General features: G+C 41.0%; 5 protein-coding genes and 2 long non-coding RNA genes across 13 annotated transcripts; 5 read left to right on the top strand and 2 right to left on the bottom strand.

Annotated features, from left to right (window-relative positions):
- Nucleotides 1-18,160: 18,160 nt before the first annotated feature.
- Nucleotides 18,161-19,054, top strand: LOC134209734 (uncharacterized). The gene is made up of 3 exons (XR_009978776.1): nucleotides 18,161-18,282; nucleotides 18,743-18,855; nucleotides 18,931-19,054. It is a non-coding gene; the product is annotated as an uncharacterized LOC134209734 (long non-coding RNA).
- Nucleotides 19,055-36,290: 17,236 nt separating this feature from the next.
- LOC134209730 (uncharacterized) lies at nucleotides 36,291-36,818 on the top strand. Its single transcript, XR_009978775.1, has 3 exons — nucleotides 36,291-36,523; nucleotides 36,584-36,683; nucleotides 36,737-36,818. It is a non-coding gene; the product is annotated as an uncharacterized LOC134209730 (long non-coding RNA).
- A 14,007-nt stretch (nucleotides 36,819-50,825) lies between these two features.
- On the top strand, nucleotides 50,826-52,289 carry LOC134218494 (uncharacterized). The gene is made up of 2 exons (XM_062697583.1): nucleotides 50,826-51,339; nucleotides 51,962-52,289. Exons 1-2 carry the CDS (start codon nucleotides 51,263-51,265, stop codon nucleotides 52,287-52,289), a joined length of 405 nt encoding a protein of 134 aa, XP_062553567.1. The 5' UTR covers nucleotides 50,826-51,262.
- Nucleotides 52,290-52,548: 259 nt separating this feature from the next.
- On the top strand, nucleotides 52,549-56,512 carry LOC134218491 (uncharacterized protein K02A2.6-like). Its single transcript, XM_062697569.1, has 5 exons — nucleotides 52,549-53,220; nucleotides 53,581-53,830; nucleotides 54,428-54,692; nucleotides 55,347-55,772; nucleotides 56,509-56,512. The coding sequence occupies exons 1-5, from the start codon at nucleotides 52,549-52,551 to the stop codon at nucleotides 56,510-56,512; spliced, it is 1,617 nt and encodes a 538-aa protein (XP_062553553.1).
- A 5,536-nt stretch (nucleotides 56,513-62,048) lies between these two features.
- Nucleotides 62,049-95,158, bottom strand: LOC134209699 (patj homolog). Of its 7 annotated transcripts, none has more exons than XM_062685720.1 (3): nucleotides 95,019-95,158; nucleotides 94,541-94,775; nucleotides 62,049-64,903 (listed from the first exon to the last, which is right to left on the bottom strand). In XM_062685720.1, exon 3 carries the CDS (start codon nucleotides 64,815-64,817, stop codon nucleotides 62,640-62,642), a length of 2,178 nt encoding a protein of 725 aa, XP_062541704.1. In that variant the 5' UTR covers nucleotides 64,818-64,903; nucleotides 94,541-94,775; nucleotides 95,019-95,158; the 3' UTR covers nucleotides 62,049-62,639. The 7 variants fall into 7 exon arrangements, 6 of the variants coding, with proteins under 6 accessions (XP_062541704.1, XP_062541697.1, XP_062541694.1 ...); XM_062685713.1 differs by adding an exon at nucleotides 94,382-94,435 and having other exon boundaries at nucleotides 94,541-95,153; XM_062685710.1 differs by having other exon boundaries at nucleotides 94,903-95,153.
- Nucleotides 95,159-129,999: 34,841 nt separating this feature from the next.
- On the top strand, nucleotides 130,000-142,258 carry LOC134205663 (pterin-4-alpha-carbinolamine dehydratase-like). Its single transcript, XM_062681154.1, has 4 exons — nucleotides 130,000-130,147; nucleotides 130,228-130,405; nucleotides 130,468-130,611; nucleotides 141,876-142,258. The coding sequence occupies exons 1-4, from the start codon at nucleotides 130,107-130,109 to the stop codon at nucleotides 142,173-142,175; spliced, it is 663 nt and encodes a 220-aa protein (XP_062537138.1). The 5' UTR covers nucleotides 130,000-130,106; the 3' UTR covers nucleotides 142,176-142,258.
- On the bottom strand, nucleotides 142,203-143,341 carry LOC134205664 (N-alpha-acetyltransferase 40). The gene is made up of 2 exons (XM_062681155.1): nucleotides 142,648-143,341; nucleotides 142,203-142,373 (listed from the first exon to the last, which is right to left on the bottom strand). Exons 1-2 carry the CDS (start codon nucleotides 143,199-143,201, stop codon nucleotides 142,298-142,300), a joined length of 630 nt encoding a protein of 209 aa, XP_062537139.1. The 5' UTR covers nucleotides 143,202-143,341; the 3' UTR covers nucleotides 142,203-142,297.
- Nucleotides 143,342-144,179: the final 838 nt, after the last annotated feature.

The following is a 144,179-nucleotide window of genomic DNA, read 5'->3' as shown; positions in this document are numbered from 1 at the left end:
TTGTCCAGCTACATAACCCTACAAAGGTTTCAGCTAGACGAAGTTTGGCTAGAAAATGAATTATCCAATATTTTTTCCGAGAATTATTTTGGTAGTTTCGATGGCAGTTTCTCCGGGGGTTCCTTTGACAATTCTCCCGGGAGTTTCTTCAGAAATTTCTCCGGGAGTTCCTTCGAAAATTCATCCGAGAGTTCCTCTGGTAATTCCTCCGGGAGTAACAACAGTAGCTCTTCTAGGAAATCATTTAAGTTTTTTTTAAAGAAATGATTCAGGCTTTTTCAGAAATTTAGCAAGAAATTCCTTCCGGAGTTCTTCCGATAGTTTCTCTGGGAGTTTCTCCGGGAGGTCGTCTTGGAATTCTTCTAGGACTTCCTCTGCAAATACCTCCGGGAGTTCCTACGGGAGCAATTCCTTGGTAAATTTCTCCGGCAGTCTCTACGAGAATTCCTCCGGGAACTCCCTGAGGAATTTCTGGAGGGATTCCCGGAGAAATTACCAGAGGAATTCTCGGAGGAACTGCCGGTGAAACTTGTGGAGGAATTTCTTGACGAACTACAGGAAGAATTTCCGGAGGAAATACTGGAGGAATTTCTGGAGGAACTCTCGTAAGGACTCCTGGATGAAATCCCAAATGAAGTTCCGTAAGAATTCCAGGAGGAACTCCTGGAAGAATTCTTAAAGGACCTCCCGGAGGAATTTCCGGAGGAACTCCCAGAGAAATTCTCCGAGGAACTTCTGGAGGAATTTGAAAATAAATTCCTAAAGAAAGCCTGAATGAATTCCCGGAAGAACTACTGTTGGAGCTCCCGGAGGAATTTTCAGAGGAACAGCCGGTGGAATACCCGGAGATGAATTTCTAGAGGAATTTCCGAAATCTCATTTCCCGTGAAATTCCTGCCAAACATTCTTCAGAAATTCCCTGTGAAGATCCTGGAGGAATTCCCGGCGGAACTCTTGGAAAAACTCCTGGAAGAGCTCCCGGAGGAAGCACTTGATGATGATGAGCACGTGTCCACGAACCTTTCTGCTTGACTGTGGGTGGAAAGGAGCCGTGGTTACGTGATCTATGCCATTATCACTGCAGAACTTCTTAAACTCGCTGCTCGTGAACTATGTGCCATTATCACTGACGAGAGTTTCAGGCATTCCCAGAAGGGCAAAGATGCTACGCAAGATGTTTGTTCGCGCTTAAGAACCACTGCTATCGTATAACTAAGTTAGAAATTATCATTATTGCCTTCAATCGTATTCTATCCAATACTGCTAGATCACTGACTGAATTATTAGTGTCCGAGAAGACTGGACAAACATTTGCGTGTGTATATAATCATCATTAAATTCCGCATCACACCGATCGGCGATAGGTACGGCCGAGCCGCAGTTAGAAAACATCGCACGCAGTCAGTCAGGTCCAAGCTAGTAAAAATTGTACCCATCTAATAGTCTCGAATAAACCTTTTGCACGTTCACGTCGGTCGATCTTCGCAGTCGGGTGTGCATTTAATCTCAAGTAACCAACTGTGTTGTACTATTGTGAACATTTGAGTTAAGAATAAAATCCACTTCCAATCGTCAAAGTCGCGTTTAAACTAAAGTGCGTTATCCGACAAACAATCAGTGCAATTAAGTTCGTAATTAACAATGTTGATGGTGGCAGTCGATGTTATTCGCTGCGTTGCCACAACTTCAGGCCACTTCGAGTGTGCGTCCACGGCTAACAAATAATAAACTCCATCGATTGGACCAGCAAAATCCACGTGAACACGCTTCCATGGACCCGTCGGTCTTGGCCACGGAACCGGTGCTGCTTTTGGTGAACATTTTGCTACGGAAGCACAATGTTTACAGGCCTTGACGTACTGGGCGATCTCGTCATCAATCAACGGCCAATACACATAACTCCTAGTTAGCGCCTTCATTCGCAGTATTCCAGGGTGTCCACGATGCAACTGGCGTAAACATTGCTGCCTATACTTTTCTGGAATCACTAATCGTTCCCCGAACATAATGCACTCTCCAATGGTACACAAAGAATCTTCCCGACCAAAGAATCGCCGTATCTCTGAATCGTCGATCATGCCCTCTTCCGGCCAGCTTTCTCGAAGATACCGATAGACTCTGCTTAGCTGCTTATCGACTTGTGTCGCCTGTTCCACTATATTGATACTGAGCGGAAGACCGCTAATTGCTTCGTCCGCTACGAACCGCATATCTTCTTCCAAAATCGCTCGCAATCACATAATCCTCCTCTGGTTTGGTGTGATTATTGATCAGCCTTGATAGAACGTTTGCATTTCCAAATTTATCGGTTGGCACATGCTCGATGATAAAGTCGTACAACAGAAGAGTCAGAGCATAGCGCTGTAGACGATTCGCCCGGAATACCTTTCCGAGATCCAAAGATCCGAACCAGAGATGCGAGGTCGGTCTGCAAACCAAACTTCCTGCCGAATATCATTTTATAAAATTTCGTCACGGCGAATACAATTGCCAATCCTTCTCGATCCGGCTGACTGTAACCCATCTCTGTCTTCGTAAGTGCTCGCGCTTCCTATGGCTTATAGTAGCGCCGACACTGATCGATGAAGCATCCGCCGAAACGATGATTTCGCGTCGCGGATCGTAATGCGTCAACAGAAGATCAGAGCCACGAATCTTCTTGAAACAATCGAAAGAATGCTGACATTCAGCTGTCCAAGAGTTTTCTCCCTTGTTATTTAGCAGCTCATCAAGCGGAAAGCGTAGCGTACGCATGTTTGGTACAAACTTGCCGTAATAATTAATGGCTTCCAGGAAAGAACGGACGCCAGTAACGTCTGTCGGTGCAGGTAGCTTCTTAATGGCCTCGATTTTTGCTGGATCAGGCCGTAATCCGTGTTGATCACACAGATGTCCCAAATAGCGAATTTGGGTCTTCCCAAAAGAACACTAGTCTGCTCGAATAGTGGACCCGAACTCCTGTATCCTCTGCAGTACAGCCTGGAGATTTTTATTGTGATCCTCTTCGTCTATGCCACCAATAACTATGTCGTCCAGGTATATACTCACTCCCTTCAACCGACCAACATTGTGTCAATCAGCTGTTAAAATGCTCCAGGCGCTGCCTTTACGCCTGGCGGAAGACGGTTGTAGCGATACAGACCACGATGCGTGTTGATGGTCAAAAGATCATGGGAGTCTTCATCTAACTCCACTTGAAGAAAAGCATCCGTCAGATCAATCTGGCTGAAAACGATGCAATTTACTAGATTGGCGAAAATATCTTGCGGAAGAGGTAATGGGTAGGTTGCAGCGCTTCAATTAGTCCCGTTGAATAATTTCCACAAATTCTAAATTTTCCGTTCGCCTTCCGAACCACCACAATCGGAGCTGCCTACTCCGAAAAGTCTACTGGTGAGATAATTTTCTCCCGTTCCAATCGATCTAGCTCATTGTCAACTACCTCGTACATCGCGTAGGCAACTGGACGCTCCGGAACGCTGGGGTCATCCCAGACTTCAGCTGTAATTGCACCTTTGCCTTCTTACACAACCCGAGATTACCGGAAAACACTCTTGGAAACTCTGCTTACGCTAGCCGGAGTACTGCGGATGCCGTTGCAAATGGAGTCAAACGGAACCGACCACAATCCGAAAGCATCGATCATGTCAGAACCAAGCAGGTGTAGTTGCTCCTTTGCAACTCGAACAATACCACGCAGAACGCGTCCATCGATAGAAAGTTCGCATGCAAACTCACCTTCAATCTGCAACGCTTTACCACTGGCTGACTTAGCGACAATTGTTGACACAGTAGTTGAAGGGCTGCCGATCTTCCTCCAAGATTCCGAAGAAATTATTGTTATGTCAGATCCCGATTCAACGTACCGGCGATCCGTTGATCCCAACCGGAACGAATTTTCGACGCTGTTGCACATTGCGGGAATTGACTGTTACTATCTTAGTAGGGTAAACGATCCGATAGTTGTGGGTGTTCCTATAGTTCCGGTACTATAGTTTTTAGAGAAAATACGAATTTAACGCAGCAACCCGCATTGTCAGTAAATCAGTTGACATGTCACAACACGAAAGAAAAGAAAACGGCTTGCAAATTCCCTCAATATCGGTAAAGTATTACTAAAAACCTTATTTTTGTTTTACCTTTGCACCAATAGTTGCGGTAGTGTTCCAATAGTTGCGAATACCGTATGAAACCAATGAGATTCGCAACTATAGGAACATGAATTACAAAATACCGCAACTATTGGAACAAAGCACCAATTATTGGAGGAACGTTTTTAGGAAGCAAAACTGGATTCTGTTGCAACTTAAACACTCTTCGTGCAAGGAAAAATTAAAGAGCTTCCGGATACACCCCCAAGGTAAGCAAAATGAAGTATAAATTTGGTGCAATCGATCAAATAACATTGGAAGGTGCTTAGCTCCTCCACTATTGGATCTTTTGCCCTAGAAGCTACATTTGGCCTCCGTCGTCGAAACTTCACCTTCATTGCACTTCTACAATATCCCTTTTTGTGGCCTACTTTGCCACAATCACTGCACTTGTTGGACTTGTAGGTACACTCCCTGGCATAGTGCATTTGAGGCATTTGAACTGCTCCTCTGTTAGTTTGGACAGCTCGAACTCCACACAAGATTTGTTGATGCGGCAAGCATCCGTAACATAGTCCTCCTGCGGCTGCTTCGAAATCTGCAAGCAACGGTATCCTCGGCTGATAACTGACTCAGCAGCTCCAAATAAAGCACTCAATTTCTTCACAGTAGGGGGCCATCCAGAAACCACGTGGTCATATTTTTGATTTTCAACCCCCCTCCCCCCCTATGGCCACGTGGTTTTTTCAAGTACAAAAAAAAATTTAAAAAAAAAACCTTATATAACTAAAACATATGGTTAATCAAATCAATTTTGAAGATGGACAATTTCAACTGATTCAAAATCAAGCTAAACCCAGCATGGAAATTATAAATTTTAACGATTTCGGATATTTTGATTATGTTATCATGTTGTAATGTGTATCAGGTATTAGAATATCTAGAACTCGCACACCTTCGATGCATCAGCACACAAAAAATGTGCACTCGAGAATATGTTATAAAAATTTCGAGAAAAATTTGTAATGGTTTAGAAAACTTCCAAAATATCCCTATATTTTTTTAATTTTTTTTAAATTTCCCTTTTAAAGTATTTTTTGTAAATAACTATAAAGTTCATCACTGAATATCCCAATAGATTCCTAAGAGTATTTGGGAACTTCCGTAGCTCTGGAGGTACTGGAAATTCTTAAGATATATTAACCTCAGCGAAGTATCTGAACTGAACTCTTAGAACAAAAAGTCTATCAGAGAATCACAAAGTTAATATGTAATCTTAGAGATGCAAATAAAACCTCCTACCGTTGTTTCTTTTAAGTAGCATTCATGAGAAATTCCAGTATTATTGTCAGAATCATCAAATTAATAGGTTTTTCTAGGGGCATACAAGTTTTATTCAGAATCTCAAAACTTTCTTCATTATGCCAAGATTATATGATTCTAATCCGAACCGTAACACAATGTCCTTTATATTGATTTGCCTGATTTATACACAGGGTGGCCACTCTAGTCGACAAAATAAATTCCCGGGTTTTTTCCCGGTTTTCCCGGTAGGTTTTCCAAAATATTCCCGGAAAAACCTGATAATGTTTTGAGTACTTTAGTCTATATGTATGTAAATGTATTTTATTGTAAATGTAAATGTATTTTATTTGAACGAAGGGAATAGTTTCTTGGTATATACAATGTTCAGCATCATTTATAAGTATCAATTAAGTTATTTTATAATAAGCATTGCGTTCTACCATTCTAACAGACTGCTGCAAAAGGCTTTAAGTTCTAACTGCTGCTTCGTTCAAAAAGCTTTTTGAGATATTGATTGTGGTCGAACCTGTGTGGCTAGCTCTAAGGTAGCCTCTATCCATCTCTGGCTATAAAAATAATGAAAACCGCACACATAGGGAAAAAATATAAAAATATTTCAACATGGTTTATTGATGAGTCATTTGTCATTTCCGAAAACTTCAAGAACCGTGTTCGGTTTATGTTGCTGAGCTGGCAGCAATTAACATCGCTTTGAGAATAAGTTCCGATCAGCCCATAGACCATTATTTCATCTTCTCGGATACCGTCGTCGGGGTGACAATGGTTCAAATTCGGGTGAGAGTGGGTCACTGTTTCAACTACTTAGAATGCTTGTAGATTAGATTGAATGTATCTGATGGCAAGAAGGCTAAAATATAAGAGACCTGTTTGAGCGATTTTGCTAACCGACCTCCAGGGCGCCGGTGAGAGCGATGACCCATTCTCACCCCCCAGACCCATTGTCACCACCGATGGTCTTAGTTCTATAGAGTCTTTCTACTTTCTTACTTTCTTTCAGCAGATGCGCGATTTGGTCGAAAGATCATTCAATACCTCTGTAATCAGTATGGATCCCATTCCATTGCAATCTATGACAATGAGAAGGCGGACTCGCTAGCAAAGATGAGCGCACAGGAAGGTGGAATTTATGATAGACAAATCTCGAACAACGAGTTTTTCCCATTAGTCCGTCAGAGCCACTCAGAGCACTCTTCAAAATTGGCAAATTTTTTGGTCACACAATGAACGGTGGCTATTTTCCATAGTTCATAAAGTTTTTGTGCGAGCGTGGTTCAGAGGTGGCGACTTTAGTCGAGTATCTCTTATATCAATCATGTCCATATCTCATTTTGCTATCGAATCAACAAGTGATGTCATTGAACTATTTTGTCTACTAGGATACCAGTATAGGGCACTTCGATTTGTTTATTTGACTCAGCAGCACCACGTTATGAACGCGCGCATCGAATCCATACGACGCGACGGCTGGATGGGCGTGGGCGGAACGACAATAACCAAAAATTGTGAAAATGCAGAATAAGCTAAAATTTTGTATATACTGGATTCTGGTTTTACACGATTTACATTGACTCAATTTTCCACTCATCCTAAATGTTTAACGCTTATTAATTATCATGTTAATTTTCTTTGATTTATTCTGGTTTTTTTTGGAACATGTTGCGAAGAGTTTGGTGGTAAATTGAAGTCACACGATCAAATATACGAGCGAAAAAAAATCGTGTAAAAACAGAATCCTGTGTATATATACGCTAAAGTATCAGTAAAGTTTGAAGTTTTAGATTTAGTCTGAAGATGGATGTCCGTTGGAGAAGACCGAAAAATTCCCTGGCATCCGGTAAGGAAATAATCGATTTCCACTCTTCTGCAGCATATACATTCTGAGTAAAGCATACTAGCGGGAAGATTAGGAAGGATAGTATTTCCACATGGTAGTTCAGTTTGGATTAGATAGATGTAACTCTTTTCCTGACTCCATCGCATAGGCTTTCAGAGCAAGGCACCCGTTTCGAGTGGAGGAAAGTCTCGTTTATCCTAAACCTTCGCACGGGGAGGCAATTCGCGCGCGTAAACAGCATATCTAGCATGATTTTTGAAAACGTCGTATGTCGTATACTCGTATATACAAAAAGGCTAGTTTTGCGTTTGTTGCAATATGTTTCCCTCAGCACGCTAGACAAAGCTATGTTCTTCAGATCTGTGCTAAAATATTCGATGAAAATGTATGGCTTTGTAATAATCGAAAGAGAAGTAAACAAAGAGAGTCTCTGATTTGGACATACAACGTTTTCAAAAATCAGGCGAGATATAGGTACTTAATTTGATTTACGTAAAAACACCTTTTTTGTACGAACGACAAAATTGCTCTTCATTGTCCCAATCAATGGTTGAAATCATTTGAGCAATATGGAGAAGCATGGTGTTTCCAGCACCTAGGGGAATAGGTGGTAAAATGAACACGTTAAGGACTTGCGTTGAATTCAATCATAAAACGAGGATAATTTGCTAGTTTTACCACTTGGTTCAGCAATTTAACTCATATTCTTATTGCACTGAACAATTTTTTCCCTAATAAACATTGTTTTATATAGTTTTTCATCGAAATAAAAAACATCGAAATTTCGTATGTACAAAAATAGTGCGGGTAAAATGAATACTGCCTGGTGATGATGATGATGATGATGATGGTCCCGCCACATACCCCTACAAAGGTTTGAGCTGGACGAGTTATCTTTAAGATAATTAATTAAGATCAATTTAATCAGATTTGCAAACAAATAAAAAACGATCCGATTATTTCTACAGATATAAATTTGCATGTAACTTTCCATTACTATACAGCAAAAACATAAATTTAAAAATAACTGCTGATATCAACTTTAAACTTTTGCAAGCATCAGTAGTGATACTTCGAGCTCCACAAAAGGCAATACTTGTGAAACCTCTCGCACAGATTTCATAAGTTTCACCAAAACCGTATTCATGTCATTTTATAAGACCGCAATCTACAACTCGTAAGCATCATACTTTTCTACGAAGTTCGAACATTACAAAATCCAAAACTTGTGGTACCTCTCCGTCGATATCAAAAGTTCTGAGTTCAGTCGCGAGTTAAATAATCTACCAGATGACTTACTACTAATCTAAAGAATCCTTCAAACAGCTCGAAACTTGCACAATTGTAAATAAATGTGAAAAAATCATCTATATCTGTAATACGCGCGCGAGGCTCAAACTTTTGTAGACTACACAAAAAGTCAAATTAAAATTACGTCAACTATATATCCATCATCATCATCGAGGCGAACTAATAGATCATTAAAGCCCCAATAATTAGGTAAATAAACTTGTTCATACAAAATATCCGTTTAAAAACAACTTCGTCAAGATACAAAATTAGTCAATAATAAAAAGTTGATCGAGTAGCTGTTCAAAAGGCAGCTTTCACGTGTGAAATACATTGTCGCTTAAACTGTGTTAGTGTCGCTGCACGTTTGATGTGCGTAGGCATCGAATTGAAAACATTTATTCCTTTGAAAAATAACGAATTTTGTGAAGCGCTATTCAAGAAATATGGTGTTCGTACATCATTCGCGGATCTAGTATTATGTCTATGGACGTCACTTCCTCTTTCAATTCGATCACACAAATATCGAGGCAGCAAACCATTAATTACTTTAAAAATAAACACCATTGTTAGATATACAATCCGTTGCTTCACTGACAACCACTGTAAGGCGTCCAACAAAAAATTGAGGAAGTGAATCTGTTGCACCTTAAAACTAAACGCATTATTTTATTCTGCAAACGCTGTAATCTCGATATTTGTGTCGCGTTCGACAAAAATAAAATGGAAGGGCAAAAGTCTAGATGAGGAGAGATGATTGATTTATACAATTGTATCTTACTTGCAATAGTTAAGTCGTTTTTCAGCCGGCAGAGAATTCCATACTTCTTGGCTATTTTCTTGATAACATTGTCAATGTGCTTGTCAAACTTTAGCTTGTCATCAATAATCACGCCAAGATATTTAATCTCGCGGACGCGCTCAATTGTCTCATCATCAATGTTTACTGAGACATCTTCATTTACTCGGTTTCGCGAAATAATCATATATTTAGTTTTATTTATGTTCAATTTCAACTGTTTGTATTTCAACCATCTACTTAGAGAACGCAAATCTTCATTCAAGTGCAAAACGGCATCTTTTAGGTTTTTAGCAGCAATGAATATCACGGTATCATCAGCAAAAGGTTTATATCGCAAAATCGTAAAACTCGTCGCATGTCATTTATGTACATAATGAATAGAATAGGCCCTAATACACTTCCCTGTGGCACTCCTAGCGTGTTCTCCACGGGACTTGATACAGAATCATTAAAAGCAGTCCGTTGAGTTCTGTCACACAAATAGCTTTCAAACCATTTGTATGCAGAACCCGAAATTCCAAAGCGCTTGATTGTGGTCAACAATAAGGGCCGAGAAATTGTTTCAAAAGCGCGTTTGAGATCCAAAACACCGCAACAATCGTATCTTTACGCTCTACACTTTCTTTCCATTTAGCTAATACCAAGTTCAATGCGGTTTCACAAGAATGGCCTTCTCGATATCCCGATTGTTCCGGTATCAGCAAGTTATTACTATTTAAATACTCAAGCAGCTGGCCTTTTACAACAAGTTCTAAAATTTTCTCTAATGTGTGCAACATATTGATGGGGCGAAACTCTTCGGCTTTAATCGTCCCAGCAACTTTTGTATTGGAATCACTAAAGATTCCTTCCAAACTTGTGGCACGTGCCCAGTTTGTAACGATTCATTTATAAGGCCCAGCAAGTTGTGTCCGATGACATCAAAGCAGTCTTGTATAACTTTAGCATTTACATTGTCTACGCCAGCCGATTTTCCTATACCAAAGCAAACGTCCCTAAGCTCTTCGATCGTTATTGGGTGAAAGCATTCAAACCTACAGTTAGCATTAAACGGCTGTTTTATTTCGTCAGGTTCATCAACTACATCAATAGATTGATTAATCAATGAAACGCTATTGACGAAATATTCATTAAATTGTTCTGCAATTATTTGTTCTGAATGTTCTAATGTGCCATTGAAGGTTATGGATCGCGGTTTACTAGTACTAGGTTTCAATAATGATTTCAAAATTTTCCATAACTCTTTGCTGTTGTTTTGGTGCTGATCAATTTTCCTCTGAATATATTCGCAACGCGTTTGTTTCAACGACTGCGAATACCTATTCCGCGCGACCTGATACCTATTCCAATGATTTTCACTATTACTTCTGCAAAACTTTTTGTACAATTTATCTCTTTTACGCTTGAGACGTAGCAGATCTAAATTGTACCAGCTGTTCGAATTCTTTACAGAAACGAATTTATGTTCAATTAATTGATTGGTACAGGTTTTCAAAACGTCAGTAAGAACAGCTGATTTTTGATCTATAGAACCGGTGATTGTTTGAAAATCCACGTTTCTTCCGACAAGACCCGAAACAGCTTGTTTAGAATACTTTCTCCAGCACTTAAATTTTTTAATGTTACTATCAATATTGTTTTCGTCAACTATGTTAATTACTAAAGTTTCATGATCGGTTATTTTTAACTCACTTTTTGGATCAGATTTCACAGAATGAAAATTTGAATAAACATGATCAATCAAAGTTCTACTGTGCTGAGAAATACGCGTATAATCTAAAACCGTTTGTTTTAAATTGAAGAAATCTGCTAATCGTTTCAAATGATTCGAATTATAGTCGTCACACCAATTAATATTAAAATCACCAGCAAGAATATTTAATTTACTAGAATCTATAAATGTCTCCAGCCAATTTTCCAAAATTTCAATAAAACGCTGGTCACTTGAACTGGGAGAGTGATATAAAACACCATAATTACCCATCTTCATGCCACGAACAACTGTAATGCCCAAGAACCAGTTTCCGTCACAAACTTCGTTCAATTGAAGCTTGAACTGAACCGATTCTTTAACATAAATAGCAACACCGCCAGTGTGTCTCGAATGTGATAAACAAGCAGCCACACTGTACCCCGGAATACTAAACTGATCGAAAGCTTCGTTATCAACAATATGTGTTTCAGATAAAAGACTAAAAATGGACGTTTTTGTTCTACAAGCTGACGTAATGCCACGTAGTTTGTAGACAAACCAGCAATATTCAAATACAATATATCGAAATTATTCACATTACTACTGGAACTTGGTTGCTATTCATTGAAATGCAGGCTGCTTTTTTTTCTTTCGACTAATCTTTTATACACATTGCATTCATTACTGAATGCTCCGTGGTTAACGTCCAAATTCATTTTACGTTCACGATTAATTTTAATACAATTAACGCATTTCAATACAGTGGACGTGCAATCAGATGTTTTATGACGATCGCCACACTTGGAGCACGCGATAGCATTTTTGCAATCCGCACTCATGTGTCCAAATTCTCCACATTGGAAACACCTCAAAATACTAATTTCGGGAACAACTAGGCACCGATCAAACCTAATATTTACCTTTTTTGCAGTCAAAAGACAACTATAAGTCGACTTTTCGTCTTCACTAATAACGTTGATCCTGTGGTACTTGGAGCGGCGATTTTCAAACATTCTGATTACTTTTACATCATTAATTGCGATGTCTTCATTCTGATCTTTTAAAATCTGAATGAATTCATCGGAGGAAAATTGATCACACATACCCATTACTTTAAGTCGTGGCACCGATGAGGGGACAACAGCGTTGTAGCTTTCACCCAAATCGCTTTGAATGCCATCTTTCACAACATTGATATTGTAACCTGTTGCACACTCAGCAATAATAGAGCCGTTTTTACCGTTCCTAAAGTTACTGATTTTGTGTGTTTTGGATCCAGTTTTTGTTCAAAAACTTCCGAGTATCATCGTTACTCTGATTGGACTCTTTCGGTTTTATCACAATGACCGGGCGAGCCTTACGAGTTACTTTTACTTCATTTGTACTAATTTTCATTTCTTTGTTGATCTTGTTTTTACTCCCAGAACTGTGTTTCACTACATCCGCGAAGCTAATTCTCTCATCACAACCATTTTCGAGCGCATCGGTAGCGTCTTCTTGAACCTTTCGTTTTTTACCCCTGGGATTTTGGGTTGACTCCGTAGTCGGTAGAGATGTACCTTGATTCACATTCATTGCCGCTAACTTGTTATTCGCACTAAATTGAAAAAATGAACCCTTCATATTTTCCAACTCTTTATTAATTAAATCCCGAAAACCAATAATTGCACCGTCTAGTGCATTTTGTACATTTCTCCCCAATTGTTCCATCCCGGCTTGTAACGCGATGTTCATCTGAGCAGTAATGTGATCTCGAATACCACCGATCGTATCAGAGACAGAAGAGATCTTCTTCATCTCCTCTTCGAACCTTTGGACGTTCGAGATCAATACATTTTGCTCGCCACAACACTGGCTTGATAAACAACTGTCGCACTTGAATACTACATTTACGTTCTCCGTGACTAGCTTTGCCGATGGTTTCGTCATGGAAGTGCACTTGTAGTGGTACACTTTAGCGCATCCACAACCAGAACAACTCATCGGCAAATCACTAGGCAGGACCCCATGCCACACTCACTGCACTCAACCATCTCGCCTATGCCTAACACAGCCAGCAAACGGTACCATGCAGACGACACAAGACACAAAGAAACAATAAAACGTGCAAAAATTTACCGGCCGCCAGCTGCTGCTGGGGCAGAAAAATCCAAAATTAAACGAAAACAACCAGCAGAAACAATCTGTCTTTTGGTTATTTCGTTGAAATCACTATTGGGCGCACAAAGAAATGTAATTTCCCGCGGCACTATCACTATTTCACACGCAAATTAATTATAATTTATCACTGCACGGCAGAAACAAACTACTTCGTTCACCTTTCACCATCGTATGAAAAATGAACCATCGTGGTAAAATGAACAACGCTTCATAAACCCTTTTGAAACATTTACTTTTCTTTTATTAACTCTAGCACTGTATATATAACTAGTTAGAGTAAAATCAGGGCCGGATGTAGGAGGGAGCCGGGGGGGCCGTGGCCGTGGCCGTGGTGTTTGAAGGGAAAAATAAAGGGATTTTTCTAACTTTCTTGGGCATGGAGTATCATTGTGTTAGCCTCGTGATATGGGAATGCAAAAATGGTAACTTGGCTTCTGGAGCTGGTGCACGATGGGGCACGTGTCCCATCAAATTAAAGATTTCCTTTTCTCCTCCTTGTACTTAAATTCCCAGAATTGTTCTGAAAAAAAAAACACTGATTAATCCACCTAGTAGTGTTGGTACCTTTGTCGTGCTAAAAAATCTGAAGGGTTATGTACAAGACACGACCGCCCAACGTAAACTACGTAAAACAGTTTGGTGCATTGAAGAATGTAGGGTAAAATGCCCAATAGTGGACCCCCTAGTAGCGGAATTTTGCTCTTCCTGTCATACGGCTTAGAAATTTTCAAAATATTAACTCTGCTTGATATCTAACAACAAGCTCTGCATCCCCTCTTCACGATACATACATAAAACACCCAAATACGAGACGTTATTCGTTGAAATTAACATTTTAAAGTCTAACTGAATTCGCCCTATAGTAGACCCCCTGGGGGTCCATAATAGGAAATTGCTTCCCTATAGTCGACACTTCATTTGATTTTCATGTTTCGTTTCGGGACGTTCTTCTTCCCTATTATGGACCCCCCAAAATATTCCTATAATGGACACTCTCGTGTTTATTTTTTATAAAATTGTAAAAAATCATCTAATTTAACTTTCCATAGCATTTCCAACGCATGTAATCAAATCATAGGACTGTAAGGTAGGTTCTCCCGGTAGAATTTCATAGCAAAATGTTGACATTGTGCAGTAATAATGCAAAAATGGCTCGAGGGTCCACTATTGGTTGGGGGTCCACTATTGGTCACTTTACCCTAGGCATATTTTAAGATAATTCATTTGATTACTTATGTCACTGGTTTAGAACAAAATTACAATAACTTAAAATATAAAAACCCAGATTAATCCACCTAGCAGTGATGATGCCTTTCTCGTGCATTATAAAATATATTGAAAAAATCACATTAGAAAGGTCAAAAAAGCTCTTTGGGGGAATAGATCACATTTTTTCAATCATTTTTAATATTTTTGCCTTGCCACCATTCAAAAAAAATTGTTCTTTGAATTTTCAAGGGGGACCTTTGGGGAAAAACAATGTTTTTTCAATAATTCCGAAAAGCAATGATCGGGCCCATTTCCAATAGCAAACAATTCCCCGTCGAATGCAACTTGTTGCGAGTAAATCGGATAATTCTAAGTTCTAAAAAGTGTGCCTACAAAATTTGTACACATACACACACATACACAAAAAAAACAGACGTCACCTCAGTTTGTCGAGCTGAGTCGATCGGTATATAACACTATGGGTCTCCGGGCCTTCTATCAAGTTTTTTTTAGCAATCATATAGCCTTTCGGTACAACTTTGTTGTACGAGAAAGGAAAAAATGCATGTGTTACAAATATGCGATCGTGCGGTAGTACAATGATTAGCGATAGTAAATACAATGATTAGCGCAACGGCGCGTTTTGAAAAATACATATGGATTAAAATTCGATATGTTTCCAACTTTCCTGATTCCCACGTAGTGTTTTTTCACCAATGTAATATTAAAGTTCAATAATACTACATTGTTGTATGTCATACATTGATTTTGCATCCCTTTGTGTAATAATTGTACAAGTACATTTGTGAAAATGAAACCAACAATTCACATAAATATAAATGAAAAAAAAGCCGCATAATATGGAAATAAGGAGGTGTATGAAAACGAACGTTATGTTCAAATCACCCATATGCCCAAACTACACCATCATTCCACCCAAACCAACCAAACCACCCAAACCAAAAAGCAGTTAGCCTTAATGACACGCCTCTTCTTTCCTTCCAAAGCATGAAACAAAATGGCAGCAAACGCAACGAGCGCACGAGAAAGCATGTACGTAGGTATGCGATTTTTATTTCCAACGATGAAACTTTTACAGCTGTGTTGATGCGAGCGGATAAAGTCATCAGCTTCGGGTCTCTAGCGCGTGTGTGTTCGTCCATTAGTTTTCGTGTTCCACATTTGAAGGTTAGGAAAACTTTGCTTGAGAGGTTAGCATCATCAATAAAGCACGAAAGAAGCAACACAAACATTCATGCTGTCAGTTATATACACGGTGCGAAATTTATTCACCGTATGCAGAAATGCGACACCCTTAATTGGTTGTACTCAATATTGTGCGGTTACTTGCTAAGTTTTTTTAAACTTTATTAAGTGTTATTTTAATCTCCAGATTATGTTCAACACCGTACTTGCTAAATGGACACGGTCGGTTAAAGTAGCTGTTCCTTAAATAGTTCGTTAAAGTAGTCGCTAGATTATTCGCTGTTGGTTTGAGCGAGACAGAGTATATGTCAAAAAAAAAATTAACCAGCAATCTGCGGTGTATTGTTCGAAATGAACGTTTATCAGCAATGGACTTTCTGCTGTACTATAGATCTCGCATAATTTATCAAAAGGACCTAAGTAACATTTTTTTCATGAAATAATTTGAGTACTGCAATTAACAGAACAACATGAAAGCTATTGCGATTCTTTTCTAAAATTAGCATACTGGCTCACCAGTTACGCGCCGGGTCCCATGCGCCGAGTTGTGCGCCATGCAAAAAGTAAATAAACCAATGTCAAATAGATGTGAGCTTTTGGTAAGCTTTTTCACATTCGCTTGTAAGGTATGTAGCATATTGTCGTCCCTTTACGAAAAGATATTTTAAGTGAAATTGTTCGAGGTTTAGTAGTTTTTGCTTTTCTTTCGCCTGTGTTGCGTTCGGGATATTGTTTAAGTGAATATTAGTACTGCAATTATGTTTAATTTGTGATGTAATATTCTACACTTAAATTGAGTAAAGAACCATAATATGACACAATACCTTAGCGGCGCACAACTAAGCGAGGCAGAGGTGAATGAGCAAAATGCTATAATATCTCGAGAATCACAATATTGATTGCAGTACTCAAATTAATTCATGAAAAAAATGTTACTTAGGTCCTTTTGAAAAGTTAAGCGAGAATTCATGAAAAAATTTTACTTAGGTCCTTTTGAAAAGTTATGCGGGAAATGTAATAAAATGCGTAAAGCCAAAATAGAACTTTTTGGGAACTTGCAAGTGTTCTGATTGTTTAAATTGACTTTTTGTAAATTTATTGGTCAATATTTAAGAAGTGCAGTTAAAAGAAAAGTGCATACTTAGTTTATTCAAATTTGATTCAGACTATCTTTTGAAAAGGGTCAAACTTGTTTTTACTGATTTTTTCAAATGGATATAATCGACCCTTCCTACAAAAAAGTGTTGTATGGGTGACTATCGCAAAATCAGTCAAACTTTCTAATAAAACTTCTTGAAAAACTCAAAATTGAACCCTACACTAAAAAAATCGATTTAAAAAATTAAAAGTCGATTTGCAAAAAAACGCCCTTTTCGATTTGGACGAAATTTTGTCTCAAGATAGGTGATTATGTTCCCTACCAACCGTCCATACACCGCAAGCTGGGCACTTTGAAGGGAAAAATTTTTTTCTAACAAAAACTTTTTCTTGACGGAATTGATTTTTTCAGTGTCTTTAACGGTGGATTTAACATATGTATACATAATATACTCATATTAAGTATTCCTGTACAGTCAGGCAGAGTACAATGTTTTGGTCGTAACTGGTCGCAACTAAAGAAGCTAATAATGGAATATAATATTTTTTTGAAGATATAAACCCCTTCTTAATATTACTCTTAATTTAAAAACAAACTATATTTAGTGACTAAATTAGAATGTATCATAAAAATGTATCATAAAAATAGATTTGCTTGGGGTTCTATAACGATGGCTTTCATTGGTTTAATTTCAGATGAAAATACACTGAAAATAATTCCGACAAGAAAAAGTTTTTGTTAGAAAAACTTTTTTTCCTTAAGAGTGCCCAGCTTGCGATGTATGGACGGTTGGTAGGGAACATAATCACCTATCTTGAGACAAAATTTCATTTAAATAAAAAAGGGCGTTTTTTCGCAAATCGACTTTAAAATTTTTAAACTGATTTTTTTCAGTGTAGGGCTCAATTTGGATTCCCGGATAAAAATTTACAGTAACTTGTATGACATAACCCATTGAAATACAATAGATGTGGCAAACAATACAAACTATTGTATGCTTATTGTAAAATGTTCACGGTTGTAAAAGATCTTTATTGTACGTACATTAAAATCACAATATATTTAAATGTTTCCGATATATTCTATTATATTTTTATTGTTCGCTTATGTTTAGTATTGCTCATCCAAAAACTAAACAGTTTTTAAAAGTATTCGGTTTGGATGATCTGGAAATCCGTCTAATGTTATTGAATTAATATAATTTTGGAATATTTCATGGATTTATTATATTGATGAAATAACAATTGAAAACAATAAAATTACAATAGCTTTGTTTGTTAAATAAATAAAAATGTTATACCGGTTCTCAAGTATATATTTTCATATTGCAGGTCTTGCTGCTGGTCTAGAAATGTTTTGCAATAAAAATTTGATTTCAAAAAATGAAAGGGAACAAAAACTTTTGCTTATAATTTTACTCGGAGAATGGCTGGATTCATTTGACCGTGTACAGTTTTGTTTATAATTAGTGAAGAGATGAAAATAATGAAACTGTATGGTGCAGAAAGTGTTTTTTTCATTGCAGTTTCTGCTGCTGGGAAAGCGGTAGATCACTATGGCTTCTGTACCGTGGTGAGTATCTAAAGTGTTGAAGCGCGTTAGAGCATCATTACTGGGCGCAAGTATTTTGATCACTCTCACTGTACTGTCATTTTAGATTAGTCACTCTTTTTCGCATCGGTCACTATTTTCGGTATTTTCGGTTATCATTTCGGTGGCTGCATTCCGTATCGGTGACGTTCGACGTTTGATAGTTCATCAAATAGTAGCGCTGTTATTTGGTCAATTTGGTCACCTGTCAGCTGCGCTACTGTTTTAGCAGCGCATTTAGTAGCGACCGGTAAAGTGTCAAGTAATGATACTGCGCTGACAAACGGCTTATACTCACCACCGGTAATCGTAATCTTATACTACAAAAGTTCAATGTACATAATGAACGCAGTGGTTCATCCCGAACAAAAAATAAATGAAAATTTTATCATCGTAGTACCTGATAACATGCCTGGTAACATGTATCCTTGTTCCTTTACAGAAATGAAGCTTATGATAAATAAAATACTGCTGCTTACTGGTCCCTGATTGAAGATCGTTCAGTGGCTACCATTGGCCAATCTCACCAACGGGATATAATAAGAACTGACGCAGGTATTTTTTTCTTTTCTTCTCGACGTATTTTTTCTAATAAAACTGACATTCTTTTATAATTTACATTTTTCACAGGTTTATATCTATTCGGAACAAAGTTAGTACACTTTTCAAACCGATGTTGGATTTTTCTCCAGATACAGGCAATCCACTTAACTTTGGAAGTAGTGCGCTGGATTCGTCTAAAGATATGCTAAACAACCGGAGGAAAATAAAATGATATGTAAAACAATTAATTGTATTGTATTTTTATTGTAATATTGGAGTATAATGTATTCTAAATCCTGTTGTATTTCTATTGTAAAACAATAGAAACAGTAATTGAAAACATTTAAAACACAATGTTTTCTATTGTTTTGTCGCTCGAAATCATCCCATTGAAGAACCGTAAAATCAATTGTTTTGCTCCGAATTTTGTATGGAAAATTTTCGATTTTTTATTGTAAAGATACATAACAACCCCCTTTTAATTGTAAAAGTCCCATTTACCATTCATTTTATCGTGGAAAACCATTATTTCTCATGTGATTTTATTGTCAAAATTCCATTATATTCAATGGTAAAAATTATGTTTTAAATGGTGTTGTAACAATAAAATTTATGATATTTTAATGATATTTTTTATCCGGGTTGTTTCCGATATTTTCACTAGAAAGTTTGACTGATTTTGCGATGGTCACCCATACAAAACTTTTTTGTGGGATGCGTCGTTTTTCTATTATATCCATTTGAAAATATTAGCAAAAAAATTTCAGCTCTTTTCAAAGGATAGTCTAGATTAAATTTGGAAAAACATTTTTGTTTTCATTTCGGATCATCTGGTGATTTTTCATTTCTCATTTTTCATTTCTTACTTCTTACTTTTCACTCCTCACTTCGCACTTTTCACGTCTCACTTTTCACTTCTCACTTCTCACATCGGCCCATAGGGGAAAGAAATGGCAGAAATGACGCTTAACTTTTAAAAAGAACATATGTCACCTTTTATTCATGAATTAATTTGTGTACTGCAATCAAAAGCTATCATATTGGTCTGTTGATCGCAATATTAAAATTCATTCATGAAAATATGTTTCTTAGGTCATTTTGAAAAAATAAACGAGAATTTTCAGTGTATACATGATATCTTAAAATAGGTACTTTTTAACTCATTAATGGGTTTCTATGTTTCTTTGTGAAGTTTTTTCTTCCGTGTAAGCTGTGTATTCTATGCTGTCAGTGTGCCGGTTTCGAATAAATTGTGTCTTGGGAGAACATAACCTACACGCTCGTTTGGCTCAACTCAAATTTGGGTCAGTTTAACTCAAAATCGGAAAAACTGGCTCAAGACAAAATTGAGTTCATGGCCTTGAACTCAATTTTGAGTCATGGTGTCAGATATTTAATTTTGAGTTATATCTACTCAGTTTCATAAAATCGAATATTTATGAAATTGAGTTTGTCAAACTTGAGCTTCTTCAATACTTTCGTTTTTTTTTTTTCAAAGCAAAGTATAAATATTTTATTAACGTTTATCTCGGAATGCATACATAGATTGAGCTTATATAATTATAATAATGTTGAATGAAGGTCGGCATGAAGGGAGTCCTCAGAATTTTCGAATTGGCCATATTTAATTTACATCTAGCTCTCGGGGGGATATTTCAGGTTTCAATTCTGCATCGTTTTGCGCCGAGCATCTGGCAAATCTTCACCGGTCTTGTCCGTGGTCTTCCAGTAACATTGGATTAAGTCGTCCAGTCATTAACTTTCTTCAAAATTCGTTAACCGGAAAGTTCCAAAGTAACTCTACAAATTCAAATAAAAAATAGTTATTATTTTAACTTCATTCATGAATATAAAAGCGTTCAGAAACTTACCCTATAAGCAGAAATGGCCCCTTCTTGCCATCTTTGCCATAAGATCACGCCTTGTCTTAACTATTAGCGTTGCGAGCAAAGACAGGATTGCCGATACGGAGATGGTGAGTTTGATTTCAGATATCTGGCCTATGGGCCTGTAGGATGGGATGGGAAACATTCTCGGGTTCAGTGTATCTATTGTCCTTGCCACACAACATGTATCTTATGCAATTGGCGAGCATACACATGATTCCAATAATTAACTGTGGAAATGGTAATAGAACACAAGTTGAAATGCAGGCCAAGTTCCAGATGGAATGTAGAGCCATTGAAGAGAAGAAGCCTATATGAGTAATTGCAGAAAGTGATAACGGAAAATGTAAAAAACATACAAGTTGCTGACAAATGTTGGTTAAACTTACCGAGAAACTCACGTATTTTTAATTACTATATTTTTTCCACTAAAGATTTTAAAATGTTTAGATTGAGGTTTGGACTTCGCCATTTTTCTAACATTTTCTCGGTGAACTCATTTTCATATTTTAGCCTTTTTATATTATTTTGAGTGACATTTACTCAAATTCATAAATCTCAGTTACTCAGCGTTTGACGTCTCAAAAGAAATTATGAATTTGAGTTAAATCGACCCAAAATTGAGATCAGCCGGACGAGCGTGTAGAAAATCGATAGCTTATTTGTTACGAAATAATGATGTCTCATAACTCTTTGAATATTTACTATTTTTTGAGAAGTGCCATCATTATGAAACTCAATAGTGAACAAGAAGAAAACATTCCCCATCGAATGCAACTTGTTGTAGCTAAATCGATTCAGGTTTAGTACTAGAAAAATTGGCTAATGTTTCAATGTGCACACACATACGCACACACACACACACACGGACACACACACGGACAGACAGACATTTGCTCAGTTTGTCGAGCTGAATCGAATGGTATATAATACTATGGGTCTACAAGCGCTCTATAAAAAGTACGTTTTGGGAGTGAAATGAAAGCCTTTCTGGTACAACTTTGTTGTACGAGAAAGGCAAAAATTGTTGGATACCGTAGTCAGGGGTGACGTCCGAGCCCTCACCGACAGTCTGGAGGTCTGATAACAAAAACGTTCAAAAAGGTCACTTATAATTCAGTTTTATTGTTCTCAGATACATTAAATCTATTCTACAAGCATTATATCTAGATTGCTTTGAGAATAGGTCGTATGTGCAAAAGAGAGGCTCTCTTTGTTCACGCTCTCTTTCGCTTGTACATAAGCTAGTTTTGCATATTTTGCCACATTTTCACTTCAGAACGCTAGACAAAACTATAATCTTTAGATATCTGCCAAGAAATCTGAAGTAAACTTTATTATAGATCTGTAATAATCGAAAGAGAATGGAGGCAAAGAGAGACTCTCTTTTTCACACACGACCTATTCTCAAAGCACTCTAGATATGTAGTTGAAACAGTGACCCATTCTCACCCCCATTTGACCCTTTGTCTCCCCGACGACGGTACGATAACTTACAATTTTAACTTTAAAACCCCATGTGGTAATAATGCTTTTCGCAATTCCAACTGTTGCATTCGACTTAGAGTAAAATTAGTAGGGATTCAGTTTCATTCCATATTTTCGACCACTATTCTAGTTTATTTGTAGTAATATATAGGTGTAAATAGCGGAGTATGATTATTAAGTAATACTATTCTGAAATAAATAGCGTTACATGGTTATGATATCCCAAGCAGCACAGATGCGAGACGATACGCATCGGCCCTGGACCTTGCAAAGAATCTCTGCTCTGGCTACGGACAAACACACGCTTAAAATCAATAACACAGAGATGTGTTTGCATCACACAAAACGGACCTAATGCGGAACATCCCCTAGATGAGCGACAGTTACACAGGCACAAAAATGCCTCGTACGGTCGTGATAACGGTCCTTTTCAACATGTTAACGTTTGTACAGATTCCTTGTTTCATGAGGAACCAAATACTGTTGAAAATATTGAAATCCAAACTTCAATAAAACCACACGAGCTATTTTTGTGGCTGTGTAACTATCGCTCATCTAGGGGATGTTCCGCATTAGGTCCGTTTTGTGTGATGCAAACACATCTCTGTGTTATTGATTTTAAGCGTGCAGGTGCTTCTGTCAAATGATAGTCAGAGCATCGAGTCATCACTGGTGGAAGAATACGAGCCTTGGACCTTTGGCAGAATCTCCGCCTTCTGTTATTTGGAGTGACGAGGAATAGTTGGCAGAGAAGGGATAGTCGTATTGTTGAGTCCGACAACCACAGGAGTTAGAATTCGTTTGTTATCTTGATCCTCAGTGCGGAAAACCAATGACAGTTTTAGTTTTAGGGCGCTAAAACGCCAGTGTTCGGAATATGAGTCATATTCGGGATTTGAGTCAGAACGGTACCAAAAACCAAGCCATTTGGTTGAGATGCGCCAGAGTAGTAAACGCTGCGGACGGGAATAGGGTATTTGTGCTATTTTATTACAATCTAACTCCCACTATCTGGCAGTGGCATTATGGGTAACATACTCGTGCAACCATATTATTAATATAATTGCAAGAATCTTAGATCCGGGAGCTAGAAAGTAATAGTTCTATTGTAACCTATAGCCCGTTTCAATAAAGTATGCGTTCCGAAGCTAAAGTTGTTTACAATGATGATTGTACATGATGTACCCACAGAGTATCTGAAGTGCATTCAAACTTCCTGAATTAAAATTTAATTCTTTTGATTTTGGCGCATATTTAATAATAAAAATTTAATTAACAATTTGCAGTTTATCATAAAATGGCTCACCAAGTTATCTTTGAATCGAAAATGTTTGTTCATTTGCATTGCGATTATCGCATTATGACATTGCATTGCCGTTGCTAACAATCGATCATCCTATCCTTGCACAAACATGCGCTTGTATGTAGGGGAGAACGGTCCAAAATGCACCCTTTAAGCTTTTTCGATGTTTTCGACCATTTAAACAAAAATACTCAATTATTTCAACGTATAGGTGCAAAATTTACAAACCCAGCTACATTTCACAATGATCTCCTATTTAGAAAAATAAGGTTTTCATGACTTTCTAACGCATTTAAAAAATGTTTTAAAAATAAGCCTGGGGCAAAACGCCCGAATGGTGGTCTAAAATGACTCAATTGCATGTAAAATGATGGTGAACGCATGGTTGTTTGTTTGTTCTTATTGGATTGAACTACAATCTTACGGATGTGGTCGAAGAAAAGCAAATCGTTAAATTTCAGTGAATATGAAGGGATTTTGCTATTTTTTTCGATGGAGCTCAATGATGGATAACTAATTATGAATTGCAATGGTAATATTCGTTCATAAATGTGCTACAACAGATTATATGAGTAATTTTATGAGTGAGGCCATTTTACCCCAAGGGTGCATTTTGGACCGTTCTCCCCTATATCGCCGACTGCAGTCACTACTGTGGCCCTACTTTTTGTGGCAAACTGGTGCGAAGCACCGCACAAAAAGAAGAGCCCAAAAACCAACTACACTGAACGACGGCCGAATGAGACTCACGTTGCGAACGGGAAAAACAGGTGCTGCCAAAATGGTCCAATACCCTACTTTAACGTTGATAATCAAATGTTTCAATATAACTGGAAAAATCGTGGAGAGTTTCCGAGTCTATTGATATAAAAATCTCAAAAATCCATCGAAAGATGAATGCGCTATTAACGTTCAAAATCTTACATGATTTCGTGACGGTCTCGGATTTGGAAATTTTCATTTGTCACCCTGTATCCGAGTCTTCCCCTTAGACGTAGTTTACGTCAAAAATACTATAAAATATGAATGAGTGCCCTTGTCATAAGACGAGTTTGTACAGTCCCATTGAATTCCACCACTTAATTGTATCTTGACAGATACGTATTTCGACCTCAACAGTAAGGCCGTCTAAAAAGATACAATTAAGTGGTGGAATTCAATGGGACTGTACAAACTCGTCTTATGACAAGTGAAGACATTCCACTAAAAAGCTCAAAATAATTTTCTTAACATGAATGAGTGTTTTTTAGCGTGTTTTGCGCATAAAGATAGTTTTTTGGCCATAACTTCTGATCCTATTGTCCGATCTGGCCAATTTTGGATAGCAAATAATGGGATAGGATTCCCCATCGAATGGAATTTGTTGCGAGTAATTCGTACAATGATCAGTTCCGAAAAGTGTGTCTTCAAAATTTGTACACATACACACACACACAATGTCATGCAAACACACAGACATCAACTCAGTTCGTCAAGCTGAGTCAATCGGTATAATACTATGGGTATTTGGGCCTCCTATTATTAGTTCGTTTCGGTACAACTTGTACGAGAAAGGTTTCGATTTATTTTGATAAAGAATTCTCAAAGAAATTTCTTGGTCTTCTTGAAATAATTTCCGAAGGAAGTTCTGAAGGAATACCTGGAGAAAATTCTTAGAGTCTTGACCTTGAGGAATTTCTGGATTTATCTCCTTAGTAATTTCTGGATGATTTTCTGAATGAATCCCTGGAGAAATTTCATAAGGAATACTTGGAGGAACGTCCAAAGAAATTGTTTAGGAAATTTAAGAATGTTTATAATTCCTTCAAGAGTTCCTTTGGAAATTAATCTAGGAATTCGTACGGAGATATCTGAAAATTCGTCCAACAATTTTGGAAGGAAATGGCGAAGGAAATTCCGTAGGAACTACTAGATGAATTTCCGAGGGCATGGAATGTCTTATGGAATACCAGAAAAAATTCCAGTGTAATTATTAAAATAATTTCTGGAGGAATTCTGTAAAAAATATTAAAAGTATGAATGTATGTAGTTATTGACCATTCTCGCTTGAGTCTTGCTCTGTATACGGCTCCACACAATAGTACAGTCGAATTTAATTACCATTCTGCTTTCAATGCACTGCTGTATGGAGGGCAAAAAACGTAGGTGACGCACCCGTAAGTAGAGGCAGTTACGCAAAGCCCGCGGCATGGAGAGAATCAACAGTGTAATCCAACAGACTAATGAATAGATTTCCTTTTTGAGCTTTCCGAGGAATGGTTTCTTTGAGGAATCAATCAAATCATTACAACTCAAATCCATTACAACTGTGAGGAAGTATACCCATCTACATTAGACCTCTTCATGTTTTCAAAAAGTATCAAAAATTCAACAGGCCAGTCCAGAATCACAATTCTTATGCTAAAATAAGTCTCCTGTCAAATTTTCAGGTAATTCGGATAAAATTTCGAGGTGGCTCAAGTCAATTTAGTGTTTCTGGGCTATTTTCAATTTTGAAAAAAAATCTAACGAGAGATATAAACGCCGAAAACCATCGCAACAACCTCTATTTGGAGGCTTTTGGTGTGCTCTACAAGTCTTGTGAACATTGCGATTCGTTCCGTTATCGTTTTGGTCATGTTAAAGTGATTTTCAAGCTTTAAAGTGCATAAAAACACTCTTCCTCCGTAAAGTCGTTGTTCTACAAAATTCTTGAATTTATGACAAATCATTGCTAATTTATTATGTTTATTTTCCTCTTTTTTCGCTGGACATTTGAGTATTATAATTGCTAATGTTCGATTTACCGTTAAATTCTTAAAAATCAGAAGCTGAACATTTGTCATAAATTTGCACGCTAGGATTTCCTTAAACAAATTATTATACATTACATTTACATTTTTAAAAGTATTCGGATAATAATTTCAGAAGAATTCCCTGATAGAATTGTCAGAATCAATCTTAGAAGAGTTTTTGAGGAATTTCCAGAAGAATTCCTTTAGAAATTTCCTAAGGTCCTAAGTTCCAAAGCTATTCCTAAGGGTAAATTCTAAAGAAAAACTTGGTTTCATTTGTGAAGGTTTTTTAAAGGAATTCCTGGAGATAATACCGAACGAATCCCTGACGGACTTTTTGAGTTTCTTGATGATTTACCGGATTAATTCCTGAATGTATGTCCTAGGGAATTATTTAAGGTATTTACGAAAACAAATTTGTAGAAATTCTCCTGCATTAAATTCTCAAGGAATTCTTGAGAATATTTTTTTTTTTTTTTTTGTGTCTTTATTAAAGAGACTTTCAGCCCGAGGCTGGCTCGTCTCCGTCTTGAGAATATCCAAATATCCGCTATCTCGATATTTTGGGAGTTTTTCTTGGAATGTAGTCTTGATTGTAGAGTTAAAACTGAGTTGAGTTGTCCGGATTGTCGAAGAAATTCCTGGAGAAATAAAGGAATTTCTATGTAAATTCTAATAGCTATTTGTTCGGAAAATTAATAATTCCTTCGTAAATTCCTTTCAGAATTCCTTCAGAAATTCATTTAAAAATTCTGTTCGAAAATCTTTTCAGGTTCTTTTTCGGTTATTCCTTCAAGAATTGAGTCGGAGATTCGTCCAGGAGGAAATTCCTTCAGTAAACCTTACGAAATTCTTGAAAGGAATAACCCCGGGAAGAATTCTAATTTGGAGGAATTTCTAAAGGAATTTTCTAAGAAATTTCCAAAGGTATTTAAGTGTAAAACCTATTTTAAATTAAAAAACACTTGAACAACGTTTTGAAAAAAAAAGTAATTTACAAACGAATTTATGAAGAGATTCCCCAAAATAATTCTTAAAGGAATTTTTAAATAAATTTTCTAAAGTCTACAGGAATTTCTGGAAGAGTGGCTAAAGGATTTTCCGTAGAAATGTCCGAAGGAATTCCTATAGGAAATTCGTTTCCGAAGAAATTCTTTGAGGAATTACTGGAAGAATTTCTATTAGAAATTCTTAAAAGAAATTCCTTAAGAAATTTTTAAAAACAATAATAAATCAAATTCCAAAGGATTTCTCCTAAGTATTCCCATAGAAAATTTCCATGGTTATTTTCTAAGGAATTCTTAAAGGAATTTTCAAGGGAAATTACGGCTTACGGCACTCGGCACTTCTAATCTTTAGCGATACTTTTTTTTATCTATTCATCGTGTTCGTGTTGAGCAGAAATCTTGTTGCATGGTACAGTTGTCAATAACAAACTCAGTTAAAATCGTGAGTTATCAGGCGTAGCTCTAATATTAATTCCTTGAAGTTGATACAGACCACAATTTTCTTGTTTTTAATTCTAAAATTGCCGAACGAACAACATCGTCCTAAATGATCAAAACAACTATAGTCTTATGATTGATGACTCTTAGTTAAAAGAAGCTATAGCAATATCCAAATCCTCGAGGCTCCAAAGTTCTTGTACAATCACTTGATTTCCTTCTATTTGACCCTGCAGGCATAGCATGTGCTAAGTGTTAAATTTCCCCGAAATGACACCATTCAACGGTTTCGAAACGATGGAAAATAATTAACCCCGACCATCCGGCCCACTAAACGAACAATATCTCGTTCCTGCATTTTCTATCCGGCCGCCAGACTAATGTTTCACAGTTTTGGTCCTTTCTTCTTAATCACCTGCCGGTAACAGCAGCCGCCGCAGCTCCACCATTCATCAATGAACTCGTCTTCGGTTGCCCGGACCATTCAGAAAACTTGCCATCCGTTTATTCGTTTCTGTTGCTCCCTTCCGCACAGCGGTCGGGATGTTGCCAATTGTCTACAGGAGGAATGAAAGCAACACAGCTTTGTTGTTTTATCTTTGCGTTTCCGGGCTTATCTCCAACACAGGGCCAGGATTAGAAAATGCGAAATGAGCAGGAGAAGGTCACGGTGGGGGCGTTTACACCTTCTCGCCAGATAAAACCAGTTAACCTCAGCCCAACGCTTGACGAATACTATGGCTGTTGGTGATGACACTTCTAGCGTTCGAGTATGCTTCATGCTTTGTTGAATAGAAAATGCTTCGCTGTGTTTTGATGTCATTTGTTACATAGTGATGAATAAGAGAAAAGTTGATGAGATTGTAGATATTGTTTCAACTCTGAAAGGAAACGAGAAAATGTTGTATGTGGAACAATTGTTTTCAACGTTATAATGAACTGCTATCTATCGGTACGGTATTCATCAAACTCGTCTTCGAAGTTTCTGCATCAAGTTATCATTTAAAAATACGCTAAACTGGAAAGCTACATGCTGTCGTGAATTTATTGTCCCTTTCCTAACTCACGAAGTTCATAGCTTCGATGTCTACGTATCCTTCGTGTTTTGAAAATACACCACGTTCACGGTTTACCATTTATTTCCCATTGTATGCAAATTTCGACCGCTAGTGCTGACGAGCAAATAATATTATTTCAAGGAGACGTCCCCTTTCTCTAACCTTTGAATGATTGGGTCAGAAGGTTGACCTTCCCGGCAACAAAGTCCAATATCGCCATTCATCCACCCAACCCATTTAAGCATACCGGTTCCGGTGGTGTCACGATGAAAATGATAATGTCTCCGCTTGGTTCTGCTATGATGAAACTTTTTTTTTGCGGTTTTCCCTCGGTTTTCAATTTCAGTAAGCTCGGATAGTGAAAAAAAATGAAGCGAAATAAAAATGACCAAACGTGATTGCTCAAGCAAATGATTGCTGTTTCGAATCCTCGTTGCTCATTGGGACGCGGTAATTACCCATTCAAGTGGTTAGGCAGAAGGTCCAGACAAGAGCGAACCACCTTTGAGGGAATCAAAGAACTTCGAGGTCATATTTTTTTTGTTAGATTCTCATCCAAAATTTGGGCAAAATGGAAAAGTTAATAAGGTCAATCTCATTAATTAGATTTCATTCCCAGATTCCATGCTCTGCGATCCACCGCAGTAAGAGACAAAACAGTAGCAAGCTACTTAATTGTTGAGGAAAGTGACTCGTTCATTTCTTTTTCATATTGGCTGGTGATATGAATTTTTGCGAGCAATAAGTACATTTCAAGAAGTGAGTTTGTAGTAAAGTGAATAGCTTTTGTGTAGGTCCTTTAGATTTTTTTTAAACCAATGAAGCCGATGCTGGATTGCTGTGAAATCACGATGGACGAGCTCGGTGGTCTAGTGGCTACCGCTTCTGCCTTATGAGCAGGAGGTCATGGGTTCAATTCCAGGTTCGTCCCTTTCCTACTTTGTTTCTATCTTTGTTCTTTCTGAGTTTCACGTTCTACCAAAACGATTCCTACTGTTATAACCTTCCACACAATCCCAAAACTTCCCGTGGCACCTATGAGAGGTCGTAGAGTTCTCTGCATCTTTCTTAAGTAGGTGTTCAAATAACAATCCTTCCCCGCCCTCAGCATTCGCAAGGACGTGGCCTATTGGAAAGTCGACTATTGGAAAGTGCATGGCTTCCATCTGGTGGGAAGCAGTGAATATGTCCAAAGGCTTGACGATCCCTCCCCAGGCCATCTGCGAGTTATGGAGCTTGCCTAGGATGTGATGGGGTTTGGCAGTGGGCCATGTTAAACCTCTATAAAAAGCTGCATGTATCCGAAAGTAGGCCTCACCAAAGCGACCGTGTACCGCTCAAAGCGCACAAGCCCAAGTCCTGGTGTTAGGTGGGACGCTAAACAGGCCTGACACGACGGCCCTCCGACGAGACAGGAGGTTTGCGCAGGCCCAATAAGCCGCCTGGAAAACCAATCATTACGAACAATATAAGAGATAATGCGACTCAATATAATCGGCAAAGACCTAGGCGACGAATACAGGATCACGATTGGAAGCTTGGAACATGAAATTGCAAGTCGCTAGGTTTCGCAGGTTGCGACAGGATGATCTACGATGAATTTCATCCCCGGAACTTCGACGTCGTGGCGCTGCAGGAGATTTGCTGGACAGGACAGAAAGTGTGAAAAAGCGGGCATCGAGCGGCTACCTTCTACCAAAGCTGTGGCACCACCAACGAGCTGGGAACTGGCTTCATAGTGCTGGGTAAGATGCGCCAACGCGTGATTGGGTGGCAGCCAATCAACGCAAGGATGTGCAAGCTGAGGATTAAAGGCCGTTTCTTCAACTATAGCATCATCAACGTGCACTGCCCACACGAAGGGAGACCCGACGACGAGAAAGAAGCGTTCTACGCACAGCTGGAGCAGACATACGATAGATGCCTACTGCGGGACGTCAAAATCGTCATCGGTGACATGAACGCACAGGTAGGAAGAGAGGAAATGTATAGACCGGTCATCGGACCGGATAGTCTGCACACCGTATCGAATGACAACGGCCAACGATGCATAAACTTCGCAGCCTCCCGCGGAATGGTAGTCCGAAGCACCTTCTTTCCCCGCAAAAATATCCACAAGGCCACATGGAGATCACCTAACCAAGAAACGGAAAACCAAATCGATCACGTTCTAATCAACGGTAAATTCTTCTCCGACATCACGAACGTACGCACTTACCGCAGTGCGAATACTTATTGAATCCTACAACTACCTCGTTGCAGTATGCCTGCGCTCAAAACTCTCGACGGTGTACAACACGCGTCGAAGTCGGACGCCGTGGCTTAACATTGGGCGGCTACAACCCTAGTAGCACAGTTCAGTTCGATTTGGTTGCAGCAACTCCAATGTGACTGGATTTGGTCGCATAGGAGTCACAGTGACTAGTATCTGACAAGTGTGCTACTCGGGAAGACGGTAGACTAGCCCAAGAATACGCGCAGCAGCTGGAAGTGGCACTTCCAACGGAAGAGCAGCTAGGCACAGCGTCTCTTGAAGATGGCTGGAGAGATATTCGATCCGCCATTGGTGGCACCGCAACCGCTGCACTTGGCACGGTGCCCCCGGATCAGAGAAACGACTGGTATCGATATGACGGCGAATGTGAGCAGTTAGTGGAAGAGAAGAATGCAGCATGGGCAAGATTGCTGCAACACCGCACGAGGGCGAACGAGGCACGATATAAACAGGCGCGGAACAGACAAAACCAGGGTTCGGATTTCTCAATCACTCACGCGACAACAGATCACTCCACCTTGCATTTTATCCGGATAAATTACAGTGCGATAAACTCCGGCACAAGCGATAGTGCGAAAAATTGTTATCCTTCTTCCCATGTTTCGCGAAAATCAAATGCTGCTTACTTTGCCTCTCCAAGCTGATTGAATCTGGCGATGCGCCACGATAAGCAGAAGGTTCAATACAGCAGTTTTTCCCTTCGCTTTCAATCAATTCATGTGGTGGCGTGGTTATAGTGGGCACTCTAAACATTTTAAAACTGTTTTGGGTTCGAATCCCGTTGCGGTCCTAAATTTTTGTAAATGTGCTTGTAAAATTTATCTGGTGAGGCGAAGAGAAGCTAAATTTGTGGATTAAAATTAAATTATCCGAAAAGCCGGCGCTCACGAATTTATCACCCGCCATTCTATCCGGATAAAAATGTTGTGTGAGAATACTTCCTCACAGGGGACCATGAAAAATCACACTCTTCTTAATGGATTAATCGCAGATTTTTATTCATATGAGTGAGAATTCCGAAGCCTGGACAAAACTCGATTTTCCGGAGGAAAAAGCGCCAGCAGGAAGCAGGAGATCGAGACCATGAAGAGACGGAGCAACTGCACCGGGCTAATAACACACGAAAGTTCTATGAGAAGTTAAACCGTTCACGTAAGGGCCACGTGCCACAGCCTGATATGTGCAAGGACATAAACGGGAACCTTCTTACGAACGAGCGTGAGGTGATCCAAAGGTGGCGGCAGCACTACGAAGAACACCTGAATGGCGATGTGGCAGACGAAGATGGCGGTATGGTGATGAACCTGGGAGAACGCATGCTGGACATAATTTTACCGGCTCCGGATCTCCAGGAAATCCAGGAGGAGATTGGTCGGCTGAAGAACAACAAAGCCCCTGGGGTTGACCAATTACCAGGAGAGCTATTTAAACACGGTGGTGAGGCACTGGCTAGAGCGCTGCACTGGGTCATTACCAAGATTTGGGAGGAGGAAGTTTTGCCGCAGGAGTGGATGGAAGGTGTCGTGTGTCCCATCTACAAAAAGGGCGATAAGCTAGATTGTAGCAACTACCGCGCAATCACATTGCTGAACGCCGCCTACAAGGTACTCTCCCAAATTTTATGCCGTCGACTAGCACCAACTGCAAGGGAGTTCGTGGGGCAGTACCAGGCGGCCTCCTTAGCCGTGCGGTAAAATGCGCGGCTACAAAGCAAGACCATGCTGAGGGTGGCTGGGTTCGATTCCCGGTGCCGGTCTAGGCAATTTTCGGATTGGAAATTGTCTCGACTTCCCTGGGCATAAAAGTATCATCGTGCTAGCCTCATGATATACGAATGCAAAAATGGTAACCTGGCTTAGAAACCTCGCAGTTAATAACTGTGGAAGTGCTTAATGAATACTAAAGCTGCGAGGCGGCTCTGTCCCAGTGTGGGGACGTAATGCCAATAAGAAGAAGAAGAAGAAGAACCAGGTGGGTTTTATGGGCGAACGCTCCACCACGGACCAGGTGTTCGCCATTCGCCAAGTACTGCAGAAATGCCGCGAATCCAACGGGCACGGGCACACATCATTTATTCATCGACTTCAAAGCCGCATATGATACAATCGATCGGGACCAGCTAAGGCAGCTAATGCACGAACATGGATTTCCGGATAAACTGACACAGTTGATCAAAGCGACGATGGATCGGGTGATGTGCGTAGTTCGAGTTTCAGGGGCATTCTCGAGTCCCTTCGAAACCCGCAGAGGGTTACGGCAAGGTGATGGTCTTTCGTGTCTGCTATTCAACATCGCTTTGGAAGGGGTAATACGAAGAGCAGGGATTAACACGAGTGGTGCAATTTTCAATAAGTCCGTCCAGCTATTTGGCTTCGCCGACGACATAGATATTATGGCAAGTAACTTTGAGAAGATGGAGGAAGCCTACGTCAGACTGAAGAGGGAAGCTAAGCGGATCCTACTAGTCATCAACACGTCGAAGACAAAGTACATGATAGGAAGAGGTTCAAGAGACGACAATGTGAGCCACCCACCGCGAGTTTGTATCGGTGGTGACGAAATCGAGGTGGTAGAAGAATTTGTGTACTTGGGCTCACTGGTGACTGCTGAAAATGACACCAGCAGAGAAATTCGGAGACGCATAGTGGCTGGAAATCGTACGTACTTTGGACTCCGCAAGACGCTCCGATCGAATAGATTTCGCCGCCGTACCAAACTGACAATCTACAAAACGCTCGTTAGACCGGTAGTCCTCTACGGACACGAGACCTGGACGATGCTCGTGGAGGACCAGGAGTTTTCGAAAGGAAAGTGATGCATACCATCTATGGTGGGGTGCAGATTAGAGATGTGCAAAACAGCTCATTGCAGTGAGCGGATCTGATCCGTTCAGCTCATTGAAAAGAGTCAGCTCCTTGGATCAGCTCTTCAGTTCTTTAATGCTACATATATTAAAACATAATTGTTGATATTATTATTTTAATTATTGTTCCAAAAATTGAAAATTTTATGTCATTCATTAATTTATTCATTCATTCATCATTCATCTATTTAGGTAATAATTAGTGAGGTAATAATTTCTATTGAAAACCTGACAATTTTAAACTAATAACATTTATTACGCTTTTTCTGACCGTCTAGTTTTGAAGTCTAGGAGTTCATTTAGAACCATCACATTTATTTCTATACAAAAACTAACTCAACATTATTTTCTATTCATAATTCTAAGTTACAATTTGTTGATAACGTTTCTCAAATTGTTAATTTGAATAATTCAGTCCCTAGTCTATGATATGTCTTCTTCTTCTTCTTATTGGCATTACATCCCCACACTGGGACAGAGCCGCCTCGCAGCTTAGTGTTCATTAAGCACTTCCACAGTTATTAACTGCGAGGTTTCTAAGCCAGGTTACCATTTTTGCATTCGTATACACCCGGTTCTTTTTTTACACGGGTGGGTTTTAGTTGATTACGACCTTTAGCGTTAATTAAACTATGAGTTAACTTCATGGAAAAATTCACAAAAAATCAAAGAAAATTCAGGTGGTATTCAAAAAACTGTGAAAAATCAGGTTTACCGGGGAATTGAAGAATACCAACCGTGTAAAAAAAATATTGGGTGTATCATGAGGCTAGCACGATGATACCTTTATGCCCAGGGAAGTCGAGACAATTTCCAATCCGAAAATTGCCTAGACCGACACCGGGAATCGAACCCAGCCACCCTCAGCATGGTCTTGCTTTGTAGCCGCGCGTCTTACCGCACGGCTAAGGAGGGCCCCGTCTATGATATGTATATGAACCATATCACGTGTCATGCAGTAAATCAATGCCTTGTTTGCGCGCGCTTCTAACCCTTCTAACCATGCGTAGTTGACATTTTCATACAAGCGAGCCCATTTATCTATTTTGGTTCCCGAAATGCGAGAGAAATAAAAACAAGAGAGTAAAAAAATACAGAGCACGGTGCTACAAACAAACCGAGTGCACATGTAGCAGTATGCTGGCGGGAAAACCCGTCGCAAGTAAAAGATCCGCTCCGTGCAAGACACAGCTCCCAGTTTGGTTCGTTTGAACCACACGGTTCGCTCGCTAGAATCGGTCGCGACTGATCCGGATCGAGATCCGTGTCGTACGGATCTGAGCTGCTCTTGCTTCCATGTCACAGCAATTTCGAGCTGGACCACGACATGAGCGGAACTGAGAGTTGTTCGGATCTTCGGATCTTTTGCTTAGTACGATTCGTTCGCTACCGCACTACTAGGTATCTTTTGTGTGTCCGTTCGTAGCGCCGAGTATGTGGGTATGGGTTAAGAAATAGACGGTAAGATAGATTATGTTTGCTTGTGTATTTCTTATTCCTCTCTGCAGCAGAAATGATTTCTGTTGCTTGGCTAGATGGTGCTGTCGCTTGGCTTGATGGTGCTTGAGGGGCAAATAAAAACGATCAGCACGTGCGCGGTACTGGACCGGAATGCTCATACAAGCTCGCTTGTGTTGTGTACCGCCAGCGTGATATTTTCGTTTGTGCTGTACAAAATACAACAGCGCGCGTACTCGAGTGCGTACGCTCGAGGGAGTTTCTCTAGGCGCGTGTTTGACAATGATTTCATCAATTTAAAGTGAGCTGCTGAGCTGGGCTTCTTTAAAAAAGATCCATGGCTCATCAGCTCAATGCAAGGAAGCGAATCTTTGGAACAGCTCCTGAGCGGAGCGCCCATCTCTAGTGCAGATTGCGGACGGTACGTGGAGGAGGCGAATGAACCACGAGTTGCATCAGCTGTTGGGAGAACCATCCATCGTTCACACCGCGAAAATCGGACGACTGCGGTGGGCCGGGCACGTAGCCAGAATGTCGGACAGTAACCCGGTGAAAATGGTTCTCGACAACGATCCGACGGGCACAAGAAGGCGAGGTGCGCAGCGGGCAAGGTGGATCGATCAGGTGGAAGATGACTTGCGGACCCTCCGTAGACTGCGCGGTTGGCGACGTGTAGCCATGGACCGAGCCGAATGGAGAAGACTCTTATATACCGCACAAGCCACTTCGGCCTTAGTCTGAATAAATAATAAATAATAATAATAATGGCTTCCATCTAAGAGATAGTGATTATTCCTAAATCATTATCTGTGGTAACGGATGAAAGTAAAAGCTTCTCTCGTACTGTTGCCTAATCAGCGCACCTTAGTAAATCATCAAAACGCCCTGGTCGCCACAACGTATATCCACCGGTGAGTGCGACGCTGATACTGAGTGTTATCAGCAGGTGAGTACCTAACAATCGTAAACACGACGGAGCTATATATGAAGATTGATAACGACAAAGAGCAAGTGGTAGTTATTATTCCGGATTATTAAAGTGAACTTCATAGTTAAACCCAAATTAGTTAGTATACTATTGATTAGTAAGCTGTAGAACAGCCTTCGCAGAAGAGAGATACCTAAAGTAGGTAAGCAATGTCTTTGATTTAGCATAAACCAAGCTACTAGAGCAATTTTGTTTGATATAGGCTGTCTGTGAATTCGCGCCAACAGTTAGCAAAACGGTTCACCATAACTAGGCAAGTTCAGCTCGATCTAGAACAGTAGATAGGTGAAACTAGTTATCTGGTAAGCAGATCCATTCTACTTTGTTTCCGAATTCTTATGCCAAATATTCTTAGGTACACGCTCTGAATAGGGACCTGAACCCTGATAGAGACAAGGCTTGAAACGAAACTGGTGAAACGAAAGAAGAAACTAAACGTAAGTTATAGCTACTAAGGCATATAGCAGTTCAATAGTTGTCACATTGGAAAAAAAAAGTACATGGTGGCAGGTAGAGATAGAGGAAGACCTAGTGGTGTTGGTGCTGAGGTAGGGCTTGATGGGGATGTGTTTGAAATCGTAGAAGAATTTGTTTACCTTGGAACGCTTGTGACATGTAACAATGAGTGCTGCGTACAATACTCGGAGCGAAATTAGAAAATTGTGTGTGGTGCAGACGCATGAATCATGAGCTGTATCAAGTATACAAAGAAGAAAATATTGTGAATAGTATAAAATACGGCAGACTTCAGTGGGCTTGTCACTTAGTGCGAATGTCGGAAGAAAGAATAGCGAAAACAATATTCAACAGAGAATCAGATAGGGGCCGGAGATTCCGTGGAAGGCCTCGAACGCGCTGGCTGCACGCGGTCCGGTCGCCCAAGACCGACGATTATGGAGCTCTACAATACGCCATGCTTAGGTGTATCAACGCTGAAGCCAACCAGGTATCCAGGTATCCAGGTAGGAATATCAATGTTGTCGGGAGTAGTAATTATAATTATCATAGTAATTGGTTTCTAGGCCAAGCTTCCAAGCAACGTATATCATTAGGCTAGCACGATGATTCTTGTATGCCAAGGGAAGTCGAGAAAATTGCCAACCTGAACATTTCCTAAACCGGGACCGGGATTCGAACCCAGCCACCTCCACATGGTCTTGTTTTGTAGCCGCGTACGTTACCGCCTGGCTAAGAACATCTAGAGATAACAATAAAGAAGTGTGTCATCTACAAACCACACCGTAACAATATCATTGTTTTGTCAAATTTCTTGTTCTATCGACGCCTCTGGTATATATTTGGTGTTTATTTACTCGTTGGGAAACCGATCCAAAACAATCCTAAATAGGTATTTATATTTTCCTTTGTTGGTCAAAGCTCCTTGCAGAAGCGGCAGCAATTTCCAAGCTAAAACAAATGCCTCCTTGCACGGCATACAAAAAAAACCTGTATACCATGGCCTTCTTGGTTTATGCGAAAAAAAACATTGAGCGACGGGAAACGACGGTCACTTTGAATAAACATTGTAGAAAACCCACTGAATAGGCAGCAGAGGGGAAATTTTCCAACTTGTAGGAGACGTGTTTCGCATAAGGCTTTGTTATTCTGATCCAATGAAGGCATAGAAAATTGAAATTTTCCTAAAAAAAAATCACACTGGAAACCACTTTGCCCAATGCTTATGGGATGTTGAACCATGTTCGTTCATTGTTTGTATTTGACGCTCTCACTCAACATGCAATATTAAACAGGTCGAGTTCGTTACACTATTCAAGCGGATAAGGCAGAGTATGCTTATCGAATTTCTGAGCAAAACAGAATAATTATTTCGTCTTCTGCACTTATGTAGACATTCCATTCCACAAGCTTCAACGATGTTCATCTTCGTAATATATCAAAGTTGAGCGTCCATTTGGTGTCGTCCTCGTCTTGTCCGTCTTTTAATAACTTTAACATTAGCAGCAAGTCGATGTCGGGTGGGGAGCTAGAATGGCAACAAGAAGTTCATATCGCATCATGCTCGCAATGTTCATACTTTATTGCTTGTGATGTTTGCTCGAGTCAACCATCGGTCATGAGAGTGATAAGTTTTCCCATTATGTTGGACCTAAGACGACCGGAATATTGACCATATTTTCAGCAGTAAATTTTTCATTAAACTTTAATATTTGTACTTTAATTTAGCATTCCGTAGCTCATCGGTACAATGATAAAATGGTTGGGTTCGAATCTCGAACGACTCTAAGAGTGCGAAAGTTTCACGTGGGTGTGTATTCATGCAGATATACGAAAACTCTGAAATTTCGCGTATTCTTCATCGCATCAGCAGCGAGACGATGGATGTGTATATCAAATATTAACTAACGAGTAGATAATGTCCTAATTGTGTAATGCGATACCAGTAGCGAAGAAGAAAAAAACTACAGACAGCTTGGGAATCCGATTGGAAAACCGCCATTCGTCATCGTGGCGAACGCTTCTTATCGTGGCGAAATGATTTTGTAAAGCAAGTAAAGTTCTTCAAATCCAGTTAAATGATTTAAAAATGCTTGGATCCGGAAGGTCCGAGTACTTTGCACTATGGGACGTGTCATTCAACGGGGTCTGCAAACAAGTTGCACTGAAAGTACAATCGAAGTCGATGTCAACCATTTCAAGAAAACGTACAACATATATAGAGAGGAACTCAGATTTTACAGCTTGAGCTTAGCTTGATTGACTGCCCGTAGTAGCTATTCCATTAAGACCAGATCAGCTGTTCTTGCACAGAGAACCAACAGATGTTTACTTGGGACTAGCACTAGCACTTCATGCTTCAGTATCTTAAAGAATTTTCGAATTTTCGAAAAAATATACTGCTCTTAGATATAAAAAAGTCATTGTCTAAAATAACTTATAATAAGAGACAATAACAAGTTCTCAACAAAGCCTGACAAAATTTAATTTTTCATTAGTTTAGCATCTTTGTTCAATTGTTTTAATAGTTGTTCAAAATCAAGAGTTTGTCGATCGATTGATACAAAAATCTTAAAAAATCGATTGGAAGATGGCTGAGTTATAATCCCATACTTCCTGACCACTTTTCGTGACGGCCTCAAATTTGATTCTGCAGAACGACCCCCCTAAAAATTAAGAATTATTTTGAATAACCGGTTTGTTTTTTAGATAAATTGTGTACGAAAAAAGTATCTGGAAATTGATCAGTTTTTGGCGAGACAAAGTTTGCCGGGTCAGCTAGTAATAATAATAAAAGAGTTGCTAAAGAAATTTCTGAATAAATACTTTAAAAAAAAAATCCTAAAAAAATCTTTAATCTTCAGAACTTATTTCGGAAGTTTCCCCAATTTATCAATTAGCGGATAATCAGTTTTTTTTTCTCAGAACGATGCTGTCGTATATAATCAAATCAAAATAAGTATACAATCCCTGAAACCCACGCTTTTATTTGTAGCATATAATTAATATTGTTTCCTACTTGATTCATCTAGACCTACTTTTGAAAACAAATGAATCAGTGGAATTAATCTGAAAGGCTTGCAAATACATGTCACCCGCTTCACGAATTTCACGAATATCATCTGAATAACGTGCTAAATCGTTCAGAATCAAAATTCAAAACGCTCACTCATCCTACGCATTTAATTCATATATGAATTGATCAAAAAGCGAATGTTCAACCATATTACCAAAGTTAATGCGTTTATTTCGCAAACAGCTTTAAATGCCATTCCCGTGAACACATTTCATTCAAACAACCGGGATGATGATATATGGATTCATTTTTCTCGAACGTAGTCCCCCAGAGTGCCGCCCTCAATCCGATTACCAAGCGAAAACATACACACACACACACACTCGAGCGTTCATATTTACGCACCGAAACTACCAGCACCATCCAGGCACTGATTGCAGGCACACCGTAGGCCTACCCACCTATAGATGGCCGCAAATTCAACAGTGAAACATGATGCATAATTTCTCTTTATAGCCATTAAGCAAAAGAGGAATGAATAACACTTGCTGTATGTTTATCCGAACGAGTGTCCTCCTGACCCATGCATGCCCATCCGGAAGAGCGCCAGCACCGATAGTTTGAAGGGGGGAATGATCTAAAGTCAGAATAACAAATTCAAATGGAAAGGATTGTATGGTTTAGATTCCTTTCAGAAGATTTATCAAATCTTAACCTCTTCACTATTTATAAAATAAGTGTTGATTGATTTTATTTCGAACGTCGCTAAAACTTGCTGTTATAAATCTAGTTCCAGTAATTGAGCAGGCACTTTTCTATTATTCCCATAATACCCTACCACATAATGTAGTAAACCTGCATTTCCACCTAACTGTAGCGCCTTTGAAAGATTGAAAAAAGATTCTTGAATGCCGTAATAGCACAGAACAATCGTTCCGACAATCCGGTATCCGGTGACACGGCAAATTGTGATAATCGCTTAATTGTTGGTATGTTGGGACTACTTCCACAGCTTTGGATAGACCCTAGTGGATTCAAAATCGTGCGACATTATAATAAAACGAGTGTCATAATTTAACTAACTGCTTATTATCGAGTCCAAGTGGAATTAATTCGGTAATTTTGGTCGAGACCACGGTTTCGGTCCACTGCGCAACGAATCTGGATCCGACAGCTGGTACAGTGAGATAAAACATAGCGAGAAGTTGCCACAATGCTGAGACGATAGACAACTTTTATTTTCTCTGCTGTGTGCGACCGGAACTACAGGACGGTTCCACAAAACTTCAGCTAATTATTAAATAATTTATTGAAATCATTCAATAACATCCGGGATAAGCTGAGCTTGGCTTGTACCGTTCACCACTTTGTTGATTTTGCTTTCAAATCTCAATACCCAACAAAAATAACGCAGGGAGAAAATATCATGGTGTCGCTCCTGGTTGAATATGAAATGCTTCTACCTACTGAGTGGCAGCTCAAGCAGGGTAATTATGTGAAACGTTGGCGATTTCCGCCATTATCGTTAAGAAATGGTTTGAGTATTATATAATTGATATAATGCAATGGCCAGTACAACCGCCCAATCCCAATCTGATCGAACACGGAAGTGTTGTGACGGAATGTCTCCGCATGAAAGATTTTTAGTTTGCCAAGTGAATGGAGGCGCATGGTGGTCGATTACCTAAAGGCTTTTTTCAACACATAGCAGTGATTTCGCGCACCTTGGACGGTACTCCTAGGCGCAAGTGATCGATTCCTATTAGAAATTTCGGATAAGCGTTCTCCTACTATTTCATATTCAGCGCTAGCAAATGCGGAGGCTGATCACAGAGATGATCAACTGTATGAGTTCGCATGATATGGACTTGCGATCCAGATTCCATACCTAAAATTTCTAGTTTTACTAGTTGAATTCTCTATTATTCACGACTTATGGATCAAGCACATTGGTACATCTGCTTGCGTTTTGACAGTTTTTCCATGGGAAAACTGTCAAAACATACGCAAACATACCAATTCCACGTCCATAGCTGAGATGCAAGACCACCGGTTGGATTCGAAATAGGGGGAAATCTTCGAAGTTGGAAGCGAAGTGGCTTGTTGAAACGTTGGTGGACCCGAATTTGAATTATACCACAAAGACTCGGAAGATTTTTTGACGTAGAACTACGTCTGCCTTTTCTATATTGGGGTACACTTTACGATTGCAAAAATTCGAAAAACGTCACGAAAATATGATAGACTTTGATCATTAATATCTCAGCCGTTTCTGGATGGATTTTCAATTTACTTGGACCATTTGATCAAGGAAGAGTCAACGCTTTTTACGCGGTTTTTTTTTCACACGAATCACTTTTTATGCAACACCCGAATTTCGGGATTCACGCGGTTTGTTCGGACATATTCAGGGATTTACGCTGTTTTTACGTTGTTTTGATTTACGCGGCTCATATCCTCCGCGTGAAAACCGACTCCAGTGAGTTACAATATTTATGTATGATAATATTTACTATTGAAAACTTGCTAGCAGTTTACCAATCGGTTTCGGTGAATCAGTCAATCTCGTAAATGCATCGCAAGCTTCTTCTTCCAAAGCACTACATTCCAATTGGAATGTAGTTGAAACAGTGACACATTTTCACCCCCATTTGACCCTTTGTGTCCCCGATGACGGTACGATAACTTAAAATTTTAACTTCAAAACCTGAAGTGGTAATGATGCTTTTCACGATTCCAACTGTTGCATTCGACTTAGAGTAAAATTAGTAGGAATTCAATCTCATTCCAAATTTTCGACCACTTTTCTAGTTTGAATCTGGAGCAAAATAGAACAAACTCGCTGGTTTCCCCAACATTGTTCCATTCGTGTTTTAAGATGATGAAATAAATTAAATAACTATGCTGCTGCCAGGAAAGGCGCCGTAATTGAAAAAAGGATTAATCCGTAGTAAAAAAATTTCCCAAGCAGCATAAATTGAGGCAATCTTGTTGCAGTAACCTTATTGTGACAGAATCGGGTCATATAAAAGTTACTGTGATCGATGTGCAATATGTTTGTTGCTGGGGTGTGTGCGTGAGTGCGTGTACCTTTATTTAACGATTTTACGACAGATGGGAGACGATACGCACCGGCCCTGGACCTTGCAAAGAATCTCTGCTCTGGCTATGGACAAGCAGGTGCCTCTGTCCAATGGTAGTCAGATGGCAGTACTAAGCGTACTCACTCATTATCGCTCACACAGGCACTCGTCCCACGCGAGACTGACTTGGGTGCTCGCACCCCATTCACTCCATTTGAGTCTTACTTGGATGCTCTCCCGGACGCTCCGCTGCCATGCCTCGAGGTGTCAATAGCGGTAACTGCCTGGGCCTACAGATATTGCGCTACGACACTCTGCCTCAGCACGAGCAGATCAATCACACCACTGCCGAAGCAGACCATACGCTACCCTGCCGAAGCAGGGACACTCCCCATGCACCACATGTGCACAACTGTAGGTGTGTGGGTACAACCCACTGCTACCCTGCCGCCGAAGCAGCTTCTCCAAAGACCATTCGCTCCATGTGACCCTTTTTCGGGTGCTCACTCTAACACTCCACTGCAATGCCTCGAGGTGTCGATGGGATACCTCGACTCCTGCCTCAGCATGTGCAGTCCATACTCAGACTTCTGCTGCGCTTTGAGGTGACAATAGCGGCGGAGACACGCTATGACACTCCTGCCTCAGCACAACCAGATCACTCACTCCCTGCCGAAGCAGCTCACGCGCTACCCTACCGAAGTAGGTACACTCCACAACTTATTCTAACACTCCACTGCCATGCCTCGAGGTGTCGATAGCGGTATGTGGGGACTAATCAACGATACTACGCTACGACACTCTTACCTTAGCATGTGCAGTCCATACTCAGACTTCTGCTGCGCTTCGAGGTGGCCATAGCGGCGGCGACTCGCTATGACACTCCTGCCTCAGCACAAACAGATCACTCACTCCCTGCCGAAGCAGCTCACGCACTACCCTACCGAAGTAGGGACACTCCACATGCCAGTTGGCACTCCCTCCCTGGGCTTGTGCTTTTGAAGCGGCACACAGTCGCTTTGATAGAGTCCGCTTACGGGCACTTGTGGTTTTTTGAGAGGGATTTTAGCAGAGCCCACTGCTAAATCCCACCACGCCCTAGGCAGTTCTCCCCCGGTCTCGGATTTGGAAATTTTCATTTGTCACCCTGTATCCGAGTTTTCCCCTCAGACGTAGTTTACGTCAAAAATGTTAGACCCCGGAACCGACACGTAAACGAATTGTAACAAAAAACCCCTTTACATTTTTTTCAGTGTGGATGTATTAAAATCCACGTAAAAAAGAGTCACATTGTGTGTAGTGTAACAATGAGTGAATAAATGTGAAGTAGGGTAAAACGTCCTATCGTTGTGGTATGTCCTAATGTTGCGGTAGTGTTAAAATAATCCATTCTGGATATAATAGCATTAAAAACAATTGTGGATACGCTACTAGTGGATACGGACTAGTCATCAACACGTCGAAGACGAAGTACATGATAGGAAGAGGTTCAAGAGAAGACAATGCAATGTGAGCCACCCACCGCGAGTTGGCATCGGTGGTGACGAAATCGAGGTGCCGTCGTGCGGGGCTTCTTTTGACTTCAGGGGCTACTTTGGATTTTGGATTTTCTGAAAAAAATAAGCGAAAAAAATACTAAATTTGAAACAAAAAGTTAGCATCCAACTATTAACAAGACACCCGAGTGGTAATAATGGCAATTTGATAGTAATTTACGTTACAATTCTTGTTTCAAAATGTCCAAAGTAGCCCCCGATTTGACAAAAGAAGCCCCGCACGACGGTGGTAGAAGAAATTGTGTACTTGGGCTCACTGTTGACCAGGCTTGTAAAATGTCATCTGCATGTCATTTGACTAATTTGTTCATAACTTTCTTTAGAAGTCAAATTTTTTCCATAATTTTGAATGTACTCATTACGCTTGAGTAGGGCTATATTTTTGTCCAAGTACGGCGGGTACATTGCTCTAAGTATAACAGCTGAGGCTGGAGAGTGAAAACTCTCCAAAATGTCACGTGTCATTTGACATAATGTCATTTGAATGACATTTTGCCTCCCACGTCCCAGATTACATATTTACAGCAAAGTCTTGTTAGACAAAGTTGTAGGTCCATTTAAGCGCTATAAGTTCGTCATACAACATGAATTGATAGCTACCTTCTGAAAAAAGTTTTGGGAAAATTATACAAACGAATGCAAATGACATTTTACAACACTGCTGTTGACTGCCGAAAATGATACCAGCAGAGAAATTCGGAGACGCATAGTGGCTGGAAATCGTACATACTTTGGACTCCGCAAGACGCTCCGATCGAATAGAGTTCGCCGCCGTACCAAACTGACAATCTACAAAACGCTCATTAGACCGGTAGTCCTCTACGGACACGAGACCTGGACGATGCTCGTGGAGGACCAACGCGCACTCGGAGTTTTCGAAAGGAAAGTGCTGCGTACCATCTATGGTGGGGTGTAGATGGCGGACGGTACGTGGAGGAGGCGAATGAACCACGAGTTGCATCAGCTGTTGGGAGAACCATCCATCGTTCACACCGCGAAAATCGGAAGACTGCGGTGGGCCGGGCACGTAGCCAGAATGTCGGACAGTAACCCGGTGAAAATGGTTCTCGACAACGATCCGACGGGCACAAGAAGGCGAGGTGCGCAGCGGGCGAGGTGGATCGATCAAGTGGAAGATGACTTGCGGACCCTCCGTAGACTGCGTGGTTGGCGACGAGTAGCCGTGGACCGAACCGAATAGAGAAGACTCTTATATACCGCACAGGCCACTTCGGCCTTAGTCTGAATAAATGAAATGAAATGGATACGCTAAAGCTCATCGAATTAACGACTGGAACAGCTTTTGTTTGACAAAATTCCGTTCAAAATTATGAAAAATCGACATTTTTCATTAAAAATTTGAATCCTTTGAGCCTATTATTTCGGTAGTGCTAAAGTCCTATTGTTGTGGTATCGATTTTCATAAGAATTGCATGCAATACCGCAATAATAGGCAACTGCGTCCTATTATTGCGGTAGTTTGTTTTTATTGTGATAAAAACAAAACAACATAAGTATAGCACAATTGACGTAATATTTACAAAAGTATAGTTAACGAGTAACCGAGCAAAAAAAGACCAACAGGTAATTTTTAAAGAATTTTTGAAATCAATTTTGTTTGGACACGGTGCTTAACCCCTCCATAATAGGTCGTTTTACCCTATCATGAGACAATAAAAACCATTCGATTTTGACAACATAAATGTTCCGAACGCCAAAATCGAATGGGGTCTGTATTTTTTAGCTTTTCAACTCTTATAGATCCCAATGATGAAGACATATTCTATTAGGTACCTAATATTCAAGGGCTTTGCTTTGTTTTTCCAACACTGTGCTAGAACAAGTTTTTGGTTTGCTGGGTTCCGAAAAGTTGCTAGGTCAAATGCGGCCGAAATGATCGTTTTTCGGATCACATGAACTTTTCTGAATAGAACAAGCAAATTTATCTCGAAGTAGGGATGAGCCAGCTAAGGGCTGCAAGCTTCTATAATAAAGGCTATAATAATAATCTCGAATCTACACAAAACCCGGACTACTTTTTCCTGATATCAGTTAAGTTTTGTTTATCAGTTTTTAAGTTCATCAGTTTTGCTCTAAAAACGGTTCTTCAGAATATGTTTAACCCGCTTGTCATTGGGTTGTACAGTTGAAGCATATTAACTCTAGAATGCTAGTGGTGCTGTAGTCATGAATTGTATTTTTCGAAAATAGTTCTAATAAGCGAAACTTATTGTTTTAATAGGCGTCAAGGTGTAGGGAATGTTTTGATTTTTAATCACCAACGAAAGTTTGACACTTGTGGTATCAGTACTTCGGCTGCTAGGTCATGTCAATTAATTCAAAAGTATAAGATTGCTAATGTCGTTCCTGTTCGCGTGACTAACATCTAGGTTACTTCGACCTGGCAGCCAAAATACCGGTACTACAAGTGTCAAACCGATGTTGGTGATGAAACCAAACATGCACCACAACATGATGCATGAATTATGGCCAATTGAAGCTTGTTGAAGCATAATTTGGTAAAATAGTTTAAATGACTACAGCGCCACTAGCGTTCTAGTACTTATGCTTCTACTGTCATGTTACGACAAACTAGATATTGGTGACGCGAAATGAAGCGACATTAGCAATCGTATACTTTTTCATCAACTGGTCGTAGCCCCTGAAGAAATGTACTGAGGAAAGCTGAGTCATTTCGAACCAATTGAATTGAGAGTGAATTGTCCTCACTACTGCTTCACTTTACGCTTTCGGTGGTTCCTGATTGACAGTGGCAAAATGGAACTAATCCGATCACGGCCAAAACAACACTTTTAATAGAAGGTCCTGAGGATCATAGTGTTATATACCGATCGACTCTGCTCGACGAACTGAGGTGATGTTTGTATGTGTGTGGGTATGAGCATGTGTACAAATTTTGTAGACCCAATTTTTAAAACGTAGCATTACCCAATTTTATTGCAACAAGTTGCATTTGACGGAGAATACGGTCCCATTGTTTGCTATTGATAATTTGCCCAATCGGACATTGTATTTCGGAATTATTTATTGAAAAATCATTATTTTTCTCTCTTAGATGTTTTTTTTTAAACGAAGCAAAATTCAAGAATGGTTGCAATGCATATTATTTATTGCATAAACATGCAAAATGATAGAAAAAAGGTGATCTTTTCCCCTAAAGTGCTTTTTTGACTTTTCCAATGTGATTTTTTCAATACATTTTATGATGCAGGAGAAAGGCATCATCGCCGCTAGGTGGATTAATCTGTTTTTTTTTCAAACTGGCTCTTTGTAACAGCTTCAGGAAATCCCCGAGAATAGATATTAAAAAATCAAAGTTCTATCCATATGACATGTTGATGTGTAAATAAAGAAATATTTTTGTTTGATGTACACCCAACCAGCGATTGTTAGATTTTTTTTATTTTACATAAGAATTTACCAAAATCTGTATAAGAACTGGGCATATGCGAAATTACTAGATTTTTATACAAATAAAGTATGAGACCTTAATGGCCATAATGTTCATGCTCAAATTGCTATTGAATGAAGAAGAAGGGACACCCGAGAAGGGTTTCCAATGAGTTATCACATTTTTAAACAAAAAAAGGGTGGCTCAAAAAACAATCATTCAATTTTTATGATGGGCCACCCTATTATTCCATTCTATTTGATGTCCTGGATTTTTTTTATTCAATTTGGTCAACGTTCGGATAGTTTATGCGAAAAATGTATGCAGTAATGTCGTAAATTTTTATTCTGGAGCTATCTGCGATTAAAACTATTAAACCCACCCAGCTCCTACAAAATTTAATATACATTTGAATAATAATGCTGAAAGTGTCGAGAAGAGTTTGTCCGGCGAAGTTGTTGGCCAGTCAGCCATTTTAGTCAGACCACACCTCAACAAAGTGGCAATAACTTCGGCGGATCAACTCTTATAGTCTCACCGCTTTCAACATGCGAATGGGTATCAAACTTTGTACATGCTAAGCCTGACCTACTCCGACTTATTTTTTATTTATATTTAAATATGGAACAAATATTGAAATAATATGATGATCTTAATGCTAAGAAGTTAAGAATGAACTTCCACATTTTTTTAAACGACTGATGAGAAACAAGTTTACCTAACTATTTGAGAGCATTTTACAGAAAACAGACTCACAATTTTAATGCAATCTATATTTCATTGAAGCATTTTTTTTCCTCAAATTTTGAGTTGATCCGATATTTCACTATAAATTTTCCATACAAACTGGGCATTTTGACATTAGACGAGTCACCTCAATGTACATTGCATTGTAATGCCTTTCCAGTAACCCAGATCCAGTAAACCAGATCCAGAACCCGAAAGTAATTGAGATGGAAAACCTTGAGAGAATAATTTGCTACCACACAAGAGTTGGCTTATGGAAACTTAGCGGGATAATGTGCTGAGACCATGCTGGGTTCGATTTTCTAGTAAGGGCTTGCACAATCATGATCAAACTCAGTGTAGGTTAAAGAAACCCTTTAGGAATATTATGCTGTCAACAGCAATGTTAAATAAGTTTTCAATAGGACTGTATCTAACTCTGGTGTATCGTAGCCACGTCGCTCTCAGCCGTGGGGATCGTGAAGTGGAACTCTAAAGGAGCAGGGAGTCGAGAAGTTAGTCGGTACCACGAAGAAGCCAAGAAGCATAGATAATGGATAGCAGTGTTAGAATATCTAGACATACTGAAAAGTTTCCGAGTGCATCACGAACAAGAGTTATTAGAGTCGACTCTCTACATCTCGATACACCTTTATGTCTATGGTTTGCTCGGTCCCTTCTGTCTACATACATTTTTGCTTTCTACATCTCAATCCAGCTTTCCACGCTTGGTAATGGCGGCTTGTCGGTGTGTAAAAATCAATCGGTCACTGTACTGTTTGACACTAGCTGGAGGAAAGCCCACTGGCGTTCCTGGATGAGGGGAAGGGAAAAAAGGCCTTTTCGCCAGTGAGTTTTCCTCCAGCTAGTGTCAAAAAGTACAGTAACCGATTGATTTTTACACATCGGCAAGCCGCCATTACCGAGCGTGGAAAGCTGGATAACCTACATATCTTGATATCTCTCTATCTCGAAGTGTTCGGGTCATATTTCGTTCAGGATTCTTTCTCCCTATGTCGATATAGTCAAATTTACAGACTACTAGACCGTCTGGAACAATTTTTTTATCTAGTACCCAGTTCCAATTTCCTTCCTTTCCTCGTTCTCTTCTTTTCTCGATAGTCCTTTCAATATCAAGATGGTGAGAAGCAACTGTATCCAGCTTTCCACGCTCGGTAATGGCGGCTTGTGTAAAAATCAATCGATCACTGTGCTGTTTGACACTAGCTTGAGGAAAGCCCACTGGCGTTCCTGGGAGAGGGGAAGGGAAAAAAGGCCTTTTCGCCAGTGAGTTTTCCTCCAGCTAGTGTCAAAAAGTACAGTGATCGATTGATTTTCACACACCGACAAGCCGCCATTACCAAGCGTGGAAAGCTGGATTACATAGGTTTTTGTTTCATTTAAGACGTTTAAATCCTAAAAGTCGTTCACGTCTTATGAACAAGAACTGAAAATACTGATTTTTAACTATTTATTATCAAAAATTTATAAAAAGTTTGGAAATAGGTAAACCACAGGGTTTGAAAAAAATTATCTTCCTTTTACTTCCACTATTTTGTTTTTACGTGTTTTCACAAATACGTATTTCGTCCACTACTTGTGGACATCTTCAGTGTGTTGTTTATCGACTCGATAAACGATAAAACGATAATAGTCGATAAACAACACACTGAAGATGTCCACAAGTAGTGGACGAAATACGTATTTGTGAAGACACGTAAAACCAAAATAGTGGAAGTAAAAGGAAGACAATTTTTTTCAAACCCTGTAACATTTTCCCCTAAGACGCTCAAAATTATCTATTAATAGGTAAACCAACCAATCACGTACATGCATCACTAGCACAGACATCAAAAATCAATCACTTGCTGGTTTGGATCTAATCCTCAGTTTGAACAAGATTTCACGAAGAGTGGACGCATCAAAGCGATCGCAGAGGAGCGGACACAGCATCACGGAGGCGCTGGTAACATTTTCAACGGAAATCCATCGCATTGGTACTGGTCCTTGGTGTGTTGTTGCAGATCATTCAACCTCATCGAACCAGCATTTTATATGAAGAAAGGGTTGACTATAAAAATAGCACTGTTGCGATCCCGTACCGCCAGTGGCGATGCTTTTATTACATTATTGGGAAAGCTCATTTGGGAAAGAAAATTGTTTCTTCTCAGGACTGTAGTAGGTATTGCGGACGTTATTAATAGTTAGGCTACGTTGACATAACTGGTATGAGCTTTTGCAAAAAGCTTCTATCCGAAAAAAAGCATACTCGAAAACTCGAGCGAAAACTTGGTGCTCGAAATTAACTGATTGAAACCGGAAACCGATTACCGAAGACAGACGACTTTTGACGACAGGGATTTGCAACAGTAACATGGGAAAAAGAGAGACGGGGTTCAATGTAAAAAAAAAAAAGTACCTCCACATTCTCTGCTCTGGGAGAAAGCAAGACAGCGCTCCTATGATTTACATGATTTATCTAAGAGGGAGAAAGATGCAAATCTAGAAAAAAAAGAAAAAAGGAGCGAGCGGCCTTGTAACCGACTCTCAGGACGATTGTCATTCTGTTGGATACTTTCTGCGTGAGCGGACGCGAAAACGGAGTGCTCCTTTCGGCGTTAAAATTTTGAAGATGGCTTCTAAACGGCCGATGGATGGTTCCATGTGCGACAATGGCGTGGTCGGTGGCATCGGAGACGTTCCGCCCCGGTAAGTTCTTTTTTTCCTTTGAAGTCTAAAACTAAGAACTGGAAAGAGGCAATTGATGCAAGCAGTGATGGCACAAAAAAAATTGGGAGAACGAAGAAAGAGAAAAGTCGACACGAAAAATAGCGTAAAAGTGAGAAAAATAAATAAATAAGTGATTTAATGTGAAAAAATGGTTGTACTGAGAATGACTGTAAGATGTACTGACGATGATTGAAAAAAATATGTGCAAATGAAACTGATGATTGACGAAAAAATGTGTAATGAAAAAATGGAGGTTACAGTAAAAGAAAAGGTAAAAACAGGCCGAAAAAAACATATATAAAAAAAGGAGAACGAAAAATTGGAATGGTTTGATTTTATTGAATTCATGGTGAAAAAAAATGCCTAGAATAAAGGATCGAAAAAAAAGTTGTAATACGAAAAAAAATGAGATAATGAGTAAGAAAAAGCGAGAAAATTGATGATAGTAAACGAAAAAAATACGAATAGAAGAAAAAGTGGAAAAAAAAAATGTTGAAAAAAAAAAAATATTGGGATGCATATTGTAGATATTTGATAGTTAATTTGCTGAAAAAAAAATGTTATATTGAAAATTAGTGTGGTTTGGATTCATCTATTCCAGAAAATCGAGAAAGAAAAACACGAAACTGGAGACGGCACTGAAGGAACTTGCAGCTGCTAAGGCAAGCAATGCATTGCTAAGCGCGGAATGGAATAAGGCACAAGAAACGATCAGGAATCTACAAAGTACTTCGAAAGCACCAGGCAGTGAAGCAAGTAGTGATGTGAACACTGATGAATTTATTGACATTATCGGACCATCGAGTACACACCGTGATAGGAATACAAGAGAAACTACGGAGATTTCACGCTTCATGTCTTCCGTCAATCAAATGTCGGTTTCATCGATAACCGTGCCTGAGTGCAAACCATCCTCGGTAGCGAAATGATTGGACGCCAAGACTTTGAAGCATGGAGGGATCTATTGGTGGATTCCATGAAGCTCGCCGGTATAACAGATGAGGGCACTCAATATATATTGCTTAAGGTGAAGGCCGGACAACAGTTGCTAGAAATCTTGAAAACACGAAGTCAACTAGCGATGCTCCTGATCCAGACGAATTCCCTTTTTCGAATGCTTTGTTTCGGTTGAAGGCATACTTTTCATCGGGATCTGATGTCATGCTCCAAAGGAGGAAGTTGGCGTTAATGCAACAGCAACCAGGTGAGAACGACATATCATTTCTTATGCGAGTGGGCGCAACCGCCAGATTGTGCGAGTTTGGTATGGACAAGGAATTTGAAGAGATTGTGGGAACAGTGGCGGAACAAGCGCGCAACAGAGAAGTTCGGACTGCGGCCCTTAAACTGTTAAGCCGGAAAGGTACGTTCACCGACTTAGTGGATGAAGTTCGTGAAATTGAAGCTATTCGTTTAAACGAAGAGTACTTCAATATGAAACATGGCAGCCAAACACCGGTGGCGACTATTGCACGAGTGACGGGTGGAGAGTATCGTCAGCAGTACAGAGGAAGACCAGCTGGAGTAGCCCGTGGAAGATATGCAGCACAACAAATCCACCGAGACGGGGCAATGCAAGCTCGAAACTTGACCAATTGGAGAGGATCTACCAGCTCTATCCCGGAGCGTTGCTTCAGATGTAATAGTTTGTTTCATAAAGCAAATAATTGCTTCGCCGCGGATAAAATTTGCCGGAATTGTGGTGTGAAAGGGCACCTGCAACGCGCTTGCCGGACTTTCGTGCGAGACAGGCCCATACAACAACATAGCGAGCGGGTTACAGACACGAAGCTATCGGAGATTTCAGCAGTAACTGCGAAGGAGGAAACTAAACCTGAGGAACCGATTGAGCAGGAAAATGTAAGTCTTATTCCGTAATCTTCACAAATGCCACTTGGAAGTAACGCAAAGTAACGTTAATCATCGCCTAATAGTATGTTGTTCCTTAACTGTTCAATTTAATTGGGTTCATAATAAAAATAAATAAACTCTAATGAGCAAATAGGGTATCTGTTCTAATAAAATACACTCCCATGTTGATCATATCCATTAAAAGATTCGAAATTAATTCTACCCACAATAATATGAAACTAAACTATTTCTCTTTTATTCGTCATTTTGAGAATCATAAACAGTCATTAGTTTAAATCCGGGAGTAGTGGCTCACCTTATTTCAAAAGTTGGATGATAGCACTAAGTTAGGATTGTTTGTCTTGACAGGTTCCGACAACCCAAGCACAGGACAACGTCGTTTCTGCAATTACTAAGGTGCCAGGCATCCGTGACGATGGTGTGATAAGGGTGGTTATTTCAGGATTTCCTTGTGATTTCCTTATAGATTCGGGAGCGCAAGTGAACACGCTAACTGAGCATTCGTTCAACCAGTTGATCGATGACGAGTCTTGCCGAAAAGGTGTTCATAATTTACAATTCAAAGCGGATCGATCTCTTAAGGCCTATGCGACATCTGGTGAGATACCTGTTATAGGAACTTTTGAAGCTTTCATGTTCGTATCAGGAGATCGGCCAGTATTATTAGAAAAATTTTACGTCGTAAAGGAATCGCAATCATTACTCGGTAGACCAACGGCTACTAGGTATAGCGTGCTTTTGCTAGGCCTCCAGGTTCCATTGTGCCTAGATGCTTCGAAAGCTTTTCAGTTTCATGGTATTGATATCGCTTATATAAGTTCCGACAAAGCATTCCCCAAATTCAAAATTCCGCCTGTTGTAATTCGTTACGATAAGACTAAGCCTCCATGTCGGAATATTTTCTTCAACATTCCGATAGCTATGAAGTCGCGGGTCGAAGAAAGACTACAACAGTTGATGACGGCTAACATAATTGAACGAGTCACGGATGAGATGGACCCTTCCTTTTGTTCCTCCATGCTGATTATACCTAAGGGAAAAGAGGATTTTCGTCTAGTTATCGATCTCCGAGGCCCAAATCAGTACATTCTCCGTACACCCTTTGCAATGCCAACACTAGAAAAGATTCTAGCTGACTTGAGAGGGGCAAAGTGGTTCTCTACCATTGATTTAAGCAATGCTTTCTTTCATGTAGAGCTCCACGACGACAGCCGCCATTTGACCAATTTTATGACGGAGTTCGGGATGTTCCGTTGTGTCAGAATGCCGTTCGGACTGTGCAATGCCCCGGACATCTTTCAGGAGGTGATGCAGCGAAAGATTTTGGGGGGCTGCAAGGGTGTCAGGAATTATCTTGACGATATATTGATATTTGGAGAGACCATTGAGGAACACGACAATAACTTGGCGGCAGTACTGGAGCGACTGGAAGAGCATGGGGTGGAAATTAATAAATCAAAGTGTGTAATCCGGAGTTAAGAGCTTCCGTTTCTAGAATTTATTTTAACATCGGACGGCTGGCAAATCGAAGAGGATAAACTAAGTGCCATCAGGAATTTTCGTAAACCTGAAAATTGTGCAGAGGTGAAAAGCTTCCTTGGGCTAATCACCTTTGTCGATCGTTTTTTGGTTCATCGCGCGACGAAAACCGAACATTTACGGACGTTGGCCAATGCTGAAAGTTTTTATTGGACAGACAAAGAGGAGATCGAGTTTATAACTCTACAGAAGGAAACGTTGAATCACATCAAGACATTAGGGTTTTTCTCCACCACAGATCGTACTGAATTATTCGTAGATGCGTCATCGATAGGTTTGGGAGCTGTTCTCGTTCAGTTTAACAGTGCAAACATCCCAAGAATCATCGCGTGTGCTTCCAAAAGCCTAACATCAACGGAGCAAAGATACCCTCAAACGCAGAGGGAGGCTCTGGCGGTAGTTTGGGGGGTGGAGCGATTCTCGTTCTACCTAACGGGTCGTCAGTTTATTGTTCGAACGGATGCTACTGCCAACGAATTTATATACAACTGCCAGCATAGAATAGGTAAAAGAGCTGTCTCGAGAGCAGAAGCTTGGTCATTAAGACTGCAACCATATGATTTTACCATAAAAAGGGTTACAAGTGAAGACAACGTGGCGGATGCCTTATCCCGTCTAATTCGATGCTCTCAGGCAGCAGAACCGTTCGAAGATGAGAATGAGAATCATCTATTGTACGTGCTAGACGGGGGAATGGACATTACGTTGGACGAAATCGAGAAAAAGTCGGAGACGGATACTGAAATGCAAAAAATTTGCTTAGCTTTGCGGTTTGATAAGTGGCCGAGAGAGTTGCGGCGCTACGAGTGCCAGAAGAAAGATCTGCACAATCTCGGTTTCCTGGTTTTCAAAAACGATACCATCGTACTCCCGAATGCACTCCGAAAAAGCTTTATTTTCAGCCCATGGGGCCACGTTGGAGAGATTGCCATGAAAAGGATCATGCGGCAATTTTTCTGGTGGCCAGGAATGGCCAAGGATACGGAGAACTTTGTTAAGGGGTGTGAAACCTGTGCTGTGCTATCTAGAAGGAACCCTCCAATTCCGCTTTCTTCTCGTGAGCTGCCGGATGGTCCGTGGGAGGTCCTTCAAATAGATTTCCTAACGGCAACCGGTTTTGGTTCAGAAAAATTCTTAGTTTTAACAGATACATATTCTCGATACCTCTATGTTATCGAAATGAACAATTTGACCGCTGAAAGTACAAACGCTGCTTTCTGTGATATTTTTAAACTTTGGGGCTGTCCAGAAATTATGCAAAGCGACAATGGTCCTCCATTCAAGAGCGCAAATTTCTGTGATTTTTGGGAAGAAAAAGGCGTTAAGATACGCAAGGCTATTCCATTGAGCCCGCAATCTAATGGAATGATAGAGCGGCAAAACCAAGGAATAATAAAAGCTCTTGCAGCGGCTCGGATAGATGGCGTTCATTGGAGAATGGCTCTAGACCGTTATGTGCATAAGCACAATACTTTGGTTCCCCATGCCAGGTTAAATGTCACACCATTCGAACTAATGGTAGGATGGCGGTTCCGGGGTACTTTTCCCAGTTTGTGGAAGGAGGGTGATGGACAGACATTAGATCGCACAGACCTGAGAGAGAAGGATTCGGAAGCAAAGCTAGTTAGCAAGAAACACGCTGATATGGCCAGAGGAGCAAAGGAGGCAGATATAAATATCGGAGACGTAGTTCTACTTCATCAACAACGGAAAACGAAAACCGATCGTTCTTTTCAGCTGAACGTTACACGGTTATTGCTAGACAAGGAGCAAAAGTGGTAGTAATGAGCGGAAACGGAGTCCAATACGCTCGGAATGTGCACGACGTCAAGCTGGCTCCACCTATCGAACGAAACACAACCACTATGGAAACAATTCAGCAGGATTCTACACTTTCGTCGGAACATGGTATGGCGGAACTACCAGAAGATGTTGGTTCGAACAGAATTGAACGCAACTTACGTGCGAGACAAGAACTAAAGAAGCCATCGAAATATGACGATAATTTTGTCTACCTAATTTACCACTAAATAAGTTATCAGTTGCAACGCAATCCTGTAATAAAAGAACAGAGATTAATAAAATATATGCATATAAAAAAATGGAACGATACGCTTTCTGATTTCACGGTTGATTATCTGATCTTTGCAGGTTCGAATATTAATTTGCTCGGAGCAAGTTTGCGAAGTATAGTGTTGGATATATGGCTGCTATGTGAATATTATTATCCCACATGTAGTAACCAAAACTTAGAATTTTAACAAATGGCATAATCAAACCATTCGTCGCAAAAGTCGTTTCTAAACTGAATCTGTTTTCCAGCTGTCATGCTCTCATTCGTACTTCGGAGCTTTTTTTACGATCATTGAAATGAATCATCAACATGCGTACACGGTTAAATCAAACCAAACAGAAACGAATTCAGTTTCATACTGAATTTATATTTGACATACATTAATTTCTCGAATCAAGCTCTATTCACCACATTCACCCTCTACCCTACTCTCCATTAACTAGATTTCAGATCTTTTAGAATTCATTTATTTATAATTGTACCATTTTCTCATCGAACAATTATTATTATTTTTATTTAATTATTTTCAAAGTCAGTTGAAAGACGTCTCGATTATAACGAAAATTCAACAGATTAAATTCCGATTCAAATATCCAACCTAAACAATATCTTACTCATTGTATGCACTTGTCATGATAAACACTCGCTTCATGTACTCAGTGACTCCACTTGTTTCACATGCATTGATCGAATACTGCTGTCATTTGGCAAAAAACGGGAAAATTTTCCCTATCTTCATCCAGGCAAACATCTTGACGTATACCTTCGCAGTTGAGTTAGTTAAGCACAATATAATCCAAAGAATTCCAACAATCCAAAACCGATTCAACCGTATAAGTATTTTTTTTTACAAAAGATATGTTTAAATAAAACATAACAGTAATTGCACATTTTCATAAAAACCCTTTTTTTCACAAACTTATTAATTTGTTTTAATAAATTCTTACAGGAAAAAACTCAGAAGAAAAATCTTTTACGTAATGTGTGCACCGCCTCTGAATGCGGAATACGAACCTCGGGTTTTATTTTTTGAACTTCCAATATTTTAAACCTGCATGTACAGTGCCCTACCGGCTGCGCCATGTAGTAACCAAAACTTAGAATTTTAACAAATGGCATAATCAAACCATTCGTCGCAAAAGTCGTTTCTAAACTGAATCTGTTTTCCAGCTGTCATGCTCTCATTCGTACTTCGGAGCTTTTTTTACGATCATTGAAATGAATCATCAACATGCGTACACGGTTAAATCAAACCAAACAGAAACGAATTCAGTTTCATACTGAATTTATATTTGACATACATTAATTTCTCGAATCAAGCTCTATTCACCACACCACAGTCTTGTTGAGTTTATGGCAGGGGAAGATCACGGAGGGCTTAAACTTCTATACGACGCCTCGCTGGTCCTGTGACGCTGTGACCGTGTTGATAACTGCACTGGGCCCGGTGGTTGGATTAAGCATAAATTTAGCTTTCTCTTCATAGCTTCATAATAAAAATCGTCTCGACTCGACGTGCCTCCTTTGGGCTAGAGTGGGTGGTTCCAAGCTGTTCCAAGTATTCGTCTAGGCACTTTGAGATGGATGCGGTCTTTCCTCCTGTAATAACTGATTTCTGTTTTACAGGGAAACTGTTTTTTTACTCACATTTCCGTTCAAAAAGAAAAACGTATGAAATTGATCTCTAGCTCATTGCTCTAAGCCAACTGTGCAGCAACAGTAAACTCAACCAAACTTTTCAATGATAACATATTTAGGTAAGGAAAATGTCCATCTGCAAGCATAGCGTCACAGCATACAACAACAAGGCTGACTCAGCACGAATGTAAACATCCAGTTTGAATGTAAACATGTGACGTAACTACTATTGTCGAACGAGTTAAGCCGAGGCTTTTGCACTTCAACATGGGGCGATAAAATATACGTCATTACTGTATCCTACGAACCTACCTTGCCGTGGCACAGTGATGAAAGCGTTTCTGCTTTGCACGACTATCCGAACACAAAATATGGAATTCCTCACCTTAGTAATCTATAGGTTCATTGAGATGCAGCAAAGGTAACATCAACGTAAGGTACGATCAAAACCGAGACACAAAAACAGGGTATGTTTTGACTGACAGATGGCGCTTATAGATACGATAGAGATTATAGATGTGCAGGTAAGTTTTTAATGCTCACTTCTTTAACCTCATTTGGGCTCACAGAATACCAGTTGACACGATTAAAAGTTTTTAAAGAAACCTCGCTGAATTAATTCTGGCTTGTACAAAACTATGAAATTAGTTACGCTGTGGAATAAATTACGAAAATGGTCAGAAAAAAAAAATGCTTTACATCGCAACTTAAAGGGCAAAACTCCACAAATACATCGCAAACTGAAATCGGGTTAGTTTAAATTTTGAAAATAATAACAGACATAGAGTACACAAGGGAAATATTGTAGTAGGTATTGCGGACGTTATTAATAGTTAGGCTACGTTGACATAACTGGTATGAGCTTTTGCAAAAAGCTTCTATCCGAAAAAAGCATACTCAAAAACTCGAGCGAAAACTTGGTGCTCGAAATTAACTGATTTAAACCGGAAACCGATTACCGAAGGGAGACGACTTTTGACGACAGGGATTTGCAACAGTAACATGGGAAAAAGAGAGACGGGGTTCAATGTAAAAAAAAAGTACCTCCACATTCTCTGCTCTGGGAGAAAGCAAGACAGCGCTCCTATGATTTACATGATTTAGCTGAGAGGGAGAAAGATGCAAATCCAGAAAAAAAGGAGCGAGCGGCCTTGTACCCGACTCTCAGGACGATTGTCATTCTGTTGGATACTTTCTGCGTGAGCGGACGCGAAAACGGAGTGCTCCTTTCGGCGTTAAATTTTTGAAGATGGCTTCTAAACGGCCGATGGATGGTTCCATGTGCGACAAGGACTAGCATTTTCTAAACAGAAAGGTTTAATTGCGAAAATGGACTGTTTCGGTGGCATCGGCGTTTGGCGTGGAAGCTTATTTTCTGTTAGTGATTGCATTCATTCAAATTTTTCGGGCTAATTTATTGAATACAAGAAAGCTGCTTTCCGGCGCGCGACCCATTTTGATCGGGATTCCGCAAAGAGCCATTTTGATCGAGATTTCACAAAGAGCGGTTCGACATTCGATGCAGCAGAGCGGACACAGTAGCACGAACGCGTAGATGGCAGTGGCAATAGGGTAATTCGCCAAATGTTGAACGGCTAATCTCTTCGCCTATTGTTGAACGCACGTGCATTTCTTATGGGAGTTCAACAATAGGCGACAAAATTAGCCGTTCAACATTTGGCGGTTTCCCCTACGGAAAATTTATTCCAAATTTTGGAGGCTTAGCGAAAAATCATCAAGTGGCGATCGGACAGTTTCTACGCAAGGTGCCGACAAGCGTTTGGATGCAGTTAGTTATTGGAAAGCCGCATTGGGAAATGAAAAATGGTTCTTCTCAGAACCAACATTTTATGGAAAGAGAGAGTTAATTGCGAAAATGTACCGTTTCGGTGGCATCGGGTTTGGCGTGGTAGCTTGGTTGCTGTTAGTGATTCCATCCATTCAAATTTACTGCATCATCTCCCTCCGACGCGCTATCAAATTCACTATTTACGATTGAGTTTTGCACATTGAAGAAAGTTTATTTCGGATAGTTGGATCAATCTTCTTATGTATAAAGACCTTTTTGGAGGACACCATCCTCAAAAATGGCCGAAATAAAGGAGAAATAAGCAGAATCAGAAGTAGCGTGAAACCAAATGCAAATATATTTATTTGCAACGTTTGGTTTTCGCCCGCGATGTAAGTGTACTTGGCTAAGTAAGGATTGTGATATCCCCGACTGAAAGCCAGTCGAGTGACTTCAGCGGCCGATGAGTCTTGTTAATTTCACGGTTAGAGACTCAAAGTCCATCCAACTGAGAACAACTATTCAACTTCTTGATTCAGTTGGCCTCCGAGCAGTTTGCTCAATGTTAATAAAACGATACAAATTATTATGGAAAATACCATCAATTTCAAATAGCTACGTAGTCCTACGTCACCTTTGCATACAACGCGATTGGGCTGCACCTTTGAGTTTTTTTTACACAGAATTGATAAAAAAGAATTGGTGTATTGTAGAAGAATGATAAGCAAAAACACGTGTTAAAAGTTACAGAAGGTAACATATCCATCCAGTACGGTACGTTAGAGAAGAAAACTCCTCCTTGAGGTACAATTCAAAATTCGAAAGCCAATTCGCGACTACGAAGGTAAGTTCTTCACGCATAGTCTGACAGTTCCTTATGGGATTTTACTGTGGAGGAACAAGAAGGGGTGATTGGCAGCCATGTTTCACGCACAGTCTGACAGATAGCAATATTTTTTTCCCATAAGAGTGGTAGAGGCTAGGCTAGAGGAACGTTGAGCTGTTCAAGACGACGAAGAATAAAATCTATGTCTTTACTTATAAACTTTGTGATGTGTTGAAAATATCAGGAAATTCATAGAAGATTCGTTTTGGACCACGATCCCCACAATGCGATTACACCAGCAGTTGAGTAGATGGTTTTCATTTTTAACACATCACCGTCATCATCCGGAGATGATCTCGCTACAGTCAGTTGTTACGGTGGCTTACGATGAAATGGGTCGGCATGAGTCCTGTCCGTTGCACAAGGGAGCGCCAAGTTGGTGTTCCAGCTGCCCTTTGGCATGTGACAGCTGGTCATAACCAGAGCCCGTTTGCGTTGTGTGTATGAACTCCCCGTGTATGCTTGTTATTACAATTCTAGAGCACCAGCAGCTTGCATGGGTGGGCATGTACGTATTGCACCAGTTGATTGCATCTGGTCTGGCGAGGGCTAGGAGCCAACGAAAGACACATGCTGCAGCTCTGTTCTACTGGATGGCCGTAATTAATTGAAATAATATATTAAAGATATCCTTGGTATGAGAAGCTCATTTGCAGTCGGTATTTGACTGGTATCATGAGGCTCTGCTTTAAACTTTGTAATAAAGTAAACCTGCCCGATATGACTCCAATTGACAAACATGGCTTCTAAATTTATTCAAAATCATAAGGTATCGCCTTTTGTCTTCGATGGAATTTAATGTTCATAAAATATCGGTGTAATTGGATACATTGTTTCATTTGGTAAATAGAAGAGAAGAGTATTCAGGGAAGCGCATAATTATTTTTTTCGCCTTTGTTTATCTTTTTTTTTGATTGATTTCAAATTTGTTTATTAGGAATAATATTTGCATTGCAGGAAATAAATATCTACAGACAACTATATTATTAACCAGCAAAGTTTTCAATACCATTTCGAACAATCTTGATTAAAAGTATGACTGCGTTGTGTGCCACCAAAACCCATTTAATTTGATCTTGTTTGCTGTTTATTCAATGCGCAAAAATTTAATTATCTACGTTTTCTGCAATCCTTCTCCACATACCCCATACTCCAGCCTTTCGGAATATTCGGTTCCCCTTTTGAGAGAAACGACATCTGCAGCTTGTTTGGTGCAGTTACAATTAGCGTAACATTATTCACTGAGACAATTTTCGTAAACTAATGGCAATGACTAATTAATAACCGAATTTTACTTATCGTTATATACTGCTACAGCTATATGTACTCAACTATCCAATATAATAATATCATTATTTGTCAACTGATTGTTAGGAAAGTAACTGCATAACGAACATAACTGATCTGCTTTTAGTCAATGTACCGAGTCTTGCTCCCATTGGTTAGATATCAAGCTCGAAAAACAGATCAATTATTTGTAGTTAGGTGGTGGGTGTTTCCGGCGTAGACGATAGATTATTATCCGACGTAGACAGCGGCCGACAAAGGCCTATGCGGGCCGTTCCCAAAGGTATTCCTTTCAGTATACTCACCGCCTGGTCCAGTGTGGCCCCTTGAAGACTGTGCTCGTTAACCGAAACAAGCCGATCGCCGGGGAAGATAAAACTGGTGGCCTCAGCTGAACCGCCAGGAATTAGACCGCGCACCACGATGACTGTACCTTCGGTGTCCAGTGGGTCTTGGTAGTCCAGGATAGAGAAACCGAAACCACGTTCCGTTTTTTCGATGTTACAGTAGATAACCTCGTTGGTCCACAGGGCTAAGCCAGAAACTTGTTCAACGGATTTGGACCTCTGTTGATCCGTCAACGTCGCCGTACTCGATGTGTACAGCGAACTCTCCGATTGGGCTTTCGTGAGAATTCCTTGCAAACTTTGAAGACTTTGTAAGCCACCCGCGAGAATACTACGCGCTTCGAAAGCCTCCGCATTTTGGGATGTATTGATCACAGTAGGAGCAGATGATCCACGCGCACAGATCACTCGCACTTTTGAGGGCAGTTCTTTGAGAATCTTAACCACTTCGATATGTTTTAACCCCTGCAAGCGATGTTCGTTTACTTGCAGCAACTCATCGCCAGGTTTCAACGTCCCATTCCGACCGACCGGGCCATCTTCCAGAATCGATCGAATATAATGATGAGGGCGAACCTCCACTCCACCTTCTACCTCCACTGTACCTTCCAGACTTATTCCCAAACCAGATAACTTCTGAATATCCGCAAATATAACTTGACTGTTCCCCATCTGTCGCTTCCACAATTCAATCACCGGATCTATTTCCACTATCGGAGTTACCAACTGCGATGCACTTCGCACTTCTTCCCCTTGTGAATCAAACACCAACTCCATATTTTCCCTCATGGGTGTTGCCCCTGCAGACGATGCCATCGTCGCAACCACTGCACCATTTTCATACAGACCATTTTCACTACAGTCCCCATTCTCCAGCAGAAATACATTCGAATCGAATGTAGTGGCCGACTCCATTTCGGCATCGATACCACACTCTCCGCATTCCGTGACCATGGAATCTGCGTCGGACTTTGCCGCACAGATCGACAGCGTTGTTACCGACGGAGACTGTATCATGGAACACCTTTGATGACACTGCGATAGCTGAGAATTGCTGGCAGCCGTAGCATTCACCACGTTAGTATCGATTAGAGCCACCTGCAAGTGTTCATATTTTCGTCCTCGCAGGAATCTCTCTAGAGACAACTTGACTGCAATATCCGTATTGCGCAACATTTCCACGGCTTGGTGGTTCGTAACCCCGCTAAGCGACTTCCCATCTACGGCAACAATACGGTCGTTGATCTGAATCTGCCCACTCATTTCGGCGGCGCTACCCTCGATGATACTTTTCACGAAAATTCCTGACAAATCTTCTTCTTCGCACACATAACCGGCCACGGTAATACCCAGCCCATAAACGTTTTTTCGTAACTCCACATCGTAGGCTTCCGTTTCGGGCGTCTCCGGAAGATCCATGTAATCATGCGGATCCGGTGGTGGCAGTGGCGGTGGTAGAATTGCTTCCAGCAATGGTTGACTAAGCACTTGTGGAATCGAAATCGACGAAGGGGAGATTAAAGCTAGACTATTATTATCTATATTTATTGTATTGTTCACAGCGACCACTTCAATGTGAGTCGGACAGAGCTCATCGGCTTCCTCGACGGGTGATTGCAGGAATGACCCGGATGTGTATCCGGCCGTCTGCAGCAGGGTCCGGTCGAGTTCCTCCGGATCGGTAAGCATTTTGGTAGGAATGATCGGTGCATGGCTGGCTAAGGCTTGATAATCTGGAGAGGTAGGTTCCACCGGCCGGGCCACTATCAACCGTACCTGATGGCCAGATTGTCGTAACACCGTTGCCACCTGCTCCGAGCTAAAACCCCGTAGGTTAACATCGCCAATTTGGAGCACGTGGTCGCCGCTCTGCAAGCGGCCATCACGTTCGGCCACCGATCCGGGAATCAATGCCTTAATGACCACACCTGTGCTGCGGCCTCCAACGAGCATAAATCCGAGCCCGTTGCCATCGTTGACGAGATCGATTATCTCCACCTGGGACCACTCAGTGCTTAGGACCATGATGCCAGCAGCTAGTCACGCATCAGGCTGTTACAAATTCGCATAACCGCATCCAATGGCGAATGTAGGAGAGTCTAGTGAACCACCTGAAATTAGAAAAAAAAATACAGATCTTTACTGAGCAGTTCAACAACGTCGATTTTATGGTTAGCATCTTTGGAGGGTATATGACAGTTTTGCAGTTTGCTGGAATCCGGCAAAAGAGGTGACTTTGCGAACTTTTTTTTAATAATGCCTGATTTATCTTAATTTCTTTATCTCGAATCTACACAAAATCCATACTACCAGAGTGGGTGTATCAATTGTCGCCATAGTTAAGAACAAGTGTTTTAAAAAGTATAAATAAAAGCCACCGTGTTGATATGTCAAGCGAAAGGTTTCCCTGTTCCTTAGAACAAATGTGAAAACCGCATTAAAATTCGTGATAGTAACCAAAATTGATTAATCCATAATAGGATCGCGTGTACCAGTTGTGGCACTATTCTTACTTTTGGTTCCTATCATGGCAAATCCCATTGTTTTCTAATGGGATTAGCCATAATGGGACGACAAAAATTAAGCAAACTCATTTTTTTACAATTGGGGTTTGTTTGAATTAGAGGGTATTAAAGGTGTTATCGTGTCGTATAAACATGGTTCACTGATCAGAAAATGTTTTCTAGTTATATGATGTGCCATTTGGTGAATAACGCAGTAGTGCGACAACTGGTACTATATCCAAAACTGGTACATCTACCATACTTCCCAAAACCAATCAATACGCAAAAAGGGTTCTTCAAAGTTTGGTCAACCGGTTGATATGGAAAAAGTTATAAACAAACAAATGCTGACTCCCTGGAGACATCCGCCGGTTACACCAAAACATATAAGGCTCATTCGTCAAAGAGCATAAAGGAGCCGAAATGATTTTTCGTAACAATTTCAAACCAATTGATTTGAGGCCAAACTGTGTCCACTGCTTCTAAGCATTACGGTTCTAGATTTCTTTCTTTGAGCATAATAATGACCAAAAATGTCAAACTTAATTATTTTCAAATAACTTTTTGAATATGACACTTTAGATTTTTTTTACTGATTTGGCCCCTTGTAACGGGTTTAAAAGATTCATTGCCTTTGTGTGCATTTGTCTTACATTTTGTACTCATTCATTCATTTATTTAGTTAACATCTAAACAGATAACACTAATCAACAATTTGACGCCACAATACACGGTTCGAGGCCGCATCTCTCCATCCTAGGATACGCCCCACGCTCGCCAAGTCGTTTGGCACCGAGTCTGCCCATCTCGCTCGCTGCGCTTCACGCCGTCTCGTACCTGCGGGATCGGAAGCGAACACCATCTTTGCAGGGTTGCTGTGCGGCATTCTTGCAACATGTGCTGCTCATCGTACCCTTCCGGCTTTAGCTACCTTCTGGATACTGGGTTCGCCGTAGAGTTGGGCGAGCTCATGGTTCATTCTTCGCCGCCACACACCGTCTTCTTGCACACCGCCAAAGATGGTCCTAAGCATCCGTCTCTCGAATACTCCGAGTGCTTGCAAGTCCTCCTCGAACATTGTCCATGTTTCATGTCCGTAAAGGACAACCGGTCTTATAAGCGTCTTGTACATGACACATTTGGTGCGGTGGCGAATCTTTTTCGACCGCAGTTTCTTCTGGAGCCCGTAGTAGGCCCGACTTCCACAGATGATGCGCCTTCGTATTTCACGACTAACGTTATTGTCAGCCGTTAGCAAGGATCCGAGGTAGACGAATTCCTCGACCACCTCGAAGGTATCCCCGTCTATCGTAACACTGCTTCCCAGGCGGGCCCTGTCGCGCTCGGTTCCGCCCACAAGCATGTACTTTGTCTTTGACGCATTCACCACCAGTCCAACTTTTGTTGCTTCACGTTTCAGGCGGGTGTACAGTTCTGCCACCTTTGCAAATGTTCGGCCGACAATGTCCATGTCATCCGCGAAGCAAATAAATTGACTGGATCTGTTGAAAATCGTACCCCGGCTGTTCCACCCGGCTCTCCGCATGACACCTTCTAGCGCAATGTTGAACAACAGGCACGAAAGTCCATCACCTTGTCTTAGTCCCGGCACGATTCGAACGAACTGGAGTGTTCGCCGAAATCTTCACACAGTTTTGCACACCATCCACCGTTGCTTTGATCAGTCTGGTAAGCTTCCCTGGGAAGCTGTTCTCGTCCATAATTTTCCATAGCTCTACGCGGTCTATACTGTCGTATGCCGCCATGAAATCAACGAACAGATGGTGCGTTGGGACCTGGTATTCACGGCATTTTGAAGGATTTGCCGTACAGTAAAGATCTGGTCCGTTAACGAGCGGCCGTCAACGAAGCCGGCTTGATAACTTCCACGAACTCGTTCACTAATGGTGACAGACGACGGAAGATGATCTGGGATATCACTTTGTAGGCGGCATTAAGGATGGTGATCGCTCGAAAGTTCTCACACTCCAGTTTGTCGCCTTTCTTGTAGATGGGGCATATAACCCCTTCCTTCCACTCCTCCGGTAGCTGTTCGGTTTCCCAGATTCTGACTATCAGTTTGTGCAGGCAAGTGGCCAGCTTTTCCGGGCCCATCTTGATGAGCTCAGCTCCGATACCATCCTTACCAGCTGCTTTATTGGTCTTTAGCTGTTGAATGGCATCCTTAACTTCCCTCAGGGTGGGGGCTGGTTGGCTTCCATCATCCGCTGAACTGACGTAGTCATCTCCTCCGCTGCCTTGACTTTCACTGCCTGTACTCTCAGCGCCATTCAGATGTTCCTCGTACTGCTGCTTCCACCTTTCGATCACCACACGTTCGTCCGCCAAGATGCTCCCATCCTTATCCCGGCACATTTCGGCTCGCGGCACGAAGCCTTTGCGGGATGCGTTGAGCTTCTGATAGAACTTGCGTGTTTCTTGAGAACGGCACAGCTGTTCCATCTCCTCGCACTCCGCTTCTTCCAAACGGCGATTCTTCTCCTGAAAAAGGCGGGTCTGCTGTCTCCGCTTCCGTCTATAACGTTCCACGTTCTGCCGGGTACCTTGCTGCAGCGCGACCGCCCGCGCTGCGTCCTTCTCCTCCAGAATCTGTCTGCACTCTTCGTCGAACCAATCGTTCCGTCGACTTCGACCCATATACCCGACGTTGTTCTCCGCTGCGTCGTTAATGGCTGCTTTAACTGTACTCCAGCAGTCCTCAAGAGGGGCCCCATCGAGCTCACCCTCTTCCGGCAACGCTGCCTCGAGATGCTGCGCGTATGCAGTTGCGACATCAGGTTGCTTCAGTCGCTCTAGGTCGTACCGCGGCGGTCGTCGGTACCGAACATTGTTGATGACGGATATTTTGGGCGCAGTTTAACCATCACCAGATAGTGGTCAGAGTCGATGTTAGCGCCACGATATGTCCTGACGTCGATAATGTCGAAGTGCCGTCCATCAATCAGAACGTGGTCGATTTGTGATTCTGTCTGCAGTGGTGATCTCCAGGTGTACCGATACGGAAGGCTGTGTTGGAAGTAGGTGCTACGAATGGCCATATTCTGGTGAAATCAATTAGTCGTAGGCCGTTTTCGTTCGTCAGCCGGTGAGCGCTGAACTTTCCAATAGTCGGTCTAAACTCCTCTGCTTGGCCAAAGTGAGCGTTCAAATCTCCTATGATGATTTTGACGTCGTGGCTTGGGCAGCTGTCATACTCACGTTCCAGCTGCGCGTAGAATGCGTCCTTATCATCATCAGTGCTTCCGGAGTGTGGGCTATGGACGTTGATTATGCTGAAGTTGAAGAACCGGCCTTTGATCCTCAACCTGCACATTCTTTCATTGATCGGCCACCACCCGATCACGCGCCTTTGCATATCGCCCATCACTATGAAAGCTGTTCCCAGCTCGTGTGTGTTGCCGCAGCTCTGGTAGATGGTATGATTACCTCTAAACGTTCGCACCATTGATCCCTTCCAACAAACCTCCTGCAGCGCTACGATGCCGAATCCACGGTCCTTGAGCACATCGGCGAGTATGCGTGTGCTCCCGATGAAGTTGAGAGATTTGCAGTTCCACGAACCGAGTTTCCAATCGCTAGTCCCTTTTCGTCGCAGTGGTCTTCGCCGATGGTTCCGGTCCGTACTCTCTTGTTGATTGTTCGTTGCTTATGATTTTTTAAAGGCTGGCTTGCAGGGCCTGACACCAAACCCCCTAAATTTCCGGTGGACCATGGTGCACAGTTTCACTTAGAGTCCCTCGCTGGCACTCGGACGATGATCAGCCTAACATGGAGAAAAGACGCTGTTGTGAGCCGATCCTGACATGGAGAACAGACGCTCAATAAGATTTGCACCTCCGGAGAGGAGCAAACCCCCCCTTCCCTGTCAGCATACGACCATAGTACCCACTGGGGTTGGTTACCCGATCTTCCCTAAGGTTGCTCGTATCCCGGCCAGCACCGCGGGGAGGTAGGGATAGGAGTTGCTGGGTAAGAGGCTAAGGACCGCGAGATGGGGTCTATTTTATTCCTTCAGGTACGCGAAGTACCAATGGTACGCTTTACCCAGCATTTGCCGTGCCATAGCAGGCAGTAGTAGAAGCTATATCAGTGATAATATCATTCGAGGCATTATCCAGATCTACAGCAGTATCGGCAGCAGTAGCCGCAGCAGAATTAGCTGTAGTAATGGATGGAGTGGTAGCCAGAAGAGGTAGATGGTCGTCTCCAGTGATTCTGCACGGAATATGCGATTGTCCCACAAGAGAGCTGTTTTGATCTGCAAAACAAAAATCAGAATTACTTGTGGCAGCAATACTAGCCAAAGGGGCATCAACTCTCATTCGCTTTTCATCTCCCTCAAGTAAAGATAATCCGGAAGTCGATGTCCGATCACGTTTATTGTTCTCGGCTCGTTGATCGTTATGGTTCTTGGTAATATTACCATGCACAGGACCGGATTTATGGGGGGGCCGGGGGGGGGGCGTGGCCCCGGGCCCCCAGAAATCCTATGTACCAAAACCAATCTTTTTTGTACATTTTGGGGCCCCACATACCGTCGGCCCCGGGGCCCCCTTCCGACTAAATCCGGTCCTGACCATGCATATCAGAAGCATTTGCCTCAATTAGGGAGTTGAAGTCCTGTGTGAAATTAAACTGCATTTGATCGAGCGCATCATCGAAGTTACAATCGGAGCGATTTATGGTATGTAGGCATTATGGATGTATGTTCGTGTAAAGTCCAACTGAGTGGTTGTTTTCTTTCTTCCGTTCCGACGTTCCCGCTTCACTTTATCGGTCCGCTGTACGTTTGATGTCCACTGTTGCGCACTCTCCAACAGGTTATGGGCCCAGGAACGATTCCCGTTCTCCATCTTAGTGGGATGTTATTGCCGTCGACGTTATCGCAGTGGGATCATGGATCGGCCGCATAAGTCGCGTGGCGCAGTGGGATCATGGATTGGCTGTGTAAGTCGTGGGTAGCGCCGTACGGAATTCATCAGGAGGTTGGAACGTTCGGTAGGATGCTGGCTGCTCAGCAGCAGTCCAAGAGGAGCGTTGGAACATTCAGGAGATGGTCAACAGGGTGCTGTGCAAACGCCGGACAGATGCCATTTGTACGGGCAACGGATTGGGCCAGGAGGAATTGTTCGGCGAGGAGGAGCTCTGGACTAAAGGCTCGGTGTTAGGAGGAGCCATGACAGTAGCGACGCGTGCACACTAAGGAGGAGTGTTGGAATATCAGGCAGTGTGCGATGCTTCGCTGTAGATCGAAGATAGATAGGAGGTAGGCGCCAGTTGGTTATAGTTGCTCTTGGGTAGATTAAGGAATATTGTTATGGATGTATTGTAGATACCTTTTGTTGAATAAAGAGAACTGCAGCTACTGGCAGAAGTATCAGTCAGTAGCCTGCCGTGGTGTAGAGAGGGAACTCTAGTTATTCTTTGTGAGAGGGTTCCCTTCTTATGGCCAACAAAAACATCGCCGTCGCACTTCTTCACCATTGTTGATAAACAAATGATAAAGTAATAGTACCGGGAATAGCCGACAGGAGTCCACTGGTTGCACGTATGATAAGAAGAAGTTATTTCTATTATCTAGAATAACGCGATATCAGCAGAAGAATAATGATTTTTAACTGCTATTTGTATCTTTTCTATCGCACAAAGTGCTCTGAAAACATTATGATCACTTTTCACTGTGGTTGCACTAGAAACAACGTATCGTTCAGTTCAGGAAAATGAAGTTAACTTATAAAAAAATAAATTAAGATCGGACTGAATATAGCTAGCGTATATAACGTTATAGCAGTGTTGTCGCTGAGTAGGTGTCCTCTTTCAAGTTCGTTACACACAATTCATTCTGGATAGACTTTTCTTAAAACGGTTTTCATTGTCATAAATATACAAGTCTTGGGCACATCTGTGACATATTTCCATCGGTGAAAACAAATCGAGGGAAAAGTTATAAACAAACAAATGCGACGGAAAAAATCGGCCAACCAATCCCAGGGATGGGATAGGTTGGCCGACATTGTTAAAATGAAACACATCAAATGATTTAGAGGAAAATTTGTTAGATGTGAGAAAAAGGTAGTGTTTATAATTTTGTAATATTGTACGTTAAGAAATTTCAACATTTTACTTTTTAGTCTTTTTTAACATTTTTAGTGAATTTTTAACAACTACTTCTACTACTACTACTGCCCTACTACTACTCTCTACTTTCTTTTCCTCCGCCAGAGCATTTGATATCATTTTCTCTCCCTTCAATGCTGCTTTTATTGGAGAATTGGTCAAAATTTGCGTAGATTAACATTTACTCCGTTTTAAACGACTAAAATAAAACCCAGCAATAAATAAATATAAAATGTCCAAAATCAATGCAAAAATTCTATACACAATTAAAAATTTACCACAAAAAAAAACACTTTTCAAAGTAAAAATTGGAATTATAAAAGAAGAATTTCCCATTAAGAAAAAAAATAAAAATTTCCATAAATAAATCAATATTAGCAATATCTAAAGAATAATTAATTATTTAATTATTAATTTTCCAAAAAATAATCAATGAAGAGCATTAAAAATATGAATTCCATAAAGAAATATAAAAACCCAGATTAATCCACCTAGCGGTGATGATGCCTTTCTCGCTCATTATAAAATGTATCGAGACAAGTTTATTAGAGAGGTAAAAATGGCACTAATATAAAGCAATAATTGGTTTTTGACTGTCATACAAATACCAAAACATTTGTATTTTGGCCATAATTTCTGATCCCATAATCCGATCCGGCCAATCGACGTTAAGGATAAGTGCCTAAGAAAAGGGCGAGCAAATCGGTTAAGGGTAAGTGCCTAAGACATGGACGAGACTTTTTTACTCGTAAAAAAAGTAACTTTTTATCCCAGGGCCAGTTTACAATAGGAAACAATAAGACAGAATTTGCATCGAGTACAACTAGTTGCAAGCAAATCGGTTAATGGTAAGTGCCTGAAAAATGGGCGAGACTTTTTTACTCGTTTCTGGCGTAATAAAAGTATTTTGGTCATAATTTCCCATCCCATAGTCCGATCCGGCCAATTTACAATAGGAAACAATGGGGCAGAATTTTGAAACCTGTCATAAGCAAATCGGTTAAGGGAAAGTGCCTAAGGAATGGGCGGGACTTATTTACTTGTTTCTGGTGTAAAAAAAGTATTTTGGCCATAACTTCTGATCCCATAGTCCGATCCTGCCAATTTTCAATAGGAAACAATGAGATAGTATTTTGCGTCGAGTGCAACTTGTTGTGAGCAAATCGGTTAAACGCGAGTGCATGAAAAATGGACGAGACTTCTTTACTCGTTTCTGGCGTAAAAAAGTATTTTGGCCATAACTTCTCATCCCATAGTCCGATCAGGCTAGTTTACAATTGAATCATTTGTTTGAGAAACTGTATATATCCATTTTACACAATTTCGAGAAAACATCAAAAAACTGTTTTTCAACAAATGGGCACCCCGATTCTTTCGATTTATTCGATACAGATCAATAGTTTTTGGCAAAACTCAACACTTGGGGCACTTCCAGTAAGAAAACTGTAAGCAGTACTCCATAATTGCCCTTCAAAGTGCGTGTACGTATGCAGTTAGTTTCTCAAATAAACGAAATACTTTCATACATTCCTGAACAAATTTTTTTTTGTGTTTTTGCCAGAATACGTATTTTTGGACGGGGGCTCAGAATATATACAAATCTCATTTTGGCCAGAAATGTTACATATGCAGTTTCTAAAAAAAACGGTTCAATTGGATTCAATGAAACAGTATTCTACGACGAATGCAACATCTTCTTCTTCTTCTTATTGGCATTACATCCCTACACTGGGACAAAGCCGCCTCGCAGCTTAGTGTTCGCTAAGCACTTCCACAGTTATTAACTGCGAGGTTTCTAAGCCAGGTTACCATTTTTGCATTCGTATATCATGAGGCTAACACGATGATACTTTTATGCCCAGGGAAGTCGAGACAATTTCCAATCCGAAAATTGCCTAGACCGGCACCGGGAATCGAAACCAGCTTAGCTTGGTCTTGCTTTGTACCTGTCATAAGACGAGTTTATACAATCCCATTGAATTCCACCACTTAATTGCATCTTGACAGATACGTATTTCGACCTCAACAGTAAGGCCGTCTTCTTGCTTTGTAGCCGCGCGTCTTACCGCACGGCTAAGGAGGGCCCCGAATGCAACATATTGCGAGCAAATCAGAGAGGGGATGTTCCGAAAAAATGACTTTTTTACTCGTTTCTGGTATTTTGACCATAATTTCTGATCCTATTGTCTGATCCGGCCAGTTTCAAATAGGTAATAATGAAACAGGATTCTACGTCGAGTGCAACTTGTTGCGAGAAAATCGATTAAGGGTGAGTGCCTGAAAAATGGGTGAGACTTTTTTACTCGTTTCTGGCGTAAAAAAAAGTATTTTGGCCTTAACTTCTCATCCCATAGTCCGATCCGGCCAGTTTTCAATAGGAAACAATGGGACAGGATTCTGCGTCGAAGGCAACTTGTTGCCAGAAAATCGGATAAGGGTAAGTGGCTAAGAAATGGGCGAGACTTATTTACTTGTTTCAGGTGTAAAAAAAGTATTTTGACCATAACTTCTGATCCCATAGTCCGATCCTGCCAATTTTCAATAGGAAACAATGGAACAGGGTTCTGCGTCGAATGCAATGGTTGAGGGTGAGTGCCTGAAAATGGGCGACACTTTTTGCGCACATACATACATACACACACACACACAGACATCAATTCGTCGAAGCCAGCCTAGGACTGAATGCCTCCATAATAAATATAATAATTATAATTAATCTTACATAATTGCAAATTTTTGCTTTGAAAAATGCTAATTTATTGTGGAAAATTCTTAATTGTTTATGGAAATTATGCATTATTTGTGGACATTTTATATTTATTTGTTGCTCATATTCTGCTTTCTTTTTGGAAATTTTCAATTTTTTTATGGAAAATTTATAATTTTTCATGGAAATTTTATTTTGCTACCATTTTTAACTACCCCACTGACTGGCTGTTTTCGAGAACAATAACAATTTACAAACACAAAAGTGAGGTTACCCTGGAAACTTTTATACCATTTTGTAGGATTTTAAATACCCCTTCCAGCGTCTCACGTTTTTGGAAATCGAATGAATATTGGTTCGTGTTACAAATATGACTTTAATTTACTTACTACCACACAAAAAACCTAAAACTACATCGGTCGTCCTTATACCCCAACAAAATCACTATAATGCGCCTCCCGAATAAAAAACGACCATTGGTTCAATAGTGTAAACCATGGTTTCCCAAACTGTGGGTCGCGATCCCCAGGGGGGTCGTGGGCTGATCAATGGTGGGTCGCGGAAGATTAATTATGATTCATACTTTTAGGCCTATTTTGTCCCACAAATCTATTCCTCCAAGTAGATATGGACCTAAGTAATGAATGGAAGACTAGAGAACAACAAATTTTACGAATTCAATGGCCTTCTTTTGTTATTAGAGTAATGTGAACAGAGGCAGACACTTAGAAATAGAATAATAGAGAGATGTTGGCAAATACAATGAAGTTCAATACAATCAATCCAAATCCGATCCAACTACAATCTAACTACAATCCAGTTTCAATCCAAATTTACTTCAAATCCTATCAAAATCCAACTACAATGCAAATCCAATCCAAATTCACTCCAAATCCAATCCAATCATAATCCAACTACAATCCAAATTCAATCGAAATCCAATACAAAATTCAATCCAAATCTAGTCTCAATCAAACTACAAACCAAATCCAACCCAAATTCGATTCAAACCGAATTCAAATCCAATCCAAATCTAATCCAAATCCAATTTGATTCCGATCCAAATTGGATTTAAAATTTGCTAAGATTTTGAAAAATACAATACAACGTGAAATTATTTTTATCCACCTTCTTAAAATGCATATATTCGGTACCTGGTGGGTCGCAAAGAATATGGGATTTTGCTAGGTGGGTCGCATATTCAAAAAGTTTGGGAACCTCTGGTGTAAACAATTGAATTATAATTTCAATCAAAGTTAATTGCCTATTTTCCGGGTATTAAACCACACGACTTGGATTTATTTTAATTATTATTTACTATGATGATAATTGAATTATCATATGATGTACGGTATACAAAAGGATATATTGTTACTTGATGGTTGCGCATGTTGTATCAACACCGTGGATACAATACGTCAACATAGTTCTCGAATGTAACAATGCTTGCAATTAATTTTGGAACGTTTTAGTACATAATTTTTAATCATTTACTGACAAATATCCAATCATTTTATTTATGTATGGCATTCATACATAAATTTTGACTATATCATTTCCCCCACAATGGCTATGTGAATTCGCATAGCATATATGTGGAAACACACATAAAGGCTCCCCCAAACACACGCGACGCGATTCTATCGCTTGGCGACAGCGATTCTGTCGCCGTTGATATGGAAGCGTAAATAGAACACTGCCTGCAGCGACTCAACGATAGAAACGCGACGACTAGTTGTCGCCGTCGCGGCGATGAAATCTCTTAGGTCTGGGGAAGCCTTAACCCTTATAAACTTCCAATCTTTAGGTAGATTCTCCTATAACGGGTGGTTATTAATGCACACATAAAATGTAATTTGAACGTTTTTCTTCGGATATTGCAACAGTATGTTAACGATACACTCTCTCGTTGAAACAAATGTTTGAAAAAACCTCAGATTTTGTATAGATACCATACTTAACAACCCGCACATTCTAATGTGAAAACTTCATTTAAAATTTAATAAATGGTTCATACCAATACATTCTAATGTATTTCTATTATTTCATCTACAATATAATCTGTGATCAATTTATTGCTTTTATAGCAGTGCTACCAGGCCTATGCTAAGAGCTCATGTTTAGCGTAGCCAACACCAACACCAACACCGAGCAACGTACGTCAAATCAAAAAAACCTAACATCATAAAACATCCAAATTCAGCTTTCTTCAATATGCAACTTTAATCGGGAATATTCATTAAATATAACTAATGAGTTTAATTGATTCAAAACTTATCTACATGATCAATTTTGATTTTACTTACATGGAGAACAACAATTTGTCTTTTATTTCACCGTGAAAAGCTTGAGCAGAATTTAAAAATAAAGCCTGCTCTTTTTGTTGTGGATATTTTTAATTATCAAGCTATACAATCATTGGTGTTGTTGACGATTGTTGAAATCTCATGCAACTGACAGCGATCTATCTGCACACTGTGCCCGGGACATGGTGGCTATTTTTAGGCTAAGGGAGTTAGATAGGGATGTCTATAGCCTGAGTGCTACAATCAATTCTAGACCAACATTTGAAAAAGGCATAACTGCCAAAATTTATTCTTTCCGCTTCTTTGTCTATGTATATAGCTAAGTATATAGACGAGGAATCAGGGTGAATAAATTTTGGCTGTTACGCCCTTTTCAAATGTTGGTCTAGAATTGTTTTGTTTTTCGATATTATTTTTTATTCGGGCTTGAATGCGCCTTAAATCCTTTTTACAAAAGCCACTCGGCCAACCAGCCCCGGTGTCCCCTGCTCTCTCGCTCTACATTAAGAAAAATGACTCTAATAAAGAATATAAAATCCCAGAATAATCCACCTAGCGGTGATGGTGCCTTTCTCGTGTATTTTAAAACAAGAAAACACATAAGAGTAACAAGAAAAGCGCATAAGAGATGTCAAAATTGCACTTTAGGGAGATAGATTCAGCCATTTCCATCAATTCACATTTATTTGCGTTCATTTGAATGCATTGCAACAGCTCTTGAATTTTTTTTTTTACGATTATCAATTCTGATTATGACGCGATAGCCGTCCTGTGGATTCAATGACGCGCTTCTGGCTTTAATGAACGTTGTTAATACCCTTCCGATACCCAATCTTTTGGAACGTGACATGGCAAATACACCATCGTCCGTGTTGGTAATTTCGTCTGGCATACACATAAAATCCCGTACTACTCCATCGTGAGCGTCAATATTTACACTCGCATAAGTCGACTGCACCATAATCATCAGCAGCATCATCGTAAACCGCGGAAAATACTATCGGAACACAGGTATAGGTAAGGGGGTGGTGCTTTTCCGGACAAGACGGGTGAATGTTGAAAGTAGCGTACGCAGCATAAATAACCACTTCTTTTTTGCTTACGTGTTGTTGCGCTGTGCATGTTAGGAAAGGTTAGCTAATTGGTCGTTTATGATAATGCGAATCATCATTCTTTGTAGCCCAACGATGATGGTGATAATCATGATAACGCATGGGTAATGCAAATACCCAACCAATATCTGAACCTATCCTTACATGGATTTACCAATCCATGTAATTAAAGTTTTGGAAAACGGCGAATTAAATTTTAAAAAATGTCGCGATTTAAACGTGCCTTCAAGTCATTTATTCATCAAATTCAAAGCCGCATATGATACAATCGCTCGAAACCAGCTATGGCAGCTAATGCACGAACACGGATTTCAGTATAAGCTGACACGGTTGATCAACGGTTGGATCGGGTGATGTACAGTTCGAGTTTTAAGTGCATTCCCCAAAATTGTTGTAATTTAACGAAATGATTTTACGATACACAGGATTCTGTTTTTACACGATTTTTTTCGCTCGTAAATGTAAAACGTGTAAAGGGGCCCTCCTCAGCCGTGCGGTGAGACGCGCAGCTACAAAGTAAGACCATGCTGAGGGTGGCTGGGTTCGATTCCCGGTGCCGGTCTAGACAATTTTCGGATTGGAAATTGTCTCTACTTCCCTGGGCATAAAAGTATCATCGTGCTAGCCTCATGATATACGAATGCAAAAATGGTAACCTGGCTTAGGAACCTCGCAGTTCATAACTGTGGAAGGGTGGTAGGTCATTTGGCATAAAGTCGTTTGGCACAAAGGTCGTTTGTGATAATGTCGTTTGGCATAACGGCCGTTTGGCATAATGGCCGTTAATTTCGAAACTTATGCATAATATGTTCATTTATTTATAATGCTTGTCACTTTAACATTATAAGAGAGATGTTTTAAACAATTTTACACGAAAAAGGTAATAAAAAGCAAATGAAGTTATTTCTGCATTACATATATTCATCTCTTTAAAAGCATATCTTGTCGTTCATAAGTCTTAAAAGTATATGCTACATAACACAAGGAGGAATATGTATGGTTTCTATTCTCAATGTATGCAATATTCAGTTCTAGGAAAGGGAAGATATAGTTCATTCTTTCAAAGGATGTATTTTCTTGGCGAAGGCAAGGAAAGATTTTATTCATTTGTTCAATTAAGGCATTTTCGCGGTTTAAGGCAAAGGAGGATATGACCCCTTCTTTCAAAGGATGCATTACCCGACAGTTACATCAGTGAAGATATGGTTCCATTTTTCAAAGGATACATTTGCCCGGCAGATGGCGAAATACGATATGCTTCCTTCTTCCAAACAGGCATTTACTCGGTTAGAGGCAAGGGAAGATGGGATTCCTTCATTCCGAGGATGCATTTCCTCGGCAAAAGGTAAAAGACGACATAGTTCCTTTATTCAATTCAGGCGTTTGCTCGGTATAAGGCAAAGGAACATATGATCCCCCCATTCAGAAAATGCATTCGCGCGGCAGAAGTCAAGAGAGTAAATGGTGGCTCCACCCCTGTATCCCGAATGCCATTACCCGAAGGTCACTACCTCGAATGGGACAGTACCCCGAAATCCATTACCTTGAATGGGACACTACCCCGAGATCCATTACCCCGAAAGTCCATTAGCCCGAATACATTTCGAATCTGTAGTTTTACTATTACTATTTTTAACACCCACAGATACCCATGAATCGTAAAATGACAATCTTTGAAAAGAATTTGTTTAGAATAAAAGTATGTACTACTTAGAGTAACGCAATAAAGCTTCTGTTTAATAAACATTTTTTACTTAAATTATCATTCTACGCCATTATTATCTGGAGAAGTTGAGTGAGGAGATAACACCTTCTTTCCATTGACATAGGTGTACAGTGGAAATAATACCTTCTTTAAATGAACGGTAGCGGTTTATGGCAAACATAGGAGGTAATGCCTTCATAAAATGAACGCATTTGCACAGTATATGGCAAACATAGGAGATAATGCCAGCTTTAGATGAATGCATTCCCAGAGGTGAAGTAGCCAAGAGCTGAAAGCCTCTTTAATAAAGAAGAAAAAAATGAATGCATTTGTCCAGTATAAGGCAAACAGAGGAGGTAATGCTTTTATCAAATGAACGCATTTGACCCGGTTTTAGACGAACGGAGAAGATAATGCCTTCTTTTAATGAACGCATTTGTCCAATATAAGGCAAGCAGAGTTGATAATGCCTTCTTTTAATGAACGCAGTTGCCCGATATAAGGCGAATATAGGAGATAACACCTTCTTTAAATGAATGCGTTGGCCCGGTTTAAGGCGAACAGAGTTGATAATGCCTTCTTTAAATAAACGCCTTTGTCGCTTTAATGCGAACAGAGATGATAATACCTTGTTCAGATGAATCCATTTCCCCGATATGAGGCGAACATAGTTGATAATGCCTTCTTTTAATGAACGCATTTGGCCGATTTAAGGCAAACACAGGAGATGATGCCTTCTTTTAATGAACGCATTTGTTCGGTTTAAAGCGAACAGAGTTGAAAATGCTTGCTATTAAAAAAAACGCGTTTACCCGGTATGAGGCGAACACCTCCTTTAAATGTTCGCGTTTGCAAAGTATAACGAAACTTTGCATGTTCCTTGCCATGGGAGGATCAAGCATATTCGAAGAACAGAAAAGATTTTCTCATTCTAGGGTCTTGTCGTCATGCCCTTCTTGTCACAGTAAAGTTTATCGCCGGCTTTTTCTATCCCTTTATTCTGTTTAAATACATGTTCACGAACCAAGCCCAGTCGACGTGGGATTAAATTTCCTCCAGCTCCCTGCATTGAGTATGAGAACGTGCTTCGAAATTCTCACCTCAGCTTAACAGTCTTCAAAGGTAGCACATGATATATAATTGGAGTTTTTGGACCTAGAACCATTCGTTCTATACTGTTCGAGTTTAATAACATAATAATAACAAATAATAACAAATCGCGAGTCCAACACGGTGAACCTTGTAAAAGGATCGAAAAATAAGTAAGGATCAACGGTAAAAATTCTCGTAAAAAATGTGAAATTTACTCAACAGGAGTCGCCATGCTATTGAAACAAGTAATAATCATTCACATGAATTATAAATAAATTTATAAACTTGAAATCAGGACTACTGGGGGTACTGGCTCATTCGAGGTTCTTGGTTCCTTCTTTCAATTCAGGAATATTCTTGGTTTAGGACACGGGAAGATATTTTCCTTCTTTCAAAAGGTACATTTTCCCCTCAAAATTTGTGATTTTTTCCTTCAATTCAGGTACTTGCTCGGCTTAAGAAAAAGGAAATAATGATCCCTTCTTTTAAAGGATACATTTGCCCAGCAAAAACCAGAGAGGATATGACTCTTTCTTTCAATTCAAGCATCTGGTTCGCTTGGTTCAATGCAAGGGGAGATATGATCCTTTTTTAGAAACCAGAAAGGGAGAAATGGGCAAGTTTTCTGGCTTTCCCTTACAAGAAAAAAACAATGTCAATTTAATTTAATGCTGGTCTATCTTGCTGGTAGCTGCGTCAACATTTCAAATGGTTTGACAAGAAGCAGTTTTGACAGGAAGTTTCTTAATTCTTAATTTGTCACGCCGTAAATTCCGTTCCCAATTATCATGTATTGCCCATATGAAGGAAACCACGTAACTGAATGGCTCAACAAATCTTACTTATCCAATTTATGCCGATGACATAAAGCTATTTATGGAAATAAAAAATGAAGACGACATAATCATATTCCAGAATGAAATACACATGTTCTATACATGGTGCAGAAAAAGCCTATTGCAACTGAATGTTAAGAAATGCAACATAATATCATTCAGCAGAAAAAGAATAACACCAAATACACAAATGGTATTAGGGAACAATACTGTAGAAAGACACGAAAGAGTTAGGGATTTAGGAGTGATTTTAGATTCGAAACTAACTCTTGTTGATCACTATAACACAATCATCCACAAAGCTAATAATATGCTAGGCTTTATCAAGCGTTTTTGCTTCAACTTTCAGGATCCCTACACAATCAAAACACTATATATTTCATATGTACGATCTATACTGGAATATTGTAGCATTGTATGGTCGCCTTATACAACCACACATGAAGAAAGAATAGAGTCAGTACAAAAAACAATTTATATTATACGCTCTTCGTAAATTAGGTTGGACGTCATTTCCTCTTCCATCTTATGAAGCACGTTGCATGCTTATAAATATACAAACTTTGAAAGAGCGTCGAGAATGTGCAACGGTTTCATTTGTTATAGTTTGTTAACGATATAGTTTCTCAACGTGTTGATTCAACTGAAATTTTATCGAAATTTAACTTTTACATACCTTCTCGGCTACTTCGACATAGAACATTATTTTTAACCAACCACTGCCGAACAAATTACGCCAAATTTGGGCCTCTCAACCGAATGATGGCCGTTTACAATCAACACTGCGAAACTATTGACTTAACAATGTCTCGGCATAACATTAGACAGTATTTCCAAAGAACAAACATTACAAATTCAGCAATATAAATTCAAAATCAAAATTATACATCACTTTATTAAAAAAAACCTATTATTTAATTATACTATAGCATTACAAAAACAAACATGTATATGATATGTACTAGTCTACGTTGGTTGACGAAATGAAATAAATAAATAAATAAATAAATATCACAATTACACGGCTCAAATAACAATTATGCCAAATGTCCTTATACCAAACGACCATTATGCCAAACGGCCGTTATGCCACACGGCCATTATGCCAAACGACTTTATGCCAAACGACATTATGCCAAACGGCATTATGCTAAATGACTTTATGCCAAACGGGGTACAATCCTGTGGCAGTGCTTAATGAACACTAATACTTGTGACACATATATGTTACTAATATCACTGTACAGCATAAAATTATATGTCTGTCACCCAGAATCACGCTCGTATCACGATAGCACGATGATTTCCGTACCCTGCCCTTCGACCGTTGTATTGTACGAAACAGAACATAATTTGTTGTTTTGAAATGTCACATAGGAAACGTTTGACATATGAAATAAAAACAAACATTTGCAAGCTGACTGAGTAAAATTTGTTTTTCTGCAATTCCGGATGATATTTTTCACAACATTGGCAACAAAATTATTCGTAAGCCCATTATGTGCTACAATTACGCTCTGAAGATGTCTTCCTCTTGATTTTGCCAGTTCTTGGGTTGTTTCCGGGAAGATCTACCGTCACTTTTGCATGATATTCAATGGTCTGAGTTCTGTGTCGTGTGATTTCGAAAATTTTGTGCAAGGATCCCATGGGTTGTAATTGGAATGAGGTCTGGGGATTGGGAAGGATGCGGGATCTTTGATTTGCCATTAGTCTGCATCTGCTTTTTTAGATGGAAAGAATGTTTTGTACCGTTGTTTTGGACAAATTCAAAATTGGATCTATAGTGTTTGGAGAGAGAGGGAGGAGAGGAGGATCTCGTGAAGGTAAAAGTGGAGTGCAGAAATAAACGGTAGTCAGCGCGAAGTAAATAAGTGTTTGAAAAACCCGGAGTTTCGTGTCCGAATAAACCTGTTACAGGATCTATGAATATGCACTGTAATCACCCAAACCGTAGAATAGAGTGATTAACGTCCGCAGAAATAATTGACCTGTGGAATATTTGCAAAAACTCGCATATTTCTGATAAAATACCTACGAAAAATTGGAAAACTATGACGTTTTCATATCGATGAATGAACTGCTGACGCAAATTCACAATTTATTCAAAAATATGGGTAAATATTGTGTCATTCATAAAAACTATAGTAACAGTTTATGATTTCTATACATTTTGATGAAAAATATAGTTTTGGAAAACGGTAGAATTAGTTTCAAAATAAGCTGTCTAATAGATACAACGGTGGAAAGAAAAGATGTGTGTCATCTTGTCACTGTACGCGTACAGCGTGATACGAAAATCATTGTGCGGAAATCATATGTCTGTCGATAGTATAAGCTGCGAAGCGGCTCTGTCCCAGTGTGGGGATGTAATGCCATTAAGAAGAAGAAGAAATCATATAAAACCAGAATCCAGTGTACTCTATTGTATTTGTATGAGAACTTTGATGATGTCTACGGAGAGTGCCCAACAAACGATGTAAGGATTGTTATCGGGGAGGCAAACGCGCAGGTCGGAAGAGAAAGTTTTTTTCGCCCTGTCATTAAAAGCCTATGCTGCTGCTAGAGGGATGGCAATCAGCAGTACTTATTTCGTACGTAAGAATATCCGCAAACAAATCTAGCAAAATCCGAGTGGCAACACTTGCTCCCAGACAGATCACGTGCTGATCGACGGACGGCATTTCTCGAATATTAACTATGTAAGGTCCTTCAGGTCCTTTTTTGCGAGAAAAAAACGTAGAATTCTCAATCCGGAGATGGCGAGTTCGATTCTCGGTCCGATCAAGGATGTTTACGGGTTGAAATGCTAATAGAACACTATGTTGAAAAGCAGGTAAAGTTCCAATTGTAATGTAGAGCCATTGAAGAAGAAGGTCCTTCAGAGGCCCGAATATTCACTCGGATCACCATACAGCTATTTTTTGATAAGATATTGCACATGGAAATAAATAAACTCTGGGAAACTGATTTTCCAATCATTCAGGGTTCTTTCATCTAGAAGAATTCTAGGGATTTCATTCTTCAGGAGTTCTGAGAACATGCCCCTTTCCACACAACCCAGGTATTCATTATTCTAACAGTTTCTGAAAATTTCCCCCTGGTATTTTGGAGAAATTCTTCTTTAGTAATTCTAGAAACTCGTTATACAAAAATTGTGGAATATTCTTACACTAGTATTTTAGGAGAATTTCTCCTCCAGAAGCTCTGGGATATTCCAATTTTCAAGTTCCATCTCTTCGATTTTAATCTATCGCCAGCTGTGAGCTGCTCTACAACGACTTCGCAGCATTCTTTCGAAGCACCAATTAACACAAAAACTGAAGGTTGCTAAGTCCTGATCAGGGAATCAATTTTTCTTGGATGCGCATGCCAAACCAGCGTCAAAAGAGAACCGACGACAAAGCTTTGTTTTTGTTGGATATAATAATGACAAAAATCCGAAAATTTGTGTCAGCGACAATTTTGATGCTAACTTTTCATTCCGTTATTTTGCATTATCTCTACAGCCAATTTCGGTTTTATGCTATCATAGTGTCTGGTTTTGAGGCCCTCCTTAGCCGTGCGGTAAGATGCGCGGCTACAAAGCAAGACCATGCTGAGGGTGGCTGGGTTCGATTCTCGGTGGTCTAGACAATTTTCGGATTCCCTGGGCATAAATGTACCATCGTGTTAGCCTCACGAGATACGAATACAGAAATGGTAACTTGGCTTAGATACCTCGCAGTTAATAACTCTGGGAGTGCTGAATGAACACTAAGCAGCGAGGCGGCAATGTCCCAGCCGGGGAAAGAAAAAGAAGGGTCTGCTTTTATAAAAATATTCAAGAATCTAACTATGATTACAAAATTAGCATCGTATTCTCGGAAATATCAGAGCATGCAAGGCAAATGATTCTTGTCATAGAAATCATCTTAATTTTTTAAGCTGATTAGTTTATGAAACTGTAAGTCCCATTTTTTTGAATAAAATCATCTTTGGGGCGAACATATAGATTTTACCTACACTTAGTGTTCGAGAAGGCGAAACCAGCCCTCCACTAGCTTTTACAAGGATTCCTTTGGGACCTACTCTGTTAAGCCAATCTAATTATTCAACAAAAGATAGAAAATTATCGTTTTGATTTTAATTATATGTAACTACACATCACAATTGGTCGGGGTTCAGCCAAATCGCACCAAGCGCCAACGAAAAATTCGCGATTTTTCTGCTAAAACTTTAATTTAGCAAATCGTATCGGATATCCCTCAACCCCATAACTAAGGATATCCTAATGCAAATGTACGCTTAAATCGAAATGAAACTATTTTCGTTGTCCTTGTACGAACAAAATAACACAAGTCAGTCGAAAAGCCGCTTGGTGCTGAACCCCGACCAATTGAAGGTCAAGTAAACTTGGGTTTTCCACTTATCCCATTCCACTGGGGTATTTTTTTCAGAAACTGCTGCAAAAAAATTTGTTTTCGTAATCTGCTGCAATGCATTCAAATGAACGCAAATAAATGTGAATTGATAGAAATAACTGAATCTGTCTCCCTAAAGTGCAATTTTGACATCTCTTATGTGCTTTTCTTGTTACTTATATGTGTTTTCTTGTTTTATAATACACGAGAAAGGCACCATCACCGCTAAGTGGATTATTCTGGTTCTTTTTCTTATTATTAGAGTTCATCCCAACGCAGTATCTGTTCATTGATTTCAAGGCGGCATACGACAGTATAGACCGCGTATACCTATGGAAAATTATGTACGAGAACAGCTTCCCTGGGTAGCTTACCAGACTGATCAAAGCAACGGTGGATGGTGCGTAAAACTGTGTGAAGATTTCGGGCGAACACTCCAGTTCGTTCGAATCGCGCCGGGGACTAAGACAAGGTGATGGACTTTCGTGCCTGTTGTTCAAGGTGGCAGAACTGTGCACCCGCCTGTAACGAGAAGCAACAAAAGTTGGACTGGTGGTGAATGCCTCAAAGACAAAGTACATGGTTGTGGACGGAATAGAGCGCGACAGGGCCCGCCTGGGAAGCAGTGTTACGATAGACGGGGATACCTTCGAGGTGGTCGAGGAATTCGTCTACCTCGGATCCTTGCTAACGGCTGATAACAATATCAGTTGTGAAATACGAAGGCGCATCATCTGTGGAAGTAGGGCCTACTACGGGCTCCAGAAGAAACTGCGGTAAAAAAGATTCGCCACCGAACCAAATGTGTCATGTACAAGACGCTAATAAGACCGGTTGTCCTCTACGGACATGAAACATGGACAATGCTCGAGGAGGACTTGCAAACACTCGGAGTATTCGAGAGACGGGTGCTTAGGACCATCTTTGGCGGTGTGCAAGAAGACGGTGTGTGGCGGCGAAGAATGAACCATGAGCTCGCCCAACTCTACGGCGAACCCAGTATCCAGAGGCAGCCCAAAAATTGTCCATTATAACAGATGAAATTATCCTTAAACAATTGAAAAATGCTCCTTAAAAAAACTGATCATTTTTCCTTAAATTATTGAACAAATTACCTTGAAATATATAAAATGCTCCGTAAACATTTGAAAAGTGTACCGTAAAAACGAAAAAAATGTACCGTAAACAATTGAAAATGCTCCTTAGAAAAACAAAGATTTGCTATTTAACTAATGCTAATTGCGCAGTATATTGATATAAGAATTATTGTGAAATAGTTGAAAAAGTACCTTGAAATTGGCTGTCATAAAGTAGAATCTTATGCACCATTGTATAGCCCCTGGAGTATGAAGCTGATTGTTTTGCTTGGTAACCCTATTCAACAGAAAAATGCTCCGAAAACTAAGGAAAATGCTTCTTAAACTAAAAACAGTGCTCCGTAAAAAAAATGAAATGCTCCATAAACCTATACAAAATATAATCTTAGCCTACAAGCAATTCAAAGCATTGTTAAAGAAATTGTGCACCAGACTGCTCACAGACAAACAGATGTCCCATACAACTGCACATCGCATAAACATGGTTGACGATACGAATTTCATTAAAATCATATTGCATATAATGCTAATAGGTTTATTCATCAATTTCCCTGCATAACCACAAAATATATCTTAGTTACAAGATAAATATTGTCGCTTCGATTCCCTTTGTTCTGCTGTCCGAAACATGTTAGGTACCGAACTGTCAAATCATATGTATTTTTCCTTCATTGACATTTAGCACCCTATCCTCGCCAGCAAAAGATGTTCCGGACAGCCACGACAGACAGTGGAAAGCAAGAGTTGCTCATGCAAGATCTGTATTTATTTAACAATAGGTATATTAGCCTTCAACGAATAATTTCAATTGATTTTATTCCTCCCTATTGTTGATCACTCTCATCCAACCGAATGACTTGATATCTTTATTTTTGTACATCTTTATAAATCTACGAGGATAAACGAAATTATTTGATAACTTTCGGGTTTAATAAATCAATAAGTCAGCCTTGGGCTGAAAGTCTCGCTAATAAAGATAAAAAAATCAATGAAAAAATATGTATCGGATTACATAAGTATTTGGTTCCTGTGTTTTACCAAAAGCATATATTTTTCAATATAACTTAATAATTCTAATTTGAAACAAATAGGGAAAGGGGCATTTAATATATTTTCTTTCTAGTTTCAAAGAGCGAACAATGGCGCTTACACCTAGGCCAGACAGTCAGGACAGCCACGACGCGAGTAGATATAAATTTGAATTCCGGTAGACTTGGCCTTAATAGATGAGCAAACTTCATACACAGTACAAACAGCACGTGCTGTCAAAGCATTCGCCGCCACGCTTCTTTAGGTTTATTTTTGTAAGCGCAGATTTCGACAATTTCGAGTTCCTCAAGCCGTAGGTTATTATAAGAGATATTTTAGTTACAAGATAAAAATTGTCGCTGTCGTGGCTGTCCGGAACATCTTTTGCTGGCGAGGATAGGGTGCTAAATGTCAATGAAGGAAAAATACATACGATTTGACAGTTCGGTACCCAACATGTTTTGGACAGCAGAACAAAGGGAACCGAAGCGACAATATTTATCTTGTAACTAAGATATATTTTGTGGTTATGCAGGGAAATTGATGAATAAACCTATTAGCATTATATGCAATGTGATTTTAATGAAATTCGTATCGTCAAGCATGTTTATGCGATGTGCAGTTGTATGGGACGTCTGTTTGTCTGTGAGCAGTCTGGTGCACAATTTCTTTAACAATGCTTTGAATTGCTTGTAGGCTAAGATTACATTTTGTATAGGTTTATGGAGCATTTCTCGCTTAACTTTTCAAAAGGACCTAAGTAACATTTTTTTCATGAATTAATTTGAATAGCGCAATCAATAGAAAAACATGAAAGCTTTCAATTACAGTACTCAAATTAATTCATGAAAAAATGTTACTTAGGTCCTTTTGAAAAGTTAAGCGAGATTTCATTTTTTTACGGAGCACTGTTTTTAGTTTAAGGAGCATTTTCTCAGGTTAAGGAGCATTTTTTATTGGTTTGAAGAGTATTTCTTTTTTTTAGGGAGCATTTTCCTTAGTTTTCGGAGCATTTTTCTGTTGAATAGGGTTACCAAGCACGGCACGGCAAATGCTGGGTAAAGCGTACCACTGGTACTTCGCGTACCTGAAGGAATAAAATAGACCCCATCTCGCGGTCCTTAGCCTCTTACCCAGCAACTCCTATCCCTACCTCCCCGCGGTGCTGGCCGGGATACGAGCAACCTTAGGGAAGATCGGGTAACCAACCCCGGTGGGAACTATGGTCGTATGCTGACAGGGAAGGGGGGGTTTGCTCCTCTCCGGAGGTGCAAATCTTATTGAGCGTCTGTTCTCCATGTCAGGATCGGCTCACAACAGCGTCTGTTCTCCATGTTAGGGGCGGCTGACCATCGTCCGAGTGCCAGCGAGGGACTCTAAGTGAAACTGTGCACCATGGTCCACCGGAAATAAGGAGGAATGGTCCTCCGGAAATTTAGGGGGTTTGGTGTCAGGCCCTGCAAGCCAGCCTTTAAAAATCATAAGCAACGAATAATCAACAAGAGAGTACGGACCGGAACCATCGGCGAAGACCACTGCGACGAAAAGGGACTAGCGATTGGAAACTCGGTTCGTGGAACTGCAAATCTCTCAACTTCATCGGGAGCACACGCATACTCGCCGATGTGCTCAAGGACCGTGGATTCGGCATCGTAGCGCTGCAGGAGGTTTGTTGGAAGGGATCAATGGTGCGAACGTTTAGAGGTAATCATACCATCTACCAGAGCTGCGGCAACACACACGAGCTGGGAACAGCTTTCATAGTGATGGGCGATATGCAAAGGCGCGTGATCGGGTGGTGACCGATCAATGAAAGAATGTGCAGGTTGAGGATCAAAGGCCGGTTCTTCAACTTCAGCATAATCAACGTCCATAGCCCACACTCCGGAAGCACTGATGATGATAAGGACGCATTCTACGCGCAGCTGGAACGTGAGTACGACAGCTGCCCAAGCCACGACGTCAAATTCATCATAGGAGATTTGAACGCTCAGCTTGGCCAAGAGGACCAAGAGGAGTTTAGACCGACTATTGGAAAGTTCAGCGCTCACCGGCTGACGAACGAAAACGGCCTACGACTAATTGATTTCGCCGCCTCCAAGAATATGGCCATTCGCAGCACCTACTTACAACACAGCCTCCCGTATCGGTACACCTGGAGATCACCACTGCAGACAGAATCACAAATCGACCACGTTCTGATTGATGGACGGCACTTCTCCGACATTATCGACGTCAGGACATATCGTGGCGCTAACATCGACTCTGACCACTATCTGGTGATGTTTAAACTGCGCCCAAAACTATCCGTCATCAACAATGTTCGGTACCGACGACCGCCGCGGTACGACCTAGAGCGACTGAAGCAACCTGATGTCGCCACTGCATACGCGCAGCATCTCGAGGCAGCGTTGCCGGAAGAGGGTGAGCTCGATGGGGCCCCTCTTGAGGACTGCTGGAATACAGTCAAAGCAGCCATTAACGATGCAGCGGAGAACAACGTCGGGTATATGGGTCGAAGTCGACGGAACGATTGGTTCGACGAAGAGTGCAGACAGATTCTGGAAGGGAAGGACGCAGCACGGGCGGTCGCGCTGCAGCAAGGTACCCGGCAGAACGTGGAACGTTATAGACGGAAGCGGAGACAGCAGACCCGCTTTTTTCAGGAGAAGAAACGCCGCCTGGAAGAAGCGGAGTGCGAGGAGATGGAACAGCTGTGCCGTTCTCAAGATACACGCAAGTTCTATCAGAAGCTCAACGCATCCCGCAAAGGCTTCGTGTCGCGGGCCGAAATGTGCCGGGATAAGGATGGGAGCATCTTGACGGACGAACGTGTGGTGATCGAAAGGTGGAAGCAGTACTACGAGGAACATCTGAATGGCGCTGAGAGTACAGGCAGTGAAAGTCAAGGCAGCGGAGGAGATGACTACGTCAGTTCAGCGGACGATGGAAGCCAACCAGCCCCTACATTGAGGGAAGTTAAGGATGCCATTCAACAGCTAAAGACCAATAAAGCAGCCGGTAAGGATGGTATCGGAGCTGAGCTCATCAAGATGGGCCCGGAAAATCTGGCCACTTGCCTGCACAAACTGATAGTCAGAATCTGGGAAACCGAACAGCTACCGGAGGAGTGGAAGGAAGGGGTTATATGCCCCATCTACAAGAAAGGCGACAAACTGGAGTGTGAGAACTTTCGAGCGATCACCATCCTTAATGCCGCCTACAAAGTGATATCCCAGATCATCTTCCGTCGTCTGTCACCATTAGTGAACGAGTTCGTGGGAAGTTATCAAGCCGGCTTCGTTGACGGCCGCTCGACAGCGGACCAGATCTTTACTGTACGGCAAATCCTTCAAAAATGCCGTGAATACCAGGTCCCAACGCACCATCTGTTCGTTGATTTCAAGGCGGCATACGACAGTATAGACCGCGTAGGGCTATGGAATATTATGGACGAGAACAGCTTCCCTGTGAAGCTTACCAGACTGATCAAAGCAACGGTGGATGGTGTGCAAAACTGTGTGAAGATTTCGGGCGAACACTCCAGTTCGTTCGAATCGCGCCGGGGACTAAGACAAGGTGATGGACTTTCGTGCCTGTTGTTCAACATTGCGCTAGAAGGTGTCATGCGGAGAGCCGGGTGTAACAGCCGGGGTACGATTTTCAACAGATCCAGTCAATTTATTTGCTTCGCGGATGACATGGACATTGTCGGCCGAACATTTGCAAAGGTGGCAGAACTGTACACCCGCCTGTAACGTGAAGCAACAAAAGTTGGACTGGTGGTGAATGCTTCAAAGACAAAGTACATGCTTGTGGGCGGAACCGAGCGCGACAGGGCCCGCCTGGGAAGCAGTGTTACGATAGACGGGGATACCTTCGAGGTGGTCGAGGAATTCGTCTACCTCGGATCCTTGCTAACGGCCGACAACAACGTTAGTCGAGAAATACGAAGGCGCATTATCTGTGGAAGTCGGGCCTACTACGGGCTCCAGAAGAAACTGCGGTCGAAAAAGATTCGCCACCGCACCAAATGTGTCATGTACAAGACGCTTATAAGACCGGTTGTCCTCTACGGACATGAAACATGGACAATGCTCGAGGAGGACTTGCAAGCACTCGGAGTATTCGAGAGACGGGTGCTTAGGACCATCTTTGGCGGTGTGCAAGAAGGCGGTGTGTGGCGGCGAAGAATGAACCATGAGCTCGCCCAGCTCTACGGCGAACCCAGTATCCAGAAGGTAGCTTAAGCCGGAAGGGTACGATGGGCAGGACATGTTGCAAGAATGCCGGACAGCAACCCTGCAAAGATGGTGTTCGCTTCCGATCCGGCAGGTACGAGACGGCGTGGAGCGCAGCGAGCGAGATGGGCAGACCAGGTGCAAAACGACTTGGCGAGCGTGGGGTGTATCCGAGGATGGAGAGATGCGGCCTCGAACCGTGTATTGTGGCGTCAAATTGTTGATTCAGTGTTATCTGTTTAGATGTTAACTAAATAAATGAAAAATGAAATGAGGGTTACCAAGAAAAACAATTAGCTTCATACTCCAGGGGCTACACAATGGTGCATAAGATTCTACTTTATGACAGCCAATTTCAAGGCACTTTTTCAACTATTTCACAATAATTCTTATATCAATATACTGCGCAATTATCATTAGTTAAATAGCAATACTTTGTTTTTCTAAGGAGCATTTTCAATTGTTTACGGTACATTTTTTTCGTTTCTACGGTACACTTTTCCAATGTTTACGGAGCATTTTATATATTTCAAGGTAATTTGTACAAAAATTTAAGGAAAAATGATCGGTTTTTTTAAGGAGCATTTTTCAATTGTTTAAGGATAATCATGATTGTTTAATGATGCATTTACCATTTTCCCGTATCCAGAAGGTAGCTAAAGCCGGAAGGGTACGATGGGCAGGGCATGTTGCAAGAATGCCGGACAGCAACCCTGCAAAGATGGTGTTCGCTTCCGATCCGGCAGGTACGAGACGACGTGGAGCGCAGCGAGCGAGATGGGCAGACCAGGTGCAGAAAGACTTGGCGAGCGTGGGGCGTATTCGAGGATGGAGAGATGCGGCCTCGAACCATGTATTGTGGCGTCAAATTGTTGATTCAGTGTTATCTGTTTAGATGTAGACTAAATAAAACTGAAAAAAATGAAATGAAAATATATATATTCAATTTGTCAGAATCGCAAATCTTATATGATACAGATAAATCCAGGAGTATTTGGTACTATGTTTTGACTTTCTGGATTGTTCGAGTTGTTGTGAGTATTACGCGCAATCCCGCTCGCAATTAAAATGTGTGATTTTCATAAAGTTAAGCTGCATAAATGTGCCCATGCTCACTGAAAGTCGATGTATCTCTATAGTACCAAAAATGTTCAAAGAGTTCCCGAATTGTGTGTAGTCCATTAAATTTCGAGAAAGGACGGGCTATACACCCGATTCTGTTTTTACATGGTCGTGTAAAAAAAAATCCCATGCAAAATTTTTGCAAAGTTGCTCCATTTTATATGATTTATCGAGAAATCATAAAACTTTTTTTACACGGATTTTCCAATTTTGAACTGAAAACTTTTTTACGCGGAACGCATCCCCCGTGTAAAAAAAAGAATCGGGTGTATATTTACTATGTAGGGGAAATGTTCCGATCTCCATCTCACTGTACAATAGAGTGATTCAAATTTTGACTTTTTCGCTCCCCTGTGCTTAAACGATTGTTTTTGCTATTTTAATAGTCCTCCCAAATTTTTATCTGATTTGGATGTAATTTGATTGTGCACGTGCCATTTAAAGGTTATATGAAAATTACTATGAGAATTGCCACTTATGTAAAGGATCGTTTCGTGAAGCAGCCCCGAATCTATTTGAATATATTTAACGCATCGCTATCATAGAATAGATCCTTAGGTGAAAGTCAGTTGTTGTTGCGAAGCAATCTGACTTTTGTGAGCAAAATTATAAAGAAAACAAAAATGCTCATTATTGATATTGATGTTATTCTTTTACGTGTTAAATTGAATTTCCCACAATTCAGTATTTCCCTAATAACTTTTGTTGCCAGCATCAAATCGTTTAGCAACAACGACGATATTTTCCCTTGTTAAATTTCCCATATTGCTAACGTATTTATACATTTTTAGAGCTTAATGGGCAAAGATGGGAACGGTTTTTCGCAAAAGTTGCTGTTTTCATAGTAATTTTCATACAAGCTTCAAATTGCTTGTGCTCAGTCAAATTACATCCAAATTAGCTAAAAATTTAGGACGATTATTAAAATAGCACATGCCATCGTTTAAGCATAGGGGAGCAAAAAAGTCAAAATTTGAATCACTCTACTGTACATATATCCATCTCATCGCTAAACAAAAAAATACGACACCAAATTTGTCGCTTCTTTTTGTCAACATGCGTGCCCACTGCTGAAAAAAATCACAAAAATAATAAACAAACCAAATTCCTTTCCATTGCTTTGTTTTTGATGGGATGGAAATAGGAGCTATGAGATGAAGTGGCGAACCGTTCCCCTGTATGTCCTATCCAGGCCCTGCCGGAAATTTTCAAATGTATAAGGGTATAAATAAAACAATCTTTCAGAAATTTTGTCCAAATTTACGAAAATTTGGCCAAATTTACACACAGACCTCACCTCACTTCATCGAACAGAGTCGATTTGTATATAATGGTATATGGGTCACAGGGTCTACAATAAAAAAAATGTTTATCTGGAGCGAACATATAGCCTTTACATACACTTAGTGTACAAGAAAGGTTTAACGGGATAAATGTATGAATCCAAAACACTTACCTTGCGTTTTATTAAGTCCTATTACTATGTTCCCCTATAAATACCGACTTCAATTACACCTTGCGTGATAGTGCTCCGGCAACAATATTTGTTTTTCTTCATTCCCACTTGAGCATTTTATGTCATATTTTTGCCCTCTCCACAACTTTTGCTCGACACTGTTGCTCGTAGTTACCAGTTTTTCACGCGACAGGGATCATATTCCTTCATGATTGCTACTCCCCTTCAATGATCACTTGGCACCAATCAATTAAAATTCCCATATTAATAAATATTTCTCACCAATATTCTTTATCTTTGAAGTTCGATCCAATATGAAACACTTTGAAAAATTGCCATGAGGCCCCGGTTCACTCGCGTACCGTAGAATTTTAGATGATATGAAAACAGGATCTTCTGGCCCCCACCCTCTTGCTTCCTTCCTTCCTTCCTAGTTGGCGATTTTTCTTAAACCTCACCGAATCAACTTTTTTCTTACTCTGGTATTCAATGATCCAGATCACCAATAGTCACGAGTGGGAAACGTAGTGGTTACTATCATACTCAGGAGCACCAGAAAATCGAAACAAGTTTACTTCTCGGGGTTGCGTCGCGACGCGCCCGCCACCGAACAAGGCAGAGTTATAACTGATCGACCAGCCACAGCCAGTAGGCAGTAGGTAGGCGAACCAACAGTTGCAGCAAAGGAACGACATACCTATAGCTATGCATATCATAGAATGACGATTGTTTTACTTTCTTGACCAGCTATATGCATGTGTACTTGTTGGTCAAAAGCCTGCATTTATATTACATGAATATGAAAATAAACCTATCTGAATTAAAATTAGACTGTATTTTTAAAATTATCCATAATTTTAATTATCATAAATACCTTGCTATGTTGATTTGCTGAAACCTGATAAAATTTTCTTTCCATCACAACAAATAGCCAATACCTAGTTTGTGCGATTTTGTCCCAACAACGTGGGTGTATGGGGTTGTATGGAAATGCCGAGTGGGAAAACAGAAATGGATAATATACACTGACAGAAGTGGCGCCTGCGTTCTGCGCTCAAAGCACGTGTTGATGGGGCCGCACTGATGGAAAACAATCTGCAATAGTTCCCAAGCTTTTCCTTTTTTCAATGTGTTTATTTGGTAGGCTCATGTGTGTATAGAACGTAACGTACCCGTAAATTCATGTTATGATACTTACAAATTGTATCATCTTATTAGTAACAGTTAGTGAAGCGTAGACCAAAAAAATCGTGGAACGTCTAGACTTGAACCTATCTAATTGATCTATTTTACTTCTTCTACTCTATTTTTTAACTTTTTTTTTTTTGATTTTTTTTTTTGAACTAATTTTATTTGCTAATTATCTAATACATGCATTCATCTCTTAGACTAGGTGTTCCGTGTTTTCTTAACACTATCATCCTTATTTGCTATGTTGTATTTTTATTTATTATTAATACATTTCAATTGCCTCTGGCAGTTAGAATTTTTCCTCTGGTCTATTTTTTAACTAATTTTATTTGCTAATTACCCAATACGTGCATTCATCTCTTATACTAGGTGTTCCGTGTTTTCTTAACACTATCATCCTTATTTGATATGTTACATTTTTAATTATTATTATTACATTTAAATTGCCTCTGGCAGTTAGGATATTTCCTCTGGTTGAATTAAACCATGTAGGAATACAATGTTTTCAACTTAAACTAAACTTAACCTAATTTATACTAAGGGTACAAGGAGCTAATCGTTGCAATAGAAGATTGCAACGATGTTTGTCTAAAATTGGAAATTATTTTGTTGGACATTTGTTGCAATGTCTCAATATTAGAAATTCTATGAAGTTCATTGGTACTATACCACGGAGGCAACTCCAGAATCATTTTCAAAATTTTATTTTGAATCCTGTGAAGTGCCTTCTTTCTGGTATTGCAGCAACTAGTCCATATTGGCACAGCATACAACATGGCAGGTAAGGTGGTTAAAAAACACTTTTTTAAAGTTCAATCAAAGTTAATTGCCTATTTCCGGGGATTATACCACCCGACTTGGACGTTAGTTTACTATGTTATGAAAACTCATATGTGAATATGTACGTTATGTGGAAGATATTGATTTAGAAAATGTATTGGAGGTAACCACTTTCCCTCCTTAGCCGTGCGGTATCACGCGCGGCTACACAGCAAAACCCATGCTGAGGGTGGCTGGGTTCGATTCCCGGTGCCGGTCTAGACAATTTTCGGATTGGAAATGGTCTAGACTTCCCTGGGCATAAAAGTATAATCGTGTTAGCCTCATGATATACGAATGTAGAAATGGTAACTTGGCTTAGAAACCTCGCAGCTAATATCTGTGGAAGTGCTTGACGAACACTAAGCTGCGAGGCGGCTCTGTCCCAGTGTGGGGATGTAATGCCAATAAGAAGAAGAAGAAGAACTTTCCCTTCGATGGGACTCGAACCCATGACCCTACAGTACGCTAGACCGATACTTTAACCAATTAAGCTACGAAGGACCTCCGTCGGCCTTCGCAACCTAGCAGCTACTGAACGAGCTCGAGATTCCCAAATTGGACGCATACTCGAATCACTCGCAATCCATTTCTCAAGCCAACTTTTTTAAATTTTTCGATAGGCCGCCCTTTTATTCGGTTATATTTGATGCCCTGATGCTCTGGACCAGGCTTGTAAAATGTCATCTGCATGTCATTTGACTAATTTGTTCATAACTTTCTTTAGAAACCAAATTTATTCCATAATTTTAGATGTACTCATAACGCTTGAGTAGGGCTATATTTTTGTCCAAGGGTACATTGCTCTAAATATAACATCTGAGGCTGGAGAGTGAAAACACTCCAAAATGTCACGTGTCATTTGACATAATGTCATTTGAATGACATTTTGCCTCCCACGCCTCAGATTACATATTTACAGCAATGTCTTGTTAGACAAAGTTGTAGGCACATTTAAGCGCTATAAGTTCGTCATACATCATGAATTGATAGCTACCTTCTGAAAAAAGTTTTGGGAAAATTATACAAACGAATGCAAATGACATTTTACAACACTGCTCTGGACAAAATTTCAGCCAAATCGGTCAACGTTTGGGCGGTGCTAAACTCGTTGGAAGTTTATATAGAAAAATGTATGCAGAAACATCGAAAAACAGTGATTTGCAGCACGGCACAATTTACGACGAAGAACTATGATACTCTTTCAGTTTTTGAAGATTTAAATACAGAATGTTATGCTGAAAACCTCAAGAAGATTGGAGTTTATTAAGCGAAGATATTAGCATTTTACTGGAGTGTTGTATGCGTGAATTTATTTCTTTTCAAAAGTAAAAGAAACGAAATTTGCTCAAACCCCACTTCAGATAAATGCTAGTAACTTCTCCGGGCAAACACTAATCTTTTCGCGGTTTTCAGCATGACATTTTGTATTAAATTCTTCGAAATCTGAATGAGTATCATAGTGCTTCGTCGTAAATTGTGCCGTCCAACTGCAAAGCAGTGTTGGTAAAATCACTCATAAATCTCAATCAACGAGCGTACGAACGAAATCATCTGCGATTTTAAAGGAATGCATCACGCTTGATTTTTTCATGCTAAATCACTCATTTGCCAAAAAATCATTTTGGTTTAAAAACGCATTTGAAATCAATTTGGGGGCAATTTATTGCTGGAAGAGTGTCTAATATTTTATGCGACAAACGTCAATTCACCGTTTTTAACGAAGGAGAACAAAAGAAAACATGGGCGTAGCCAGGATTTCGAGAAGGGGGGGGGGGCAACTTTTTTGGTCTTCTAAATCGTAGTTTTTTAGTAGTTTTATAAAAAACACATGAATATTACCACATGAAACCAAATCCAAACCAAATCGAAACAATAATGATTAAAACAATAATGGATTTAAAAATGCGTGATTTATTGCTCATAAGATATGTTTAAATAAAGTGAGAAAAATATTAACGAACTTAGTATTCAGAAAGAATATAAAATCGGCTATAACAATTATTATAAAAATCCTGCATTCTTCCATAAGTTTAAGAAAACTAGAACCATACATCTGAATTTCTAAACAAATTATCTCTGAAATAATATTTATTATAAAATTGGTAGAAAAATCAATATGCAATTTTTCTCCAGGAATTCCTTCGACAGTTGCTCCTGGCATTCTATCCGAAATTCTATCAGGGATTCTTTAGGAATGCCTCCAACAACCTCTTCGGCAGTGTCTTCAGGAATTCCACCATAAATTTTGCCGGGAATTGATCCGAAAATTCTACCATTATTTTCTCCAAGAACGAACTTCTTTATAAGTTCTGCAGAATTCCCTGCAATAATTCAAATAATTTCGTGCTGTTTCCCATAATTTTGAAGAACAAGAATATTCCGTGGAAATTCCGCAGAATTGCCAGTAAACATTCCTGAGAATTTCACGAAAAATCTTCGAATTTCTTGTGTGAATTGCATAAAATTTTTCGTGAATTGTTACCAGTAATTTCTTGTGAAAATTTCGAAGAATTTCTACAGGAACTCCACCGGAAATTTATACAGAAATTATACCGAAAATGAAATCAACAATGGAATTTTCGGAGGAATTCCTAGATTAATTCGCAATGAAATCTTGAAAGAATTCCGGTGGAAACTTCAAGATTTCCACTGGGAGATCTTCCAGGAGTTTCTCCGAAAATTCCTCCTGGAATTCTTCCAGGAGTTCCACCAGCATTTCCACCAAGAATTTCTCCAGGATTTCCTTCGAGAATTATTCCGGCAGTTCTATCGGCAGTTCCTCTGAAAATTCTTCCGGGAATTTCGGCAGAATTGGAATTTATTTAGGCTTCTTCAGGAATTTTTATAAATTTTCTACCAGAAGCTCCTCCGAGAATTTCTCTGCGAGCTCCTCAGGGAATTCTCCGGGAGGTCCTCTGATGATGATGATGGTCCAGCTACAAACCCCAACAAAGGATTCAGCTAGACGAGACTTGTCTATAAGATGAATTCTCTTGTTTCCGAGAATGCTTCTGGTAGTTTCCCCGGGGTTCCTTTGAAAATTCTCCCGGGAGTTTCTTCAGAAATTCTTCCAGAAAATTTCCTCGAGAATTCCTCCGGGAATTCCACCAGCAATTCATCCGGGAGTTTCTCCGGAAATTCCTCCGGGAGTTCCACCAGAAGCTATTCCAGGAAATTATTCAGGCTTTTTTCAGGAAATCATTTAGGCTCTCTTCAGAAATTAAGCTGGAAATTCCTCCCGAAGTTTTTCCGATAGTTTCTCTGGAACCTCATCCGGGAGGTCCTCTAGGAATTCTTCTAGGAGTCCCTCCTGAAATTCCTCCGGGAGTTCTTACGGGAGATCTTACGGGAGCTCCTCCGGCAGTTCCTACGGGAATTCCTCCGGGAGATCCATTAGCAGTTTCTACGAGAATCCCTCCGGGAGTTTCACCGGCAGTTTCTCCGGGTGCTTCTCTGAAAAAGAACTCCCGGAGAAACTCCCAGAGTAATTTCCGAAGGAACTCCTGGGGGATTTTTTATAGGAATTCCCGGAGAAATTATCAGATGAATTCTCGAAGGAACTGCCGGTGGAACTACAGGAAGAATTTCCAGAGGAAATCCTGGAGGAACTCTCGTAATAATTCTAGGATGAACTCCCAAGGGAACTTCCGTAAGAATTCCAGGAGGAACTCCTGGAAGAATTCTTAAAAGAACCTCCCGGAGGAATTCCCGTAAGAACTCCCAGAGAAATTCTCCGAGGAACTTCTGGAGAAATTTGTAGATAAATGCCTAAAGAAATGTTAAACGAATTCCTGGAAGAAAGTCTGATTGAATTCCCGAAGGAATTACTGGTGGAACTTCAGAGGAACATCCGGTGGAATACCCTAGAGGAAAAGAAAAAATATGTATAGAGGAACTTCCGAAATACCATTTCCCGTGAAATTCCTGCCAAATATCCTCCATGACTTTCCTGTGAAGTTCCTGGAGGTATTACCGGAGAATTTGTTGGTAAAACTTCTGGAAGAACTCCCACAAGCACTTCCGGAGGAAAATAATTCTTAGAGAAGTTCTTAAAGGAATTTCCGAAAAAATATCTGAAGGAATTCCCAGAAAAATACCAGGAGGAATTAATGCAGAAATTCCTAGATGAAATCCTGAAAGTGTTCCCAGATGAATTGCTGGAAAAAATCCCTGCGGATTGTTCCGAAGAAATTTCTGGAAGAACTCTTGGCAGATATCCGAGTAAATTCCGAGTAAAGTCCGCAAGGAATTCTAGTACACTTCCGCGGAAAATCTCCCGGAGAAATTACTTAAGGAATTCCTGGAGAAGTACCTGAAAAAACTCCCGAAAAAATACCTGTAAGAATTTCTGGGGAAATACTTGGACGAATTCCAGGAGAAATTCATGAATATATTTGAAGGATATTGAATGATATTAAGGAATTGCGAAAAGAATTCCAGATTGGAATGCTAGATGATTTCGCTATTGAATGTTTGGAGGTATTCCCGGAAAATTTCCTGGAAGTAATCCAGGAGGAATTAAAGGAAGAGTTCCGAGAGGAATGCCCGGAGAAGTTCCTTGAAGAATTTCCAAAGGAATTTCTTATACATTTACAAGTGAAATTTTGGAGCTAAATCGGAGGATTTCCGTCATAAATTTTTGAAGAAACTTCTGGTAGAATTTTGGGAAGAAATTCCATATGTATTCTTGACGGAACTCTCGAATGCATGCCTGAAGGAAATGTCGGATTCTTCCTGAAGAGAGAATAGCCGAAGAAATATCTAGAAGTAAATCTTGGAGAGAAGAAAAGAAATGTTCAAGGAATTTCCTCGTGAATTTCCTAAAAAAAATTTAGTGGGGGGCTTCTAGATAAGAAGGAATTACAATTACATAAGAAGGATTTCCGAACGATTTTCAGAGGAATTTGTGGATAACTTTCCGGAGGAATTCAGAAGTTCCCAGAGGAGCTTCTAGAAGGATTTCAAGGAGAACTTTTGAGCCCGAAATGTTTCGAGTTGTTTTGAACTTTCATAAATCATGGATCCTGGATGCCCTAATAAGTTTTGGGAATCTTTTGAATTTCAACCACCTATTTCTGTATATGATTAAATCGAAAAGTGCACATATTTGAGGGAATTCATTTCAGTACCCGTTCAATCTTTCCACAATTTAGGGGAGGCAACGCCCCCCCCCCCTGCCCCCCTCTGGCTACGCCCTTGAAAGAACACCTACGATGATTCAAATGGATGATTCAACTCATCCATGAGTTTTTAGGTGCTGAGTTGGGTGCGTTTCAACCCCTTCTTGATTTGAATCATCCATGAGTTTTGAGATTTTGAGTTTTTACCAACACTGCTGCAAAACACTGTTTTTCGATGTTTCTGCATATATTTTGCCATATTAACTTCCAACGAGTTTAGCACCGCCCAAACGTTGACCGATTTGGCTGAAATTTTGTCCAGAGCATCAGGGCATCAAATAGAACACAATAAAAGGGCGGCCCATAAAAAAAGTGAAAAAAAAATTCTATACTAATTTGAGCCACCCTAATGGCAGGTCTAAAAATTTGTTTGTAAATCAAAAGTTTGTTCTTAAGGGAACGTCCACAAATTACGTAACGCTTAGAGGGGGGAGGGGGGGGGGGTTGAGCGAAGTGTGACGGTCCATACAAAATTTTCTGATGTTTCATACAAAAAGTGTGACATAGGGGGGAGGGGGGGTCGAAAATGCCTAATTTGTGCGTTACGTAATTAATGGATCTTCCCTAAGACAAAGTTTTGATTTTCTGTTTATAAGTGAATATAGACTCTTAATATATTTGTTACATTTGGCTTGAAGGCCTTCAATGTGATTTTTAAAAGTTAATTTTTGGTCCAGCAGAATATTAAATATTTGGCTTCGCTAGACCAATTAATTGGAACCCCATTCATAGTGACAATATGTCTGCTAGAAGGTTTCAAATAAGAAGCTCTCAGCTTAGGTGGGAAAATTGTAAGCTGAGTTTTTGAAGCACTTTCCATTTTCGCAAGTAAGCGGAGAAAATATCCAAACTTTTTTGCAATCTGCTACAAATGACACGAGGGCTTCGCCCTTTGGCTGAGAGGCCCGTGTCATCTGCAAACAAAGATTTTTGACACCCTGGTGGTAAAACAGGTAAGTCAGAAGTAAAAATGTTATACAATATGGGCCCCAGTATGCTGCCTTGGGGAACACCAGCTCTTACAGGTAATCTATCAGGCCTTGTTCAAGTGGCTGAAAAGCCTCTTTCCAAGAAGTTCGGAAGCCTATTTTCAAGAGGATCGGAAGCCTCCTTTCAAGAGGCTCAAAATCCCTTTTAAGAGGCCCAAAAGCCTCCTTTTAAGAGGCTCGGAAGCCTCCCTTTCAAGAAGCTCAAAAAACTTCTTTTCTAGAGGCTCAAAATCCTCCTTTCCTAGAGGCTCAAAAGCCTCCTTTCCTAGAGGCTCAAAAGCCTCCTTTCAAGAGGCTCGGAAGCCTCCTTTCAATATCTTTTCAAGAAGCTCGGAAGCCTCCTTTCAATATTTTTTCCAGAGGCTCGGAAGCCTCTTTTGAAGAGGCTCAGAAGCCTACTTTCAAGAGGCTCAGAAGTCTTCTTTCAAGAGGCTCAAAAACCTCCTTCCAGGCTCAGAAGCCTCCTTCCAAGAGGCTCGGAAGGCTCCTTTTAAGAGGCTCGGAAGCCTCATTTCAAAAGGCTCAATAGCATCCTTTCAAGAGGCTCAAAAGCCACCTTCTAAGAGGCTCGGAAGCCTCCTTCTAAGAGGCTCGGAAGCCTCCTTTCAAGAGGCTCAAAAATCCCTTTCAAGAGACTCAAAAGCATCCTTTCAAGAGGCTCGGAAGCCTTCTTTCAAGAGGCTCGGAAGCCTTACAAGAGGCTTGGGAGCCTCTTTTCAAGAGGCTCAAAATCCTCCTTTTCTAGAGGCTCAAAATCCTCTTTTCAAGAGGCTCGGAAGCCTCCTTTCGATATCCTTTCAAGAGGCTCAGAAGCCTCCTTTTAAGAGGCTCAGAAGTCTCCTTTCAAAAGGCTCAAAAGCCTCCTTCGAAGGGGCTCCTATCAAGAGGCTCGAAAGACTCCTTTCAACATCATTTTAAGAGGCTGTGAAGCCTTCTTCCAAAAGGCTCGGAAGCCTTCTTTTAAGAGGCTCGGAAGCCTCTTTTCAAGAGGTTTAGAAGTCTCTTTTCAAGATCCTTTCAAGAGACTCAAAAACCTCCTTCCAGGCTCAGAAGCCTCCTTTCAATAGGCTCAAAAGCCGCCTTCTAAGAGGCTCGGAAGCGCCCTTTCAAGAGGTTTAGAAGCCTCCTCCTTTCAAGAGGCTCGGAAGGCTTCTTTCGAGAGGCTCGGAAACCTTCTTTCAAGAGGCTTGGAAGCCCCCATTCATGAGGCTCAGAATCCTTCTATCAAGAAGCTCAGAAGTCTACTTTCAAGTGGTTCGGAAGCCTTCTTTCAAGAAGCTTGGAAGCGTCGTTTTAAGCTGCCAAGGAAACCTCCTTTTCAGTGGCTCAAAAACCGCCTTCAAGAGGCTCGGAAGCCTCTCTAGAAGAGGCTCAGAAGCCTCTAATGAAGAGGAGCGGAAGTCTACTACAAAGGGATTCAAAAGCTTAAAGGAGCTTCCCTTCAAAGGGCTCGGTATTATTCTTTCAAAAGGATTGGAAGCCTAATTTCGAGAGGGGATACCTCAATTAATGCAAAAGTTCCAAGGGGTACCTCTCAAGAAAAAGGTTGAGAACCGCTGTGCAAGTTTTTGAGCCTTTTCGCCATACGCTGTAAGTAGAGCTGAATGGATTATAAATGGCTTCTTGTGAGATTTCAAACGTCACAGGAAGATGATCAGAGTCAGCATGAGTTACCAATTGGCCACACAGCTGACTTGAATCCGTTAAAACTAAATCAATTGTAGAAGGATTTCGACTGGAAGAAAAACAAGTTGGTCCATTGGGATATTGAATAGAATAATATCCCGCAGAACAATCTTCAAATAAAATTTTACCATTGTAATTGCTTTGATCATTATTCCATGAACGGTGTTTGGCATTGAAGTCACCAATTATGGAAAAATTGGATTTGTTGCGAGTTAGAATTTGAAGATCAGCTCTCAACAAATTCCGTTGCTGCCCATTGCATTGTAAAGCCAAGTAGGCAGCAATAAAAGAGAATTGTCCAAAATTTGTTGCAACAGAAACTCCCAAGGTTTCAAAAACTTTGGCTTCAAACGAAGAATATAATTTATATTTGATACGTCTATTAATGACAATGGCGACCACACCACAGACGCTGTCAAGACGATCATTTCGGTAAATAAAATGATTTGGATTTCTTTTGATGAAAACACCAGATTTTAAATATGTTTCAGTTATAATGGCAATGTGCACATTATGAACTTTTAGGAAGTTGAATAATTCATCTTCCTTACCCTTTACAGAGCGGGCACATTTTTTTGCGTAAATTTGATACCAACCTGAACAGCTTCAGTTTTGGTATTTACTTTGAACATTTCATCAACCACGTGATGCAATTCTCGCTTAACTTTTCAAAAGGACCTAAGTAACATTTTTTTCGTGAATTAATTTGAATAGCGCAATCAACAGAACAACATGAAAATTTTTGATTGCAGTACTCAAATTAATTCATGAAAAGAATGTTATTTAGGTCCTTTTGAAAAGTTAGGCGAGAATTGTTCATTTAGAAAATCAAAGTCGGAAGCAGACATGCTACCTGAGTCGTCAAAACGAACGTTATTTCCCGTTGAAGAATGGGTATAGAAGTCATTCATCGTCGGTAAATTTTCAGAAATGAAATTTTGCCTGCCTGCAGCGATGCTAGCATAGAAGGGCTTGTTTGAAAAATTAGAATTCGACGAACTGCTCGTTACCCGGTGAGATGTAGGAGCAAAATTTGTTCGTGGATTGTGGTGGATATGAATTGCTCGACCGGCAAATTATTGAGGATTTTGAGCGTTTGAAATATGTTTACCCGGCGAACCTGGGATCCTATTAGAATTTCCCGTCACCAATTTTGCACGGGAATCCAAAACTTGTTGGCGTGACGGGCATTCCCAGAAATTGGATTTATGGTTGCCCCCACAATTGGCACATTAAAATTTATTGGAATCTTCTCTCACAGAACAGGCGTCCTTGGCGTGAGAGGTTCCACCACAAATCATGCATTTAGCATCCATGTCTGCGGTTCATTTTTGTTAAAGTGAACTAAATAAAATTCTTGAGAAATACCCCTCTGCGGAGTACCAGAGCGAGTTTTTCTTTTTCTTCTTAATTACTTGGACTGGTGAAAATCCAAGTAATTCAGAAATTTCAATTTTAATCTCATCCAGTGATTTGTCGTCACTGGGGAGAACTTTCAAGACGACTTTGAACAATCGCTCAGTTTTGTCGTCGTATGTGAAGAATTTATGGCGCTTCTCAGTTAAATACTGAAGAAGACGTTTGCGATCGTCAAAGGATCCCGGCAAAACGCGGCAGTCACCCTTCCTGCCAATCTGAAATGAAACCTTGATCCCCTGAAGGTTACTCAAAATCTTCTCAAGTCTTACTCAAGTCTTCTTGCACACCGCCAAAGATAGTCCTAAGCACCCGTCTCTCGAATACTCCGAGTGCTTGCAAGTCCTCCTCGAGCATTGCCCATGTTTTATGTCCGTAGAGAACAACCGGTCTTATTAGCGTCCTGTACATGACACATTTGGTGCGGTGGCGAATCTTTTTTGACCGCAGTTTCTTCTGGAGCCCGTAGTAGGCCCGACTTCCACAGATGATGCGCCTTCGTATTTCACGACTGACATTGTTATCAGCCTCTTAGCAAGGATCCGAGGTAGACGAATTCCTCGACCACCTCGAAGGTATCCCCGTCTATCGTAACACTGCTTCCCAGGCGGGCCCTGTCGCGCTCGGTTCCGCCCACAAGCATGTACTTTGTCTTTGACGCATTCACCACCAGTCCAACTTTTGTTGCTTCACGTTTCAGGCGGGTGTACAGTTCTGCCACCTTTGCAAATGTTCGGCCGACAATGTCCATGTCATCCGCGAAGCAAATAAGTTGACTGGATCTGTTGAAAATCGTACCCCGGCTGTTACACCCGGCTCTCCGCATGACACCTTCTAGCGCAATGTTGAACAACAGGGACGAAAGTCCATCACCTTGTCTTAGTCCCCGGCGCGATTCGAACGAACTGGAGTGTTCGCCCGAAATCTTCACACAGTTTTGCACACCATCCACCGTTGCTTTGATCAGTCTGGTAAGCTTCCCAGGGAAGCTGTTCTCGTCCATAATGTGTGTTGTGTTGTGTGTCGCCTTTCTTGTAGATGGGGCATATAACCCCTTCCTTCCACTCCTCCGGTAGCTGTTCAGTTTCCCAGATTCTGACTATCAATTTGTGCAGGCAAGTGGCTAGCTTTTCCGGGCCCATCTTGATAAGCTCAGCTCCGATACCATCCTTACCAGCTGCTTTATTGTTCTTTAGCTGTTGGATGGCATCCTTAACTTCCCTCAAAGTGGGGGCTGGTTGGCTTCCATCGTCCGCTGAACTGACGTAGTCATCTCCTCCGCTGCCTTGACTTTCACTGCCTGTACTCTCAGCGCCATTCAAATGTTCCCCGTAGTGCTGCTTCCACCTTTCGATCACCACACGTTCGTCCGTCAAGATGCCATCCTTATCGCGGCACATTTCGGCTCGCGGCACGAAGCCTTTGTGGGATGCGTTGAGCTTCTGGTAGAACTTGCGTGTTTCTTGAGAACGGCACAGCTGTTCCATCTCCTCGCACTCCGCTTCTTCCAGGCGGCGTTTCTTCTCCTGAAAAAGGCGGGTCTACTGTCTCCGCTTCCGTCTATAACGTTCCACGTTCTGCCGGGTACCTTGCTGCAGCGCGACCGCCCGCGCTGCGTCCTTCTCCTTCAGAATCTGTCTGCACTCTTCGTCGAACCAATCGTTCCGTCGACTTCGTCCCATATACCCGACGTTGTTCTCCGCTGCGTCGTTAATGGCTGCTTTAACTGTATTCCAGCAGTCCTCAAGAGGGGCCCCATCGAGCTCACCCTCTTCCGGCAACGCTGCCTCGAGATGCTGCGCGTATGCAGGTTGCTTCAGTCGCTCTAGGTCGTACCGCGGCGGTCGTCGGTACCGAACATTGTTGATGACGGATAGTTTTGGGCGCAGTTTAACCATCACCAGATAGTGGTCAGGAGATGTTATAAGATCTCCAAATTGTCCTGGAGTTTGAATCAAATGGTCCACCGAACAACCAAAGCCTTCATGATGTTCCAAGCCGTGGTATCAACTCAATTATGTCCTCCGAGGATTTGTCTTTCACTTGCGTATCAAAATAAGACATACGAGGTGTTGTAAGATCTCCAAATTGTCCTGAAATATGAATTAAATGGTCTACCGAATCAACCAAGGCTTCCATGATGTCCCCAGTCTCGGTGTCAACCCTCCGATTATTTGTCTTTCACTTCCGTCTTCAAGTCTTGCATGTATGAAGTTGTAAGATCTCCAAATTGTCCTGGAGTTTGAATCAAATGGTCTACAGAATCAACAAAGGCTTCTACGATGTCCAGAGCCGCGGTGTTAACCCAATTTTGTCTTATCAGTATTGGTATTTTACTAACGTCTCAAATACAGGTATATGCAGGGTTTCGACTTTTCATTTCAATGAGACCAAAGCAAGCGTTTTTCGGGCCAAGGGAAAATCTTGTTTCGTTGTTTATGTTGAGGATCATCTTTCACCCATCAATCTTTTCTTTAGAATTAGCATAGGAAGATAAACGAAAATCTTGCCTATTAGATGAAAATCCTTTTCCTTTCATTACTATTACCTCTCACTCACTTTTCGCGAGAATTATCGCAGAACAATTACAAAATTGTATGGCCGCGCCGGGATTCGAACCCAGAATAGTAACAATAATAGCTGTGGAGATGCGCTCACTCTAGCCACACCACCACGCTATCTGTATGAAAGCATTAAGTTATTTGTTCCACATAAGCTACTACAATTTGCATTTATGATGCCACGAAAAGACTCGAATATGAAAGAAAAAGAGCAAACCAACGTTTAGCTGCAATCGAAGTGAGCGAAAAATTGTTATCATTCTCCAGGCTGTTTTTCTTTCCCGAAAAGCGATTTCTCCCCGAAAACTTTTGTGAGGGAAAATCATGTGCTCCTGAGATTGAGTGAGCATTACGAACCCTGGGTATATGAGAAATTGTAAGATCTCCAATTTGTCCTGGAGTTTAAATCGAATGATCTATCAAATCAAAAAAAAGCGTTCATGATGTCCTAAGCCGTGCTTTCAACTTGATTATGTTCTCTGAGTATTTGTCTTTCACTTGCGTCTTAAAACAAGATATTTTGAGATCTCCAAATTGTTCTGGAGTTAGAATCAAATGGTCTACCGAATCTACTGAGGCTTGCACGATGTCCTCAGCTGCGGTATCAACCCACTCATGCCCTCCGAGTATTTGTCTTTCACTTGCGTCTCAAGTCCATGTATTTGAGATGTTTTAAGATCTGCAAATTGTCCTGGAGTTTGAATCAAATGGTCTACAGAATCAACCAAGGCTTCCACGATGTCCCAGCCTCGCTGTCAACCCAATTTTGTCTTCTGAGTATTGGTCTTTTACTAACGTCTCAAATACAGGCATATTTGATATTGTAAGATCTCCAAATTGTCCAGCAAGTGAAAGAAAAATATTTGGAGGACAGAATTGGGTGGTTACCATGGCTGGAAGCATCTTGGAAGACTTGGTTGATTCGATGGACCATTTGATTCAAACTCCAGGACGATTTGAAGATCTTAGAACTACTCATATGCCCATATGCCTACATTTGAGACGCGAGTGAACGACAAATACTCGGAGGACATAATTGGGTTGATACCGCAACTGGGGACATCATGGAAGCCTTGGTTGATTCGGCAGAACATTTGATTCAAACTCCAGGACGATCTGAACCATTTAAAAAAAGAAATAACAGCCCTTCGGTTACGTGGGTAGACCTCAAGACCTATTTTCCAGGAAATTCTTATATGACATGGAACGGAATTTTGTTCAATATATCAAATAGGGCATAAACCATTTTTTACAATAGATAACAGCTCTTTCGCTACGCTTGTAGACCTTAGGTCCTTGGTTACGCGTGTAGACTCCAGGAAATTCTTGGATGACCTGGAACGGAACAATTGTTGAAGACAAATGATGAATATACAAAGCATCTACTTTGTTCTTTGAGTTTCTAAGAGTGCCTTCTTATAGGTTTACTTTTGGATGTCAATAATGTTTCAAATTCTTTTTACGTCACGTGCCGTAAAAAGGAGGCCGTAAAACGAAGTGACATATAAAAAAAAGGCGTAAAAAGAGGTCTAAATTATCGAAAATTGCGATTTTTTCATATTGGAAATGTAAAAAAATGCTCCAGCTAGACGCATGTCCTAGCGGACAGCAGCAGAACATGACTGCATTTACAAGTTCAAACCATGGTACGAATTTAGTTCAAACCATGATCAATTTTCACCTTGTATAAATGTTACTATTTTAACTATTTTAACTATTTAAAACTGTTTCTCAATTGTATGATGATGTCAATCGATTACAGATAAAAATAGCGTTCGTTTGATATATTGCTCTCACTCCTGTGTCATAAAATGCGTCCCTTACGAGCTTTTTAAAATTATGCCACTGGTGGGGGGGATTTAGCGCCAATTCAGGACGTTTATACATCGCTCCATTTTATTACCTACTTAAACAATATGTACGAATGTTTAAATAAGCTCTATCACTTCCAGTATACCTAATTATGCCATTCATACTGTTTTAGTTTCATTTCCTGTCAATGAGATGGTAATTTCTACTGATTTCAAAATGGTTCAAACCATGATACGCTTTTCACTAGTTCAAATCATGATTGGATACCCTAGAACATATTCAGAAGGCACTCCTTGCCATTCCCCCAGAACTTATTTACATATTAGATAATGTTCGTGTCGAAGGGCTTTAATGACATGTTTTTTTTCAGCCGGCTAAACTTTTCCTAGATTTCCTGAAGGTCGCTTGGGAATTGGTTTTATTGTACTATTGAAAAATGGGATCAATTTGGGTGGGTGGCATCCGTTGTATGTACGTACTGTTGGTGACGTTCGACGACGTTGACGAACACTCGTTGTTGTTACCGAAAGGAAGCTTGACGAGTTGGTACTTTTAAGATGGCGGGTTGGTTGCTGGATCAGTACGATCCAAATGACAGATCGAAAGTTCTCTGGCCCGCACGTAATAGCAATTTCGTCACTCCCAGATTTTATCACATTTTCAACCCTCTTTTGTAACACCAAAAAACTTATAAAATTTTAGTCGTTCTTTATATTTTTGTAAAAAAAATACCGCATACATCAATGATTTTCATGAAATAACTTTCACAGCCTGTGGCTTATTACGAATCATACCTGAGTATCTGTACCTGTGAACAATGTTGTAAGCCCTTCGACAGGAAATTACGGGTCCCGTTCACGTATTTTGCCTTTCCAAGACAATATCTAATAAGTATAGATGAAATAATGTATTAATAAATATAAGCAAAAAGTTCCCAAGAAAATAAACCACCGCGACCGATAATTGCAGTACATGCAGCTCAGGGACATTAACAGTCGTATAGTGTGTGTTTGGATGAGCCTAAAATCAGTTATAAAATAATCAACTCGTCATATGATAATAGTGGCACCGACGTCGTTCAATAAGAAGTGGCGGCGGCGGCGGAAAAACCTTGCGTCGGTGCATAAGTCTATTACACACTCAATATTCCAGGAAATCGCTAACAGTGCGAAGGTGTATATAAATGTCAGAATACAAACCACTTACCTTAAAATTTATTCTAGCTCTACTACACGTCTATTACTCTTATCCCTCCGGAATGCCAACTCGATTTATATTACACTTTGCGTGATTATACTCCGGCAATATTTGTTTTTCCTCTATTCTCACTTGAACATTTTATGTCATCTTCTTTTCAATTCTCCACAACCTTCACAAATCGACTGGCATGAAGCGCGACACTGTTGCTCACAGTAACTGGGTTTTCACGCGACTATTATCGTATTCCTCCACGAATAAGTATGTACTTCTTTTCAGAATTCACTTGTCACTGATCCCACATGAATAATTATTGATCATCAATATTCTTCAACCTTGATCTTCGTTCCAATGTTAATATGAAGCACTGTCAAATTTCCCTTCAAACTCAAATTGCACTCGTAACAGAAGAATTTTCGGCAATAGGATAACAAGATTTTTCTTTTCCAATGGCCCCCACCCTCTTTCCGGAAAATTTTCTTGCTGTTGATTTTTCTCAAACCTCACCCAATTGGTGGTTTTCCTGCTGAAGTGGTTACTTCAACGACAATTATTCAATGATCCACGTACCACAATTAAGCACGGGGGTTGGAAATAATAGTGGTTGCCATCGCACACAGGAACACCAAAAAATCGAAACATCAAGCTTAGGGTCTGTTCATAAATTACGTAACGCTTCTGGGGGGAGGGGGGAGGTCCAACTTGCGTCATACTTTGTTACACTAAAAGGTGGGGGAGGGGGTGGGTACTACCAAATGTTACGCATAACGCAAATAAAAATTTATTTGAATGTCTTTTTTTTAATCACTGATTGAATTAATTGCTGTTTATCGTTATCGTATATTAGTCATTATAGAAATCAAGCCTGCTGATATGCGTGAAAATACCAAGCGAATATTGTATTTCTCGACACCACAGTTCCGCAAAACTATGTATGTAAATGGTTGTGATTGCATTGATATCCTTGATTTTTGATCATATGCCGTCCCTATTCTAACAGTAACAGTGTAACAAAACCCAAATGCTTCAGAGAAGTAAAAAAAATGCCTTTAAAATTTTCACAGTTACGCGTTACATGGGGGAGGGAGGGGGTACCAAAAATGTTACTTTTTGTTACGAGGGGGAGGGAGGGGGTCAAAAACTCGGATTTTTGCGTTACGTAATTTGTGAACAGACCCTTACGCGGATACACCTCTCGAGATTACGTCTATACGCGTCCGCAACGGAACAAGACTGCGTTATGATTGAACCACAAGTATGCAGAAGGTGGGTATGTGAAGCAACTGTGCCTATGAGGCACACTTCAAAAGAATGAGACAGTAGTTGCTTGTTGATCCTTTCTTATCTACCCTTATTTATTGGCGGAAGGATATTTGAAAATTAAAAGAATTTTGAGTGTAGCAAATGCTATAATGTTTTTAAAATAATATTATGAATTATATGAAAAAAATATCACTTTACAAATCAAACATGTTGAGAAAAAATCGAGAATTTCAAATCATTATTGTTTAATTTTGAATTATATTTCTAATCTTATAAAGTAAATCGTTTATACTAGCGTTATTTTTCATTCATTGGGTCGATTCATTCAATTATAATCTTTTTTTTTTGTATTTGCATAACAACGCCAGCACTTGGTGTGATTTTGCCCCATTATCCATGTTTGTGGTTGTGTGGAAAATGCCGAGTGGGAAAAATAGAAACGGAAAATAGGCACTGACAGTCGTGGCGCATGCGTTCTTAGCCCGAAGCACGTGTTAGTGGATCTGGTGGATTGAACGGGTCCATGCAAGGGCCGTCCAGTTTACGTGCTGGAAGGCGGCAAAATTTGACCTGTGCACCGATGTGCCCCCGTTTTTCGAATCATAATCATTCAACTTGTATATATAAAGATATACCTTTTTAAAACCCCAATTTGGTAGTTCGATCTCGTGAATATTGAAAAAGTGAAAAAGAAAAAGAATTACCTAAATAAATAATAATATTATAATAATTTGTAAATGCACAACTCGTACTGATAAAATCACCTCGTTGCATAAATGAAACGCCTGTTGGCGAATCTCTTTTCATTGACTTTGTCTTTTCTTCGGGTTAATCATTAAACATATTTTTCAGCTTGAGTCAATCCCATTAGTTGTATTTTTACTTTGTAAGAAAATTCAACATCCATATTTTTCACAAAATATCACTGAATTTTATTTTTCACATTTTTATCTCAAGAATTTTCATTGATAGACATTTTTTGTTCGATCATTTGTCATCCAACCCGTGATGAATGACTAAGAAGGCTTTGATCGGGCAAGGTTTATTTTTCTACGCTTGACGGGAATTTTCATGTTTCAGGTTGAAGATTTTTGGAATCGTTGGAAAAGGAAATTTTAATATCTTCTGACCCTCTATATAGAGGCGCCTCTGAAGACAGCAAATTGTGGATTTTTGCTGATTGACGTCTTCAGGTAATTAAATAATCCAATTAATGTTTAGGATTATTTATTCTACTTCACCAAAATGAACGGCTGAGGTTTTCGTCTTGTGTTGAACGCCCGTGCATTCTAAAGGAGTTCAACAACATGCAGAAGCTTCAGCCGTTCGACATTTTCGGTTTTCTCTAACTTCTTCTTCTTCTTCTTCTTCTTATTGGCATTACATCCCACACTGGGACAGAGCCGCCTCGCAGCTTAGTGTTCATTAAGCACTTCCACAGTTATAAACTGCGAGGTTTCTTAGCCAAGTAACCATTTTGCATTCGTATATCATGAGGCTAACAAGATGATACTTTTATGCTCAGGAAAGTCGAGACAATTTCCAAACCGAAAATTGCCTAAACCGGCACCGGGAATCGAACCCAGCCACCCTCAGCATGGTCTTGCTTTGTAGCCGCGCGTCTTACCGCACGGCTAAGGAGGGCCCCTAGAAGACATCTTAATCTTAATCTCTAGAAAGACATCTTAATCTTATTTCATAACATTCTACAACAACTGAAAGTCTTATCGTAACCCACAGAAAACACACGATGTCTAAAAATGCCATCAAATTATTGTTGGGAACTTCACCTAAAAATTAACGTCTCACGAATCAAGTTTCTTTATTCAAAAGTCGAGCTTCGTAACACAAGTTGTATTATACCCAGGGTAGTAATATTTCACAGTCAATGCAGTGAAAAACATGGATCTCAGTATAATCTGCAGTCGCCTTTATCGCCGCCGTGGTGAGTGCGACTGGGTGCAGCCGAAAAATCATTTCCAACACCGACCTTTCAATTTCGCATTCAGCCACTCACAAGTCACTCTGACATGCTGCTCAGTTCGCTCCTTACCATATGACTGTGAGTGGCCCATTTAAACGCGTGGTGATTTTTTTCAATTTGCTGGGTGAATGTGTACATTTTGCTGTGGTAGATTTCATCTTCGCAGCGCAGTGGGTGATGTGAGTTCTGTTGTTTACTTTTCTGCCTCTCCGGGAATGTGAGGTTGATTTCAAAGCAGGAAGAAAATAAAAACATGATATAAAAAAACATCACCTTCATCCAGTGCTGCCGAAAATTTACAACCCTGATTATACCAAGTAGCTCTCATAAATGTTCAGAAATCCATTGATTACTTGTACTAAACATGACGAAATTTTACTAAGTTTATTTCACACCCCAAGAATTTAAGGAAGAGCATAGCTGATTTAAAGACACCGAGCATAACTTTTTTTAAATGTTCAAGAAATCTTAGAAATACAATTAAATACACTCAAACCAGATTCATTTAATAGACAACGCCAGCGATTCTCAACCTTTTTCGTGATTGGTACCCCTTCGTACTTTTGCATTTATTCAGTTACCCCTATTTTTTGTTTTGCTGTAAATGAAAATAAGTGTAATAAAAAATGGAACTGGAATTTAACGGCATTTATGACTCTCCATAAAGTTGGCTGAAACTTTCATTATTCTGAGCTCTTGAAGAGAAGTTTTCGTGCCTCTTGAAAGGCGGCTTTCGATCCACTTGAAAAACGAACAGTGGGTAATGTCTGTGACATAACCGCTAAGTGGACGTAGGACTTGACTTGACCATGCCTGTAAGATACATTATATGTCCAAATTTCTCACATCAACTATTTTGGATAAATAATCGGCGTTGCATACCATTCCTTGGCAAAATCTTCTCATAAAACCGACACAGAAATCAAATCTACCTAGACCAAGAATCATCAAAAAAAAAAATTCAGGAAGTATCTGTCCGGTCACGAAATATTAGCCTCGACAGTGGCAACCTTCCCACTGAAGGACTGCCTGAAATAAACCACAAGTTGACTCAGCAGGGGATGTAGACTGTATCTCAGCCCTTCCACTGAAGAGCCTTCTAATCCAAAAGGATAGCGACTGAAGGAGAACATTATTTTAACTCTTAGAGCCTTGAAAAAGGCTGTTTGCTTCGGCTAAGTGCTAGTAAGAAAACGATCTTTTCAAATAACCGCGAATTTCTAGTGATGGTATAAAAAAGACTGAATGCTCTGCGAGCGAATGCACTTTTCTTTTATACTACTTAATTTTGAATCTTCTCTGCTTCCCAATTGGTGGGCCAATCAGCTAGTGTCTTGTATCCCGCTTCTTTGTCAGCCAAAGCGTCATCATCATCAACGCGTTCGAGAAGGGCTTCTTCTTTTTTACGTTTGTTGCTCGCTGCTGACGTCTATTTCTTAACGGGACTTTTCGCTTGATACAGGCCAATAAGCCGGGCAAGCGAGCTTAGAATTGCAGTTCAGGTGGGAAGTAGGGTGTTCTTTTCTGAGACAACATTGTTAGTAGTAGAAGGAAGGAAACACCCGGACATGGGTTTTCGGGTGATAAGATTTAGAATTCATAACATGGGACGATCATTCAGTCATGTTCGCTTTGTGTGCGGTCAGTATCAAACAATGTTTTTCTTCATATTTTTTATCAATGCCAAAAAATCCAACATTTGATGAAAAATCGATTGATAGTTTATTAATGTTTGAGCTGTTATCGGTGGATTTTTCCAAATAAGATTATGTGAAAGATTTGAACATGTTATGAATCTTTAAAGGCATGGTCAAGTGAAGTCCTTCGTCCACTTCGCGGTTAAGTCAGAAAAATTATCCACTGTTAGTTTTAACGTTATTTATGAAAATCACGCATAAAATTTTATCTCTAGAATATTGGATTTGGTACCCAAGAACAATTTCAGGGTTGTTACGACTAAGCGGATTTCGCGATTTTCGCGGATTTTGCGGATTCGGCGTGGATTTACATAACGATTTTAGGACTTTGTGCGGATTTAGTTTTAGGAGTATTTAAACAAATGAAATTATATATCTAAGGACGTTTATTTGAAAATTAGTTTTATGTCTAATGGGCTTAGTTCTCGTTAGCAAATGTTTTCGAGAACAAAATTAACGTTTGTAGTTATTTACTAACATCAATTTTCGGATATTAACAAACCCTGTTTGAATTCCATGGTTACACTCTTGAGCATTGATTAAACAAATGTTATGATGAGAGGGGCGCCACTTGTTGTCATTTTTAAACCATTCTGAAGCATGGCGCATTCAAAACATATCTGTTGAAGGACATGAACACCCATGCTTCCGCAGAAATTGTTTTTGATGTTGATTTTGAAAAAAAAAAAGTTGAAAATTTTTGAAAATGTTTTCCCGGAAGAGTTTTTGCAGAGATTCCCGAGAAATTCCCCCAAGAATTCACGTTGCGATTTGCTTCGAAGTTTATTTAGCTATGATCACAAGAATTTCTGTGAAAAATCCTGAAAATTTAACGGAAGTTTTTTTTTTCGGAAGTTTTTCAGCAGGAAGTCACCAACCAATTTCTGTTAGAATTTCCCAAGCGATTTCTGTAGGAATTAATTAGGGGTGTCCACATACAGTTTCCGAAAATTTCCTGCATGTTGTTTTTGAGGAATTCACAAAAAGTTATGAAAAAATGAAATTCCGCATAAATTTCTGGGGAACCTTTTGCAAGAATGGAGAAATTTCCACAGATGCTCTCAAAGAAACACCCGCAGACAATTTTGGAGCGACTTCTTCAGAAATTCCAAGACGGACCATCTAGATGAGTTGTTATATCAACTGCTTTTTCCTTAATCCTATTTTCAATTTTGTACAAACATGTGTAACGTTGAAGTTAAAACATATACTTAAAATCAGTAATATTATAAAAACGAACTCGAAAAAAGACGTTCACTAAATTGTTGTAATGTTCAGCGTAATATTTAACATTGATATTCAACGTGTATTTACTTAGAATTTAGTTTTGGGTCGCGCGGATTTGGCGCAGAATGGATTTTCATGTCGCGCGAAATGGCGTGGATTTGATTTTAGTCGGCGCGGATTTGGCGCGGAAAATATTTCAGGATCTCCGTAACAACCCTGCAATTTAAATCCCGAAGGGAATTGAAAGCTTTGATATTGATCTCTATCATTGGCTCTCTGAATAACCGTTTGTTTTTTGGACATCATGTGGCTTTTCTTCAGCCTGTCTCGGCTCATCACCGATGCCGGCCGGTCTCGGCTCGACTCTGCTGCTGCTGCCGGTATCTGCTCAGCATTGCTGCTTTGTCGGGTCTGTAGGGTGGACTGCTGCTGTACTGGCTAGGTTTCGGCTGATGATGGTGGCTTCGATGACTTCATTCCCTGCTAAAAGGTGTGAGCGCTGTTCAATCGATGATGCGGTTGCTTCGCTTGTCCCGGTCAGAATGAAAGGAAAAAATCGCGTTCCGCTATTTTATGGCTACTCGGCAGACCCAGCGGCTGCTCATTCGCTGGTGTCTGCACCAATCAGAACGTGGTAATGGAATGATGCAAGAATTATGCGGTACCCATATTTATAGGTTCCCTTAATCTCAATGTTTTTCATTGAAAACAGTTTCATGCCTATTGAAACAAGTTTTTCGGGTCTTATCAAGCATGGACATTGAAATCTGTCGAATGAGGGGCTTACCGCAGAAATTCGTCCACTGAGATGAACGCTATTAACGTTTAAAATCTTTCAACACAGCGTAACGTGGTCGATTTGAATATTTTGAAATGACACCCGGTATAGTAAAGAGAGACGTAAGTCCTACGTCAAAAAGGCTTCTAAGCATCTTGAATTGGCACCTCTAAGCCGCTTGAACGAAGGTTTCCAAGCCTCTGGAAAGATAAAATCCAAGCTCCTTGAAGAGAGACTTCCGAGCATCTCGAAAGATGGTTTCTAGGCCTCTTGAAAGGAGGCTTTCGGGCATCTTGTAAGAAGGCTTCCAGTCCACTTCAAATAAAGCTTCCCAGCTTCCGTTCAATCACAGTTAATTGCCTATTTTCGGGGATTAAGGTCACTCCTGACAGAATCCAAGTTTCAAAGTGCTCGCGTTTTCCGGGGCACACCACTCGATACGGAGACGGCGGACAACTGTCATTTTTGTTGATTCAGCTTTGCTGCGTCGCAGCATGCGTGAAAAAATAAAAATTATAGTTGTGTGTTGCTTCCGTATCGAGTGGTGTGCCCTCGAAAACGCGAGCACTTTGAAACTTGGATTCTGACAGGAGTGACCTTAAACCACCCGACTTGGAGGTTAATTTACAATGTTATGAAAACTCATATGTGCGCCGGGCCGCAAGAGGGTACCAGCCAGCCTGTGCCATCGGCACAAGGGACCGAAAATCCCTGGCAGCTGGTCAGTAGGGCAAAGCGGAACCGCAAAGAAAGCTAAGGACAGAGGCGAGGCCTTGTCGGTGAAAACTGATAAGGCAAAGTATGCTGAAGTCCTTAAATCGATGCGGGTGGCCGAAAAGCTTTCGGCGCTGGGTCAAGACGTGCGAAGCGTCAGACGCACCAAGACCGGTGAAATGATCTTGGTTCTGAAAGGCGGAGCGCAGGCTAGTGGGACTGACTACAGGAAGCTGGCCCAAGAGGTCTTGGGTGACGACGCCGATGTGAGGTCGTTGGGGGCGGAAGTGACCCTCCAGTGCAAGCAACTGGACGAGGTCACGAACGCGGACGACGTCGTCTCTGCCGTCAGAGACCAGTGCGGTACAGAGGTCGACAAGACCTCTGTACGCCTAAGAGGCGGTCCTTTTGGCACGCAGGCAGCCTACCTTAGGTTACCGGTTGCGGAAGCCAAAAAAGTAATGGAGCAAGCGAAATTGAAGATCGGCTGGTCAGTATGCCCAGTGAGCAAACTCCAGCCGCCTCCAGTGGACAGGTGCTATCGGTGCTTAGAGTTGGGTGGGACACAAGTCCTACAACTGTAAGGGCCCAGACCGTAGCAACCTGTGTCGTCGTTGTGGTGAAGAAGGGCACAAGGCGCATGAATGTGATAAGGCACCAAAGTGCCTCATCTGCGCCAGCAAAAATCAAGCCTGTATTCACGTTATGGGTGGGTCATTGTGTCCGATCGGAGAGAAAAATAAGAATAAGCCGTGCAAGTAACACAGCTGAATCTTAACCACTGTACAACTGCCCAGCAGCTGTTGTGGCAGTCGGTCTCGGAGTCAAGGACTGATGTCGCCCTCCTGTCCGACCCGTATAACGTCCCTGTCGATAACGGCAATTGGGTGGCGGACGGGTCTAGGATGGTGGCTATTTGCACGACGGGATGGTACCCGATCCAAGAGGTGATACACTCCTCTGCTGCGGGTGTCGCGATAGCTAAGATCAATGGTGTGTTCCATTGTAGCTGCTATGCCCCACCCCGCCATTAGAACAGTTTAATCAGATGATAGATAGGCTATCGTTTGACCTAGTGGGTCGTAAGCCGGTCGTCATAGCAGAAGATTTTAACGCTTGGGCACTGGAGTGGGGCAGCCGGTGCACCAATCGAATGAGGTCAAGCGTTACTAGAGGCGCTAGCGCAGCTCGACGCAGTGCTAGTCAATGATGGTTCCGCAAGCACGTTCAGAAGGAACGGGGTCGAGTCATGGATTGAAGTAACGTTTGTCAGTCCTGGTCTGGCACCAAACTTGGACTGGAGGGTGGACGAGGGTTACACCCATAGTGATCATCTAGCAATTCGTTTTAAGATCAACTATGGCGTGCAACATCCGAGGTCCGGCGGTCCCTGTCAGGTCCGGGGGTGGAGAACCAATTACTTCGACAGCGAAGTTTTCACTGTGGCCCTGGGACTGGAAGCCAACATTGAAGGTTTAAGCGGGGATGCGTTGGTAGCTGTTCTATCACGCGCATATGACGCCACCATGCCGAGGAAAGCCCTGCCAAAAAATGGCAGACGGCCAGTATACTGGTGGAGTCCCGAGATTGCGGCCCTTCGATCAACCTGCCTCAAGGCTAAACAACGTGCCCGCACCGAGGATGAAAGAGCGAACCGCCGTGAAGTATTTCGAGCTGCAAAACTGGCCTTTAACAAGGCCATCAAGAGCAGTAAGAGAGCGTGTTTCGACAACCTATGCGAAGGAGCCAACGCGAATCCGTGGGGGACGCCTACAGGATAGTGATGGCCAAGACCAAAGGGAGCTCTTCACCCCCTGAACGGTCCCCGGATAGGTTGGCGAGGATTATCGAGGTACTATTCCCGTCTCGAGCCACAAGTCCCTGGCCTCCTGCACCACAAGGCAATATGGGTGCGGCCGAAATGGTGGCTCCTATGACGAACGAAGAGTTACTCGCGGAGGCAAAATCCCTGGTAACGAACAAAGCTCCAGGGCCTGATGGAGTTCTGAACAGTGCTCTCAAGGCAGCAATCATAGCGAACCCGAACATGTTCAGGCTAGCTATGCAAAGATGCCTAGATGAGTGTAGATTCCCCGAAATATGGAAAAGACAGAAACTGGTGTTGTTGCCGAAGGTCGCGTCGCCGTTGGACGCTATTAACTCGGTGGTAAAGACCGCCGAGATAGCGATCCAACAGAAAAGGCGAGGTATTCGATACTGTGTGTTAGTGACACTTGATGTGAAGAACGTATTCAACAGCGCAAGCTGGGATGCCATCGCGCTCTCGTTACACCGGCTTAGCTTGCCGGTGGGCTTGTACCGGATTTTGGAAAGCTGTTTCCAGAACCGTGTACTATTATACGAGACCGATGCCGGTCAGAAAAGTATACCTATTACCGCAGGAGTTCCGCAAGGTTCAATACTGGGCCCGGTACTGTGGAACCTTATGTATGACGGGGTTCTGAAGTTCCTTCCTGGTGTTAAGATCGTCGGTTTCGCAGATGAAGTTAGCTTGGAGGTCTACGGGGAGTCAATTCCCGAGGTAGAACTGACCGCAGCACACGTGATCAGCACGGTGGAGGATTGGATGAGCGCTAAAGGCCTGCAGCTCGCTCAACATAAGACGGAGGTGGTTATCGTCAACAACCGCAAGACGGTTCAACATGCAATGATTCACGTGGGTGAAGTCGCGATCGCATCAAAGCGGAAGTTGAAGCTCCTTGAGGGCGTATTAGACGACAAGCTGACCTTCGCCAGCCATGTCGAGTACGCGGGCAAGAGGGCTTCGACTGCTGTTATTGCATTATCGAGGATGATGTCCAACAGTTCCAAGGTGTGTGCCAGTAGACGTAGGCTACTAGCAGGCGTTGCCGTATCTATTCTTAGGTACGGCGGCCCGTCCTGGGCGAGAATTCTGGGGGTAACCAGTTACCTGCGGAAACTGAAGAGCACGTACCGCTTAATGTATCTCAGAGTGATATCTGCCTACCGCACGATATCACACGATGCAGCTTGCGTGATTGCAAACATGTTGCCAGTCGGGCTGGTCATCCGGGAAGACGAGGAGTCAGGGTGACTTCGATTGCCAGATGGCAGCGCGAGTGGGATAACTCTTCTAAAGGTAGGTGGATCCACCGGCTGATACCTAACATATCGAGCTGGGTGGAGAGACCCCATGGGGAAGTTCACTTCCCTCTGACACAATTCCTGAATCGTTCGTGACCTAGTCTAGTTGCTTGCACTGGAGAGTCACTTCGACCCCAACGACCTCATCTAGGTGTCGTCACCCAAGACCTCTTGGGCCAGCTTCTGAGAAGATTCAAACAGGGACACGAGTGGAGCGAAATCAAACACGTTAGTTCAGTTCGAAATACAGTTTGGAAGTGTTTATTATACCGTAAATAACAAAGAGTCAGAAATATGTATACATTCAGGTGATACAAATTACACATTCAAATATTTATAAGTGGTAACATTTGCTCCAACACCCCTCCTCAAATTTATCACTTTTGATTTCCCAAAATAGAACAATGCTTCTTGAAGGTTGTAAGAACTAGACCTTTCGTCAACATGTCCGCTGGTTGTTCACTGCTCGGCAAATACTGAATTGTCACTTTACGCTTCATAACACATTCTTTGATGAACTGCAATTTGACGTCCGTGTGTTTCAGTTTCTTGGAGGGTGCATCAGATGAAGCAATTGCAATCGCTGACTGGTTATCCTCGAAAATAACGATGTTCTCTTTGTCCAGAATGTTCAACTCGTTGAATAACTTGGAGATCCACAACGATTCACAAATACAGTCGGCCAAAGCGCTACACTCTGATTCGGTAGACGACAGAGCAATAGTTCTTTGCTTACGTGTCCTCCAAGACGTAGTTGCACCATATATTTGGAATACGTATCCAGATACAGAGTGACGATCATTGGGGTCAGTAGCCCAATTGGCATCTGCATAACCAGCTATCTGCTTAGCCGATTGTTGTCTCTTATACACCAAGCCATGTTGCGTCGTTCCTCTTAAAAATCGTAATATCCTTTTCACCTGAGACCAATGCTACTGGGAAGGATTGCACTGGAATTGACTGAAATAAGTCACAGCAGCACTAATGTCAGGACGAGTGGTTACCATCAGGTAAGTGAGGCAACCTATCAATTCCCGGTAAGGCTTGTCAAGTTTCTCTTCGTCCGATGACTTATAAAGCTGTAGATTTGGGACCATGGGCGTTGAAACTGGTTTGCATGCTTCCATGCCGAATCGCCTAAGGACGGCCTCGGTGTAACCGGGCTGGCTAAGTTTCATGGTTCCATTCCTGACGTCTCGCTCGATCCGAATTCCCAGAAACATCTGAGCTTCTCCCGAATCTTCCATGCGAAACTCTCGTAGCAGCAGCCTCTTCACTGTTTCAACTTCCTGCAGATTCTTTGACATGATAAGAGCATCATCAACGTATAACACAAGGTACACAGGTCCGGATCTTCCTTGGCGAACATACAAACAACTGTCTTCCATACAGCGCTGGAATCCAATTTGTTTCACGAATTCGTCGAATCTATCATTCCAGGTCTTGGAAGACTGCTTCAGCCCATAGATGGATTTGTTTAATTTACATACACGATTCCCCTCCGCAAATCCTTCTGGCTGGCGCATGTATATGTCCTCAGTGAGGATCCCGTTCAGAAAGGCCGCCTTTACGTCCATTTGATGAACTACAAAATTATGGTGGTTTGCTAAAGCTAGCATCATCCGCACAGTTGACATCTTGATCACAGGGGCATACGTTTCATGAAAATCATAGCCATAGCGCTGGGTGAAACCTTTAGCTACCAGCCTAGCTTTCCTCTTTTGAATAGAACCGTCCGGGTTGGTTTTCAGACGGAACACCCACTTGCAATCGACTGGCTTCCGTCCTTTCGGAAGGTCCACCAGATGCCAAGTGTCGTTGTCGGCCAAGGATTTGAGCTCTTCGTCGATAGCTACTTTCCACTCAGGCCAATCATCCCGCTCACGTAAATCTTCGATCGAGGTTGGAAGATTATCAACGTAACTTTCTGCGTTTAGCGCGAAAGCGATACAAGAATAGTCCTTAAGTCTTGTTGGCATGTTACGTTTACGTTCACTCCGACGGGTTTCCAAGGGATCTTGCTCTTCCAGACCGTTGCCATCTTCGCAGTCTCCGTATTCCTCATCTTCACTCACGTCCAGGATGATGATCAGCATCGTCATTCTGCTCAGCAATCTCTGGATTTACAACATTAAACACAGGCTCCGGATTGGAAGAATAAACCTCCGAATCCACACGCATCGGTCCAGCCAACTCGACAGTTTCATTATCCTGTGCCTCTACAGAAGTAGCCCCTCCTCCACTCGATAGATCAGCAGATTCATTAACAGCAACGTCGCGACCGATGAATATCTTTCGGCCGTCCCACAGCCGATAACCATTCACTCCGTATCCGACAAAGAAACACGGTTTACTGCGCGCTCCCAGCTTGTTTCGTTTTTCTTTCGGTACGAAACAGTAAGCCTTACTACCGAAAATCCGGAACTTGGAGACATCAGGTTTGTGGCTGTACCACATCCCATAGGGCGTCTTTCCACTCGGCAATGCTGCCGATGGGCTACGGTTGATGATGTACACAGCTGTCAAAACCGCCTCGCACCACATGTTCTTCGCCATCCCTGCATCCTCTATCATTGCCCTTGCTTTGTCCATAATCGTCCGATTAAGCCGCTCGCTCACGCCGTTCTGCTGTGGTGTGTACGGAACGGTGTACTCTAGCTGTATGTCCTTCAAACGGCAGAAATCACGAAATTTGTCCCCTACGTACTCGCCCCCATTGTCACATCTGAGCCGCGATATTCTGCTGTCAAAATGCGACTCTGCCATAGCCGCAAAAGTCACAAAAGCATCGTGCACCTCATCTTTGGTACTTAGTATGTACACGGCCGAAAAATGGGTAAAATCGTCGGTAAAAGAGACATAATAATGCTTACCGTTCCATGCAGCGCCATCAAGAATGCCTTCATCGCCACCAGCGAGAACAATCTGGGCGACCCAGAGAAAACAATGGATCACCGATGAGACCTGGAGGAAGATAGAGGAGCGAAGAGAAGCCAAAGCCGCGATAGAGCGATCAAAAACCAGAGGAGCCAAAGTTCTAGCCCGCCAACGATACGCGGCTCTTGAGAAGGAAGTAAAACGCTCATGTCGACGGGACAAGCGAGCGTGGGCAGACTCTCTGGCCGACGAAGGAGAGAGAGCCGCCGCAACCGGGGACATTCGCCTCCTCTACGATATCTCACGACGCTTAAGCGGGGCGAAGATGAATGCAACGATGCCTGTGAAAGACGCGAATGATCAGTTATTGACCGACCCAACTGACCAGCTGAAACGCTGGTTCGAGCACTTCGAACAACTTTTCAAATGCCAGCCAGGCCATCACCACCTCGGCATGGTCTGCCTGGGATCCGACGTATAACACGCGTCAATACCGAAGCTCCATCACTGCTAGAGATTCAAACAGCCATCCAAAGCATGAAATCGAATAAAGCCCCAGGGGTCGACCGCATATCAGCCGAGATGCTCAAAGCTGACCCCATGACATCCGCTCAACTACTGCATCGTTTATTTCATAATATCTGGGACACCGCAACTTTCCCGGTCGACTGGATGCAAGGTATCTTAGTAAAGGTGCCCAAAAGGGTGACCTGACTGTATGCGATAACTGGCGAGGCATTATGTTGCTGTGTACCGTTCTCAAAGTTCTGTGCAAAATTATCCTAGCCCGGATTCAGGAGAAGATCGATGCGACTCTCCGGCGGCAGCAAGCCGGATTCCGTGCCGGAAGATCCTGTGTGGACCATATTGTCACGCTCCGCATCATTCTGGAGCAGGTCAACGAATTCCAAGAGTCCCTTTACTTGGTATTCATTGACTACGAAAAGCTTTCGACCGTCTCAATCACGAGAATATGTGGGGCGCCCTGAGACGCAAGGGAGTTCCTGAGAAAATCATCGGCCTCATCGAAGCACAGTACGAGGCCTTTTCGTGTAGAGTGCTGCACAATGGGGTCCTGTCCGACCCTATCCGGGTCGTAGCTGGTGTGAGGCAAGGATGTATCCTATCACCGTTACTGTTCCTCATCGTAATCGATGAGATTCTGGTAGGTGCGATTGACCGTGAACCAAACCGCGGGCTGTTATGGCAGCCTATAACCATGGAGCATCTAAACGACTTCGAATTGGCTGATGACGTTGCACTCCTCGCGCAACGGCGCTCTGATATGCAGAGTAAGCTCAACGACCTTGCCGAGCGCTCCTCTTCGGCAGGTTTAGTCATCAACGTCAACAAAACCAAATCGTTGGATGTAAACACGACGACTCCTTCCAGTTTCACAGTAGCCGGGCAACCAGTGGAGAATGTTGAAAGCTTCCAATATCTTGGTAGCCAAATGGCGTCGGACGGCGGTACCAAGATCAACATAGGCGCACGGATCAAGAAAGCAAGGGCTGCCTTTGCGAGTTTAAGAAATATCTGGAAAAACAGGCAGATAAGTGAACGCACCAAAATTCGAATTTTCAACTCTAACGTGAAATCTGTGCTGTTATACGCTAGCGAAACATGGTGTGTATCAGTGGAGAACACTCAACGGCTGCAGGTGTTCATTAACAGATGCCTGCGGTATATAATTCGGGCCTGGTGGCCTCACAACTGGATCTCAAACAATGAGCTCCATCGTCGTTGTCACCAGAGGCCGATAGCAACAGAAATTCGGGATCGGAAGTGGGGCTGGGTCGGCCACACTCTACGTAGGGGCGGAAACGAAATCTGTAAACAAGCATTAGACTGGAACCCAGCGGGACATCGCAGCAGAGGCAGACCCAGAGGCTCATGGCGGCGAAGCCTCAATAAAGAAATAAAAGAAGTCGACCGAAATCTAACCTGGCAACAGGTTAAAGCGATAGCCGGGCAACGCTCAGGATGGAGATCTTTCAAGTCGGCCCTTTGCACCACCGGAGGTGTACAGGATCCGTAAGTAAGTAAGTAAGTTCCATGCAGCTGGCTTCATACCTCCACACACGTCGCTGTGAATCTCTATGAAGGGCCGTCGTGTCTGCTTTCCTTTCAAGCAAGGTTCACACAGCTTGCCTTCTGGAATTTCACCTTTCTTCAACACTATACCTTTTACCATGTTTTCACGTACCAGCTTCGTTAGTCCACTTCTCCCTATGTGCCCATACCGCCGATGCCACAACTCTTCATCACTCATGGACTTTTTACTCATAAAGGCTTTCTGTTCCTTTGTCTTACACACTTTCGCGTCCAGCTCATAAAAGCAGCCCGTTCGTTTGGCCACGCAAACGACTTCGCCATTTCGCTTTATCACTGCACTGTTCTTCCCGAAAACAACTTCCATTCCCAGCAGACCCACCCGCCTTATCGAGAACAAGTTGTATCTGAGTCCCGGGACATAAAGAACATCATGCACAACACACTTTTGTTTCTTTCTACCAAGGTTCGACACCATGTCCACAGTACCAGCATGTTTGCACTCAAGCACTTGTCCGGACGCAACTTTTATAAACACTGGTTCGTCCAATAGCTTCACATCGCGTAACCAATCCGTCGTCCCCATCATGTGGTCGGATGCACCGGAGTCCAAAATCCACGGTACAGCACTGTTCCGCGAGTCGTTTACATTGCCACCCGAACAACCACTAACCAGACTACTAACGAAAGCCACTTCTTTTTCGCTGACGTGAGCTTTTCCCTTATTTATACTCTTCTTATTCTCTCTCTCGTACCCTTGATCCTTCCGACTTGTACATTCCGCTCGTTTATGTCCGAGTTGTCCACAAGAAAAACACTTTAGCTTCCTGTTGCTTTTCTGTCGGCTGTCATGTTTCCCGAACGATTTACCGGCGAAAGCAGTGGGCACTGTCACCAGCTGACCGTAAGACCGCGGCATCGTTTGGAGCAAATAAAATACAATCAAACGCTCATCCAACTTTATGCCCGCCGAATGCAAATCGCGCACTATTCTATCGAACACCAGCAAATGCTCCTCCATCGGTCCGCCTTCATCGTATTTCATTGCAGACAACTTCTTAAGCAAGAAAAATTGACCCGAAATACCTTTCCGAGCGAAAGCATTTTGCAAAGCCCCTCAGATTTCCACAGGCGTTCGCTTCTGCTTGACATATTCAAGCTGCGAATCCGCTATGTTCCTTATCAGGACTGATTTGCACTTAACTTCTTTCACTCTTCTTTCTGCCAATAATTTTTCTTTCTTCAACTTCTCTTCAGCTGTATCTGTTGCAACAACACGATATTCCGGCACATCATCTGCTTCTTGTTCGATGCACGGAAGGAGCCCGAGCTCTTCCAAATGGACCTCCATTCGGAAGCTCCAATTAGCGAAATTACTCCCGTCAAAAAGATATACTTTTCTGTCCACTTCCATTCTGGAAAGAACCGCTCTCACTCGACAAAAAAAAATCCACTGCTTTGGAACAAACCGAAGACACGATCTTTTCCGAAGATCACGCACGTGCGATTACCGAAAAAAACACTTTTTAGGTTAGGGCGTAGCGCTGGGCTCATAACCTGAGAATATTCGAACAGGGACACGAGTGGAGCGAAATCAAACACGTTAGTTCAGTTCGAAGTACAGTTTGGAAGTGTTTATTATACCGTAAATAACAAAGAGTCAGAACATGATCAATGTGTATACATTCAGGTGATACAAATTACACATTCAAATATAAGTGGTAACATTTGCTCCAACAGCTTCCTGTAGTCAGTCCCACTAGCCTGCGCTCCGCGTTTCCGGACCAACATCATTTCACCGCACCGGTATTGGTGCGTCTGACGCCTCGCACGTCCTTACCCAGCGCCGAAAGCTTTTCGGTCGCTCACATCATGTCCTTAGCTTTCTTTGCGACTTCCGCTTTGCCCTACTGACCAACTGCCAGGGATTTTCGGTCCCTTGGCACAGGCCGGCTGGTACCCTCTTGCGACCCGGCGACTTGCGCCTGGTTGGTGCCTTTCGCCTTTTTGGGCCGAGTAGTCGTCTTCTCGGGTAGTCGCTCCTCTGCACCCCGATCTGCTCCGTCCAGACGACGTTTGGCCTTTTATCGTCGCATGTCGTTTGGCTTTGCCCTGAGCGCCTTCGCCGGATTGCTGCCTGACCCGTTTCGGGTTAGGCGCAGTCTTTTCTACATTTGCCGTCAGGGGAAGCACCTTTATCGGCTTTCTCTCTTCCCACCACCCGCCTGATAAACGCATCCCGTTCTTGTCTTGTTTAATTAACCTCTAAGGCAGTCCAGTTTATTCTTGGAAAAGTGTTTTTGAAACTAATTGATTTCTAATAGCGAAAAAAATGTAGATAAAAAAATCTTATTTAACTTTTGAAAAGTTTTTTTTTTTTTTTTTGTGTCTTTATTAAAGAGACTTTCAGCCCGAGGCTGGCTCGTCTCCGATTTTTTGAAAAGTTACTTCCAAAATGTTTTTCCCAACATGGAAGAAAAAGAAATAGTTGATTCAATTATGGAATTATTTCTATATTTGGAGCAAATACCTTTATGTTAAGCTTACAGACAAGGCAAGTGAATTGAACAAGTCGCTTGAATTGCACGCGTATTGAACGTCTAAACATCTTTGTTCAACTCACTTGAACGAAAACAAAGTTGAACAAGTTCAACTTTTGGCTTTTCAACTGAATTGTAAAATTCAATTGCCCTGTTAAAACGTAGCATTATACTACGTTTTGACAGGGCAATTGAGTTGAACAGCTTAGTTGAACTCAATTGACTTGCCAAAAGTTTAACTTGTTAATTACTTTTCATATTGCTTGGTATATGATTTTGGGACAGATTTTTGAAGATTTCGGTAAGTCATGGTCCAGATAAAAATGTGGCAACACTGGATGTGTTCCTCTTAGAAAACAAAATATACTGTGGTAACATTGTGTGTGTGATTGATTTCAAGAAAGACTAAATTTTAGTTTTTTAATGTAGGTTCTCGGCCAATTTTTACAATAAAATGATACCAAGCGTTGGTTTGAAGCAGGCTATTGCCGCCCGGTAAGATGGATTATTCACAAATTGATTAAAAAATGCCATACACAAATTATTTTATAAAGTCCATCTACCTCATCCCACAGATGTTCACACTTAGCGAAGACGGCAACCCGATGTTTTTCCAGTCAGCTGTGGCTTGCAGCTCCATCGGTGCATCGTTGTGGGGAGAGGCAATTAATACCGGGACCGTGTGGGGTCGCGGGAAGCACTTGGAAACGGAGTATGAACGCAACTCTCACACCATCATATAGTGGAGCACAAGTAGCTGTTTTATATGCGACAAGAAGTAACAGAAAAATCACCACTATCTGTTTTCTCTCCAGGTTTCGTTGGCACACGGACAGCAATTATTCGTGGCGACCTTCGAAACACGTCGATCGTTCAACAGCAGCAGCAGTAGTGATAGTGCCATCGGATCGCCACAATCAGTTTCACCGGTTCCAGCAGCAGCCAAGAAGCGTAAAATGGTAAGCAACAAGTGTCTGGGTTGTGGGTTATCGATTTTTACATTTTAGTGGTTTAAATTTCAAAAGATAGGTATGGGAGAATCGTGTACATACTTAGAACGGAAATTTGTGATCCTTTTTAATCGTGATCGACTTCATGTTAAAGCTGTTAAATAGTAACAGGCGCCTGTTGCATATTAACCTTTCACATTTACTTCGTATAAAGCTATAGCTTACATCAATAGATGGGTTGGCATTGTGTTATGTGAAAAGTTATTAATTTTATTACTGTACATTCAATTCTTTTTTTACGCATTTGGGTTGAATCAACCCCACGAAAAAAATCACAAAAATGGAAGAAAACTCAGGTGGTATTTAAAAAGCTATGAAAGTTTAGGTTAACCGAGAAATTAATGAATACCGACCGTGTAGAAAAAATGTTGGGTGTATTGCCTATTAGGTACATGTGTAGGGTAGAACGACCTATCATGGAGGAGTGAGGTGCCTTGCCGGCGATAAAGTTCCATAAAAATCAGTTTTCCTAGAATTCTTTCCTTGAATCAAAATTGTAGGCGCAGTAGGGACAATATGAGCTTGTTGACAAGTTTTATCATGTCAAAGTTTCATGATCTTCAATAGAATGCTCCTCATATGCCTTAATGTGGAAAGCGCATTAAAATTTAATTCAGACATGAAACAGACACTTGAAAATGTACATTTTCGCTGCATAGGCAGAATTATTATAAGATTTGAAGTTTATAAATAAGGTTTGACACAAAATTAATTTAAATACAGGTCAAAAATGCATCTCAATCAAAAGATCAATTATAATTGGATATGGTGCGCACATGTTTGTATTGATACAAATCTGAATTTATCATACAAGTTGTTTTTCTTTCAAAAACACTCTCTACGGGGCAATATGGACATACCTGCACAGAGCAAGATATTAGGCCTTAACCCTTTATAAGGCAGTGGCAGTGGCAACTATATTGCCACCAACAAATAATATGTTGATAAGAAAATTATTTTGAGCTTTTTAGTGGAATGTCTTCACTTGTCATAAGACGAGTTTATACAATCCCATTGAATTCCACCACTTAATTGTATCTTGACAGATACGTATTTCGACCTTAACAGTAAGGCCGTCTTCATTGTCTTGTACTTGACTCGACTCGACTCGAAATAATATGTTTTTGTGTTTTTCTATTTATTAACAAGAGCTCTACTTATTATTTCACATGTAGCGACTTTATTTGCTTCCTAGTAACACCCTAGATGAATTTTGAGCCATAAAAAAATTGAAATGTCAATTTGAGAACAGTTTTTTTACGAACAGATCGTAAGTTTCGAGTGGAAGAAGGATTTTCAGTTATAATTCGTTAAAAAAACGACAAAGATATATTTTTTCCCGTTGGTATCAATTATTTTGAATCTCCTGTGTTAGATTACTACGTGATTAGCGTGAAAAAAGCTTTGCCTTTCTGTATGTTTGGTTTTTAGATTTTTGACGAAATTGTGTTTTTTTCCCAAGGGTCCCCCCTTGGGAGAAAAAACGCGAAAAAATTGTTTTCACTTATAATGCGTTTTCTGACTAGGACTCTTCACCAAAAAATGTAATGACCTTGACTTGACTGGTTCTACGCCCAGGTTCTACGTAAAACCAAATTTTTAATGTATAACAAACATACATTTGAGTTTAATACCATGTCAACATTGTGTCCTATTGTTGTTTTTGTTAATTTATTGTTTAGATTCGTCTGCCTTATAAAGGGTTAAAATGCGAACGAGCTCGAATTTCAGTTGCCGACAACAAGAATATTATCATCTATGCTAGATTCCAGTGGCGCCGGGAGTGGGTGGGACAGGTAGGACATGTCCTACGCATGAATTTTCCTGGGTGGGACAGTCAAAGCATTGTCCTACCCATGATTCTGGTAAGAACATATGAAGTCATTGGATGGCAAGAATTTGTGTGTTAGAAGATGATTTTAAAGTTAATCAGAGTCTAAACAATAATCATAGATGTTTTTGGTATCCTAAAGCAATAGACTACTGATTGATTGTTGTTTAAGACTTCAGGCACTTTAAAAGCGCTCAAAGATTTCTATGTTTTACAGAGGTGAAATAGAAGTTGCTGAAATCTGCAAATACGATTAATTAAATATTTTAGACGTTATGATTAAGCACGATTGAATGGATTATTCAAAGCCCACGGAAAAGGTCTTCTTCAAACCTCAAAAGGTCTATTGAAATCTGAGGAACCAGAAACATACCGAAGACCGCTCTTAAAGGGTTCTGAGCTCCGAAAACAGATTCTTCGAGACGAGCCAGCCTCAGGCTGAAAGTCTCGGTAATCTATATCAGCGGTTCTCAACCTGGGGTACATGTACCCGTGGGTACCTCCGCCGGCCCCAGGGGGTACCTCGGACAAGAATGAGTAGTGGCGGCTCTACAGTCGCATCTCCATATCTCGATAATGAAGGGACCATCGATATAAGGAGAGGAAGGAAAATTGAAAGAGTTACTAGATCGATAAAAGCTCATTGCAATGAAAAACGATAACAAAACAAATGTCATCTCTTGTTTTTGTTGTGTTTGTTATTATCCAAAACTGGTCTAGTAGTCTAGAAATTCGAATATATCTACATAGGAAGTGAGAATCCTGAACAAAATATGACCAGAAGATATCGAGATAGAGAAGTTAGCGAGATGTAGAAAGCCCAAATGTATGTAGATTTAAGGGATCGATAAAACCATCAACATAGGAAGAGACATCGAGAAATAGAACATCGTGATGTAGAGAGTCGACTGTATTACAATTCCAATCAAACTTTTTGATAAAGTTTGATAATTGTGATTTTTTTTATTCCAAGTCTTGTACATAATATGCATGATGATTAGTAAATCAAAGCCAATTGAATCCTGCCCTCCAAAACGAGCACAGTGTATAAAGGGTGATAAAAAGATCAAAAGGACAAAACGTTGAATGAACAAATTAAAAAAAAACTTCAATGCAATCAATCTATTCGCTTCTGAACTAAAATCTAGAGTCTGATGGTACGAAAGTCTCCATTTGAGAGGCATGAATTTTTTTTTCGAAAAGTTCAGTTGCTTCGTTGCAAGAGACAGAAGAATCGTTCTACGCTTCTCGGAAGCCTCCTTTCAAGAGACTGGGAAGCCCCCTTCAAAAGGCTCCGGAGCCTTTTTCAAGAGGCTTGGAGACTACTTTCAAGAGGTTCAGTAGCTTAGAAACGTACTTTCAAGATTCTTAGAAGCCTTTAAAGAGGCTCGAAATCCGCTTTCAAGAGACTCTGAAGCCCCCTTTCAAGAGGCTCGGAAGCCTTTTCTCAAGAGGATCAGAAGCCTCCTATTAAGAGGCTCTGAAGTCCCCTTTTCAGGGCTCGAAAGCCGGCTTTAACAGGCTTGGAAGCCTCCCTTTAAGAGGCTTGGAATCCTTCCATCAAGAGGCTCGGAAGTCTCCATTCAAGGGGCTCGGAAGCTTATCTTGAAGAGGCTAGGAATTATTTTTCCAGAACTGTTTCCCAAATTGGCATTTCCTATTTGTCCTACCCACGACTCGGAACGTGGATACGCCTCTGCTAGATTCATTACGGATAAATTGCAACACCGCATTACTGCGGTCAGAATAGAAAAAATGACTATTGACAAATTGAAATGTTTTTTGGTAAATATCTTGGCCTGTGCATATGCACAGCACATGTTTCGAAATGGACAAATTGATACGAAAATTTGCAAAACGAATCCACGTGTCTTGGAGGGACTCGAACCCTCAATTTCCTACTCTCTATATAGGCCTCCTACACAACAAGACCACTTAAAGGTCACGTTTGGGGGCAGCAGGGACATCAGGGACAGCATGATGTCCAAGGGCTTGACGACCCCTCCCCAGCTGTCTGCGAGTCAGGGAGAACTGCCTAGGGCGTGGTGGGATTTAGCAGTGGGCTCTGCTAAAATCCCTCCCAAAAAACCACAAGTGCCCGTAAGCGGACTCTATCAAAGCGACTGTGTGCCGCTTCAAAAGCACAAGCCCAGGGAGGGAGTGCCAACTGGCATGTGGAGTGTCCCTACTTCGGTAGGGTAGTGCGTGAGCTGCTTCGGCAGGGAGTGAGTGATCTGTTTGTGCTGAGGCAGGAGTGTCATAGCGAGTCGCCGCCGCTATGGCAGCCTCGAAGCGCAGCAGAAGTCTGAGTATGGACTGCACATGCTAAGGTAAGAGTGTCGTAGCGTTGCTACCGCTATCGACACCTCGAGGCATGGCAGTGGAGTGTTAGAATAAGTTGTGGAGTGTACCTACTTCGGTAGGGTAGCGCGTGAGCTGCTTCGGCAGGGAGTGAGTGATCTGGTTGTGCTGAGGCAGGAGTGTCATAGCGTGTCTCCGCCGCTATTGTCACCTCAAAGCGCAGCAGAAGTCCGAGTATGGACTGCACATGCTGAGGCAGGAGTCGAGGTATCCCATCGACACCTCGAGGCATTGCAGTGGAGTGTTAGAGTGAGCACCTGAAAAAGGGTCACATGGAGCGAATGGTCTTTGGAGAAGCTGCTTCGGCGGCAGGGTAGCAGTGGGTTGTACCCACACACCTACAGTTGTGCACATGTGGTGCATGGGGAGTGTCCCTGCTTCGGCAGGGTAGCGTATGGTCTGCTTCGGCAGTGGTGTGATTGATCTGCTCGTGCTGAGGCAGAGTGTCGTAGCGCAATATCTGTAGGCCCAGGCAGTTACCGCTATTGACACCTCGAGGCATGGCAGCGGAGCGTCCGGGAGAGCATCCAAGTAAGACTCAAATGGAGTGAATGGGGTGCGAGTCAGTCTCGCGTGGGACGAGTGCCTGTGTGAGCGATAATGAGTGAGTACGCTTAGTACTGCCGTCCCCCCAGAAGTAGTACTGCGAGGTAGTTCCTGGGGGAAACGATGGTGGAGCCCAAGGGAGTTTAGTCGGTATTACCGGTATGGTCGAGTCCGACACTCCAGTACACTTCCGTGTGGTAGTTTGGCAACTACAATGCACGTGTACTGGGTTAGTGTGTAAATGCATTCTCCCTTGTAAAAAAAAAGGTCACGTTTGCGGAAAAGCCATCAGAATCCGAGTACCAACCTCCACCGCGGTTAGCTCTCTTTTAAGCAAATTGAATATCTTTCGGATGCTTGATTTGTCCAATCTCCACATGTGCTTTACTGTTGTATATCCACAGTCAAGCGAGTGCACATTGTTTATTAAACGAGAGGATCGTACTCCATGCCCCCCAACAACGGGCTGGGCGGGCTGGTGTAGAATGCGAATCAATCGCACTCTGCTGTGCCAAAGGCTTGCTTGGCTAAAGCATTTGATGAGTTTGATTGCCCCACGTAAGCGGTCGAGTGTACTCAGAAGACTAATGACGGTGAAAGACCGACACTACAGAACATAAGAACATTATATAATATTTCAAAGAACTATTATTAGTTAAGGCTACCAATGTAACTAGGTCTACAAAATTGATTGACGACAATAAATAAATAAATAGATTACAATTAATTGCATATTATTCGGCAACTCGGCCGTACGAAAACCATTTTTTTGGTAAATATCTTGGCTGTGCATATGCACAGCATATGTTTCGAAATGGACAAATTGATAAGAAATTTGCGAAAAAGAATCCACGTGTCTTAGAGGGACTCGAACCCTCAACCTCCTACTCTATAGATAGGCGTGATAACCCATAGCACACATTATAATAGCACAATACCAATAGTGACAGCACACATTATAATCAATACATTTTTAAAAGTGCAGTCCAAAAATTTTAAATTACCGACATAATTTAAACGTAAAAGCTATATACTGCCGTCATACGCATATTTGTCCCTTGTTTGCTGGGATTCCCTATATACATGGGACAGTTATACGATTTTTTTATTGTACGTATTATGCATATAGAAGGTATTGTTCATAAAACAATTTCTTGCGATTAATTTTAATCGCATTCAAGAAAGCAATGCATTTCCGTTCATTTCCAATTCTAAAGCCCCAAACGCAATACAACGGAACGGCGACGGAAACGGAAAATTTGACAGTTAGCCCATATATTTTCTGTCAAATTTACCGTTTCCGTCGCCGTTCCGTTGTATTGCGTTTAGGGCTTAAGCCCCAAACGCAATACAACGGAACGGCGACGGAAACGGAAAATTTGACAGTTAGCCCATATATTTTCTGTCAAATTTGCCGTTTCCGTCGCCGTTCCGTTGTATTGCGTTTGGGGCTTTAATAACAGAATGATACAATACTGGATGCATTTCGATTGTTCTGATCAATCACGGAACAGCAACTGCGAAAAGACGATGATGACCGCTCATGTTATCGAAAGGTTCATCAGGATTTTTTCGTATTATTATTCGAAATGTTTCTTTATAAATTGCTTTAGGACAAATCCTTTAACCCGTTAACGCCCACTGATCTATTTATTGATCAGTTGCATTTTTTATATCTGTTGGGAAGTTTTAGCTGAATTTTTGCAAGAGGTGGCGTTAGTGAGCATCCAACCTTCTTCTGCATAAAACATCAATCTGTATCTCAAGACCTAGTTAGCTATGTGGAAACAACGTTGCTTCCTTCTACTATGCTCGCATCAATAGTCGTGCAGTTAAATTTTATTAGCACGGTGGGCCGATAATTCTCCACTTAGGTCTCCACACGATGAGTAAATTTCAACTGGGCCAGGAGCACGTATATCTCCATCCAATATTAGTTCCTCATCGGCGGAACTTTCGTCGCTGGATTGTTCTGGTGCTGGTTGCAAAGCAACTATCTCCCGTTAAACCTTTTCAATGGTGATATGATCGATGGCAGCTTCAAATGTTTTGAATTTCATCTCAAGCTATCAGAATAATCATCATTTTAATCTTTCTTCTTCTTTCTTCTTATATACATAAAAATGAATTTCTGTCTGTCTGAACCTTATAGACTCGGAAACTACTGAACCGATCGGCGTGAAAATTTGTATGCAGAGGTTTTTGGGACCGGGGAAGGTTCTTAAGGTGGTTCGAAACCCCTCCCTCTTCTGGAAAGGGGGGGCTCCCATACAAATGAAACAGAAATTTCGAAATAACTCGATCGGTTTTAGGCGAAACGAAGTTCGTCGGGTCTGCTAGTAATAAATATATACCGCTGATAATTATTATTATATAAAACCTACCAGTATACCGGCCGGGTAAAGAAAAATAATCAAATTATACTCCTATGCACAGGAAAAAGAATCTTCCACAAACAAACTCGTTGTGAAACACCGAAAGTGGCGAAAGACACATGAAAATCATTTCGCTAATACGCCTACCAATTCTTATTTACCGATTTTGTAAACATGCTCAAGGAGGGATATACACGAAATCGTTTTGTTGACGTTATGGAGGTACCGATTGAATGTGATATGATGTCCCTAGTTTGCAGTCATATGTTATATTGGGGCCTGCTCAAATATTACGTAACGCGAAAAACGTTGTTTTCAAGAACCCCCCACCCCCTCGTAACAATCTGTAACACTTTTCAGAAGTACCCTCACCCCTATGCGTAACGCGTAACAAATGCTGTTTTTTGGGAAAAATCTAAATTTTGGTACAACTTAAAGCACGATACAATAATTTGATTTTTTTATATACTTCATGCTATTTTAAAAATAATAAACATTTAAAAAAATATATATATTAATAATTTTCTCTCTTGTTATGCGTAACAAATAGAGATGGTCGGGTTTCACATTTTGCAAACCCGAACCCGATTTATAAATTCCTTTCAAACCCGGACCCGACCCGAACCCGAAATGAAAAACCTTATCAAACCCGAACCCGACCCGTACTCGACAATTTTGCAGTCTTAAGGCCACTCCTGACGGAATCCAAGATTAAAAGTGCTCGCGTTTTCGGGGGCACACCACTCGATTCAGAGGCGGCGCACAACTGTCATTTTTGTTGGTTTAGCTTTGCTGCGTCGCAGCATGCGTGAAATAATAAAAATGACAGTTGTGCGTTGCTTCCGTACCGAGTGGTGTGCCCCCGAAAACGCGAGCACTTTTAATCTTGAATTCCGTCAGGAGTGACCTTAAACCCTAACTGGACCCGAACTATTTTTTTGGCGAAAAACTCAAACTAGTTATTTTATATTTCTCTTTACACCCAAAAGGGTATAGGCCCAAACAACGAATAAGCCTTAAATTTACCAGAAACGAATAAAAAAATATTCAATATTTTATTTCTCAAACTCGAACCCGACCCAGACCCGACATTTTATCATCTCACAAACCCGTACTCGACCTGAACCCGACATTGTCTTAATTTTCCAAACCCGAACCCGGAAAATTCGGGTTCGGGTCGGCTAGTAACCACCATCTCTAGTAACAAAACTTCGAGAGACTTACACCCCCACCCCCTATTGCGTTACGTAATATTTGAACAGACCCTTGGTTTCAAAGCAGCCATATTGAGCAAGTCATGAACGCCATGGCCGTAATAAAACCAAACAGTGCAGTATGGATCGTTATGTAGAGAAGAATTCTTTTTCAAAGCATCAAAACAACCACCAATGAAGTTTATTTCGAGTGATCCGTGAGTGTGCGTGTGTTGAGCTGTTAGAACCTTTTTCAACAATTTTCAACAAAAAAAATAATGTGACGATGAATGAATTTGCTCCTTTATGTAATGTGTAACCAAATGTTGTGGGGAAAAGTGTGGGGCAGGACGAGAGATAGAGAGAGAATGAGTGAGAGAGAGAGAGTGAGTTTAAGAGAGATAGAGAAAGAGTGTGTGAGAGAGAGAGTAAGAGAGTGAGAGAGAAAAAGAGTGAGAGAGTGAGAGAGAAAGAGTGATAGAGTGAGAAAGAAAGAGTGAGAGAGAGTGAGAGAAGAGCGAGAGAGAGTGAGAGAGAAGAGCGATAGAGAGTGAGAGAGAGAGAAAAAGGGAGAGGGAGAGAGAGAGAATGAGAGAAAGAGAGAGATAGGGAGAGAGAGAGAAAGACTCACTGGGAAAGAAAGAATTAGAGGGAGAGGGAAAAAGAGTGAGAGGGAGAGGGAAAAAGAGGGAGAGAGAGAGAAAGAGTGAGAGGGAGAGAGAAAGAGAGAGAGGGAGAGAGAGAAAGAGAGAAAGGGAGAGAGAGAGAAAGAGTGAGAGGGAGAGAGAGAAAGAGTGAGAGGGAGAGAGAGATAGAGTGAGAGGGAGAGAGAGAAAGAGTAAGAGAGAGAGAAAGAGTGAGAGGAAGAGAGAGAAAGAGTGAAAGGGAGGAGAGAAAGAGTGAGAGGGAGAGAGAGAAAGAGTGAGAGGGAGAGAGAGAAAGAGTGAGAGGGAGAGAGAGAAAGAGTGAGAGGGAGAGAGAGAAAGAGTGAGAGGGAGAGAAATAAAGAGTGAGAGGGAGAGAAAGGAAGAGCGAGAGGGAGAGAGAGAAAGAGTGAGAGGGAGAGAAAGAAAGAGTGAGAGGAAAAGAGAGAGAAAGAGTGAGAGGGAGAGAGAGAAAGATTGAAGTAGCGAGAAAGAGCGAGCGAGAGAGAAAGAGAGTAAAAATTCCAATTACTTGATTCGTTCTCGAGTCAGGAACAAAAATGTGGTTCATTTGCGTGAGAGCCCCTACACCACCCCCCTCCCCAAAATGTAGAAGGGATTTCCAACTAGCATAAGGACTTTCTCCGGTCTCCCTGCATCTCCCAAAAACAATATATGGCTTGTGCCGATTATAATTGCTATCAGTTATACTGCTCAATCGGTTCAATCATTTTTTCATCATTTTCAGCACATATGGCCCACCATGCTAAAAAAAATGTGACCGTAGATTTTCAATTAAATTATTTGATTATCATGAAAGTGAGTTAATTCGGGCGTTAATGGGTTAATAATAATCCCTAAGAACGTATCTAGGTACCTGTTTCTTAAGTTCTATTTGGAAATATGTAGTCCTCCAGAGGTTTTTTTTTCCAGAAGTTCAACTTACATTTAACCAGGAATTCTTTTTTTAAATGCCATCAGATGTTATTCTGGAAGGATCATTGTTTAAGAAACGTTTAATATTGAGTTGAGTTGTCGAGGGTTTTATTAATAAAACAATGGCAAAAAAATAGTAATATAATTTTCAAAAGTCAAATATACAGTTTCTTGATACCGGTGTTGAACTTAATCTAGAATTAAAAAAATACCTAAATAAAGAACTAAAAAAAACGTTTCTTGATAGAATTAATAGCGAAAATATAAATTTAATAGTTATGAGATCGTGGGTCGTATCTGCATCAGTCGATAAAAATTGCATGACATATGACGACCCATATAAAATTTTTAGATGCCTCAAATAAAAAGTGACATATATTAGGGGTTGAAAATGGTAATTAATGGATCTTTCTTAAAGAAATATTTTAGAAAAAATATATTTTTGCAATTCCTGATCATAATACCTGGTTTACAGTTGTCATTTGAGTGATAAAACGGCCTACTTTTCCATACCAACAGAATGGGTGCTTTAATGACCATTATGCAACTCAAATGGGTTGCATAATATTCATTATAGCACTCATTTGGGTGCTATAATGAAAAACCTACATTGGGACAGTAGTTACATGACTACTTTTAGCTGAATTAGTTTGGGTGAGTGTTTCAATAGTGTACTCTAAGCGTCTCGTAATAAATGAAATGGTTTGTTGGACATAACATCACAATTTTCCAAATGCAATTGCGTCCATCGCTTCATAGCTTTTCAAGCTATGCAATTTGGCAGATAAGATGGAATCTTATTGTTCTCTGACGCAACATAATTTATTCGCATGAATGATCATGTGGAGTAAATTCGATTGTACAATTTTGGTATAGATTTGTCATATTAAAGCCCATTTTTCGTCATTGCAAAAAATAGCGTGTGCAACTAGTTGCAAAAAGATGATTTTTTCAGCACGAGTTGTACGTTTATCCAACGAGGCTTGCCGAGGATTGCAAAAATGGCAACTAAGCTGCGGGACGCTAATAGCCCAGTGGAGGATGAGTTTTTATAAAGCTCACTTAGCATTCAAATAAATTGCCATATTTCCACAGGGATGTGTTATAGGCTATTGCATTTAATATTAAATAAGTACACTGATTCAACTCAGCAGACTCAATTTTAATATTTGGGCTGACAGAACCGGGAATTAAAAAATAAATTGTGTCTGTAAATAGCTATAAAATAGAATTGTTCATGGCAGTTAGGCGTGGCGTTAGGCAGACGAGTTTCTGAAGGTCAAATTTCCGATTCTCCAAACAATTTGTTTGCATCTCTCAACCACAGGTCGTCAAACTAACGGAAGAACAACGCAAGGAACAGCTCCAGCCACTGCTCGACGCCGGATGGACTCTGGTCAGCGGGCGGGATGCTATCTACAAGGAGTATTTGTTCAAAAACTTCAACGAAGCGTTCGGTTTCATGACTCGCGTGGCCTTGCTCGCCGACAAAATGGATCATCATCCGGAATGGTTCAACGTGTACAACAAGGTGCAGGTCACTCTTGCCACTCACGATTGCAGCGGTCTGAGTGAGCGGGACGTCAAGCTGGCCAAATTCCTGGAAGAAGCCGCCAGCAAATATTAAGTGGAAATAAAACTGAAACACAACGCATTGATATTGTTGTAACTGTATTTTATCCTTAAGATGTTAATCAAATCAGTCAAGAATGTGTTTTCATTTGTAATATATCCTAAATCCTTATTAATTTATAGCATAGATTTACTCATTATTTCATAAGCTTCCATGTCGGATTTGTCTGGCGAAGTCTCATCCACATCGTATCTGAAAACAGCAAAATATAGAATTAGAAATGCTTAAGACACTAAATAAATCTTATGCATGAGTTATTTATCGTGATAGCTCTGTTTCAATGCACGAATTGAATACACCGTTTTAAAATTTATTTCTGTCAACTGGATGACCAAATTATTAGGTTTTTGTTAATTTTCTCCCTTATTTTTTTTTTAAATAATGTTCTCGGGAATAATCTGATAGGCTTTGTAATACAAAAATAAGCTGGAGATCTATTTCATTAACCATCAACGACTTGACTTACCCTAACTTCTTGTAGAACCGCATACCATCATGATTGTTCTTCAGCACCGTGAGCACCACCCGCTCCATACCATAATGCCGGGCCATCGTTTCCAGTGCCTGCAGCATAAAAGCTCCCAGCCCTTTCCGTTGGTACTCCGAATCGACCTGCATTTCGTAACAATACACAACACTGCGTCCGTAGTCCAGGTCGAATCGAAACATCGAATAGCCGGCCGGTTTTTTCGTTTTCCGATCCACGGCCACCACGTATCGCGCCCACGCTTTATTCAAATCGGCCTGCTTGATCTTCGGTTGCCACCCGAGACTGCAGCTTTTGTATTGGGGTCCGACGTTTCGCTCCGCCAACTTGAAGGCCCACTTCAGTGTCTTGGGATCCATATCGACCTTCTTTCGGCAATATAGATCCAACTCGCATCCGTTTTGATCGTACTTTAGGAAATCGGTGAACTCTACCATCGGGTTGACCTGACGATTAGCTTTCTCGATGGCCTTCTGTTGGATAGTAGCCAACATGGCTGAGTTGCTGTTAGTAATTTCTTCGAGGGCCGACATCTCAAGATTGAAAAATCAAATTTTGGTTTTATGAACTTTAAGAATGAAGATTGTGTTATGTACTATGCGACGGAGGGTCTGTCGCGCTGGGCGATGGGCGGGAAACTGTCTTTATTGTTTTATGCTACAGTTTACTTCGTGATCGGGGAGTGAGCATAATTTTGAAGTAGTAAACTGTTTTGTTACCAACATCTAGTACGTCCCATATAAATCTACACACGCTAATCTGAAACAACCCAGTGACCGGGTCGATTTTACCCGGATTTTTTCGATATTAGCGGTTGTCAAAATCTGGGTATGTCAACAAAATGGATCTGAGTCAGACGAAACCGAAATCTGGGTAACTGGGGACTTAAACATTATCGGATACAGCAACATGGCGCCGACGTTGGATTCCGGAAAAAATGTTGGAATTTTTCGTTGTATGCAGCAAAAATAAGGTAAGAATGGTTAAATTTATCAAGGCGGAACACTGTCGGCACAGCCGGCAAATGATATACGTTGGGGGAAACTGAATTTTTTAACATTTTTTATACAATAACAATATTCTGGAGCGAAAAGAGCTGGGTACCGGATACCCAGATTTTTTCGCTTGTACTGTTACCCAGATTTGAGTTTAGGTACCCGAACCCAAATTAGAGTAACCACGGTTTTGCTGAATTTGGGTCTTTGACATAATTCTGGGTAGCTCCAGGTAAGCGTGCACGGAGAAAAATGGAAAATGATAGTTGGTCCATTTCAATACCAAATTTTCAATTTTTCAATTTTGTAAACAATGATTTAAAACGTCGATTTGTCGAATCTGAGAGCACTCCCACGCAAGCCAATCAACAGGTAGCCGGAGTCTTCACCTATTCGTTGGTGGTGTTGGTTTGCGTGTTACTTGATAAAGATTATCGCTGTCCGGAACATCTTTTGCTGGCGAGGATAGGGGAGCTAAATGTCAAAGAAGGAAAATCCATACGATTTGACAGCTTG

Source organism: Armigeres subalbatus, chromosome 1 (genome assembly GCF_024139115.2).
Source record: "Armigeres subalbatus isolate Guangzhou_Male chromosome 1, GZ_Asu_2, whole genome shotgun sequence".
Taxonomy (NCBI): Eukaryota; Metazoa; Arthropoda; class Insecta; order Diptera; family Culicidae; genus Armigeres; species Armigeres subalbatus.
This window is presented reverse-complemented; position numbering and strand designations above follow the sequence as displayed.

Coding starts and splice junctions, on each gene's coding strand:
- LOC134205663 (XM_062681154.1), top strand. CDS start 130,107: ATGATACCAAGCGTTGGTTTGAAGCAGGCTATTGCCGCCCG. Junction 130,148..130,227: donor AAGCAGGCTATTGCCGCCCG/GTAAGATGGATT, acceptor CTCATCCCACAG/ATGTTCACACTTAGCGAAGA. Junction 130,612..141,875: donor CAGCCAAGAAGCGTAAAATG/GTAAGCAACAAG, acceptor TCTCAACCACAG/GTCGTCAAACTAACGGAAGA.
- LOC134209699 (XM_062685720.1), bottom strand. CDS start 64,817: ATGGTCCTAAGCACTGAGTGGTCCCAGGTGGAGATAATCGATCTCGTC.
- LOC134218491 (XM_062697569.1), top strand. CDS start 52,549: ATGCAACAGCAACCAGGTGAGAACGACATATCATTTCTTATGCGAGTG. Junction 53,221..53,580: donor AACCGATTGAGCAGGAAAAT/GTAAGTCTTATT, acceptor TTGTCTTGACAG/GTTCCGACAACCCAAGCACA. Junction 53,831..54,427: donor TAAGGCCTATGCGACATCTG/GTGAGATACCTG, acceptor TCTTTCATGTAG/AGCTCCACGACGACAGCCGC.
- LOC134205664 (XM_062681155.1), bottom strand. CDS start 143,201: ATGTCGGCCCTCGAAGAAATTACTAACAGCAACTCAGCCATGTTGGCT. Junction 142,374..142,647: donor CGGTTCTACAAGAAGTTAGG/GTAAGTCAAGTC, acceptor TGCTGTTTTCAG/ATACGATGTGGATGAGACTT.
- LOC134218494 (XM_062697583.1), top strand. CDS start 51,263: ATGGCTTCTAAACGGCCGATGGATGGTTCCATGTGCGACAATGGCGTG. Junction 51,340..51,961: donor ATCGGAGACGTTCCGCCCCG/GTAAGTTCTTTT, acceptor CATCTATTCCAG/AAAATCGAGAAAGAAAAACA.